Source organism: Pelophylax lessonae (assembly GCF_965119305.1).
Source record: "Pelophylax lessonae genome assembly, chromosome: 7".
NCBI lineage: Eukaryota > Metazoa > Chordata > Amphibia > Anura > Ranidae > Pelophylax > Pelophylax lessonae.
The window spans coordinates 225,386,912-225,531,090 of record NC_138774.1 but is presented as its reverse complement, the minus strand read 5'-3'; the positions used below and the strand labels follow the sequence as shown (position 1 = coordinate 225,531,090).

The following is a 144,179-nucleotide window of genomic DNA, read 5'->3' as shown; positions in this document are numbered from 1 at the left end:
CTCTGATTGCACAGGGTGCAAACCACTCGTGTCCTGTCATCAGCACATTTTCTAAAGAACTTCCACGCTAGAGAACTCCTTTGAGCTGACTTTGGTGCGCTCGTTCCCTTGCTGCGTTGGGCAGTAGCGGGCGTAGTGTCTAGGGCACGGCCGCTCCGCTTCTGCACCCTGCTCCCTCTTCTGCTGTGCTGGTGGCTCTGTGCGACCACCGCCTCTTCCTCCAAACTACTCAGTTCACCTGCATGACGTTCATTCCATGTGGGGTCGAGGACCTCATCGTCCTCCACATCATCTTCCACCCAGTCTTCACCCCTGCCCTCCTTGTCGGTCTCCACAATGCTGAACGCCGCAGCAGTTGGCACCTGCGTTTCGTCATCATCGGAGACGTGCTGCGATGATCCTTGCATGTACTCATCTTGAGGAATAAGTGGTTGGGCATCGCTGCACTCAATCTCTTCCACTTCTGGGGCAGGGCTAGGTGGATGGCCCTGGGAAACCCTGCTGACAGAGTCCTCAAAAAGAATAAGAGACTGCTGTATGGCTTGGGGCTCAGACTGCTGGCCTGATTTGCAAGGGGGTGAGGTGAAAGACGGTTGGACATTGGCTGCAGGTGCCAACTCTGACCTTTCTGCAGTAGACTGGGTGGGAGACAATGTGAAGGAACTGGAGGCACTGTCAGCAGCAAACCAATCTACTATCGCCTCAACTTGTTCTGGCCTCATCACTTCTAGGGGCGTTTGATGCCCTACCAAATACTGATGCAGGTTCTGTCGCCTACTCACACTTGAGGAAGGTGTTTCACTTGTGCGTGTAGCTGGCACAGATCGACCATGTCCTCTCCTTGCAACAGGAGCTCTACCAGCAGCACCACGACCCAGGCCACGGCCCTTATTTGACGGTCTCCTCATATTTCTGTAATTTAAGATCTTGCCCTAGAAAGGTTTTTATTGAATAGCGGAATAGAAAATATGATCCAAAAAAAGTGTATGTATATCACACGTACACAACCACACTAGGCCCCAATTACTATTGTTTGTACCCCTAAAAGGCTAGATGAGGAGTAGGGGGAGTATGGAACAGGCAGCACCCTCAAACCTTCAGAAGTATGAGATGAACCCCAACAACTTGGAAAGGTGGATCTCTCTCACACGTACCGACACAGACTATCCCGCAATTCAATTGATCCTCAAAGGTTTTTATTGAATAGCGGAATAGGAAATATGATCAAAAAAAGTGTATGTATCTCGCACGTACACAACCACACTAGGCCCCAATTACTATTGTTTGTACCCCTAAAAGGCTAGATGAGGAGTAGGGGGGGTATGGAACAGGCAGCACCCTCAAACCTTCAGAAGTATGAGATGAACCCCAACAACTTGGAAAGGTGGATCTCTCTCACACGTACCGACACAGACTATCCCGCAATTCAATTGATCCCCAAAGGTTTTTATTGAATAGCGGAATAGGAAATATGATCAAAAAAAGTGTATGTATCTCACACGTACAGAAACACACTAGGCCCCAATTACTATTGTTTGTACACCTAAAAGGATGGATGAGGAGGAGGAGGAGTATGGAACAGGCAGCACCCTCAAAGCTTCAGAAGTATGAGATGAACCCCAAAAACTTGGAAAGGTGGATCTCACACGTACCGACACAGACTATCCCGCAATTTAATTGATCCCCAAAGGTTTTTATTGAATAGCGGAATAGGAAATATGATCAAAAAATGTGTATGTATCTCACACGTACAGAAGCACACTAGGCCCCAATTACTATTGTTTGTACACCTAAAAGGATGGATGAGGAGGAGGAGGAGTATGGAACAGGCAGCACCCTCAAAGCTTCAGAAGTATGAGATGAACCCCAAAAACTTGGAAAGGTGGATCTCACACGTACCGACACAGACTATCCCGCAATTTAATTGATCCCCAAAGGTTTTTATTGAATAGCGGAATAGGAAATATGATCAAAAAAAGTGTATGTATCTCGCACGTACACAACCACACTAGGCCCCAATTACTATTGTTTGTACCCCTAAAAGGCTAGATGAGGAGTAGGGGGGGTATGGAACAGGCAGCACCCTCAAACCTTCAGAAGTATGAGATGAACCCCAACAACTTGGAAAGGTGGATCTCTCTCACACGTACCGACACAGACTATCCCGCAATTCAATTGATCCCCAAAGGTTTTTATTGAATAGCGGAATAGGAAATATGATCAAAAAAAGTGTATGTATCTCACACGTACAGAAACACACTAGGCCCCAATTACTATTGTTTGTACACCTAAAAGGATGGATGAGGAGGAGGAGGAGTATGGAACAGGCAGCACCCTCAAAGCTTCAGAAGTATGAGATGAACCCCAAAAACTTGGAAAGGTGGATCTCACACGTACCGACACAGACTATCCCGCAATTTAATTGATCCCCAAAGGTTTTTATTGAATAGCGGAATAGGAAATATGATCAAAAAATGTGTATGTATCTCACACGTACAGAAGCACACTAGGCCCCAATTACTATTGTTTGTACACCTAAAAGGATGGATGAGGAGGAGGAGGAGTATGGAACAGGCAGCACCCTCAAAAATTCAGAAGTATGAGATGAACCCCAAAAACTTGGAAAGGTGGATCTCACACGTACCGACACAGACTATCCCGCAATTTAATTGATCCCCAAAGGTTTTTATTGAATAGCGGAATAGGAAATATGATCAAAAAATGTGTATGTATCTCACACGTACAGAAGCACACTAGGCCCCAATTACTATTGTTTGTACACCTAAAAGGATGGATGAGGAGGAGGAGGAGTATGGAACAGGCAGCACCCTCAAAGCTTCAGAAGTATGAGATGAACCCCAAAAACTTGGAAAGGTGGATCTCACACGTACCGACACAGACTATCCCGCAATTTAATTGATCCCCAAAGGTTTTTATTGAATAGCGGAATAGGAAATATGATCAAAAAAAGTGTATGTATCTCGCACGTACACAACCACACTAGGCCCCAATTACTATTGTTTGTACCCCTAAAAGGCTAGATGAGGAGTAGGGGGGGTATGGAACAGGCAGCACCCTCAAACCTTCAGAAGTATGAGATGAACCCCAACAACTTGGAAAGGTGGATCTCTCTCACACGTACCGACACAGACTATCCCGCAATTCAATTGATCCTCAAAGGTTTTTATTGAATAGCGGAATAGGAAATATGATCAAAAAAAGTGTATGTATCTCGCACGTACACAACCACACTAGGCCCCAATTACTATTGTTTGTACCCCTAAAAGGCTAGATGAGGAGTAGGGGGGGTATGGAACAGGCAGCACCCTCAAACCTTCAGAAGTATGAGATGAACCCCAACAACTTGGAAAGGTGGATCTCTCTCACACGTACCGACACAGACTATCCCGCAATTCAATTGATCCTCAAAGGTTTTTATTGAATAGCGGAATAGGAAATATGATCAAAAAAAGTGTATGTATCTCGCACGTACACAACCACACTAGGCCCCAATTACTATTGTTTGTACCCCTAAAAGGCTAGATGAGGAGTAGGGGGGGTATGGAACAGGCAGCACCCTCAAACCTTCAGAAGTATGAGATGAACCCCAACAACTTGGAAAGGTGGATCTCTCTCACACGTACCAACACAGACTATCCCCCAATTTAACTGATCCCCAAAGGTTTTTGATTAAATAGCGGAATAGAAAATATGATCCCAAAAAAGTGTATGTATATCACACGTACACAACCACACTAGGCCCCAATTACTATTGTTTGTACCCCTAAAAGGCTAGGAGTAGGGGGGAGTATGGAACAGGCAGCACCCTCAAACCTTCAGAAGTATGAGATGAACCCCAACAACTTGGAAAGGTGGATCTCTCTCACACGTACCAACACAGACTATCCCCCAATTTAACTGATCCCCAAAGGTTTTTGATTAAATAGCGGAATAGAAAATATGATCCCAAAAAAGTGTATGTATATCACACGTACACAACCACACTAGGCCCCAATTACTATTGTTTGTACCCCTAAAAGGCTAGGAGTAGGGGGAGTATGGAACAGGCAGCACCCTCAAACCTTCAGAAGTATGAGATGAACCCCAACAACTTGGAAAGGTGGATCTCTCTCACACGTACCAACACAGACTATCCCCCAATTTAACTGATCCCCAAAGGTTTTTGATTAAATAGCGGAATAGAAAATATGATCCCAAAAAAGTGTATGTATATCACACGTACACAACCACACTAGGCCCCAATTACTATTGTTTGTACCCCTAAAAGGCTAGGAGTAGGGGGAGTATGGAACAGGCAGCACCCTCAAACCTTCAGAAGTATGAGATGAACCCCAACAACTTGGAAAGGTGGATCTCTCTCACACGTACCAACACAGACTATCCCCCAATTTAACTGATCCCCAGAGGTTTTTGATTAAATAGCGGAATAGAAAATATGATCCCAAAAAAGTGTATGTATATCACACGTACACAACCACACTAGGCCCCAATTACTATTGTTTGTACCCCTAAAAGGCTAGGAGTAGGGGGAGTATGGAACAGGCAGCACCCTCAAACCTTCAGAAGTATGAGATGAACCCCAACAACTTGGAAAGGTGGATCTCTCTCACACGTACCAACACAGACTATCCCCCAATTTAACTGATCCCCAAAGGTTTTTGATTAAATAGCGGAATAGAAAATATGATCCCAAAAAAGTGTATGTATATCACACGTACACAACCACACTAGGCCCCAATTACTATTGTTTGTACCCCTAAAAGGCTAGGAGTAGGGGGAGTATGGAACAGGCAGCACCCTCAAACCTTCAGAAGTATGAGATGAACCCCAACAACTTGGAAAGGTGGATCTCTCTCACACGTACCAACACAGACTATCCCCCAATTTAACTGATCCCCAGAGGTTTTTGATTAAATAGCGGAATAGAAAATATGATCCCAAAAAAGTGTATGTATATCACACGTACACAACCACACTAGGCCCCAATTACTATTGTTTGTACCCCTAAAAGGCTAGGAGTAGGGGGAGTATGGAACAGGCAGCACCCTCAAACCTTCAGAAGTATGAGATGAACCCCAACAACTTGGAAAGGTGGATCTCTCTCACACGTACCAACACAGACTATCCCCCAATTTAACTGATCCCCAAAGGTTTTTGATTAAATAGCGGAATAGAAAATATGATCCCAAAAAAGTGTATGTATATCACACGTACACAACCACACTAGGCCCCAATTACTATTGTTTGTACCCCTAAAAGGCTAGGAGTAGGGGGAGTATGGAACAGGCAGCACCCTCAAACCTTCAGAAGTATGAGATGAACCCCAACAACTTGGAAAGGTGGATCTCTCTCACACGTACCAACACAGACTATCCCCCAATTTAACTGATCCCCAGAGGTTTTTGATTAAATAGCGGAATAGAAAATATGATCCCAAAAAAGTGTATGTATATCACACGTACACAACCACACTAGGCCCCAATTACTATTGTTTGTACCCCTAAAAGGCTAGGAGTAGGGGGAGTATGGAACAGGCAGCACCCTCAAACCTTCAGAAGTATGAGATGAACCCCAACAACTTGGAAAGGTGGATCTCTCTCACACGTACCAACACAGACTATCCCCCAATTTAACTGATCCCCAGAGGTTTTTGATTAAATAGCGGAATAGAAAATATGATCCCAAAAAAGTGTATGTATATCACACGTACACAACCACACTAGGCCCCAATTACTATTGTTTGTACCCCTAAAAGGCTAGGAGTAGGGGGGAGTATGGAACAGGCAGCACCCTCAAACCTTCAGAAGTATGAGATGAACCCCAACAACTTGGAAAGGTGGATCTCTCTCACACGTACCAACACAGACTATCCCCCAATTTAACTGATCCCCAAAGGTTTTTGATTAAATAGCGGAATAGAAAATATGATCCCAAAAAAGTGTATGTATATCACACGTACACAACCACACTAGGCCCCAATTACTATTGTTTGTACCCCTAAAAGGCTAGGAGTAGGGGGAGTATGGAACAGGCAGCACCCTCAAACCTTCAGAAGTATGAGATGAACCCCAACAACTTGGAAAGGTGGATCTCTCTCACACGTACCAACACAGACTATCCCCCAATTTAACTGATCCCCAAAGGTTTTTGATTAAATAGCGGAATAGAAAATATGATCCCAAAAAAGTGTATGTATATCACACGTACACAACCACACTAGGCCCCAATTACTATTGTTTGTACCCCTAAAAGGCTAGGAGTAGGGGGAGTATGGAACAGGCAGCACCCTCAAACCTTCAGAAGTATGAGATGAACCCCAACAACTTGGAAAGGTGGATCTCTCTCACACGTACCAACACAGACTATCCCCCAATTTAACTGATCCCCAGAGGTTTTTGATTAAATAGCGGAATAGAAAATATGATCCCAAAAAAGTGTATGTATATCACACGTACACAACCACACTAGGCCCCAATTACTATTGTTTGTACCCCTAAAAGGCTAGGAGTAGGGGGAGTATGGAACAGGCAGCACCCTCAAACCTTCAGAAGTATGAGATGAACCCCAACAACTTGGAAAGGTGGATCTCTCTCACACGTACCAACACAGACTATCCCCCAATTTAACTGATCCCCAGAGGTTTTTGATTAAATAGCGGAATAGAAAATATGATCCCAAAAAAGTGTATGTATATCACACGTACACAACCACACTAGGCCCCAATTACTATTGTTTGTACCCCTAAAAGGCTAGGAGTAGGGGGGAGTATGGAACAGGCAGCACCCTCAAACCTTCAGAAGTATGAGATGAACCCCAACAACTTGGAAAGGTGGATCTCTCTCACACGTACCAACACAGACTATCCCCCAATTTAACTGATCCCCAAAGGTTTTTGATTAAATAGCGGAATAGAAAATATGATCCCAAAAAAGTGTATGTATATCACACGTACACAACCACACTAGGCCCCAATTACTATTGTTTGTACCCCTAAAAGGCTAGGAGTAGGGGGAGTATGGAACAGGCAGCACCCTCAAACCTTCAGAAGTATGAGATGAACCCCAACAACTTGGAAAGGTGGATCTCTCTCACACGTACCAACACAGACTATCCCCCAATTTAACTGATCCCCAAAGGTTTTTGATTAAATAGCGGAATAGAAAATATGATCCCAAAAAAGTGTATGTATATCACACGTACACAACCACACTAGGCCCCAATTACTATTGTTTGTACCCCTAAAAGGCTAGGAGTAGGGGGAGTATGGAACAGGCAGCACCCTCAAACCTTCAGAAGTATGAGATGAACCCCAACAACTTGGAAAGGTGGATCTCTCTCACACGTACCAACACAGACTATCCCCCAATTTAACTGATCCCCAGAGGTTTTTGATTAAATAGCGGAATAGAAAATATGATCCCAAAAAAGTGTATGTATATCACACGTACACAACCACACTAGGCCCCAATTACTATTGTTTGTACCCCTAAAAGGCTAGGAGTAGGGGGAGTATGGAACAGGCAGCACCCTCAAACCTTCAGAAGTATGAGATGAACCCCAACAACTTGGAAAGGTGGATCTCTCTCACACGTACCAACACAGACTATCCCCCAATTAAACTGATCCCCAGAGGTTTTTGATTAAATAGCGGAATAGAAAATATGATCCCAAAAAAGTGTATGTATATCACACGTACACAACCACACTAGGCCCCAATTACTATTGTTTGTACCCCTAAAAGGCTAGGAGTAGGGGGAGTATGGAACAGGCAGCACCCTCAAACCTTCAGAAGTATGAGATGAACCCCAACAACTTGGAAAGGTGGATCTCTCTCACACGTACCAACACAGACTATCCCCCAATTTAACTGATCCCCAAAGGTTTTTGATTAAATAGCGGAATAGAAAATATGATCCCAAAAAAGTGTATGTATATCACACGTACACAACCACACTAGGCCCCAATTACTATTGTTTGTACCCCTAAAAGGCTAGGAGTAGGGGGAGTATGGAACAGGCAGCACCCTCAAACCTTCAGAAGTATGAGATGAACCCCAACAACTTGGAAAGGTGGATCTCTCTCACACGTACCAACACAGACTATCCCCCAATTTAACTGATCCCCAAAGGTTTTTGATTAAATAGCGGAATAGAAAATATGATCCCAAAAAAGTGTATGTATATCACACGTACACAACCACACTAGGCCCCAATTACTATTGTTTGTACCCCTAAAAGGCTAGGAGTAGGGGGAGTATGGAACAGGCAGCACCCTCAAACCTTCAGAAGTATGAGATGAACCCCAACAACTTGGAAAGGTGGATCTCTCTCACACGTACCAACACAGACTATCCCCCAATTTAACTGATCCCCAGAGGTTTTTGATTAAATAGCGGAATAGAAAATATGATCCCAAAAAAGTGTATGTATATCACACGTACACAACCACACTAGGCCCCAATTACTATTGTTTGTACCCCTAAAAGGCTAGGAGTAGGGGGAGTATGGAACAGGCAGCACCCTCAAACCTTCAGAAGTATGAGATGAACCCCAACAACTTGGAAAGGTGGATCTCTCTCACACGTACCAACACAGACTATCCCCCAATTTAACTGATCCCCAAAGGTTTTTGATTAAATAGCGGAATAGAAAATATGATCCCAAAAAAGTGTATGTATATCACACGTACACAACCACACTAGGCCCCAATTACTATTGTTTGTACCCCTAAAAGGCTAGGAGTAGGGGGAGTATGGAACAGGCAGCACCCTCAAACCTTCAGAAGTATGAGATGAACCCCAACAACTTGGAAAGGTGGATCTCTCTCACACGTACCAACACAGACTATCCCCCAATTTAACTGATCCCCAGAGGTTTTTGATTAAATAGCGGAATAGAAAATATGATCCCAAAAAAGTGTATGTATATCACACGTACACAACCACACTAGGCCCCAATTACTATTGTTTGTACCCCTAAAAGGCTAGGAGTAGGGGGAGTATGGAACAGGCAGCACCCTCAAACCTTCAGAAGTATGAGATGAACCCCAACAACTTGGAAAGGTGGATCTCTCTCACACGTACCAACACAGACTATCCCCCAATTTAACTGATCCCCAAAGGTTTTTGATTAAATAGCGGAATAGAAAATATGATCCCAAAAAAGTGTATGTATATCACACGTACACAACCACACTAGGCCCCAATTACTATTGTTTGTACCCCTAAAAGGCTAGGAGTAGGGGGAGTATGGAACAGGCAGCACCCTCAAACCTTCAGAAGTATGAGATGAACCCCAACAACTTGGAAAGGTGGATCTCTCTCACACGTACCAACACAGACTATCCCCCAATTTAACTGATCCCCAGAGGTTTTTGATTAAATAGCGGAATAGAAAATATGATCCCAAAAAAGTGTATGTATATCACACGTACACAACCACACTAGGCCCCAATTACTATTGTTTGTACCCCTAAAAGGCTAGGAGTAGGGGGAGTATGGAACAGGCAGCACCCTCAAACCTTCAGAAGTATGAGATGAACCCCAACAACTTGGAAAGGTGGATCTCTCTCACACGTACCAACACAGACTATCCCCCAATTTAACTGATCCCCAGAGGTTTTTGATTAAATAGCGGAATAGAAAATATGATCCCAAAAAAGTGTATGTATATCACACGTACACAACCACACTAGGCCCCAATTACTATTGTTTGTACCCCTAAAAGGCTAGGAGTAGGGGGGAGTATGGAACAGGCAGCACCCTCAAACCTTCAGAAGTATGAGATGAACCCCAACAACTTGGAAAGGTGGATCTCTCTCACACGTACCAACACAGACTATCCCCCAATTTAACTGATCCCCAAAGGTTTTTGATTAAATAGCGGAATAGAAAATATGATCCCAAAAAAGTGTATGTATATCACACGTACACAACCACACTAGGCCCCAATTACTATTGTTTGTACCCCTAAAAGGCTAGGAGTAGGGGGAGTATGGAACAGGCAGCACCCTCAAACCTTCAGAAGTATGAGATGAACCCCAACAACTTGGAAAGGTGGATCTCTCTCACACGTACCAACACAGACTATCCCCCAATTTAACTGATCCCCAAAGGTTTTTGATTAAATAGCGGAATAGAAAATATGATCCCAAAAAAGTGTATGTATATCACACGTACACAACCACACTAGGCCCCAATTACTATTGTTTGTACCCCTAAAAGGCTAGGAGTAGGGGGAGTATGGAACAGGCAGCACCCTCAAACCTTCAGAAGTATGAGATGAACCCCAACAACTTGGAAAGGTGGATCTCTCTCACACGTACCAACACAGACTATCCCCCAATTTAACTGATCCCCAGAGGTTTTTGATTAAATAGCGGAATAGAAAATATGATCCCAAAAAAGTGTATGTATATCACACGTACACAACCACACTAGGCCCCAATTACTATTGTTTGTACCCCTAAAAGGCTAGGAGTAGGGGGAGTATGGAACAGGCAGCACCCTCAAACCTTCAGAAGTATGAGATGAACCCCAACAACTTGGAAAGGTGGATCTCTCTCACACGTACCAACACAGACTATCCCCCAATTTAACTGATCCCCAGAGGTTTTTGATTAAATAGCGGAATAGAAAATATGATCCCAAAAAAGTGTATGTATATCACACGTACACAACCACACTAGGCCCCAATTACTATTGTTTGTACCCCTAAAAGGCTAGGAGTAGGGGGAGTATGGAACAGGCAGCACCCTCAAACCTTCAGAAGTATGAGATGAACCCCAACAACTTGGAAAGGTGGATCTCTCTCACACGTACCAACACAGACTATCCCCCAATTTAACTGATCCCCAAAGGTTTTTGATTAAATAGCGGAATAGAAAATATGATCCCAAAAAAGTGTATGTATATCACACGTACACAACCACACTAGGCCCCAATTACTATTGTTTGTACCCCTAAAAGGCTAGGAGTAGGGGGAGTATGGAACAGGCAGCACCCTCAAACCTTCAGAAGTATGAGATGAACCCCAACAACTTGGAAAGGTGGATCTCTCTCACACGTACCAACACAGACTATCCCCCAATTTAACTGATCCCCAGAGGTTTTTGATTAAATAGCGGAATAGAAAATATGATCCCAAAAAAGTGTATGTATATCACACGTACACAACCACACTAGGCCCCAATTACTATTGTTTGTACCCCTAAAAGGCTAGGAGTAGGGGGAGTATGGAACAGGCAGCACCCTCAAACCTTCAGAAGTATGAGATGAACCCCAACAACTTGGAAAGGTGGATCTCTCTCACACGTACCAACACAGACTATCCCCCAATTTAACTGATCCCCAAAGGTTTTTGATTAAATAGCGGAATAGAAAATATGATCCCAAAAAAGTGTATGTATATCACACGTACACAACCACACTAGGCCCCAATTACTATTGTTTGTACCCCTAAAAGGCTAGATGAGGAGTAGGGGGAGTATGGAACAGGCAGCACCCTCAAACCTTCAGTATGAGATTGTGTTCACTGTACCCCACAAAGATTGAGTTCACTGCACCCCACAATGATTGTGTTCACTGCACCCCACAAAGATTGTGTTCACTGCACCTCACAAAGATTGTGTTCACTGTACCCCCCAAAGATTTTGTTCACTGCACCCCACAAAGATTCTGTTCACTGTACCCCACAAAGATTGTGTTCACTGCACCCCAAAAAGATTGTGTTCACTGCACCCCAAAAAGGATGTTGTTCACTGCACCCCAAAAAGGATGTTGTTCACTCCACCCCAAAAAGATTGTGTTCACTGCACCCCACAAAGATTGTGTTCACTGCACCCCAAAAAGATTGTGTTCACTGCACCCCAAAAATGATTTTGTTCACTGCACCCCAAAAAGGATTTTGTTCACTGCACCCCAAAAAGGATGTTGTTCACTCCACCCCAAAAAGATTGTGTTCACTGCACCCCAAAAAGATTGTGTTCACTGCACCCCACAAAGGATTTTGTTCACTGCACCCCAAAAAGATTGTGTTCACTGCACCCCAAAAAGGATGTTGTTCACTGCACCCCAAAAAGGATTTTGTTCACTGCACCCCAAAAAGATTGTGTTCACTGCACCCCACAAAGGATTTTGTTCACTGCACCCCACAAAGATTGTGTTCACTGCACACCAAAAAGGATTGTGTTCACTGCACCCCAAAAAGATTTTGTTCACTGCACCCCAAAAAGATTGTGTTCACTGCAGCCCAAAAAGATTGTGTTCACTGCAGCCCAAAAAGATTGTGTTCACTGCAGCCCAAAAAGATTGTGTTCACTGCAGCCCAAAAAGATTGTGTTCACTGCAGCTCACACACAGAAAAATGGATGTGGATCACTGACACCTGCCTATCTCCAATCCCACACCACACAGCAATATCGATTGTAGTTTGTAGAACACAGTTTCCCTAAAATTCAGCAGACTCTGTCCCTAACAGGATTGAGAAGAGATCGTAGATCAGGATTGAGTGCAGATTCACCCCACCCCCCACACAGCAATATCGATTGTAGTTTGTAGAACACAGTTTCCCTAAAATTCAGCAGACTCTGTCCCTAACAGGATTGAGAAGAGATCGTAGATCAGGATTGAGTGCAGATTCACCCCACCCCCCACACAGCAATATCGATTGTAGTTTGTAGAACACAGTTTCCCTAAAATTCAGCAGACTATGTCCCTAACAGGATTGAGAAGAGATCGTAGATCAGGATTGAGTGCAGATTCACCCCACCCCCCACACAGCAATATCGATTGTAGTTTGTAGAAGACACTGACCCTATATAATTCAGCAGACTCTATCCCTAAAATGCCTACAACTCGCCCTGCCTAAACACTCCGACCTGTCCCTCAATTCTATCCGGACACAAATGGTTTTTTCCTGCCTATCTTTCCCTAATCAGCAGCCAGCACGTTGATGTGTGCTCTCTGTCCCTGAATCTAAGCAGCATAATGACGCCGCTGCGGCTGCCTCGAACTTATAAAGACTTGGTCACATGCTTCAGACGGCCAATCACAGCTACTGAGACATTTGCAGGCATGGCTGGGATGGCTTAAGGCACACCAGTTAAACGATTGTTGATTGGCTGTTGAAAGCCCGCCATGAAAAGAGCGCCAAAGCATGCAAAACCCGGAAATAAAACGACCGAACACGGATTTTTACCCGAACATACAGTAAAGTGTCCGTGTCCGTGTTCGGGTACAAAAAATCCAATTATTCGGTACGAACACGAATAATACAGTCCGTGTTCGCTCAACACTAGTCGTGTCTACTCTCCAGAGGTTCAGTTGGCTCCTGAACGAAGAGAAAAGCCCCTTGACCTCAACACAGTCCCTTGTTTACCTCGGTGCGCTGTTCAACACAGCAAGGGTGACAATCTCTCTTCCAGAGGAGAAAGTAGGTATAGTCAGGGACAGAGTCCGCTACGCCCTCTCATCTTCCCATCTTCAAGCACGTCAATGCCTGAAGGTGATTGGGACTATGGTCGCAGTAGTCCCCATGTTGAAGTGGGCCCTGTGGAGGATGAGACCCTTTCAGAAGGGATTCCTGCAACAATGGGCCGCATGGCACCTAGATCAGCCTATTTTTCTGACTCCAGCCATGACAGCGAGTCTTCCTTGGTGGCTGTGCAGAGATCACCTGCTGAACTGCCATTCACTGAGGCCAACTCCGTGGGTAGTGGTGACCTCAGACGCCAGCAATACAGGCTGGGGTGCACACTGTCTTATGGAAGTAGCTCAAGGCAAGTGGAGCTTCCCCACTCAAGGGATAGTTTCCAATGTTCTGGAACTTCGGGCAGCATTCCAAGCGCTGCGAGCATTCTTCCATCTGACGAAGGGTCTACCAGTTATGCTCAGACTGGACAACACCTCAGCAGTAGCTTATGTGAGAAGGCAGGGGGGAACGCGCAGCTGGTCCTTACTGAGGGAAGTGGGGCCTATCATGTCATGGGCACAGAGGTATCTATCAGATCTGTCGGCAGTCCATATTCCAGGAATCCAGAATGTCCAAGCCGATTTTCTGTCTCGAGTAGTCCTGGACAACAACTAATGGTCTCTCCACGGGGAAGTATTCAGCTGGATTCTGTCCTTGGGATTCTCCCCAGAAGTCAACCTCTTCGCCTCCCCCTGCAACCACAAGTTAATGAAATATTACATGAGGTTCAGGGATCCTCAAGCGTTCGGGTGGACGCTCTCTCGGATCAATGGAGGTTCCACAGAGCGTATGCCTTCCCGCCAGTACTGATAATACTGCAATTCCTTCGCAGACTCAGGTCAGAGGCGGTAGAGATAGTGGCGGTGATTCCCTTCTGGCCCAACAGGCCATGGTTCTCCCTTCTGACACTTCTCAGTGTTCAAGACCCAATTCCGCTGCCCATCAGACCGGATCTGTTGTCCCAGGGGTCTGTGTTCCATCCATGCCCGGCTCGTCTACATCTGAGGGTGTGGATGTTGAGAGGAGGAGGTTGCAAACGCTAGGTTGCCCTAAAGAGGCAATTTCAACGCTACTCAGTGCCAGAAGAGACTCAACAAATAGGGTTTACCAAAGAATTTGGTCAAGATTTTCCTTACAGCTGGCTGCAAGACCTGATCCTCAGTCTTCCATTAAAATCCAGGATGTTCTGAGCTTCCTACAATCAGGGTTGTATCTCCCTCTTTCAGTGAGCTCTCTCAGAGTCCAAGTATCAGCCATTTCAGCCTTCACGGGTATTTCCTGGGCTAGTCATACCTTGGTACGCCAGTTCTTTAAGGGAGCAGTTAGAATCAGGCCTCAAAGAAAGCCAAGATTCTCCAAATGGGACCTTCCTTTGGTGCTGGATTTCTTAGCACATCGTATTCGAGATATGTCTGAGTATCTTACCATCAAAGAGCTGACTCTAGTGACGGTCTTTCTAGTGGCTGTGACTTCGGCAAAGAGAATATCAGAGATTGGGGCCCTTGGGGCACAAGAGCCCTTTTTGACATTCTTTCCTGACAGAGTGGTACTTATTCCCATGTTGGATGCAAGACCAAAAGTGACATCTGTCTTTCACGAGAATGCTGAGATCGTGTTACCTACCTTCAGACAGGAGGAAGGCTCTCCGGTTCATCCACTGGACATGGGTAGCTGCATCAAAAAATATCTGGATGCCACATCTCCTTTCAGAAAGTCGGAGTACCTTTTTGTCGCCTTTCATGGGAAAAATAAAGGCTCAAGAGCTTCTACAAGGTCAATCTCCTCCTGGATCATTCAGGCCATCCAATGGGCTTACAGGGCTAAGGGGTTGACCCCTCCAGTAGCGGTTACGGCTCACTCGACTCGCAGTGTTTCCACTTCCTGGGCAGTCTCCAGACACGTCGCTCCTGATGTAATCTGTAGAGCAGCTTCGTGGTCTTCTATCAATACCTTTTTATCTCACTATTGTGTTGAGCCAGCGGCTCTTTCTTCTGTAAATTTTGGTTTACAAGTCCTGACGGTTGACAGAGTGAATTAAACTTTTTTGTTCAGCACCTGCCCACCCTGTTGTGTACGGCGAGTTATTTCCCGATACGTATGCTGCCATGGAGTCTGTCAGGAAAAAGGAAAATTTATATCAAATACTTACCGTAATTTTCCTTTCCCGATGGACTCCATGGCAGCAGGAGTTCCCTCCCGGATTCTGTGGAGGATAGTTACAGACACGTGTTCTGTAACTATCCTCCACAGAATCCGGGAGGGAACTCCTGCTGCCATGGAGTCCATCGGGAAAGGAAAATTACGGTAAGTATTTGATAAAAATTTTCCATTTTCTTCATCAATTTAGGCCAAAATGTATTTTGCTACATATTTTTTTTATGTATTCTGCTACAAATTTTACTAATTAGGTGACTTCTGAAGGCAATTGGTTCCACTAGATTTTAGTTTGGGGTATCAGAGTAAAGGGGGCTGAATACAAATGCTCGCCACACTTTTCACATATTTATTTGTAAAAAAATTTGAAAATCATTTATAATTTTCCTTCCACTTCACCATTATGTGCCATTTTGTGTTGGTCTATCACATAAAATCCCAATGAAATACATTTACGTTTTTGGTTGTAACATAACAAAATGTGGACAATTTCAACGGGGTATAAATACTTTTTTAAGGCACTGTAAAAAATTGCAAGGATCGCCATTTTATTTCTTAGGGTCCCTGCTAAAAGATATTATATATATAATGTTTTGGGGTTTATAAGTAATTTTCCAGCAAAAAATACTGATTTAAACTTGTGCCAGAAGTGCCAGAAAAGGCCGATTATTTAATTGGTTAATAATTTTGTAACATGGGATGGACAAAATAAGCGTTTCCCGTCCAGCGACATATTGGTATGTCGCTGGATAGGATGGGTGATATCACAGATATCGTTCCAGCTGCAGTGATGACTGAAGTATCAGTGTTTCCAACCGGCGATTTCGAAGCCGATAGGAGTAATCCGAGCGGCTAATGAGCTGCTGGATTGCTATTACAGGCAGCTGAAGAGGGCCCCACCGACGATGCCTTTACTAGGCTCTCCCATGTGATTGGATCATCCCAGTAAAGAGAACTTGTCACTACTTGTTTAAGAAAAAGTTGAAAAATAAATAAATAAATAATAAAATAAAAAATAAAATAAAAAGTAAAGTCACCTCCATCCGCCCGTGCTCGCACACAAATACAAATACACATGCCGGTCCCGCATGCATATGTAAACAGCGATTGCACCACACATGTGAGGTATCGCCAAGAACGTCAGAGTGAGAGCAATAATTCGAACCCCAGACCTCCTTTGTTTTAGGTACCATAGTTTGGTGCCATTCCACAGGCGTACGCAATTTTGAAGCATGACATATATGGTATCTTTTTACTCGGCGTAACATCATCTTTTATGTTTTACCAAAAAATCTGGTATTATTTTGTGTTTTTGTGCATTAAAATTATTTAAAGTGTATTTACGTTTGAAAAACTGCTGTCCAAATACCATGTGACATAAAATATGCATCACCTACCATTTTATTCTCTAGGGCCACTGCTTAAAAAAAAAAAAAATATATATATATATATATATATATACAGTGTGTTTTGTGTGTGTATATACAGTGCCTTGCGAAAGTACTCGGCCCCCTTGAACTTTTCGACCTTTTGCCACATTTCAGGCTTCAAACATAAAGATATAAAACTGTAATTTTTTGTGAAGAATCAACAACAAGTGGGACACAATCATGAAGTGGAACAAAATTCATTGGATATTTCAAACTTTGTTAACAAATAAAAAACTGAAAAATTGGGCGTGAAAAATTATTCAGCCCCCTTAAGTTAATAATTTGTAGCGCCACCTTTTGCTGCGATTACAGCTGTAAGTCGCTTGGGGTATGTCTCTATCAGTTTGCACATCAAGAGACTGAAATTTTTGCCCATTCATCCTTGCAAAACAGCTCGAGCTCAGTGAGGTTGCATGGAGAGCGTTTGTGAACAGCAGTTTTCAGTTCTTTCCACAGATTCTCGATTGGATTCAGGTCTGGACTTTTACTTGGCCATTCTAACACCTGGATATGTTTATTTGTGAACCATTCCATTGTAGATTTTGCTTTATGTTTTGGATCATTGTCTTGTTGGAAGACAAATCTCCGTCCCAGTCTCAGGTCTTTTGCAGACTCCATCAGGTTTTCTTCCAGAATGGTCCTGTATTTGGTTCCATCCATCTTCCCATCAATTTTAACCATCTTCCCTGTCCCTGCTGAAGAAAAGCAGGCCCAAACCATGATGCTGCCACCACCATGTTTGACAGTGGGGATGGTGTGTTCAGGGTGATGAGCTGTGTTGCTTTTACGCCAAACATAACGTTTTGCATTGTTGCCAAAAAGTTTGATTTTGGTTTCATCTGACCAGAGCACCTTCTTCCACATGTTTGGTGTGTCTCCCAGGTGGCTTGTGGCAAACTTTAAACGACACTTTTTATGGATATCTTTAAGAAATGGCTTTCTTCTTGCCACTCTTCCATAAAGGCCAGATTTGTGCAGTATACGACTGATTGTTGTCCTATGGACAGTCTCCCACCTCAGCTGTAGATCTCTGCAGTTCATCCAGAGTGATCATGGGCCTCTTGGCTGCATCTCTGATCAGTCTTCTCCTTGTATGAGCAGAAAGTTTAGAGGGACGGCCAGGTCTTCGTAGATTTGCAGTTGTCTGATACTCCTTCCATTTCAATATTATCGCTTGCACAGTGCTCCTTGGGATGTTTAAAGCTTGGGAAATCTTTTTGTATCCAAATCCAGCTTTAAACTTCTCCACAACAGTATCTCGGACCTGCCTGGTGTGTTCCTTGTTCTTCATGATGCTCTCTGCGCTTTAAACGGACCTCTGAGACTATCACAGTGCAGGTGCATTTATATGGAGACTTGATTACACACAGGTGGATTCTATTTATCATCATTAGTCATTTAGGTCAACATTGGACCATTCAGAGATCCTCACTGAACTTCTGGAGAGATTTTGCTGCACTGAAAGTAAAGGGGCTGAATAATTTTGCACGCCCAATTTTTCAGTTTTTTATTTGTTAACAAAGTTTGAAATATCCAATAAATTTCGTTCCACTTCATGATTGTGTCCCACTTGTTGTTGATTCTTCCCAAAAAATTACAGTTTTATATCTTTATGTTTGAAGCCTGAAGTGTGGCAAAAGGTCAAAAAGTTCAAGGAGGCCTAATACTTTCGCAAGGCACTGTGTATGTGTATATATATATATATATATATATATATATATATATATATATATATATATATATATAGAGAGAGAGAGAGAGAGATATCTATATATATATATATATAAAGTTTGGGGGTTATAAGTAGTTTTCTACCAAAAAAATTAAGTTTTATAAATGTAGAAGAGGAATATCAGAATGGACTAGAAGCAGTTGATGCAAAAAGAACACATGAAAAAAGAAATGTAACCAAATCATGGTAACAATGATTTAGAGAGCTATAAAGTTTAAAGCCTTATTGACATTTCAATTTAAATCAGTGAAATACATTTCAATTGCATCAAATAGTTTTCTTATAATTTACTTCTTTAGGCTGCATTTTCACACCTGAGAGTAGTGTCTGAGCATTTTATTTATTTATTTTTTTTTTAAATGCATTTTTATGCATGTTTTTGCACGTTTCACATTTTTTTTTTATTAGCAAATAGAGAAAAATATAATCTGTTGTATTATTTGTTGCTAGGATTTTCAGCTTTTCCATCAGCTTGTATTCCTTTTATTATTATTATTAATTTATTAATATTTTATTGGGAGCTAGGCCTTCTCTCCAACATCAGTGCCTGACCTCACAAATGTGGCTTCCGGAAAAATGGTCAAACATTCCCATAGACACTCCTAAACCTTGTGGACAGCCTTCCTAGAAGAGTTGAAGCTGTTATAGCTGCAAAGGGTGGACAAACTTAATATTGAATCCTACGGACTAAGACTGGGATGCCATTAAAGTTCATGTGCGTGTAAAGGTAGGCTTCCCAATACTTTTGACAATATAGTGTGTGTGTGTGTGTGTGTATATATATATACAGTATATATACATACTCACCGGCCACTTTATTAGGTACACCTTGCTTGTTCTGGGTTTGACCTGCTTTTGCCTTCAGAATTGTCTTAATTCTTCGTGGCATAGATACAAGGTGTTGGAAACATTCCTCAGAGATTTTGGTCCATACTGACATGATATCATCGTGCAGTTGCTACAGATTTGTCAGCTGCAAATTTATAATGCCAATCTCAAGTTCCACCACATCCCAAAGGTGCTCTATTGGATGAGATCTGGTGAGTGTGAAGGCCATTGGAGTACAGTGACCTCATTGTCATGTTGAAGAAACCAGTGGTGAGATGATCTGAGCTTTGTGACATGGTGCATTATCCTGCTGGAAGGAGCCATCAGAAGATGGGGACACTGTAATCATAAAGGGATGGACATGGTCAGCAACAATACTCAGGTAGGCGGGGCATTTACACGATGCTCAATTGGTACTAAGGGGCCCAAAGTGTGCCAAGAAAATATCCCCCACACCATGAAACCATCACCAGTCTGAACCGTTGATACAAGGCAGGATGGATCCAGGATTTCATGTTGTTTACGCCAAATTCTGACCCTACCATCTTAATATCGCTGCAGAAATCGAGACTCATCAGATCGGGCAACCTTTTTCTATTGTCCAACTTTGGTGAGCCTGTGTGAATTGTAGCCTCAGTTTCCTGTTCTTAGCTGACAGGAGTGGCAACCAGTGTGGTCTTCTGCTGCTGTAGCCTATCTGCGTCAAGTTACATTGTGTTGTGCATTCAGAGATGGTATTCTGCATACCTTGGTTGTAACGAGTGGTTATTTGAGTTCCTGTTGCCTTTCTATCATCTCCAATCAGTCTGCCCATTCTCCTCTGACCTCTACAAGGCATTTTCCTCCACACAACTGCCGCTCACTGGATATTTTCTCTTTTTCGGAGATGGTTGTATGAGAAAATTCCAGTAGATCAGCAGTTTTTGAAATACTTAGACCAGCCCGTCTGGCACCAACAACCATGCCACGTTCACAGTCACTTAGAATGATTGTAAAGTCTCGTGTTTTTTTTTCAATAAAAATAATAAACATGTTATACTCAGCGCCGGTTCACATTACCGCGACGCTACTTGCAGGGGCGACCTCCGAGATCGCGGTGCGAGCAGCGCGCCGCGACCTCGGAGCGGCCGCCACGGACTTCATAACATTGAAGTCTATGGCGGTCGCCTCCTGGTCACCCCAAAGAAGCTCCGGACCCTTTTTCTAAGTCGGAGCGACTTGTGTCGCTCCTATTAGAATGGGTCCGCAGCTTCCCTATGGGAGGCGACCTGCGGCGACCTGTGAGTCGCCCCAGTGTGAACCGGCACTTACACCCTCTGTGCAGTGGATTTGCACAAAGCAGCCCAGATCCTCATCTTCTCGGGTCCCTCTTCGCTGCTCCTAGTCCCTCCCTTTTGTCAAGCGCTCCCACAGCAAGCAGCTTGCTATGCAGGCACCCGAGCCAATTCAGACATGGAGCTGCGGCCCGGCTTCACCCCTCTCTCTCCTGATTGGGTGAATGACTTTGATTGACAGCAGTGGGAGCCAATGCTGTCTCTGTGTCTTAGCCAATCAGGAAGGAGAGTCTCAGATGGCTGAGACACTCGTTGACATTCCTGGACAGAGAGGGGACTCCGGTAAGTATTAGGGGGGCTGCTGCACACAGAAGACTTTTTCTCCTAATGCATTAAAATAAAATAAAAAAAACTTCTGCCTTTACAACTCCTTTGAATCCCCTTTCCTCCCCATTCTGATGCTTGGTTTGAACATCAGCAAGTCGTCTTCGCCATGTGTAGATGCCTAAATGCATTGAGTTGCTGTTATGTGATTGGCTGATCTGCAATTTGTGTTACCAAGCAATTGAGCAGGTGTACCTAATAAAGTGGCTGGTGAGTGTATATATTCCTAATTTCGTTTTGTTTGTAAAATCTCATACTATGGCTAGTGATGCCAGTGACACCTACTGGCAACAGTGAGAAACCACAAGCCGATGTAGCACTGCCCCCACAGGGACTGCTGGATATTAACTCTGTGGGCTCCCCTGGTTACCAACACACGGCTATAAGTAGATTAGAGTTCCGCCCCCTCACTCCGGGACTCCACTTCCCAACTAAAGACTTTGAGCACATGTCCTCCTGGCTTTTATACAGTATCCCAACATGCACTGAGGTGACTTTCCCTCTGCCAATCATCAGGACTGTATCAAAAGCCTATGCACCCATTCGTCAGGTTTCCTCCCAACTGTCCAACATGCCTCCCTATTGGACCAGTGTGAAACACTCTCTAGACAGAATGAGTTGCACTCTGAGCACAACAAGCAGACCTCACTAACAGATCCTGCTCTCTGGTAGACAGAGAACAATATAGATTTACCTGCAGCTCCTCTGGTAAGCAGACGGAGCTTAAAACTATACTTTCTCACTAGCACCTACCTAGGAGGGTGCTACACCAACTTAAAGTGTTAGTCCAACCTAAAACTAATATCCCTGCTTCTATAGACCCATACGATCTAACAGTAACCTATCTAGCCCTGTAAAGGAAAAAATCTTTCTTTTTTTTAAGCCGATCCGGTCTGGTCTCCAGCGGCGGAAGCTCTGCAGAGCACACGGCCGACAATGGCTGTGAAATGAATGGGAAGTGACGTCCCCCATAGAGTTATTATGGGACTTCCGTTGTCAGATGTGTCCTCTGCACCCGCCTCCACAGCGAAGCCGCGGCTGACAACTCAGCGTAGGATCGGGTCGGATCATCTTCAAAAAAGATATGTATAGTGATTTCTTCTTTACTGGGCTAGATAGGTTAGTGTTAGATTGTGGAGGTCTATAGATGCAGGGATTTTAGTGTTAGGGTTGACTTTTTCTTTAAAGCGGAGTTCCGGCCTCGGGGGTTAGTTTTAGCTAAAAATACTCCCGGGACAGTCGGGGCTAGTACATTCCATAATGGATAGCCTCTGAACTGTCCCGGGTCGACTTACCTGTAAGAAGAAATACTTACCTTGAAAAGTTCTTCTCCAGCGCTGCCATCTCAGGTGTGGGCAGCTGAAGCCGCAGCGTCCCTCTTCGTGTCCTCTTCCTACAATGCACTGCACCGGCCCCGCTCGTCACTTCCGGGGCAGGCGCGTCATCCCTCCACAGCTTCTGGGCATGCCCAGAAGCTGTATAGCAGGGAATGCTGCGCTTGCACCGGAAGTGACGAGCGGGGCCGGTGCAGGCGCATTGACTCCTGGGAGAGATGACGTTCAGCTCCCAGGAGTCATCGCAAACCGGAAGAGATGGCGTGGGCCGCGGCCGCAGAGGCAGTATCCATTTCTTTTTCAGGTTGCACTCAGCAAGCGGATGGCCCAAAATCGATTTTTTTCGATTTTGAGGCCGGAAGTCCGCTTCAAGCTTAGGGAAAAACCAGGTGAAAAACTATACAATCAGTCTGAGCAAATTACAGCCCTAACAAAAACTCAATTGACACAGTAGCCTCTGTTTGGGACCACGGTGTTATATAAAAAATTACCTTTACAATCACTTTAACTTTAACGGAGCTGGTGGATGTTAGAGCTCATCCACCTTCCATTTGAGGATGCCTCACAGATGCTCAATAGGGTTTAGGTCTGGAGACATGCTTGGCCAATCCATCACCTTTACCCTCAGCTTCTTTAGCAAGGCAGTGGTCGTCTTGGAGGTGTTTTTTGGGTCGTTATCATGTAGGAATACTGCCCTGCGGCCCAGTCTCCGAAGGGAGGGGATCATGCTTTGCTTCAGTATGTCACAGTACATCTTGGTATTCATGGTTCCCTCAATGAACTGTAGCTCCCCAGTGCCGGCAGCCCTTACGCAGCCCCAGTTCATGACACTCCCACCTCCATGCTTAACTTTAGGCAAGACACACTTGTCTTTGTACTCCTCATCTGGTTGCCGCCACACACGCTTGACACCATCTGAACCAAAAAAGTTTATCTTGGTCTCATCAGACCACAGAAGTGAACATGGTTCCAGTAATCCATGTCCTTAGTATGCTTGTCTTCAGCAAACTGTTTGTTGGCTTTCTTGTGCATCATCTTTAGAAGAGGCTTCCTTCTGGGACGACAGCCATACAGACCAATTTGATGCAGTGTGCGGCGTATGGTCTGAGCACTGACAGGCTGACCCCCCACCCCTTCAACCTCTGCAGCAATGCTGGCAGCACTCATTTGTCTATTTCCCAAAGACAACCTCTGGATATGACGCTGAGCATGTGCAGTCAACTTCTTTGGTCGACCATGGCAAGTCCTGTTTTGAGTGGAACCTATTCTGTTAAGCCGCTGTATGGTCTCGGCCACCATGCTGCAGCTCAGAATTAGGGTCTTGGCAATCATCTTATAGCCTATGCCATCTTTATGCAGAGCAACAATTCTTTTTTTCTGATCCTCAGAGAGTTCTTTGCCATGAGGTGCCATGTTGAACTTCCAGTGGCCAGTATGAGAGAGTGAGAGCGATAACATCAAATTGAACACACCTGCTCCCCATTTACACATGGGACCTTGTTACACTAACAAGCCACATGACACCGGGGAGGGAAAATGGCTAATTGGGCCCATTTTGGACATTGTCACTTAAGTGTGTACTCACTTTTATTGCCAGCGGTTTAGACATTATTGGCTGTGTGTTGAGCTATTTTGAGGGGACACTGTTATACAAGCTGTACACTCACTACTTTACATTGTAGCAAAGTGTCATTCCTTCAATGTTGTCACATTAAAAATATAGTAAAATAATTACAAAAATGTGAGGGGTGTACTCACTTTTGTGAGATACTGTGTATATATATATATATATATATATATATATATATATATATATATTTAACAGTGTATATATATATATATATATATACTGTATATATATACACATTGTTTTCCCGTTGCAGTAATGAGGAAATCTTTTGATGTGGATGAAGTATATTTGTATTGCTTGGTCTTGGACGCCACATTCTCCGGAGGTCTAAAGCCCCCATCTTGTGTTCCAGTGGGTGGTGGAAATTATTCAGCACATACATAAAGTGAAACATTTCTGTATACTTCCTTAACATTGAACTTCTCTTATTTGCTCCCCTTTGGTGTGTTAAAGTTGAACTTCAGGGAAAATTCTAAACTATCCGCACAGTGGAGATCTCCCACCCCACCCTTCATGGGTTAAATGCTCACTTTTATATAGAGTACCATTAAAAAAAGCAGTTTAACTTATCTCCTCCCTTATTTCCCCTGCAGTTGGCGCCCTCCTCTTCCTTTTCGACACACCACGATGTGGGAGGGCCCTTGGCGTACTAACTAAAAATTATGGATGAGCCTGGGTTCAGGCCAAACCTAATTATTGATAGAATATGGCCACATGGCCATATTAAGTCAATGTCATTGACCCAATATTGGCACATGGACATGTTAATATTATGCATGTGTATATACTGGTGAACAGGGCCGGTGCTTCCACTAGGCAAACTAGGCAGCCGCCTAGGGTGCATTGCCACCTAGGGGTGCAGCCACGAGTCAGCATTCTCCATCATGAATGATCCTTGGGAGCTGAGGGGAGGTGCGGCAGTGGGGGATTAAGAAGGGACAGAGGAAGATGCCAGGTGTCTGGGGCAATGGCGAAACTACCAGGCCCTGGATTTCCACCATTGTTGGGAGGGGGGGGGTCCCAAGAGGCAGGAAGGGAGCCCACTGGAGTGCTGCCTGCATAATGATCCTCTTCATCTGCAGCTGAGCGGCCTAAACCCTGGGCAGGACGTGACTCTCTACACTGAGCTGGTGGGCAGCTGTTCATTTAAATGGGTCAGTATTAAGCAGGGAGCGGAGGATAGCTGAACCTGAGCCGGAGCTCGGCACTGGAGGGCGGCACCTTTACTGGAGCAGAAGCAACGAGGTACTGAAATGGTCTGAGGAGGTTGGTGATGAAGGATGTGCGGCGCTCTCTGACTGCTGCTTCTCCCTCCACCAGGAGCCTGTTGGAGCTGTGGTGAGCACTGTGGTCCAGGAGAGGAGCGTCCTGGGAGAAGGAATTTAGCAGGATCACAGTGAAGGAGGGCAGAGTGCGGGCCACTCTCTTCATACTGCCCAGTGAGTGTCCCCAGAACAGGGGATCAGGGTCCCTGGGTGTGACATGGAGGATCCCTGGTGTGAAAGAGAATTGGGGTCACCAGGTGTGCCATGGGGAATCGGAGTCATAAAGGTATGACATGGGGGATAGGGGTCACGAGTGTAACAGGGGTTCGGGGTCACCAGGTGTGCAATGAGGAATTGTGACCCCTTGGTATGCCATGGGAGATTGAGGTCCCCAGGTGTGACATGGAGGAACATCATGGTCCCCAGGTGTGACATGGAGGAACATCAGGGTCCCCAGGTGTGACATGGAAAAACATCAGGGTCCCCGGGTATGACATGGAGGAGCATCAGGGGCCCCTGGTGTGACGTGGAAAAACATCAGGGTCTCCGGGTATGACATGGAGGAGCATCAGGGGCCCCTGGTGTGACATAGAGGAACATTGGGGTCACTGGGTATAACAGCACGACATGGAGGAACACAGGGGTCCCTGGGTGTGACATGGAGGAACATCGGGGTCAGTGGGTATGACAGCACAACGTGGAGGAATATTGGGGTCCCAGAATGTGACATGGGGAAACATTAGGGTCCCTGGGTGTGACATAGGGGGACATCAGGGTCCCCGGGTGTGACATGGAGGAATATGGGGGTCACTGGGTATGAAAGAATTACATGGAGGAACCATCAGATCAGGGTCACTGAATATGACATAGAGGAGTTTTTAAACCCTTGCCTTTTTGTTTTATTTTTTTTGGGGGGGTGGCGCGAGTAGCTGGTCTCTCCTAGGGCATAAAATTGTCTAGCACCGGCCCTGCTGGTGAAGAAATAAAATCATAAACCAGTCCACAGAGTTAAAGTGAAAAAATAAAAAAATAAGTCCATATTTCCCAAACGTGCTGAAGAAAAAATACTGGAAACCACATAAAAAGCCGAAGTGTTCAAATTCCAGTGGTCACCAGTGTGACAAGACCCACCACCAATAATGGAGGTATATACTTTTACCAGAAATAATGGACCCAGGTACTATATAGTAAATGGGTCATACAGACAGGGATAATCATCAGAGATGTAAGGATCCCAGCAATTCAGGAATTTTCAATCAGGATGTATCACCACATTTCTGGATAGATTGGCTGTATCTCAAGTTTTTGAGCCTCATGTAGCCTTTGATTGGGCAAATGGTGTATCTTCCTTCACAGCTCTTCTAGTGGGTGGGATGGTTTTATTTGTGCACAATCGTTCATGTCAATAGTAGTAGTAGTAGTGTAGTATAGTGCTAGCAGCTTTTGGTGATTTTGATCAGTTAGCCCGGTGTTATTTTATTTTTTTTTTTTTACATGGACATATTAGATGTATGCTGTTGACACAACATTGACACATGGACATGTTAGGTGAATGCTGTTGAACCAGCATTGGCACATGGACATGTTAGGTGAATGTTGTTGACTCAACATTGGCACATGGACATTTTAGGTGAATGCAGTTGACCCAACATTGGCACATGGACATGTTTGTTGAATGCCGTTGACCCAACATTGGTATATGGACATGTTAGGTGAATGTTGTTGACCTAGCATTGGCACATTGACATATTAGGTGAATGCCGTTGATCCAATATTGGCACATGGACATGTTAAGTGAATGTAGTTGTCCCAATATTGGCAGATGGACATATTAGGTGAATGTCATTGACCCATTACATAGTTGATTCATTAGTAAGGTTGAAAAAAGACACAAGTCCAGCTGGCTCAACCAATAAAAAACAAAAAACAGTAAAGAAAACACAACCATACAATCCCATATACACAATCCTATACCCGCAGATCCAGAGGGAAGGCGAAAAACCCCAGCAAAGCATGATCCAATTTGCTACAACAGGGGAAAAAAATCCTTCCTGATCCCCTGAGAGGCAATCGGATATTCCCTGGGTCAACTTTACCAATAAATATTAGTAACCAGTTATATTATTTACACCTAGAAATGTTGACATTGGGTCAACAGCATTCAATTGGCACATGGACATATTAGGTAAATGCTTTTGACCCAACACTGGCACATGGACATGTTAGGTGAATGCCGTTGACCCAATATTGGCATATGGATAAATAAGGTGAATGTAGTTGGCCAAGTATTGACACATGGACATATAAGGTGAATTTCATTAACCCGAAATTGGCACATGGACATATTTGGCGAATGTCATTGACCTTATATTGCCATATGGCAGTATTAAGTCAATGATGTCTCGAGAACCCTTGCCCTTTTGTGTATGTGCGGCCCTGGCCACAGTTTACCAGCAGTGACCTTTTCTCTCTGAGTTAAGTCAAACATGGATTTGGACAGAACCCAAACTCATCCCTACATGCAATGCAGGGTTGATGGTCCTATGCCAGTATGTGTTGAAGTCAGAATGTGACAGATGGATGGGGCACCAAAGAGAAATGGCTTTGAGGGATTGGTCGCATTGAGAGGATGAGGAAAGTAACATTTTTTTGAAGGTACTCTAGACCAGTTAAAAGAAACATTTATACTCCCACAATAATAGTATGGGAATGTAAAATATGTACTGAAATGCTGGAGGGTTCTGGATGAGGCTGGGTGGCACTCTCGGGGCTGAGGGTTCTGGAGGGGGTTAGTCTACTCTGCAGACTTGGTGGCCCTTTAGGGATGAGATTTTTGGAAAGGGCCTGGGGTCTCTCCAGGAGGCTAGGCTTGCTATGGGATACTATATGATAGTGATCATATGACGCCATTTATTATCACACAGTTGTTTGGTTCCTTTTTCAATCATAATTATACATATCGCAACCAGAAGAGGCCTGAGTTGTGGGACCGTGAAGGCTAACTGGAACTTTGGGCGGTCCATCCACATAGACCATGTGGAAGTTCACTGCCCAAATGGAACAGGCCATGCTTTGGCTGTTCGAATTCAGAACCCTGTGGAGAAAACTATCCGGATTCCTCATCCCGATTACTATTGTTGAGGATGTAGAGTCACTATTCTTATCGGGAGAGCTGATTCATTAAGAGGCTAGTTAGCCTGAGTGTTGTTATGTTACAGTAAACGGGGCTAGAGTGCCTGAAGAGCTTTCACTAAGTTCAAAGTTGTTGGGGCTCGGAAGCCCTATTTCCAAATCCCCTTTCCCTTTTATCCTTGCAAGAGGAGTTAGGGACTCAACAAAACAACTATCACTGTGCAGTTTTCTATATGGAAGAGGGCCAACCCTCTAACCCACAAAGACTTCCTGTTTAAGGAACTTTAGTAGACAATTGGCTTTGTGGTGCTACACCTTGCTACAAGAAGCCAAGTCTACTGGATAATCTGTCAAAGATCTCTTGGGCCAATGGGTCAGGATCACGAAATGCTGTTCAAGATATTCTGTGGGGAACTTGGGCCAGTGGGCCAGGTTGGCTGAAGGATGGAAGAGGATGCCTTACAAAGATACTTAGCTCATAGGACACTTTGTGAAGATCCTGTGAAGTGAGGTCTGCTCATTGTGCTCAGTATGCGATTCATTCAGTCTAGAGAGTGTTTCACGCTGGTCCAATAGGGGGGCATGTTGGACAGTGGGAGGAAACCTGACGAATGGGTGCATAGACTTTTGATACAGTACTTATGATTGGCAGAGGGCACGTAGCCTCGGTGCATGCTGGGATACTGTATAAAACCAGGAGCACACGTTATGACCTACAGTTACAGAATATGAATCCCATAAGAAATAACAGATTATATATATATATATATATATATATATTGTACATATTCTAAAAAATGCATTCAATAATTTAAATATACAGTATACTATTAGTGTTGAGGGAACACGGACTGTATTATTCGTGTTCGTACCGAATAATTGGATTTTTTTACCCGAACACGGACACGAACACTTTACTGTATATTGGGGTAAAAATCCGTGTTCGGTCGTTTTATTTCCGGGTTTTGCATGCTTTGGCGCGCTTTTCATGGCGGGCTTTCAACAGCCAATCAACAAGCGTTTAACTGGTGTGCCTAAGCCATCCCAGCCATGCCTGCAAATGTATCAGTAGCTGTGATTGGCCGTCTGAAGCATGTGACCAAGTCTTTATAAGTTGGAGGCAGCGCCGCTGAGGCGTCATTCTGCTGTTTAGATCAGGGAGAGAGCACACATCAACGTGCTGGCTGCTGATTAGGGACAGACAGGCAGGCAAAACTCATTTGTGTCCGCATAGAATTGAGGGACAGGTCGGAGTGTGTTAGGCAGGGCGAGTTGTATGCATTTTAGGGAGAGAGTCTGCTGATTTTAGGGACAGTGCGTTCTACAAACTACAATCGACATTGCTGTGTGGGGTGGGGTTTGCAGTCACCCGATCTACGATCTTATAAATCCTGTTAGGGAGAGAGTCTGCTGATTTTTAGGGAAAGTGTGTTCTACAAACTACAATCGATATTGCTGTGTGGGGTGGGGTTTGCAGTCACCCGATCTACGATCTTATCAGAGGCGTAAATAGAACCTTCAGGGCCCCAGTGCAAGGAACCATGAAGGGCCCCCTGGACCCCTGGCGCCCTTTACTCTAGTTGTGGGGCCCTTTATTACGGTGAGGGAAGGGAGAATTCTGAAGGGGGGGGAAGCGCAGAAGGGGGGGAGGAACAGGGGAGCACACAGGGGCCCAGAGACAGCAGAACACAAGTATACTGGATAGCAGAAGTGGCGGGGGGCAGCGTACAGAGGAACCAATCTCCTCAATTTTCCTCCTGCAGCTACAGAAGGAAAAAGGAGGACAGTGATTTCTCTACATGCTGCCCCCGCCGCCCTTTCTATTCAGGTGTACAGGGGAGCCACATGGGCCCCCTTGAGCATGGGGCCCGGTTGCGATTGCAACCCCTGCAACCCCTGTAGTTACGCCCCTGGATCTTATCAATCCTGTTAGGGATAGAGTCTGCTGATTTTTAGGGAAAGTGTGTTCTACAAACTACAATCGATATTGCTGTGTGGGGTTTGCAGTCACCCGATCTACGATCTCTTATCAATCCTGTTAGGGAAAGAGTCTGCTGATTTTTAGGGAAAGTGTGTTCTACAAACTACAATCGATATTGCTGTGTGGGGTGGGGTTTGCAGTCACCCGATCTACGATCTTATCAATCCTGTTAGGGAGAGAGTCTGCTGATTTTTAGGGAAAGTGTGTTCTACAAACTACAATCGATATTGCTGTGTGGTGTGGGATAGGAGATAGGCAGGTGTCAGTAGTCCACATCCATTTTGCTGTGTGTGGGCTGCAGTGAACACAATCTTTTTGGGGTGCAGTGAACAGAATCTTTTTGGGGTACAGTGAACACAATCTTTTTGGGGTGCAGTGAACGCAATCTTTTTGGGGTACAGTGAACACAATCTTTTTGGGGTGCAGTGAACACAATCTTTTTTGCCCACTGAGGAGGAGGGAGAAAAGTATTTTTCTATCAGGCACTGTGTGCAGCCTTTTTCCTTCAGCTGTGCTGTGCTGAGTGACTGATCATACACTGCTGTGTTCAGTTCACATGTGCTAATATTGAGTGGTTTCAAAAATCATACACTTTTTTTCTATTCCACTATTCAATATACAGCCTTGGGTTAAAAAAAATTAAGTTGTGGCCTGCAGCAGAGCTGAATGATATTTGGGGTTTTTGGGGTTCATCTCATACTTCTGAAGATTTGAGGGTGCTGCCTGTTCCATACTCCCCCTACTCCTCATCCAGGCTTTTAGGGGTACAAACAATAGTAATTGGGGCCTAGTGTGGTTGTGTACGTGTGATATACATACACTTTTTTTGATCATATTTTCTATTCCGCTATTTAATCAAAAACCTTTGGGGATCAGTTAAATTGGGGAATAGTCTGTGTTGGTACGTGTGAGAGAGATCCACCTTTCCAAATTTTTGGGGTTCATCTCATACTTCTGAAGATTTGAGGGTGCTGCCTGTTCCATACTCCCCCCTACTCCTCATCCAGCCTTTTAGGGGTACAAACAATAGTAATTGGGGCCTAGTGTGGTTGTGTACGTGTGATATACATACACTTTTTTTGATCATATTTTCTGTTCCGCTATTTAATCAAAAACCTTTGGGGATCAGTTAAATTGGGGGATAGTCTGTGTTGGTACGTGTGAGAGAGATCCACCTTTCCAAGTTTTTGGGGTTCATCTCATACTTCTGAAGATTTGAGGGTGCTGCCTGTTCCATACTCCCCCTACTCCTCATCCAGCCTTTTAGGGGTACAAACAATAGTAATTGGGGCCTAGTGTGGTTGTGTACGTGTGATATACATACACTTTTTTTGATCATATTTTCTATTCCGCTATTTAATCAAAAACCTTTGGGGATCAGTTAAATTGGGGGATAGTCTGTGTTGGTACGTGTGAGAGAGATCCACCTTTCCAAGTTTTTGGGGTTCATCTCATACTTCTGAAGATTTGAGGGTGCTGCCTGTTCCATACTCCCCCTACTCCTCATCCAGCCTTTTAGGGGTACAAACAATAGTAATTGGGCCCTAATGTGGTTGTATACGTGTGATATACATACACTTTTTTGATCATATTTTCTATTCCGCTATTTAATCAAAAACCTTTGGGGATCAGTTAAATTGGGGGATAGTCTGTGTTGGTACGTGTGAGAGAGATCCACCTTTCCAAGTTTTTGGGGTTCATCTCATACTTCTGAAGATTTGAGGGTGCTGCCTGTTCCATACTCCCCCCCTACTCCTCATCCAGCCTTTTAGGGGTACAAACAATAGTAATTGGGCCCTAATGTGGTTGTGTACGTGTGATATACATACACTTTTTTTGATCATATTTCCTATTCCGCTATTCAATAAAAACCTTTGGGGATCAATTAAATTGCGGGATAGTCTGTGTTGGTACGTGTGAGATCCACCTTTCCAAGTTTTTGGGGTTCATCTCATACTTCTGAAGATTTGAGGGTGCTGCCTGTTCCATACTCCCCCTACTCCTCATCCAGCCTTTTAAGGGTACAAACAATAGTAATTGGGGCCTAGTGTGGTTGTGTACGTGTGATATACATACACTTTTTTTGATCATATTTCCTATTCCGCTATTCAATAAAAACTTTTGGGGATGGGGGGCGTGGCCGGGATGTGAGCGGGACAAGACGTGCGGCTGCAGAGCTCCGTGTCCATCCGACTTCATCCTTCACTTACAAGGTGATCCTGCCCCTGAGACCCGGCTGACTGGATTGCGGTTCCTCCCTGCATCCTCCCGATCCGAGCGCAATGTCAACCAAGCCCAAGGGCGGGCGGGCGGGCCGTGGCTCCGGAGCATCGGCGGGGATGTCTTCTCCCCAGGGCTCGCGAACTCCGGACAAGTGCTCCCTGGCTGCTGCCGAGGCGTCGGTGGAGGCAGCGGCCATCACGGCTCCCATCCTGGCCGCCATCGAGGGTAGTAGGGCGTCCCTCATGATCCGGATAGATGGCGTGGCGTCCGAATGTGCACTAATCCGCCACGACCTAGATATGATTCGGGGCAGGCTGTCTGAAGTGGAGGAGAGGATTGGAGAGGTGGAGTACCGCCAGGGCTCACACTCGGCTCAGATCTCTGAACTACAATCCCTGGTTGCCACACTTACATCCAAGATGGACGATGCTGAGAACAGGCAGCGCCGCAATAACGTGCGAGTGGTGGGCCTGCCGGAGGGTGCGGAGGGGGATCACCCTGAAATGTTTGCGGAGACCTTCTTTAAGTCCCTCTTGCACCTGGATAACCTTCCCGCCACTTACGTGGTCGAACGGGCCCATCGGGTGCCCACGGGCAGCCGGCCCTCCGGTGCCCCTCCTAGGCCATTCCTGGTCAGGCTGCTGAACTATCGAGACCGGGATATGATCCTGGCTGCGGCTAGGAGAATGGCGGAATTGCCTTATGAAAACACTAAAGTGATGCTGTTCCCGGATTTTTCCGCTGAGGTACAGAGACGCCGCCGATCCTTCAATGATGTGAGACGTCGCCTGCGGGAGAAGAACATCAAGTACAGTATGCTGTACCCCAGCCGCTTGCGGGTGGCCCATCAGGGTTCTGTGCGCTTCTTTGAGACCCCTCTGGATGCCAGTGACTGGATTGATGCTCTGGGTGCTGCTGCCTGATCGGTGCTTCGTCCTTGGGTCCTCTCGGTCATACGATGTCCTGACGGTGGTAGGATGGTTCCTGAGCTGACTCCTGTGTTTCCTTGTTCTTCCCTTAATTGCCCTCCCCTTCTTTTTCCCTGGATTGTCCCTCCTGGACCGTGAGACCTTGCCCCTGCTCGCCTATGGGCGACGAACGCATGGGTATCCTTGTTTAGCCCTTGTGCCATTGCTGATTTACCACGGAGCTCGGGTGGACTGTGGCTCTGCAGAATTTTCTTTTTTGTTTTTTCTCCTTCTTCACTTCAGCTCCCGCTCTGTGCAACGGACTGCCAGTAGTTGGTCGGACCACTGTGGACCCTGCATTGTTTTTTGTTATTATTTTTTTTGGTTGGTTCCTTTTTTTTTTTTTTTTTTTACTCTTGGGGGCGTCTGGGAGTCCCTCGCTGCGGAGTGACTGGTCGCGGCGGGGGCCCCTCTGGTGCCCGGCGGAGTTCACGCCACGAGACTCGCTCCCACGATAGGCCCAGCTGGTTGTACGGCTGGCGCCTGCTCGTGCTCTTTTTTTTCAAGTTTTGGGACAAAACTGGCCCTGGTCTCCCCCTTCCGGTTGATGGGGATGCCGGGGTACGGTAGGGTAAGACTTCTCTGTTGGGGATATTGTGCTCTCCCTGTTGGGGAGCCTACACTGTTTGTACATGTTTGTGTTTGGTGCATGGGTTTGCTCAGCCTTGCTGCTCCCCAGTAAGGATGATCGAACTTTTGAAAAGTTCGGTTCGGCCAGAACATCCGAACTTCCCGAAAGTTCGGCCCGGATTTCAGAACCCCATTGAAATCAATGGGACCCGAACTTCGGTAATCAAAAAACACAATTTTGAAGCCCCAAAACCCAATAAATGCCCCTAAAAAGTGCCTAGGGTTCTGGGTCATGCCCCATTAACTATTAATCACACAAAAAAAAGTTCTTAAAAATTGTCATTTTTGATAAAAAAGCCAATTATTGAAAAATTAAAAAAAAAAAAAAAAAAAGAGATTTTATATTACTGTAAATGATTTCATTAGCGCAAGCATATATTTCTGCTACTATCACACCTATATATGTCTAGGTGTGTATATAAATATATGTATGTGTGTATATACACCACTATACACAAGTTCAGATGTTTTGCCTGCCTCAAAAGAACCCCAAAAAATGCCAAAAAAAACGCTAGCGTCAAAAAAAAAAATGCACAGGTGTGTTTTTGCTGGCATTTTTTGGGGGGTTTTGGAGGCAGACAAAACATCAGAACTTGTGCACAGTACCACTATACACAAGTTCAGATGTTTTGCCTGCCTCAAAAGAACCCCAAAAAATGCCAAAAAAAATGCTAGCGTCAAAAAAAAAATGCCCAGGTGTGTTTTTGCTGGCATTTTTTGGGGGGTTTTGGAGGCAGGCAAAACATCAGAACTTGTGCACAGTACCACTATACACAAGTTCAGATGTTTTTCCTGACTGCAAAGAACCCAAAAAAATGCCTTCTATTAAACCGGCAAGGTGTTACAGCAGAGAAGCCATATTCCTGTGCTTAAAGTTTTCTAATACAAACGATCTTTTTTTTATGGTTCTGGACATGCTACAGAGCTGAAACTTCACATGTACACTTTTTAGACCGCCCAGATCTGAAATCCAAAGTAGAAATCAAAAAATCTCTTTTTTTTTTTTTTTTTATTTTTTTTTTTTAATTTTTCAATAATTGGCTTTTTTTATCAAAAATGACAATTTTTAAGAACTTCTTTTGTGTGATTTTGTGTCTGGGGGGTCGAAGTTTCAGCTCTGTAGCATGTCTAGAACCCCCAAAAAAAGATCATATAAGTGTAAAAGAGGGGTCCCACCATCCCTGCTCTACTGAAAAATGATATTTTTTCTGGTTCTGGACATGCTACAGAGCTGAAACTTCACAGGTACACTTTTTAGACCCCCCAGACACTAAATCCAAAAAAAGTCATGCCTGCCTCCAAAAATGCCCGATAAATGCAAGAAAAAGCGCCGTAGAGAAGCCGTATTCCTGTTCTAATAAAAATTATAAGAAAATGCTAATTTTTGGGGGGTTCTGGACATGCTACAGAGCTGAAACTTCACATGTACACTTTTTAGACCCCCCAGATACTAAATCCAAAGTAAAAATCAAAAAATCTCTTTTTTTTTTATTTTTCAATAATTGGCTTTTTTATCAAAAATGACAATTTTTAAGAACTTTTTTTTGTGTGATTTTGTGTCTGGGGGGTCTAAAAGGTGTACCTGTGAAGTTTCAGCTCTGTAGCATGTCCAGAACCAGAAAAAAAAGGATTGTTTGTATTAGAAAACTTTGAGCACAGGAATATGGCTTCGCTGCTGTAACACCTTGCCGGTTTCAAAGCAGGCATTTTTTTGGGTTCTTTCCAGTCAGAAAAAACATCTGAACTTGTGTATAGTGGTACTGTGCACAAGTTCAGATGTTTTGCCTGCCTCCAAAACCCCCCAAAAAATGCCAGCAAAAACACACCTGGGCATTTTTTTTTTTTTTGACGCTAGCGTTTTTTTTTGGCATTTTTTGGGGTTCTTTTGAGGCAGGCAAAACATCTGAACATGTGTATAGGGGGTATATATAGGCATATATGTCTGAATATATACCCCTAGACATATATAGGTGTGATAGTAGCAGAAATATATTACTGTAAATGATTTCATTAGCGCAAGCATTTATTTCTGCTACTATCACACCTATATATGTCTAGGGGTATATATACAGACATATATGTCTATATATACCCCCTATACACATGTTCAGATGTCATGTCTGACATCAAACATGTCCTCAAAAAAGCACTGGCAGTAGCAGCCCCTTCAGCATAAAAAATGCTTGCTGGTGAGAAGCCATAATCCTGTCCCGAAGCAACTCAGAGAAATGATCATTTCTCTATAGCGGTCACCCTGCTATGGAAGGGTTTTGTCACCCTGCCATAGCAGTCACTGCCAGTTAACCCTACACTACACTACGGTCCCCTGACACTCAACACTTTCCCTACAGAAACTAAATTTTTGAAGCTAACTTAAGTGTAAAGGAGCACTCTAACTACACTAGATATCCCTTTCCTCACACTAAAAATAGCTAAATGACACTTTTAAAGTAAAATTAACAGAACTGCTTCCACTCTCTTCCATGTCCAGTATAACAATGCTGGGAATATGGCGGGGGCGATCTTATATACTGGGGGGCGTATTCACTAATGATTGGTCTAGGGACCCCCTAGTCACTCCAATCACATTCCTAGCATTCTCCTGCCCCCTCAATTGGCTTTTGCTAATGGTTCTGGTCCAATCACGGGCTTTTAAAGCCCATTTCCTGAAGCATTGCATTTTGGGCGGTTCTGGTTGCCGAATTCCGAACTTTTTGGGCAAAAAGTTCTAAATTCGGCCGAACCTCGAACACCCAATGTTCGGGCCGAACCGATGGTGGACCCGAACCGTTCGATCATCCCTACTCCCCAGGTGACTGTGACCGCATATGCTTCTTCTGGGGTGTCTATTTTTATAACCTTCCATGATGGCATCACGTAAATCTCCTACCTTCTCGGTGCTATCCTGGAATGTGCGGGGTCTAAATTCCAAATTCAAGCGGGCTCTGCTCTTCCAATATATACAGCGTTACAGTCCCTCTATATTAATCCTGCAGGAGACTCACCTGGTGGGCAGTAAGCTTCTGTCTCTGAAAAAACCATGGGTGCAGAGGGCCTTCCATGCCTCCTATTCCACATATGCCAGGGGCGTATCCATTTTGATAGGACGGTCCCTGCCCGTTGTGGTGGAGGCAGTACACACTGACCCCTCTGGTAGATATGTTATACTGGTGCTCTCCTTGTGGCAACAGAGGTATGTGGTGGCGGGTGTCTACGTGCCCCCGCCGTTTAGGGCTGAGGTCTTGTACACGGTCCTGGAGAGGATTTCCGCTTATTGTCCGGCCAAACTGCTTCTCCTGGGGGACTTCAATGCCATTCTCTCCCCGGACCTGGATAGACCCACGCCTCCCAAGTCCTTCTCTGGGGACTTACTCCACTGGTCCGAGGCCGCTGGCCTACAGGAGATTTGGCGTTGGAGAAACCCACAGGAGAAGGTGTATTCCTGCTTCTCTGCTTCCCATAAGACATCCTCCAGGATAGACTATGGTTTCGCTAACCCGTCCATGCTGACTGATGTGGAGGACGTTTCGTACCTTCCCAGCGGCTTGTCGGACCATAGTCCCCTGCAGGTTGTCCTCAGGGCGGGGTGGGACCGTACTAGCTCCATGTGGCGACTCGGGGCTCAGTGGATAGACCAACCTGAGATAGTGGCCCAGACCCCGCCCGTGATTCGGGAATTCTGGGAAATTAATGCGGGTACATCCTCTCCCGGGGTGGTGTGGGATGCCTTTAAGGCGGTCACCAGAGGCCATTATATTTCGGCTATTAAAGCTGTTAAGGTGCAGCAGGCGGCAACGGTGTCTGCCCTGGAGGCGGCGGTTGAGGAGGCTTCGGGCTGTTACGCCCGGGACCCCTCGGCCGTCCGCTTTGAGGGGATGCAGTCGGCCAAGCGAGATTTGCATCTCCACCTGTCTGAGGTTACCCGACTGTCCATGTACCAATCCAGGCAGAGGTTTTTTGAACATGGGGACCGGAACGGGAAGTTGTTGGCGGTGATGTCTCACCATGATGCCCCCCTCACCCTGGTACCGGAGCTCACTTCCCCTACTGGGGAGGCTGTCACGTCCCCGGCGGAGATCTTGGGGGCATTCTGTGCCTTCTATTCCAAATTATATGCCACTACTCTTCCCACGGATCTCCGGCCGGAGGTCCTGCAGTGGCTACTTGACCCGGTGGCCCTGGGCTGGTTGTCGGATTCTGAGCGCGCTGGTCTGGTTCGGCCGGTCACGGAGGAGGAGGTGGAGGTTGTCATTCGTTCTATCCCTGGAGGCAAGGCTCCCGGCCCGGATGGGTTACCCATCGAATTTTACAATACTCACTCTGGTGTCCTGGCCCCTCTCCTGGCGGCGCTGTATAACGACTGCCTAGCAATGGGTTCGCTACCACCCTCTATGGCGGAGGCACACGTTATCCTGATTCACAAACCTCCGAAGGACCCTAAACTGTGTGCCTCGTACCGACCGATAGCACTCCTTAACAACGACCTCAAAATTCTTACGAAAATACTTGCCTTCAGACTTCGCCCCGTCCTCCCCTCCGTGATAGATCAGGACCAGACCGGGTTTATGGCCCACAGGTCCACCGATGTCAACCTGCGTAGGCTCTTCACCAATTTACAAACGCAGCATCTTAACTCTGGTGCGAGGGTGGTCGCCTCTCTAGACATGGAGAAGGCTTTCGATTCTGTGGAATGGCCCTTTTTATGGGAGGTCCTCAGGCGCATGGGGTTCCCTCTCTTGTTCATCGAGTGGCTACGGACTATCTATGGTTCTCCGTTGGCGGCCATTCGATTGGGGGGCAGGCTATCCCCCTCATTCCCGCTATCCAGAGGCACGAGGCAGGGCTGCCCTCTCTCTCCGGCCCTTTTTGCTATAGCTATGGAGCCACTGGCCGAGGCGCTCCGGACCTCACCGGAGGTTCGGGGGCTTCGGGTGGCATGGCTGGAGGAGAGGGTGGCGCTGTACGCGGATGACCTCCTCCTGTTTTTGCAGGATGCGGGTCCCTCGCTTAGGGGGGCGCTTACTATATTGGATGATTTCTCCAAAGTGACGGGACTGAGGGTGAATTGGTCGAAATCCCAGTTGCTCGCGATCGACGGGGAGGCCAGGAGTGGCGCCCCGTCAGATCTCTCGCTTCAGTGGGTCGAGAATTTCATGTACTTGGGTGTGCTGGTGTCCAAAGATCCTACGGAGTTCATTTCCCTCAATCTGGATCCGGTGGTGCGGGACATTCGGGCCAAGCTGAAGGCATGGGAGAACCTCCCCCTTTCCCTACTGGGCCGCGTAAACCTAGTGAAAATGAAGATCCTCCCCAAATTGACCTACCTCTTCCGACACTCGCCCCAGTGGATCCCCAAGTCTTTCTTTACCAACTTGAACAAGATTTTTTCCTCCTTTCTATGGGGCTCCCGCCCCCCCCCGTTACAGGTTCTCCACGCTGATGAGACCCCAGTCTCAAGGGGGCCTGGCCTTCCCAGATTGTCATAAGTACTTTTTGGCTTCCCAACTGGTCACCGCGGTGTGGTGGCTATCTCCAGATGCTTTCAACTCCGCAGTGGTGACGGAGGCGGCGGTGCTGGGGTCCGTAGAGGCATTGTCGCATTTGTTATTTAGGGGCCCCAAGGCTCCATACGCCTTGACCTCTTCCATAAGGACGACGATCAAGGCCTGGCGCCAAGGTCTGGCGTTAGAAGTGTACCCGAGCACCGCGGTCTCCCCCAATGCACCACTGTGGATTAACCCTGCCCTGCCGCACCTATATAATATCCCGGACCCGGTGGCCTGGACTAAATTTGGAATCAAGAGGATCTCGGATCTGTCCGGGGACCTCTCCCTTCCCACATTCCAGGGCCTCATTGACTCTCATGGGATACCGCCATCGTATCTGTTCCGTTACCTGCAGTTGTCCCATGCCTTCGGAGCTCAGTTCCCGCCCGGGGGGGGGGGGCGGTGCTGTCGGACCTGGAGAGAGTCCTCCGTTATGACTGCGCCGACCGTGCCGCCTCCGTCCTGCATGCCCATCTCCTTCGGGTGTCCTCTCCAGAGCTCTCGGGCCTTCGGGCCCGCTGGACGCGGGACATCCCGGACATGGACGAGGAGGACTGGCGCCAGATGTGGGATTCCCCCTTTAAGATACTGATCTCCATCAGGGACCGCATGGTCCAATATAAAATTGCCCACAGAGCATACATCACCCCTCACCGCCTTCACATGATGCATGATTCCCACTCCCCGGAGTGCTGGCGGTGCGGCCACGCCCCCGGGGACTTTATACACATCTTCTGGACGTGCCCGGGTCTGGCGGACTATTGGTCGCGCATATTTGCGGTTGCGAATGGGGTTCTGCAGGTTTCGCTCGACCCCTCGCCTAAAATAGCTCTATTGGGTCTCCTGGATGATCTGCTGCCTAGGGTGGCGGACCGCACCCTCATGGGTCTCCTCTTATTTTTCGCTAGGAAGAATGTTGCCCTCCACTGGCGACAGCGGTCCCCCCCCCTCGCTGCAGCGATGGAGAGCACAGGTGGACTCGGTGATACCGTTATACAAAGACACCTACTTTCATAGGGGATGCCCCAAGAAACATGACAGAGTCTGGGCCAGGTGGCTGGCGGACTCTTCGGTACAGCTGCTTGCAGAGTGTCTGGGAGGGGGGGGGGTCCGGGGTCATCTAGACACATCTTGGTATTGGATGGGCTGCCGCCCCGATTGTTGTCTGTGACTGATATGGTTTACTGATATGTGCTCATATCTCGATGTCTTATTGATCCGCCCCTGCGTGGGCACCCCAAGTTCCGGATTGTTATCCCTGCTGCCGGTCGCCGGTAGCGGGCTGTTGCTGACTCTTTTGCACCAACTGTTTGTGTGTTGTTGTTTATGCTACAAATAATAAAAAGATTTTCAAAAAAAAAAACCTTTGGGGATCAATTAAATTGCGGGATAGTCTGTGTTGGTACGTGTGAGATCCACCTTTCCAAGTTTTTGGGGTTCATCTCATACTTCTGAAGATTTGAGGGTGCTGCCTGTTCCATACTCCTCCTACTCCTCATCCTGCCTTTAGGGGTACAAACAATAGTAATTGGGGCCTAGTGTGGTTGTGTACGTATGAGATACATACACTTTTTTTGATCATATTTCCTATTCCGCTATTCAATAAAAACCTTCGGGGATCAATTAAATTGCGGGATAGTCTGTGTTGGTACGTGTGAGATCCACCTTTGCAAGTTTTTGGGGTTCATCTCATACTTCTGAAGATTTGAGGGTGCTGCCTGTTCCAAACTCCTCCTACTCCTCATCCTGCCTTTAGGGGTACAAACAATAGTAATTGGGGCCTAGTGTGGTTGTGTACGTGTGATATACATACACTTTTTTTGATCATATTTTCTATTCCGCTATTTAATCAAAAACCTTTGGGGATCAGTTAAATTGGGGGATAGTCTGTGTTGGTACGTGTGAGAGAGATCCACCTTTCCAAGTTTTTGGGGTTCATCTCATACTTCTGAAGATTTGAGGGTGCTGCCTGTTCCATACTCCCCCTACTCCTCATCCAGCCTTTTAGGGGTACAAACAATAGTAATTGGGGCCTAGTGTGGTTGTGTACGTGTGATATACATACACTTTTTTTGATCATATTTTCTATTCCGCTATTTAATCAAAAACCTTTGGGGATAAGTTAAATTGGGGGATAGTCTGTGTTGGTACGTGTGAGAGAGATCCACCTTTCCAAGTTTTTGGGGTTCATCTCATACTTCTGAAGATTTGAGGGTGCTGCCTGTTCCATACTCCCCCTACTCCTCATCCAGCCTTTTAGGGGTACAAACAATAGTAATTGGGGCCTAGTGTGGTTGTGTACGTGTGATATACATACACTTTTTTTGATCATATTTTCTATTCCGCTATTTAATCAAAAACCTTTGGGGATCAGTTAAATTGGGGGATAGTCTGTGTTGGTACGTGTGAGAGAGATCCACCTTTCCAAGTTTTTGGGGTTCATCTCCTATTTCTGAAGATTTGAGGGTGCTGCCTGTTCCATACTCCCCCTACTCCTCATCCAGCCTTTTAGGGGTACAAACAATAGTAATTGGGGCCTAGTGTGGTTGTGTACGTGTGATATACATACACTTTTTTTGATCATATTTTCTATTCCGCTATTTAATCAAAAACCTTTGGGGATCAGTTAAATTGGGGGATAGTCTGTGTTGGTACGTGTGAGAGAGATCCACCTTTCCAAGTTTTTGGGGTTCATCTCATACTTCTGAAGATTTGAGGGTGCTGCCTGTTCCATACTCCCCCTACTCCTCATCCAGCCTTTTAGGGGTACAAACAATAGTAATTGGGGCCTAGTGTGGTTGTGTACGTGTGAGATACATACACTTTTTTTGATCATATTTCCTATTCCGCTATTCAATAAAAACCTTTGGGGATCAATTAAATTGCGGGATAGTCTGTGTTGGTACGTGTGAGATCCACCTTTCCAAGTTTTTGGGGTTCATCTCATACTTCTGAAGATTTGAGGGTGCTGCCTGTTCCATACTCCTCCTACTCCTCATCCTGCCTTTAGGGGTACAAACAATAGTAATTGGGGCCTAGTGTGGTTGTGTACGTATGAGATACATACACTTTTTTTGATCATATTTCCTATTCCGCTATTCAATAAAAACCTTTGGGGATCAATTAAATTGCGGGATAGTCTGTGTTGGTACGTGTGAGATCCACCTTTGCAAGTTTTTGGGGTTCATCTCATACTTCTGAAGATTTGAGGGTGCTGCCTGTTCCATACTCCCCCTACTCCTCATCCTGCCTTTAGGGGTACAAACAATAGTAATTGGGGCCTAGTGTGGTTGTGTACATGTGATATACATACACTTTTTTTTGGATCATATTTTCTATTCCGCTATTTAATCAAAACCTTTGGGTATAAACAATTAAATTGCGTGATAGTCTGTGTCGGTACGTGTGAGATACACCTTTCCAATTTTTGGGGCGCATCTCATACTGCCGAGGATTTGAGGGTACTTCAGTCTGCCTCCTGCCTGTTCCGAACTCCTCCTACTCCTCATCCTGCCGTTAGGGTAGAAAAAATTGTAATCGGGGCCTAGTTTGTGTTTGTACGTGTGAGATACACCGTTTTGTAAAATTTGTCCTATTCCGCTATTCAATATACACCCTGTTTGAGTGTAAAAAATTAAATTACGGCATAGTCTGTATCGGTACGTGTGAGATACACCTTTTAAATTTGTTTGGCGCATCTCCTTCCACCGCCAAGGATTGCAGGGCGCTTCAGTTTGCCTCCTGTTCCCAACTCCTCCTACTCCTCTTCCCCATCCTCCCTTTAGGGTACAAAAAATTTGAATTGGGGCCTAGTCTGTGTTTGTACGTGTGAGATACACCGTTTTTTTTATCCTTTTTTCTATTCCGCTATTCAATATACATCCTTTTGTGGTAAAAAACATTAAATTGCGGCATAGTTTGCATATTTGACTGTGAGATACACCCGTGCGATACTGTTGTGTTTTTGTTCCGCTATTCAATAAACACCTTTCTAGGGCAAGATCATAAATTACAGAAATATGAGGAGACCGTCAAATAGGGGCCGTGGCCTGGGTCGTGGTGCTGCTGGTAGAGCTCCTGTTGCAAGGAGAGGACGTGGTCGATCTGTGCCAGCTACACGCACAAGTGAAACACCTTCCACAAGTGTGAGTAGGCGACAGAACCTGCATCAGTATTTGGTAGGGCATAATGCGCCTCTAGACGTGATGAGGCCTGAAGAAGTACAGGCGATAGTAGATTGGGTTGCTGACAGTGCCTCCAGTTCCTTCACATTGTCTCCCACCCAGTCTACTGCAGAAAGGTCAGAGTTGGCACCTGCAGCCAATGTCCAACCGTCTTTCACCACACCCCCTTGGAAATCAGGCAAGCAGTCTGAGCCCCAATCCATACAGCAGTCTCTTCTTCTTTTTGAGGACTCTGTCAGCAGGGTTTCCCAGGGCCATCCACCTAGCCCTGCCCCAGAAGTTGAAGAGATTGAGTGCAGCGATGCCCAACCACTTATTTCTCAAGATGAGTACATGCAAGGACCATCGCAGCACGTCTCCGATGATGACGAAACGCAGGTGCCAACTGCTGTGGCGTTCAGCATTGTGGAGACCGACAAGGAGGGCAGGGGTGAAGACTGGGTGGAAGATGATGTGGAGGACAATGAGGTCCTCGACCCCACATGGAATGAACGTCATGCAGGTGACCTGAGTAGTTTGGAGGAAGAGACGGTGGTCGCACAGAGCCACCAGCACAGCAGAAGAGGGAGCAGTGTGCAGAAGCGGAGCGGCCATACCCTAGACACTACGCCCGCTACTGCCCAACGCAGCAAGGGAACGAGCGCACCAAAGTCAGCTCAAAGGAGTTCTCTAGCGTGGAAGTTCTTTAGAAAATGTGCTGATGACAGGACACGAGTGGTTTGCACCCTGTGCAATCAGAGCCTGAAGCGAGGCATAAACCTTCTCAACCTGAGCACAACCTGCATGATCAGGCATCTAAGTGCAAAGCACGAGCTGCAGTGGAGTAGACACCTTCAAAACCAAGAAACGTCTCTGGCTCATCCTGCTTCCTCTTCTGCTGCAGTCTCGGCCGCTCCAGCCACATCTGTAGTGATACCGGCACCTGCCACCCCGCAAACAGAGGATATGTCAGCAACACCACCACCTGGGTCACCAACCATCTCCACAATGTCCCGTGGAAGCGTTCAGCTTTCCATCTCCCAAACACTTGAGAGGAAGAGGAAGTACCCCCCTACCCACCCGCGATCCCTGGCCCTGAATGCCAGCATTTCAAAATTCTTGGCCTTTGAAATGCTGTCATTCCGTCTGGTGGAGACGCACAGTTTTAAAAACCTTATGTCAGTGGCTGTCCCACAGTACGTCGTGCCCAGCCGCCACTACTTTTCCAGGCAAGCCATCCCTTCCCTGCACAACCAAGTGGGGGAAAAAATCAGGTGTGCACTGCGCAACGCCATCTGTGGCAAGGTCCACCTAACTACCGATACGTGGACCAGTAAGCACAGTCAGGGGCGTTATATCTCCCTAACGGCACACTGGGTAAATGCAGTGGCGGATGGGCCTGAGGCGGATAGCAATTTGGCGCATGTCCTTCCACCACCGAGGATTGCAGGGCGCTTCAGTTTGCCTCCTGTTCCTAACTCCTCCTACTCCGCTTCCTCATCCTCTACCGCCTCCTCATCCGGACAGCGTAACACCTTCACCACCAACTTCAGCACGGCCAGGGGTAAACGACAGCAGGCAGTTTTACAACTTGCCTGTTTGGGGGACAAACCACACACCGCGCAGGAGTTGTGGAGGAGCATGGAACAGCAGACAAATGAGTGGTTGCTGCCAGCGAGCCTCAAGCCCGGCCTGGTGGTGTGCGATAACGGGCGAAATCTCATAGCAGCTCTGGGCCTAGCCGGTTTGACGCACATCCCTTGCCTGGCGCATGTGCTGAATTTGGTGGTGCAGAGGTTCCTTAAAAACTACCCCGATATGTCAGAGCTGCTGCAGAAAGTGCGGGCCGTCTGTGCGCACTTTCGGCGTTCTCACCCTGCTGCTGCTCGCCTGTCAGCGCTGCAGCGTAACTTCGGCCTTCCCGCTCACCGCCTCATATGTGACGTGCCCACAAGGTGGAACTCCACCTTGCACATGCTGCAAAGACTGTGCGAGCAGCAGCAGGCCATAGTGGAGTTTCAGCTGCAGCACGCACGCGTGAGTCGCTCTGCGGAATGGCACCACTTCACCACCAATAACTGGGCCTCCATGCGAGACCTGTGTGCCTTGTTGCGCTGTTTTGAGTACTCCACCATCATGGCCAGTGCCGATGACGCCGTTCTCAGCTTAACTATCCCACTTCTATGCCTCCTTGAAAAAACAATTCGGGCGATGATGGAAGAGGATGTGGCACAGGATGAGGAGGAGGAGGATACACCTCCCACAGAGGACAGCCTTTCGTTGCCTCTGGGCAGCCTGGCACACATGAGCGATTACATGCTGCAGTGTCTCCACAACGACCGCCGAGTTGCCCACATTCTAACTTGTGCTGATTACCGGGTGGCCACGCTGCTGGATCCCCGTTACAAGGACAACGTACCGTCCTTAATTCACTCACTGGAGCGCGATCGCAAGATGCGCAAGTACAAGCGCACGCTGGTAGAGGCCATGCTGCTGGCATTCCCACCTGACAGCGGGGCCACAGTGGAAGCACAAGGCAGAGGAGGAGGAGGAGGAAGAGGTCGCCAACGCAACCAGGGCACCGCCAGCACCTCAAAAGGCAGGGTTAGCATGGCCGAAATGTGGAAAAGCTTTGTTAGCACGCCACAACAAACAGCAGCACCAGCAGCTCAGATGGAACGTCTTAGCAGGAGGCAGCATTTTACCAACATGGTGGAGCAGTATGTGTGCACACGCCTACATGTAGTGAATGACGGGTCTGCCCCCTTCAACTTCTGGGTCTCCAAATTGGGCACATGGCCTGAGCTTGCCCTTTACGCCTTGGAGGTGCTGGCGTGCCCTGCAGCCAGTGTATTATCTGAACGGGTATTTAGCACGGCTGGGGGCGTTATAACAGACAAGCGCAGCCGCCTGTCCAGAGACAATGTGGACAAGCTCACGTTCATTAAAATGAACCAGGCATGGATCCCACGGGACTTTTCCGTACCTTGTGCAGAATAGCGATGGATACCGACCTTACCCAGCCATTGTTCCATTTTTGCTCTTTCTCACTCTTTTGGGGTGTACCCTCATTTAAAATTTGTGAAAAGAAGCAGTGTTGTCTACCTCGTCCTCCTCAGGGCCAGATTAACGTAGGGGCTATTGGAGCTGCAGCTCCAGGCCCCTACCTTTTATATAGGCCCCGGGTTGGCCATATTCACTGTTACCGCTCTTCTGTCACTTGTAAACAAAGAAGTCTGGCTTCTATGCTCGCTTCCCCAGGCAGCTCCCTCAGAACCTCCCCACACAGCACGAAGGCCGGACAAGGAGGGAGAGTTGCCGATGCATGGATGTGTTTATGGGCTTCAGAGACAGCATCCCATGTTGAATTAGGCATGCATGGCTGCACCCTTCCTCCTCTGGGTGCATGCCAAGGCACGGCCCTTCAAAATCCTCAGCACCAAGCCCATGATGCTTTTAATCCGGCCCTGGTCCTCCTCCACCGCCGCTTCCATGCATGTGTTTGCCTACATGTACATGGCCCCGATACATTACTCTCCCTGCTGGCAAAGTGAAATAGAGCAGAGCAGGTCCGAGGGAGATCTTTCCCATCTCCTCACTGGCAAACGGAGCGATAATGCTAATGTGCCCTAGGTGATTAGGGTGTGCCCAGGTACACCCGGCACACCCTGTGCGCACGCCTATGACACCGCCACATCCACCACCACCTCAACCTCCCTCCTACTCCATATGGGCCTCGTCCTTCAGAGATGAAGAACATTGTTTTATTTTTCTGTTTTTTTTTTTGTTGTTTTAAGTTATTTCCCTATCCACATTTGTTTGCAGAGCACTTGCCATGCTCTTAACTATGTTTTTCTGCCATTTGCAGCACTCTAGCCCTTTCCTTTGGTGTTTTAGAGCCATTTTAGTGCCTGAAAGTTCGGGTCCCCATTGAAAAGTTCGGCAAAAGTCCGGGACACGGACCCGGACTTTTTTTTAAAGTTCGGCCGAACCCGCCGAACACGGACATCCAGGTGTCCGCTCAACTCTATATACTATATGTAGCAGGATTCCTAGCCATTTTGCTGGATGTGTGTCCACCAGGGTTACCGCTAGCAACAACAGCACATTTAGGCATGTTCTCCAAGTGTGAGCACTGAGACCAGAAACAGTCCAGTATCTTTGGGTTTTTTAGGTTTATTGAGAACTTGGATGGGAGAAGGGATGAGTGGGATACTCCTCTGGCTCAACTATGCACAATTTATAAAGTAATAGGTGCAGCGCTAGAGAACAAGCGTATACAAAAGTTCCAAACCACGCCCCTGACGACGCAGCTGCTGTTGTCTTAGTTTTTTAAATATATCTTTTTTATTCGCTTTTATTGAATTGATTGTTCCAAGCGCAGCTCTTTCTTGTTTTATATGCACAATTTGTATTGAACAACTGAGAAATGCCTATTGACGCTGACTTGACGCTGGCTGGATGCTGGTCAACTCCGGCAGGTTGGTTGACGATGGTTAGCGCTGACTTGCTGTCGGTTAACCCTGAGCTGACTTCTGACACTCCTTTTGTGGCACAAAGTCCTCTGTACTGCTCCCTTTAGCCCTCCTGGCTGAGGTAGCTACTTGTTAATCTGCTGCACTGCTGTAACACTTCAGGGCCCGCACCGGCGCCCCCTTTTCTCACATTTATCTTTAAGGCGCAGACTCTCCACTCCCTGACTCCTCTGCCCTTCAGTGCTTGATACGCTGAATCCAATTCTTCCCTCCTCCTGGGGGGAATCTGTGTCCTATCACTGACTACCTGTATAGAGTCCTTGGGGAAGTTAGACACAGCATCTTCCTGCTGTCGCTCAGAACGCTTCTCCTTAGGAAACAGGGCAAACCACTGGAGCCTGCTGAGTCATGGACATGTAAGGGGTTTTCCAAAACACCCCTTTTTCTACACTTCCTGGATGCACCGCCCAACACTGTGACGGCCACCCGTTTTCTTTCCTTGAAAACTCTTCAATCTCTTAAACAGTATTTGTAATACAAGAGATCCTGGCCCATTGGCCCAAAGGATCTATAAGGTGTAAAACATCTTTGTAGGGCCCTGGCCCAAGGGGTCTGTAGAACAGCACAACTATTTCAACTGAACAACAACTTGGATAATTCAGCATTATATTTATTTTCTCCAGATGATGGCTAGCCAGCCTTGAATACATAGTCTTGCAACACAAAGAAAAAAGGAAATATATTTAGATGTAGTACTCTGGGTGGGGGGGACCCTGACAAGGGTGCCCTGACTGTCCCTCACTCGGATGGACCAGGCCTGGCCTGATCTGTCTGGACGGTGGACCTCCACTCTATCAATGTAAATCGACCGCCCATAGAACAATTGGGTTTTTACTGCATCAAATTTTTCTTTAAGGTCAGCCCTGGGTGAGTCTCTAAAAGGTTTGGGGATGAAGAGGAAACCCCAAATTGCTTCATCACACCAGAAGTCCCTTTGTTTCTCAATGAGTAGCATGACCTCCCTAGGAGCATATGGATAATCATATTCATATTCCATTTCCACCTTGCATTGCATCCACCTCTGCATTCTAGATAATCGGGGGAGTGTCTTTCTATTGCCTTTCCCTGGCAAAGAAAAGGGGGTCTCTTTCCTCAAAAGCAAAGAGTCATATGCCTCGTTTTGGTCCCGAGCCCGGGTGTAGTTTGAGGGTGGAGTCAAATCTGGGATTCTCTTAGTTTAGGCCTCACAGAACCCCAGTTTTTGAGCCAACTCTTCTCTTTCCATAGCCTCTTTTCTTTCCTTATCAGGAACAGTGATGACTTCAGGGCCTGGGGGCTGCTCCCAGCCTCAGAACCCCAACCCTATTCCTTCTCATCAGTGGATCCCCAATCATCGATTCCCTCCTCAATAGATCCGTACTTATACTGGAACGAGGGGGATCCCACATTGACAATCCCAACTTCCTCCTCACTACTAGTACTGGTAGGTGAGGCCTTGATGGCCGCGGGCCATGTTTGTTGCGGATTGGGAGTAGGAGCAGACCTTACTGCTGCTGTGGTAGCTATCAGTGCATCCTCTGGCCACTTACCGGCCGGCTGAACCGGCATGCACCCTCTCCTCAGAGATCCTAGTGACCGAGTCCCTCTCACTGATAATGCTGGTCCACTGTCAGCTTGTATGGCCTTCAGCTTCATCATCACACGATTCATGCCCCTCCTGCCTGCGCAGAGGAACCTGGACTCGGCACCAGTCACCTCTTGAGTGAATTCAGACTCCCAAGTTACACACATCTGCTTGGGCCGGCCTTCACTTTTCTCTGCCCACAGCAGCAGTTAGCTACACTGCCAACACTGACTCCACGCTGCAAAGTGGACCATGTCACTCGCCAGACATGCCTCCCTCTCCTGGAGCCAGCTGTCCCTCTTTGCCAGGCAAGAGAATTATCCCACTGTCACAAGCATGGTCAATAGTCCTCTCCCCAACACATGTGCAAGTAAGGCCCACCATACTGTCTCTGAAAATAGTCCCGCTGCCACTCCCGGCATGGCCGACTGCAATATTCACAGTATCGATGCACTCACTATATAGAGCAAATGTCCCGCTGTCATAAGCACGGTCATCATCAGTCCATATAGCTTGCACACACACCTGGCCCCTGGCACCTTGCTCCTCATGCCCCTGGCCACCATTTTCTTCGTCCCTCCGTGGACCTTTCTCTGTTAAGCAGCTGCAGCTTTTGTTCACTGACATAAATGTCTTCCCTGCTTTCCAATGCCTAATAGCAGAGTACAGTGGTGATCGAAAGTTTGGGCACCCCAGGTAAAATTTGTATTAATGTGCATAAAGAAGCCAAGAAAAAATCTCCAAAAGGCATCAAATTACAGATTAGACATTCTTATAATATGTCAACAAAAGTTAGATTTTATTTCCATCATTGACACTTTCAAAATTACAGAAAACAAAAAAATGGCGTCTGCAAAAGTTTGGGCACCCTGCAGAGTTTATAGCATGCACTGCCCCCTTTGCAAGGCTGAGACCTGCCAGTGTCATGAATTGTTCTCAATCATCGTCTGGGAAGACCAGGTGATGTCAATCTCAAAGGTTTTAAATGCCCAGACTCATCTGACCTTGCCCCAACAATCAGCACCATGGGATCTTCTAAGCAGTTTCTAGAAAACTGAAACTGAAAATAGTTGACGCTCACAAAGCTGGAGAAGGCTATAAGAAGATAGCAAAGCGTTTTCAGATGTCAATATCCTCTGTTCGGAATGTAATTAAGAAATGGCAGTCATCAGGAACAGTGGAAGTTAAAGCAAGATCTGGAAGATCAAGAAAAATATCAGACAGAACAGCTCGCAGGATTGTGAGAAAAACAATTCAAAACCCATGTTTGACTGCACGACCCCTCCAGAAAGACCTGGCAGACACTGGAGTTGTGGTACACTATTCCACTATAAAGAGATACTTGTACAAATATGGTCTTCATGGAAGAGTCATCAGAAGAAAACCTCTTCTACGTCCTCACCACAAAAATCAGCGTTTGAAGTTTGCAAATGAACATATAGACAAGCCTGATGCATTTTGGAAACAAGTTCTGTGGACCGACGAGGTTAAAATTTAACTTTTTGGCCGGAATGAGCAAAGGTACGTTTGTGTAAGATTCTGGTACCTCTAGTACCCTTATTTACTACTTTCTTTTCAATGCGTCCCACCTTTCCCTTTAGGTGGTACGCATATACCTTTAAGAGCGATGAGGTCACTGCTGAGCGCCGCAGAGCGCCTATTTCAACCGCCGGCGGTCTCACTCACATCGTTCGTTCAACCTGCTTGGCTGTCCACATGCTTGCTAGTGTGTCTCGCTGTCGGAACCTCCAGTTGCTTTCCTTTGCCTTGAACAGACCGGAACCTCGCTCCTGATCCCTGTATCTCGCTACCGGATCACTCCTCATTACCGGACCCCGCTACTAACCTACTCTCTAGTGATAAGTACCCCGCAGGGGAAACCTCCATAAAACCTACTTACACTATATCTATTGCTCACTAAAGACTGTCACTCTCTATGCAATACTAAACCTATCATCTGCACTGTTATTTAGATTGCTAGCTCTTGAGCCTACTAACATCTATCCTTGCACTGGGTTAGTCTCTCCTGTATGTCATCTGCTATCCTACCACCTACTACCATACATGATTGCTAACCTATCTGCATCCTACCTGTTACCATCTATACTCTCCTGAACATTTCTCTCGAGTGCTTGCCATCTACTGTCACTGTTCATACCTGTCCCTTCAGCACATCACCACTATACTGCTATATACATCTATCACTCCAGGAACATCTTATTGAGTGTGTATATTTGTATGCTGAATCAGGCAGGCCACAGTGATGAGTCTTGGGAGTTGGAATTGGTATTTCAACACATCTCTACATGACTGCTGAGTGGAGATTTCTGCAGCTGCAAATCCATCTTGTTACAAAAACGCAGGAGCGTTACAGTTTGGAGAAGAAGGGGCACAGAATTTAATGAAAAGAACCTCTGTCCAACTGTTAAGCATGGGGGTGGATCAATCATGCTTTGGGGTTGTATTGCAGCCAGTGGCACAGGGAACATCTCACAAGTAGAAGGAAAAATGAATTCAATAAAATTTCAGCAAATTTTGGATTGTAACTTGATGCCATCTGTGAAAAAGCTGAAGTTAAAGAGAGATGAGAGGAGAGGACAACACTAAGGCGAGGATATACATCCACCTCCTCCCCCGGTTACCATTCATAAGAATACGGGGATTCAGGATCACTTGGGACCGCCAGGAGAACCATCCCATACTGTGGTTACAGTTATTTAACCCCTGCCTAACACCCCTGTGTGGGGTTAGGCACTCTGGTGAGTGCACTCTTAATTAGAGCCACTTTGAGCACCCATCGTTTTTTGGCACGCCTTTTGCACGCAATTAAGTTGGAGCACCATTTGAAAATTTCTCCACTTTTAAATACGGACTATTATTTCTGATACACATAATACCTGGGATTACATTGTACAATATATTTATCAATATCTTTGTCATATGACATCACTAATGGTAATTTGCGCTGGTCACTTTTAATTTTTTAAAGTTATACTAGTTTTTTCACTCTTTAACTCCCACCTAGCACTGGTCACTTTATAATTATCTAGGTTTTCAACTTCCAACTGCCCAGAGCACCAGCCACTATTCTATTATATATCACACTGATTTTTTGGATTTATCAGCACAATTTATATTTATTTATATATATATATGTTATGTGATCAATATTTATTCGATTGCATTATTTATCACTCAGTCACCTTAGCCCCCGTTCACACTGGGGCGACGCTAACTCGCCGGACGACCTCACAGGTCGCGGCGCGCTGCTCGCCCCGCGACCTTGGAGCGGCCGGCACGGACTTCATAACATTGAAGTCTATGCAGGTAGCTCCGGGTCGCCCCAAAGAAGTTCCGGACCCTTTTTCTAAGTCGGAGCGACTTGTGTTGCTCCTATTAGAACGGGTCCATAGCTTCTGTATGGCAGGCGACCTACGGCGACCTGTCAGGCAACCAGGTCGCCTGACAGGTCGCCCCAGTGTGAACAGGGGCTTACTAGGCCAGCCACTGGGCCTAGATCACATCACTCAATCACTCTATCTATACATGTATGGAATGCTTAGAGTACATATTATATTGGTCAATTTTATATGTATGAATCACTCAGAGTTTATGGTTTATAATTTTATTGATTTGTATTACATGTCTTTTGATTTATACCATTGATAGAGTTGCACTATCAGTCAACACATATTTATTATATTTGCCACCTATTTCCAGGCAGCACCACTTCCCTTCCCCTTTAGTTTTTTTCTTTTGATATAACCGTTGGTTATATTTAAGGGAGGCTGCAGCCTATTTTCCCATCCCTTTACCCATAGCGCGGGACTTCTTTACGTTTTTAAAGAGAGGATGGCTTCTACAAATGGATAATGATCCTAAACACACCTCGAAATCCACGGGGGATTACATCAAGAAGCGTAAACTGAAGGTTTTGCCATGGCCTTCTCTAGCACTTTAATACAGGGCTGTGGAAGAGAGTGGAAGCAATTCTGTTACTCCTGCTTCAAAAGTGTCATTTAGCAATTATTAGTGTGAGGAAAGGGATATCTAGTGTAGTTAGGGTACTATTTTCCACTATAGTTAGATTCAATAATCTAGTTTCTGTAGGGAAAGTGTTAAGTGTCAGGGTGACCGTAGTGTAGTGTAGGGTGAACTGACTCTGACTGCTATGGCAGGGTGACCAAACTCTTCCATGGCAGGGTGACCGCCATAGAAAAAAGATCGTTTGTATTAAAATTGCAGTAGAGCAGGGTAGTGGCTCCGCTACTTTTACACCTGGCCGTTTTTTGTTTCAGGCGTCTTATTGGGCTTTTTTGTGGACGTCTTTGGAGGCAGGCATGACATCTGAACTTCTGTGTAGGGGCATATATACACACACACATGTATGTATACATACACATACACATATAGGTGTGAAAGTAGCAGAACCCTATGCCTGCGCTAATGAAATTATTTGCAGGCATAGGGCTCCGCTCCTATCACACCTATATGTGTGTATGTGTATAAATACATATATGTGTGTGTGTATATATACCCCTATACAGAAGTTCAGATGTTATGGCTGCCTCCAAAGACGCCTAAAAAATGCCCAAAAAAATGCATATACCACTGAATATGTCATAACTGAAATGGAAGGTTCCCACCATCTTGCAGAATTGACTTGAACATTTGCGTTGCCATGGGCAACCTTCCATATGCACTTCAATCTTCATCCCCCTCTCCCTGCCTCCCGCAGAGCTGACCTCACACTTGGTTTGAGTTTGAAAAAAAGTTCCGGACACAAAAATTTAGATTTTCGACATTTTCCTTGGCCATTGCCAAGGGCAACTGACCCAGTAACCCATGGCGAAATCCCGGACGAGCCCCCAAATGTAGCAGGATTCCCAGCTGTTTTGCTGGATGTGGGTCCGCCAGGGTTACCACTAGCAACAACAGCACATTAAGGCATGTTTTACAAGTGTGAGCACTGAGACAAGAAACAGTCCAGTATCTTTGGGTTTTTTAGGTTTATTCTTCCACTCTACAAGACTCTGGTCCGGACACATTTGGAGTATGCTGTCCAGGTCTGGGCACCGGTCCTCAGGAAGGATGTGCTGGAATTGGAAAGAGTCCAGAGAAGGGCAACAAAAATAATTAGGGGAATGGAGGACATCAGCTATGAGGAAAGACTACAAGCACTGAACTTATTCTCTCTGGAGAAGAGACGATTGAGGGGGGATATGATATCAATGTACAAATACTGTACTGGCGACCCTAGCATAAGGAACAAACTATTCAGAGAGAGGAGATACAATAAGACACGTGGCCATTCACTAAAACTAGAGGAAAGGCGGTTTAACTTTAAAATGCGTAAGGGGTTCTTCACTGTAAGAACGGTAAGGATGTGGAATTCTCTTCCACAAGCAGTCGTATCAGCTGGGAGCATTGATAGTTTCAAAAAACTATTAGATGGGCACCTTGGAGACCACAACATACAGGGGTACACAATGTATGGTTAAAAGCAAACACACACACATCATAGGTTGAACTGGATGGACTGATGTCTTTTTTCAACCTCACTAACTATGTAACTATGTAACTATGTTGTATGGGAGAAGAGATGAGTGGGATACTCCTCTGGCTCAACTATGCACAATTTGTATGGGACAACTGAAAAATGCCTATTGATGCTGACTTGACGCTGGCTGGATGCCGGTCAACGCCGGTTGGCACTGGTTAACGCTGACTTGCTGTCGGTTAACTCTGAGCTGACTTCTGACACTCCTTTTATGGCACAAAGTCCTCTGTACTGCTCCCTTTAGCCCTCCTGGCGGAGGTAGCTACTTGTTAATCTGCTGCACTGCTGTAACACTTCAGAGCCCGCACCGGCGCCCCTTTTTCTCACATTTATCTTCAAGGCTCAGACCCTGGCACCCCCTTTTCTCAGCCTTCTCTACTGGTTAGCTGGCTCTCGATCTCTCAGACCTTCTGGAGTGGTCCCCTATCCTAGGCAGACCCCTGGGTAGTTTCCAGTACTCACGGCACTGCTTTCCTTAAAAACTCCTGCCCAGCAGCTCCACACAGTCCACCGCACACCAGATCCCTTTTTGCAGCTCAGCTCAACCTTCTGTCCTTCAGGCCGACCGCCAAGGACACCTTCACTAGCGCTGACAGCAGGAGAGACAGCCGTCACCCTCCTCCTGGGACTCTGCTTCCCGCCAAAGACACCCTGTCATGTGCCCCCCTCAGACTTGTACCCCTTCCCAGGATGCATTGCGGCAGATTCTGCCTTCTGGATAGATTCAAGCCCTGGTGTGCTATTGGCCAGGTTTCCTCCACTGTTCAATGGAAGCCCCCATTGGACATAGTGGGGAGACTTCCCAAGCCCAACAGGCACACCTGAGAACACATGACAGCCTAGCTGAACAATTGGACCCCTCTGATAAGCAGACAAGATCTCCCTTATAATTTGCCTGGCACCTACCTAAAAGAAAAAGGGTGCTACATATATACTGTACATATATACATATATATATATATATATATATATATATATATATATATATATATATACACACACACACACACACACTATATTGTCGAAAGTATTAGGACTCCTGCCTTTACACCCACGTGAACCTAAATGGTATCACAGTCTTTGTCTGTAGGGTTCAATATTGAGTTGGCCCACCCTTTGCAGCTATATTAGCTTAAGCTCTTTTGGGAAGGCTGTCTACAAGGTTTAGGAGTGTGTCTATGGGAATGTTTGACTATTCTTCTAGAAGTGTATTTGTGAGGTCAGGTACTGATGTTGGCCGAGAAGGCCTGTCTCCACTCTAAATTATCACAATGGTGTTCTATCGGGTTGAGGTCAGGACTCTGTGCAGGCCAGTCAAGTTTTTCCACCCCAAACTCGCTCATCCATGTCTTTATGGACCTTGCCTTGTACGCTGGTGCAAATTTTTTGGTGGAAATGGCAACAAAACGTGAAATGGTGACAGACTTTAGTACCCTATATTTTCTATATGTGACGCTTCAAAAGCCCCCTATAGGTCATTGGTTTAGGCTCCATTCACACCATAGCGTTCCGGGTCGCCCGACAAATCGCGACAAAATTTCGCAAACAGAATCTTCTGGATCTTCTTTTGGGCGACAAACGTCCCGTGATTCTGTTTGCTCGATTGGGGTGCCAAATCATTTGGTGGAGGGGGGATCGTGGTGTGGGGTTCTTTTTCAGGGGTTGGGCTTGGCCCCTTAGTTCCAGTGATGGGAACTCTTAAGGCGTCAGCATACCAAGACATTTTGGGCAATGTATTGCTCCCAACTTCGTGGGAACAGTTTGGGGATGGCCCTTCCTGTTCCAACATGACTGCGCACCAGTGCACGAAGTAAGGACCATAAAGACATGGATGAGCGAGTTTCTCTCTCTCTCTCCTTTCTTTCTCTCCTCTCTCTCTCTTCTCTCCTCTCCCTCCCTACTCTCTTCTCTTTCTCTCCCCTCTCTTGTCTCTCTCGTCTCTCTAATCCCTCTCTTTCATCTCTCCATCTCTCTCGCCTCCCTCTTGCTCTCTCCCTCTGCTTTCTCTCTCTCTCCTTCCTCCCTCCCTCTCTCCCTCCCTCTTCCTTTCTCCTCCCTCCCTCCTTCCTCTCTCTCTCTCTCTCCCCCCTCTCTCTTCTCACTCCCTCTCTCTCTTCCCTCTCATCTCTCTCTCTCTTCCCTCTCCTCTCTCTCTCTTCTCCCTCTCCTCTCTCTCCCCTCTCTTCCCTCTCTCCTCTTCTCTCTCTTCTCCCTTTCCTCTCTCTCTTCTCTCTCTCGCCTCCCTCTCGCTCTCTTCCTCCGCTTTCTCTCTCTCTCTCTCCTTCCTCCCTCCCTCTTCCTTTCTCCTCCCTCCTTCCTCTCTCTCTCCTCCCTCGCTCTTCTGTCTCTCTCCCTCCCCCTCTCTCTTCTCTCTCCTCTCTCCCCCCTCTCTCTCTGCTCCCTCTCTCTCTCTCTTCCCTCTCCTCTCTCTCTTCTCCCTCTCCTCTCTCTCTTCTCTCCCTTCTCTCCTTTTCTCTTTCTCCCTTTCCTCTCTCTCCTCTTCTCTCTCTTCTACCTTTCCTCTCTCTCTCCTCTGTCCTCTTCTCTCTCTTCTCCCTTTCCTCTCTCTCTTCTCTCTCCTCTCTCTCGCTTCCCTCTTGCTCTCTCCTGTCATGGTCTTACCTCCTTGCTGTTCTCCTTCGTTTGACATGTGCTGGCGGCCATCTTGGTTTCTGGGTTTCTTGTAGCCTCCCACCCTGCGGCTCCTCCTTCCCACTGGGAGGAGCTGGATGCCTAGCTCATATATATAGGAGGTCTGTGGCTCAGTTCCCTGCTTGGTCCTCCTGTGTTCACATGCTACTAAGACTGCTGCTACTTCTGGTTCCTGTTCCTGGCTTCGTCTGACTACCCTGTTGGTTCCTGATCCTGGCTTCGTCTGACTACCCTGTTGGTTCCTGATCCTGGCTTCGTCTGACTACCCTGTTGGTTCCTGATCCTGGCTTCGTCTGACTACCCTGTTGGTTCCTGATCCTGGCTTCGTCTGACTACCCTGTTGGATCCTGATCCTGGCTTCGTCTGACTACCCTGCTGGTTCCAGACCCCTGGCTTCGCAAGACTCTGCATCGGTTTCGCCATCCGTTTGGACTTTTGCTTTATAGCTTGTTTTTCAATAAAGCTGTCTTATTTTCACTTATCTGTTGTTGTACGTCTGGTTCATGGTTCCGTGACATCTCCCTCCGCTTTCTCTCTCTCTCCTTCCTCCCTCCCTCCCTCCCTCTTCCTTTCTCCTCCCTCCCTCCTTCCTCTCTCTCTCTCCTCCCTCGCTCTTCTGTCTCTCTCCCTCCCCCTCTCTCTTCTCTCCACCCCCCTCTCTCTGCTCCCTCTCTCTCTTCCCTCTCCTCTCTCTCTCTCTTCTCCCTCTCCTCTCTCTCTTCTCTCCCCTCTCTCCTCTCCCTTTCCTCTCTCTCCTCTTCTCCCTTTCCTCTCTCTCTTCTCTCTCCTCTGTCCTCTTCTCCCTCTCCCCTCTTCTTTCTCTTCTCCCTCTCTCCTCTCTTTTCTCTCCCCTCTCTCCTCTTCTCTCTCTTCTCCCTTTCCTCTCTCTCTTCTCTCCCCTCTTCTCTCTCTTCTCCCTTTCCTCTCTCTCTTCTCTCCCCTCTTCTCTCTTTTCTCCCTTTCCTCTCTCTCTCTTCTCTCCCCTCTTCTCTCTCATCTCCCTCTCCTCTCTCCCCTCTTCTCTCTCTTCTCCCTTTCCTCTCTCTCTTCTCTCCCCTCTCTCCTCTTCTCTCTCTTCTCCCTTTCCTCTCTCTCTTCTCTCTCCTCTTCTCTCTTTTCTCCCTTTCCTCTCTCTCTCTCTTCTCTCCCCTCTTCTCTCTCTTCTCCCTTTCCTCTCTCTCTTCTCTCCCCTCTTCTCTCTCTTCTCCCTTTCCTCTCTCTCTTCTCTCCCCTCTCTCCTCTTCTCTATTTTCTCCCTTTCCTCTCTCTCTTCTCTCCCCTCTCTCCTCTTCTCTCTCTTCTCCCTTTCCTCTCTCTCTTCTCCTTCTCCTCTCTCTTCTCTCTCTCTCTATCTTCTCCCTCTTCTCTATCTCTCCTCTTTTCTCTCTCTCGCTCTCCCTTTTCTCTCCAGATTTTTTTCCCTACAAAGTGTATAAAGCTATAGAGCTACAAGTGAAAGTTCTCTGTGTACTTTCTCCTGCAGGGAACACACATTCACACTCTCATACACAAACACATACACACACAGTCACACTCTCATACTCACACATTTATTCACACTCTCATACACACAGTCACACTCTCATACACACACAGTCACACTCTCACACACAGTCACACTCTCATACACACACATTTATTCACACTCTCACACACAGTCACACTCTCACACACAGTCACACTCTCACACACAGTCACACTCTCACACACAGTCACACTCTCACACACACACAGTCACACTCTCACACACAGTCACACTCTCACACACACACAGTCACACTCTCACACACAGTCACACTCTCACACACACACAGTCACACTCTCACACACAGTCACACTCTCACACACACACAGTCACACTCTCACACACACACAGTCACACTCTCATACACACACAGTCACACTCTCATACACACACATTTATTCACACTCTCACACACAGTCACACTCTCATACTCACACATTTAATCACACTCTCATACACACACAGTCACACTCTCACACACACAGTCACACTCTCACACACACAGTCACACTCTCACACACACACACAGTCACACTCTCACACACACAGTCACACTCTCATACACACACATTTATTCACACTCTCTCACACAGTCACACTCTCATACACACACAGTCACACTCTCATACACACACAGTCACACTCTCATACACACACAGTCACACTCTCATACACACACAGTCACACTCTCATACACACACAGTCACACTCTCATACACACACATTTATTCACACTCTCTCACACAGTCACACTCTCATACACACACAGTCACACTCTCATACACACACAGTCACACTCTCATACACACACATTTATTCACACTCTCACACACACACAGTCACACTCTCATACACACACATTTATTCACACTCTCACACACAGTCACACTCTCATACTCACACATTTAATCACACTCTCATACACACACAGTCACACTCTCACACACACACAGTCACACTCTCACACACAGTCACACTCTATACTCACACTTTCACACATTTCTTTGTTTACAATCTCTCCCCCATTCACAAGCACAGCCCTACCCCGCCCACTCTAGCCCTTCCCTCCAATCACAGCACGGAGGGGGGCGGGGGCCTCGTGTCATCCCAGCTTACTGTACTCTGAACATTACCAGCGATTTCATCAACTTATTACTCATCAGTGCGATCTTCCCATAGAGGAACCCGGGGGAGCGGACAGGTAAGATCGGGGATCCCATCTATTGTATGGGGGGGAGGGGGAGGGGGGGGGGGGTGTCACCGGGGGAGAAGGGATCACAGAGATCCCTACAGGACATGCCCGGACTCATCCACAGCACATGGGATCCTCGGTGTCCCGCTGAGGGTAACATTGTATCATCCATGGATCGCTTCACACCTGATTCTATCTTCTTCTAGTGTTGTGCTGCCAGAATTATAGAGCCGTGTATATTATTATGTAAATATTTACATTACTGGATGTCGGATCTAATTATAACTCCTTCTATTCCTCATATATAGAGAGATTATTAATTACGTGTTACATTATTGTATTGTCAGATATATATATATATATTCCTGTATTGTCGGGTATACATATATATATATATTCCTGTATTGTCAGATATATATATATATATATATATATATATTCCTGTATTGTCGGGTATACATATATATATATATTCCTGTATTGTCGGGTATACATATATATATATATTCCTGTATTGTCAGATATATATATATATATATTCCTGTATTGTCGGGTATACATATATATATATATTCCTGTATTGTCAGATATATATATATATATATTCCTGTATTGTCGGGTATACATATATATATATATTCCTGTATTGTCGGGTATACATATATATATATTCCTGTATTGTCGGGTATACATATATATATATTCCTGTATTGTCGGATTAGATTGGTAATCGGATGGATGACTTGTTGCACAGTAGGGATCAGTAGGATGAGGATGAGGAAGGTCCCCTGTATGGGTCACCCTGTGATGTGGATCCCTAGGCCGGGTATTTTTAGGCAGTGTGGGCGGAGGGGACGGGCGGCTGCGGAGACATGTGCTGCGAACAAGTCGGGACTTGTAGGACCGTCCCCCTCCACTCCGGGATATTAATACTGGGAGCCCGGGGGTGGACGGACAAGAGATATGTGACTACTGCGGGGGCTCCATAGACAGGAGACATTCCCTTCACCCCCCCCCCCCCCCCATTATGTACTAAGAGGAAAGTGACTGGGACTGGGGAGGATGGATTCTGCCAATGTTCATGTCTCCTTCTTATAATACTTTTCCAACTGGACTCACTTACTGAAACTCACCATACACTATACAATCTCTTTTACATCTATTATCAGCTATGTAGTACAGGGGGCTCCACACTTTTAGTACAAATGTATTTTTTTCAAATATTCAGGGGATGACAAAAATGAGATTCCTCTCAACCATCAGAGCCCTCCATACATCAAGGTCCCCGTTAGAGCCCCCCGACATCAGGGTCCCCATTACATCAGGGTCCCCATTACATCAGAGTCCCCATTACATCAGAGTCCCCATCAGAGTCCCCATTGCATCAGGGTCTAAGGCTCTATGTACACGGAACGTTGTTCAAAGTCCCTTTGAATGCTGGAATTTTTAGGACGTTTGAAACATCCGTTAGGTCGCGTTTGCACCCGCGTTTAGCGGCATTTGCGGGCGTTTGCGTTTAGAACCGTTCCTAGAGGTCAAAAAAATTATTCCCCTTTAAAATGGAAAAACGCAAACACTAAACGCGGGTCATCGCGTTCGGACGCGTTCAGACGCGTTTGTGCGTTTGAAACGCCGGGAAACACACGTTCGAACGCAAATAATTGCGTTCTAAAAAAAGTCTCTGAACGCAACTGCCTGCAAATGACTGTAAATGACCCTGTGTACATGGACAGAGAAGATAACATGGAGCTGCGTTCAGGGGCTTCTGAAAAAAACGCCCAACTGCTCCTAAACGGCCATTTCCAACGTCCCGTGTACATGGAGCCATAATCACAGCCCCCCCTTACATCAGGGTTCCCATCAGAGTCCCCATCACATCAGGGTCTCCATCAGAACCCCCTATTACATCAAGTTCCCTATTAAAGCCCCCCCCCTTACTTTAGGGTCTCCATCAGAGCCCCCTTTACATCAGGGTCTCCATCAGAGCCCTTCGTACATCAGGGTCTCCATCAGAGCCCCCTATTACATCAGGGCCTCCATCAGCGTTCCCCCCATTACATCAGGGTCTCCATCAAAGCCCCCTGTAAATCAGGATCTCCAACATAGCCCCCCATACATCAGGGTCCCCATCAGAGACCCCCCATGCATCAGGGTCTTCATCAGAGCCCCCTATACATCAGGGTCTCCATCAGAGCCCTTCGTACATCAGGGTCTCCATCAGAGCCCCCTATTACATCAGGGCCTCCATCAGCGTTCCCCCCATTACATCAGGGTCTCCATCAAAGCCCCCTGTAAATCAGGATCTCCAACATAGCCCCCCATACATCAGGGTCCCCATCAGAGACCCCCCATGCATCAGGGTCTTCATCAGCGCCCCCTATACATCAGGGTCTTCATCAGAGCTCCCCATACATCAAGGTGTCCATTAGAGCCCCCCGTACATCAGGGTCTTCATCAGAGCCGCCCATACCAGTGGCAGCTGGTGCTCAAAAGTTTGGGGGGGGGGGCGCAAAAAGAAAAATGTAATAGGTATTGCTTCGCGGCAAAAAAACGTGGTAAAAATTGCGTGACTTTGAGGTAATGGTACAGACATGGCACAGGTGATGGTACAGGCATGGCACAGATGATGGTATAGGCATGGCACAGGTGATGGTATAGGCATGGCACAGGTGATGGTACAGGCATGTCACAGGTCATGTACAGGAGATGGTATAGGCATGGCACAGGTCATGGTAAGGGCATAGCACAGGTGATGGTACAGGCATGTCACAGGTGATGGTATAGGCATGTCACAGGTGATGGTATAGGCATGTCACAGGTCATGGTAAGGGCATGTCACAGGTCATGGCACAGGTCATGACACAGGCATGGTACAGGCATGGCACAGGTCATGGTACAGGCATGTCACAGGTGATTACAGGCATGTCACAGGTCATGGCACAGGTCATGACACAGGCATGGCACAGGTCATGGTAAGGGCATGGCACAGGTGATGGTACAGGCATGTCACAGGTCATGGTAAGGACATGTCACAGGTAATGGCACAGTTCATGACACAGGCATGTCACAGGTCATGGCAAAGGCATGGCACAGGTCATGGTAAGGGCATAGCACAGGTCATGGTAAGGTCATGGGAAGGGCATGGTACAGGCATGGCACAGGTCATGGTACAGGCATGGCACAGGTCATGGTAAGGGCATGGCACAGGTCATGGGAAGGGCATGGCACAGGTGATGGTATAGGCATGTCTCAGGTCATGGTAAGGGCATGTCACAGGTCATGGCACAGGTCATGGTACAGGCATGTCACAGGTCACGACACAGGTCATGGCACAGGTCATGGTACAGGCATGGCACAGGGCATGGTAAGGGCATGGCACAGGTCATGGTAAGGGCATGGCACAGGTCATGGTACAGTCATGTCACAGGTCATGGTAAGGGCATGTCACATGTCATAGTAAGGGCATGTCACAGGTGATGGTAAGGGCATGGCACAGGTCATGGTACATACATGTCACAGGTCATGGTATAGGCATGTCACAGGTCATGGTAAGGGCATGTCACAGGTCATGTCCCAGGTCATGTCACAGGTCATGTCACAGGTGATGGTATAGGCATGTCACAGGTGATGGTAAGGGCATGGCACAGGTCATGGTACATGCATGTCACAGGTGATGGTATAGGCATGTCACAGGTCATGGTAAGGGCATGGCACAGGTCATGGTACAGGCATGTCACAGGTCATGGTACAGGCATGTCACAGGTCACGGTAAGGGCATGGCACAGGTCATGGTACATGCATGTCACAGGTGATGGTATAGGCATGTCACAGGTCATGGTAAGGGCATGTCACAGGTCATGTCACAGTCATGTCACAGTCATGTCACAGGTCAGGTCACAGGTCATGGCATCGCGCTACTGCGTCTTCAATCACTTACCTGCTCTCCTGGGCTGCCTGCGAGACGTCCACGGCGCGCTGCTCCTCTCCTTGAGTCCTCTTCTTCCTTCTTCTGATGGAGGCGGGAACCGGTCCGGCGGGAAGGTGACGGAGATCGGGCGGTGAGTGAGACATCCACGGCGCTGCTCCTCTCCTCGAGAGTCCTCTTCTTCCTTCTTCTGTTCTGACGGCGGCGGGCAGGCAAACCACCTCTCTCTGGCAGATCGTCATGCTACACCGGTCCGGCGGGAAGGAGATCGGGCGGTGACGGTGAGTGACTGACGCACGCACTCACCGGCACCACCCCCAACTACGTCAGCAGGGTCAGGATGTCCTGAATGATGATTGGTCCAGGCTGGAGTCTGGACCAATCACAGCCAGGACATCACAAAAGTAGGGAGTGTCGGGGCGCATTGCTCTGCGCCCCGGTGACCCCCAGAAGGCCGCCAATCGGCGCCTCTGCCCTCCGCACATGGGGTGGAAAACCCCACCCCCCCCCATAGCCACCACTAAGTCCGGCGCCCCTAGTGGGCTAAAAATTACATTTTTTTTTAATCTTTTTTTTTTTCTTTTTTCAATCTTTTTTTTTTTCTTTTTTTTTTTGGTGGGAGCGGCGCCCCTACGCCCCCTATAGACAGGCTGCCACTGGCCCATACATCAGGATCTTCATTAGCCCCCCGTACATCAGGGTCTTCATCAGAGGCCCCATACATCAGGGTGTCCATTAGAGCCCCCGTACATCAGGGTCTTCATCAGAGCCCCCCATACATTATGGTCTCCATTAGAGCCCCCCCCCCCCGTAAATCAGGGTCTCCATCAGAGCCCCCCCCCCCACTATGGAGAGGGGAGGCGGAAGAAAGGAGGGACGCTATGGAGAGGGGAGGTGGAGGAGAGGGGGGACACTATAGAGAGGGGAGGCGGAGGAAAGGAGGGACACTATGGAGAGGGAAAGCGGAGGAGAGGAGTCACACTTTGGAGAGGGGAGGCAGAGGAGAGGAAGGACACTATAGAGAGGGGAGGCGGAGAAGAGGAGGGACACTATGGAGAGGGGAGGTGGAGGAGAGGAGGGACACTATGGAGAGGGGAGGCGGAGGAAAGGAGGGAAACTATGGAGAGGGGAGGCGGAGGAAAGGAGGGGCACTATGGAGAGGGGAGGCCGAAGAAAGAGGGACACTATGGAAATGGGAGGCGGAGGAGAAAAGGGACACTATGAAAAGGGGAGGCGGAGGAGAGGAGGGACACTATGGAGAGGGGAGGCCGAAGAAAGGAGGGACACTATGGAGAGGGGAGGTGGAAAAGAGGAGGGACAGCATGGAGAGGGGGAGGCAGAGGAGAAGAGGGAAACTATGGAAAGGGGAGGTGGAGGAGAGAAGGGACACTATGGAAAGGGGAGGCAGAGGAGAGAAGGGACGCTATGGAGAGGGGAGGTGGAGGAGAGGAGGGAGACTATGGAGAAGAGGGACACTATGGAGAGGGAAGGCAGAGGAGAGGAGCGACACTATGGAAGAGGCAAGGTGGAGAAGAGGAGTGATACTATAGAGAGGGAAGGCGGAGGAGAGGAGTGACAATTATAGAGTGAGACATTAGCAAGTTGTGTTAGGGTGCCATTTAGAATTAATGGCACCTCCACACTTCTACAAAAGGGATGCATGTTTTTTGTGTGTGCCCATGTGGCACAAAGGAGAACGTAGCTTTACTCCCCCCATTTTCAGGTATATCTTGGCTGAGTACATTAGTACAGTCTTTCTTTCTGGTGTGCCGCCAGAGGTCCTCAGGTGTGCCGCGGGATCATGGGAGAGAAGGGCGGTCAGATGAGCCCAATCTTCCGATCCCCTGCCAAACTGTACATCGGCACTGTGAGGAAGCTCCGTCCGCCTCAGCAAAGTGAGGGTAAAGGGAGGGGGGAGTGTGTTGTGCTCTCTGCTCCCCCCTACAGTGCAGTAACTGGCTGAATGAGGAAAGGTACTGTGCTAAAACATTTTAAAAGGGCTTTATACGTATGTGTGTGTATATATGAGTACGTGTGTGTATATGTGTACATATGGGTATACATGTGTTCGTGTCTGTGTGTGTGTCTACATATGTGTCTGTATGTGTGTACATACTGTATGTGTCTGTATGTGTGTACATACTGTATGTGTCTGTATGTGTGTACATACTGTATGTGTCTGTATGTGTGTACATACTGTATGTGTCTGTATGTGTGTACATATGTGTCTGTATGTGTGTACATACTGTATGTGTCTGTATGTGTGTACATACTGTATGTGTCTGTATGTGTGTACATATGTGTCTGTGTGTGTGTCTACATATGTGTCTGTATGTGTGTACATACTGTATGTGTCTGTATGTGTGTACATACTGTATGTGTCTGTATGTGTGTACATATGTGTCTGTATGTGTGTACATACTGTATGTGTCTACTTTGTGTGTGTACATGTCTGTATGTGTATGTGTTTATTTGTACATGTGTTTCTATATGTGTGTGTGTGTGTGTGTACATGTGTACGTTTCTGTATGTGTGCATATATACATGTGTGTGCATATGTCTGTGTGTGTTTATTTGTATTTGTATTGTGTTTCTATATGTGTGTACATGTGTACTTGTCTGTATGTGTGTGTGCATGTGTCTGTGTGTATAAGTATGTTACTTTTAATCCTGACCCTACTCGCAGAAATGCAGGGAAAGAAGTCCCTGGCCGCACCAAAAGCACCCAACATTTGCCAATGGCACCCCTAAACATCAGACAGCGTTTGTCTTTGTGTCAGGAACGAACGCGATTTTGTGCATGTTCCGCGACATACAGTAACGTGAACCAAGCCTTGGACAGGGGTGCCTCAAGACTGGAAACACTTTTCAAGGGCGCCCGACTGGAAAAAGGTTGAGAAACACTGCATTAGTATACAGACAGGGATGAAGCAACACACGGTAGGCTAGTTGTTACTAGTGAGTTTTCTGGTAACAGTCATGGATTGCGCTCGGTGTTACATTCCATCATTTAGGTGTGCAGTATAAATAAACAATCTTCAGTTTAAAATGTATATATAAGACCTATATGCCTGTGAAAACCTTGGAATTAAACTCGACATGTCATTACAAGCCAGTACTTCACCTAAGACTCAGGTAGGCTGTAACATGTTAATGTAACTTCAAAAGTCTTTTTTAATTTTTATAAATCTGCAGCTTTCATTAAAGCTGAAGTCTAGTTAAAAACATTATTTCTCCCTTTGCAGCTATAGTTACCTGTAATAAAATATGTCCCACAGTGTGCAGGCAGCTTAAATCTGCACTGCAGGCCTGCCCTGTCCTCTTCCTGCCGCTGAACTTCTGGCACGGTGGGGGTTAATAGCTTTGGGTTTCCACAATTCTCATTGGAGGAGAGCGCAGGATGGGGCGTGTCCCCTTCAGATAATCTTTAGCCACATGCCAACCGCATGGCTGGGATTATGGGTGAAGCTATCAGCTATGACCACTGGAAAATTTATTTTAGTTGGCGGCTGACTTTCTCTTGAAAGCATTCTGAGTGGCTCATGAGCCGCTGGAATGCTTTCAAAACATACGTCCCCTCCTGCTGCTCGCCGGTGTCTCTCGGGCTTACTGTTTTTGCTGGCTCGCCTAACAAACGATCAGACGGTGCCGCTGGATCGCTTTCAGAACATACGTCCCCTCCTGCTGCTCGCCGGTGTCTCTCGGGCTTACTGTTTTTGCTGGCTCGCCTAACAAACGATCAGACGGTGCCACCGGTTGGTCACAGAGGAGATCAAAGAGTAGATCGGCTTTGACTGCCTCTATGGCCTTGGAGGCCCAGAGAGACGTCATGCTGTTTTTTCCAGTCCAGGTTGGTAGTACATTTTTTTTTTTTAAAGCAAAAGATAACATTTTTTATTTTTATTTTTTTTCATTTGATCTTTTGCTTTTTAGTCCCGGTTCACACTGAGGCGACCTGTGAGGCGACCTGGTCGCCTCACAGGTCGCCTCCCATAGGGAAGCTGCGGACCCGTTCTAATAGGAGCGACACAAGTCGCTCCGACTTAGAAAAAGGGTCCGGAGCTTCTTTGGGGCGACCTGGAGGCGACCGCCATAGACTTCAATGTTATGAGGTCGCGGTGCGAAGTAGCGTCGCTCGTATGTGAACGGGCACTAAAAGGTAAAAAGAGATTTGGGGTCTTTTTGACCCCAAATCTCTCCATAAAGAGGACCTATCATCCTTATTTATTTTACAAGGCGATGTTTACATTCCTTGTAATAGGAATAAAATTACTAAAAAAGCAAAAAAATAAAAAGCAAAATAAATAAGAAAAAAATATATAAAGCACTCCCATCCCTCCATGCTCGCACGCAGAAGTGAACGCATACGCAAGTCGTGCACGCATCTGTACACGGTATTCACACCACACATGTGAGGTATCACCGGGAATGTTATAGCGAGAACAACAATTCTAGTGCTAGACCTTCTCTATAACTCTAAACAGGTAACCTGTTTGGGCGTTTTAAATTATTACTATTATATAGGATTTTTATAGTGCCCACAGTTTACGCAGCGCTTTACAAGTTGAGGGTAGACAGTACAAATACAATACACTTTAATACAGTAGGAATCAGAGGGCCCTGCTCGTTAGAGGAGATTTTTAAGTACTGTAGTTGGGTTGGGTATATATTTTTTTTTTAATTCATTAAATCTTATTTTTTCACGAAAAATTTCCTTTGAAAAACCGCTGTGCAAATACCGTGTGACATATAAAAATCACAAGGATCACCATTTTATTCCCTAGGGTCTCTACTAAAAAAAAAATATATAATGTTTGGGGGTTATTAGTCATTTTGTAGAAAAAAAATACTGATTTAACCACTTAAGCCCCGGAAGATTTTACCCCCTTCCTGACCAGGGGGTATTTTGCGATTCGGCACTGTGTGACTTTAACGGACAATTGCGCGGTCGTGCGACGCTGTACCCAAATTAATTTGACGTCCTTTTTTTCCCACAAACAGAGCTTTCTTTTGGTGGTATTTGATCACCTGTGCATTTTTTGATCATGCGCTATAAACAAAAAAAAGAGCGTCAATTTTGCAAAAATAACAATATTTTTCAAATTTTTTTTATATGAAATTCCCCCCCCCCCCCAAAAAAAATGTAAAAATTAAATAAACATTTTAGGCCAATTTGTTTTCTGCTACATATGTTTGGTATAAAAAATCGCAAAAAGTGTATTTTGATTGGTTTGCGCAAAAGTTATTGTGTTTACTAACAAAGGGAAAGATTTTTGTCATTTTTATTGTTTTTTTTTTAACGAGTAATGGCGGCGATCTGTAAATTTTTTTTCGAGACTGCGACATTGCGGCGGACAGATCGGACCCTTGACTGACATTTTTGACACTTTTGGGGTTACCAGTGACATTACTACAGTAATCAGTGCTATACATATGCACTGTTACTGTAAAAATGACACTGGGAGGAAAGGGGTTAACTTTATTGGAGGGAGGGGTTAAGTGTGTCCCTAAGGGCGTGCTTCTTACTGTCATTGGATGTGGCTGTGTGTGTAGCAGCACAGATCAACGGTCCTACATAGCAGGACCAAGTGATCTGTGCTTTTACACAGGGGAGAATGACAGGCGGCTTTGTTTACATTAGCCGCCTGCCTTTCTCCCTCTCTACCCGATGATCGCGAGTGACCGGCGGACATCGGGTCCGCCGGTCACACGCGCCGGCTTCTTCGGGTACGAGCGGGGGCGGGAGCGCACCTCCGGCGGCGCGCGCTCACCCCCTATTCGCTCCCAGGCTAGTGACGTACCGGTACGTCACTTTGCCTGGGAGGGGTTGACCGCCACCGTATATAGTCGGTCGGCGGTCGGCAAGTAGTTAAGCTTGTAAACAAAGTTCCAGAAAAGGCCTGGTCTTCAAGTGGTTAATGCAGCTAAGCCTGGAGACCCAATGCTTTTATCCCAAACAGCACGGAAAATTTAGCTGCAGGAAGAGGACAGGGCAGTCCTGCATTGAAGATTTTTACAGAATCCAGTCGCCTGCACAGCGTGGGACATACTTCATTACATGTAACTAAAGCGTTTTTTTAGCTAAACTTCAACATTTAAAACTCCTTGTGTTCCTCAAACCATTTGTGAGTTCATCAGACCAGGCAACCTACTTCCATTGCTCTATGGTCCAGTTGTAATGCTCAGGTGTCCATTGTAGGTGCTTCTGGCTGTGGACACAGGTCAGCATGGTCACCCTGACCGGTCTGCGGCTACACAGCCCCATACACAACAAACTTCAATGTTGTGTGTCATGCACCTTTCTATAGGAACCAGCAATAACTTTTCCAGCAATTTGAGCTACAGTAGCTCTTCTATTGGATCAGAATACACCGGCCAGCCTTTGCTCCCCAGGTGCATCAATGAGCCTTGGCCACCCAAGACCCTGTTGCCATTTCCCCAATTTTCCTTCAATGGACCACTTTTGGTCAGTTCTGACCACTGCAGACCGGGAACATCGCACAAGAGCTGCAGTTTTGGAGTTGCTCTGGAACAGTCATTCAGCCATTACAACTTCACTCAGATCGTTAGGCCAGCCAAAGATGGAGCAATTTTCTTAAGACAATTGCTCGATTCCCCCATCAACACTGACCGTGTTGATGGGGCAATCCCTTCCGTGGAGACATTGGGTTCTATAATAGCAATAGCAATAATCACATGAAAAATCCGACAGGCTGGTTGCATCCAAGTTGATCGATCGACCAACTAGGGCATATGTGTGCACAGCCTATTGCAATATGGTGTACACCCTAAAGCTCAAACACGTGTGTGTGTGTCTACATATATATGACCCTTGAACATTGATCTCCCTACTGGCACAGTGAAAGAGAAGTGCGTAAACACTTCTCTTATGGCAGAGCCAGTAAGAGAGGCAGCTTTCCCATCTTCCTGCCGGCACACAGAGCGATAATGCTAATGCTTATGGGGTGATTAGGGTGTGACCAGGCACACCCTGTGCGCATGTCTTTGAGCTTGAGTACAATCAGCCTGCCCCATATACGGTTCGAATCTCAGCCGGTCCCTGCTGAACTGGCCAAGATTCGAACAGTCTGTTGGATTTACACTTGTCCGTTTTTCTGCTTTCAACACATCAACTTCAGGGACAACATGTTCACTTTCTGCCTAATATCCTAATACAGTAAATCCCACCCACTTTCAGGAGCTATTGTTACAAGATAATCAGTTATTCACTTTATCCATGAGTGGTCATAATATTTTGGCTGATTGGCATGTGTGCATATATAGCTATATACAGTATCTCACAAAAGTGAGTACACCCCTCACATTTTTGTAAATTTTTTATTATATCTTTTCATGTGACAACACTGAAGAAATGACCCTTTGCTACAATGTAAAGTAGTGAGTGTACAGCTTGTATAACAGTGTCAATTTTCTGTCCCATCAAAATAACTCAACACACAGCCACTCATGTCTAAACTGCTAGCAACAAAAGTGAGTACACCCCTAAGTGAAAATGTCAAAATTGGGTCCATAGTGTCAATATTTTGTGTGGCCACCATTATTTTCCAGAACTGCCTTAACCCTCTTGGGCATGGAGTTCTCACCAGAGCTTCACAGCTTGCCACTGGAGTCCTCTTCCACTCCTCCATGATGACATCACAGAGCTGGTGGATGTTAGACTCCACCTTCCATTTGAGGATGCCCCACAGATGCTCAATAGGGTTTAGTTCTGGAGACATGCTTGGCCAGTCCATCACCTTTACCCTCAGTTTCTTTAGCAAGGCATTGGTCATTTTGGAGGTGTGTTTGGGATTGTTATCATGTTGGATTACTGCCCTGTGGCCCAGTCTCCGAAGACTCTGCTTCAGTAGGTCACAGTAAATGTTGGCATTCATGGTTCCCTCAATGAACTGTAGCTCCCCAGTGCTGGCAGCACTCGTGCAGCCCCAGTCCATGACACTCCCACCACCATGCTTGACTGTAGGCAAGACACACTTGTCTTTGTACTCCTCACCTGGTTGCCGCCACACACGCACTTGACACCATCTGAACCAAATAAGTTTATCTTGCTCTCATCAGACCACAGGACATGGTTCCAGTAATCCATATCCTTAGTCAGCTTGTCTTCAGCAAACTGTTTGTGGGCTTTCTTGTGCATCATCTTTAGAAGAGGCTTCCTTCTGGGATGACAGCCATGCAGACCAATTTAATGCAGTGTGCGGCGTATGGTCTGAGCACTGATAGGATGACCCCCCACCCCTTCAACCTCTGCAGCAATGCTGGCAGCACTCGTATGTCTAATTCCCAAAGACAACCTCTGGATATGACGCTGAGCACGTCCACTCAACTTCTTTGGTCGACCTGTCCTGGTAAACCGCTGTATGGTTTTGGTCATCGTGCTGCAGCTCAGTTTCAGGGTCCTGGCAATCTTCTTATAGCCTAGGCCATCTTTATGTAGAACAACAATTCTTTTTTTCAGATCCTTTAGACTAGAGAGTTCTTTGCCATGAGGTGCCATGTTGACTTCCAGTGACCAGTATGAGAGAGTGAGAGTGATAACACCAAATTTAACACACCTGCTCCCCATTTACACCTGAAACCTTGTAACACTAACGAGTCACATGACATCGGGGAGGGAAAATGGCTAATTGGGCCCAATTTGGACATTTTCACTTAGGGGAGTACTCACTTTTGTTGCCAGCGGTTTAGACATTAATAGCTGTGTGTTGAGTTATTTTGAGGGGACAGCAAATGTACACTGTTATATAAGCTGTACACTCACTACTTTACATTGTAGCAAAGTGTCATTTCTTCAGTGTAGTCACATGAAAAGATAGAATAAAATATTTACAAAAATGTGAGGGGTGTACTAACTTTTGTGAGATACTGTATATACAGTATATATATATATATATATATATATATATACATACCATATGTGAAATACATGTGATATCATACTTCATGTGCCATAAGCAATAAATGCTGCAATCATAAAATCTGCATTCTGATCATTCCTGTCCCCCGATCCTGGCACAGATAAAGGTTACATACCTCTCACCTCCTACCAATACACAGGCTGTACGGATATATATTGGTGACACTCTATTATTGTACATCTGACCTATCCCATTCCTTACTATTATCCAAGAATACAGTGTCAAAGTACCTATAAACCCGAACTGTATGACATTTACTTTCATTAACAATTGCCTTTTTTGCAATCCTTACAAATTCAATTTTCAGTCTTTTTTGGTGGGGAGAGGAATTTGGCAAAAAAAAAAAAAAAAAAAGTTTTTTTTAAAAGTTTAAAAAATGAAACTTATACCTAAGCACTTTAAATCCCAACCCCACCTTCCCAAATGTTTGAGCTGCCGCCCCCAACCCCGCGTAAGAATTTAAATACAAGTTGCATTGGTAGCTATGCACAAAAAAATTGATTGCGCTACACTTGGTATATATCGCTGTGCATGTCGGATTAATTCTAGGCCCATTATTCACGGTTAACTCTAAACTGATGACCTGTAGGGGGTTTTAAAGTGCTGCCTATGGAAAATAGGGATTACTAAAGTTTTTTGCCATTTCACGGCTAGGATAGCAAAATACAAAGACAGCGCGCACAACAGGGAACACACCTCATAGATTGGGGGGAGTCCTTCACTCACATGGCCTCCAGCCATTGAAAACGCAGCTCCAAAAAAGATTTAGCCGGCAAATCCAGAATCCCATGAAAATCTTTATTTGCTACATAAAGTTCAAGATTAAAAACAGTTGACGCGTTTCGGCATACAGTCTTGTTCACAGCATTTCGTGGCGGTAGGCAATTTTGAGCCTTATTATGTTGGGTAATATATTGCGTTTGTGTACTCAAAAATGAATTTTAGTGTATGTTGCATTTCATTTCATGCCACATATAAAATTGAAACTACCACGAGCAGAGTGTCTGCTTTTAGAAAATATCTAATGGGGTTGATTTGCTAAAGAACAGACTGTGCACTCTACAAGTGCAGTTGCTCCAGAGCTTTGTAAATGAGGGTAAGCTCTGCTGACTTCTATCATCCAGTCATGTGTGAGCAAAAATGCTGTTTTTGTTTTTCTTTGCTTAAATGTGATTGGGTACTCTTTGCAAAGTGAAGCTTTACCTCATTTACTAAGTTTTTAGAGCAACTGCACTTGCAAAGTGTACAGTCCTATTTGCTTTCAGTAAAAAAGCCCCAAATGTTTTGGGGGTTTTACATAATCTTAAGGCCTGAAAACATTTTTTTAACCACTTACCGCCCGCGCTATAGCCTAAAGACGACAACAGCGTGGGCGTATTTTGCCAGCAGTAAAGGGCCAATCACAGCGGTCCTTTACCACTTGATTAGCTGTGTCCAATGACAGCTGATCACAATGTAAATGCAAGCCGGTTATCAGCTTTCTTTTCCTCATGCTTACAACATGAGGAGGGGAGAAGAGATCCAATAACTGGCTTGTGTTGAAGAGACATCTACCCTGATAATCAGGGCACTGATTACCAGTGTCTTGATTATCAGTGCAGTCCCAACGGTGCCCACCAGTCCTGCCTATCAGTGCCCACCAGTGCTGCCAATCAGTGCCCATCACTGCCTCCTTATTAGTGTCACCTATCAGTGCCCATCAGTGCCACCTATCAGTACTCATCAATGCTGCCTATCAATGCCACCTATCAGTGCCCATCAGTGTCACCTTTCAGTGCCACCTATCAGTGGAGCCTCATCCATGCTGCCTATCAGTGCCGCCTATCAGAGCCCATCAGTGCCACCTTTCAGTGCTGCCTATCAGTGCAGCATCATCAGTGCCTCCTCATCAATGCCCATCAGTGCCACATATTAGTGCCCATCAGTGCAGCCTCATCAGTGCACATCAGTGAAGGAGAGAAATTACCTTTTCAAAAGCCTTTTTTCATTTGATTAGAAAAAAATCAAAAACCCAGTGGTGAATAAATACCACCAAAAGAAAGCTCTATTTGTGTGGGAAAAAAATGTCATATGGGTACAGTGTTGCATGACCGTGCAATTGTCATTCAAAGTGTGACAGTGCTGAAAGCTGAAAATTGGCCTGGGCAAGACGGGGGTAAAAGTGTCCAGTAGGCAAGTGGTTAAACATGTACAAACTAAAAATATTGCAAAAACAGCTCTGGTAGTGAAAGGGTTAAGAACATAAGAATAATGATTTCAGCCAGATCTCCTTGAATGCACCTGAAAATAACTGTCACTTTAAAAAAAAAAAATAGGGATCATCACCATCATCCTGGTGTGTGTGTAGGGAATTAAGCCTATACTATTGGCTGTATATTAGTTTGAAGTGTATGACCTCCTGTTTTCTTCCACCCAGTCCCTGAAAACGTATCCTCTGCCACCCTCCCACATCTTGGCTCCGTACTGCCGGCTCTTTCCATGCCGAGTGCCCAGGATTTTCAGGCTGAGCTTCCAGAGTGGGGAGGATGATAATACACGATAAGCACACTACCTCTATCAGTTACAGATTAAGTTCAAGTTGGACTGATTACCTTGCAATAACTTCACAGTTTTTGGTTACAGTTTACTTGTTTACTAGAGTCCTTCGGGTGACACTTGTCTACCATTTGTGTTCATGGGGAGTCATAGACAGAAGCAGAAACACGAGCAACAATGAAACCTTTCAAAGGACATTAATATTATTTAGGTGGAAATACAGAGTAGCCACTTGAAGACCGGGCCTTTTCTGGTACTTTTTGTTTACAAGATTAAATCTGTATTTCTCTTACGTCCTCCGACAGTCGCCGCCTCTTCATATTCGTCACATATGGGGTATTAGACTTTGCTCCGAAGGAGTAGCTAGGCAACAGAATATGTTAACAATAAAGCTTTAACATATCCCACCCTCAAGGGGTGGTCCCCTCAGTCAATACCCTCCTACTTCCTGCAACCATATCTCAGTTTTAATGTCTAGCTTGTCAGGAGTGGCTGGCTCTCTCTGTGCTGGGACTTTTTGTCCCAGACTCTTTCTTCTTTTTAATATTTTATTTGAGTTTTTTCTCTACCTTTACTTAGCTGTTGTTTTTGTCAGCATTAGTTAGTTCTTCGGACGAAGAGGATCATGCGGACTGGGTCTCGGGCTGATCCCCCTGATCGCAGGTCGTGGGTCAGTGGCTTCCCAGTCTGCCATCGAGCGTTCAGCCAGGTAACGCTCCTGGCACGGTGAACGACCCATCCCTGTTCGGTGCAGGGATGTTTGGTGAGGTGGCTACCTCACCGGACGCTGTGCGGTTTCTTAACCGCCATTGTGTGCGTCTTGAATTGCGACTCTCCCTGCCTCATGTGCAGCGGCTTGTTCGCCTGTGCGGGTTCCCCACGCCATATGAGGTAAGTGTGTCTATGTGGGGACCTGTCTGTCTGGGGGGGGTCTCAGTCTGGGACTGTGTAACCTGCCTTTAAATCACACTGCTTGTCTCCCTATCTCTCGGCTGCATGCTGTGGGCTGCAAGGGGGGGGGGGGGGGGAGCAGTATGACACTGTGTGTGTCAGGCTGGGCAGTGTGAGAAGCTGTGTGCTGTGGGGCATGTTTTTAATGGCATGTTGGGGCATATACAGCGATCGCTGCGGCGATCTAACATGTATCCATATAATGGGATGAAATTGTGTGTGTTTTTATGCACTGTGGAGCGGCGGTTTCGGCGCCAAACGACGCCATTTTACCGGCGCCCGCTCCGGCCGCATGGTTTACATGCACGGCGGCCATTTTCTTGTAGCCTCCATAGGCTTACATAGAGCGCCCTGGCAGCATCACTTCCTTTTTCCTGGAACACCGGTCGAGGCAGCAGCAGCAGCGGGGTCTCCTCAGGTTTTATCCTTCTATTCCTGTTGTCCATTGCCTGTATTCAGTCTGTATATTCCCTGTGGGGGTCTCATTGTGCCTGAGTGTGTGCGGTGGGCTGCGCTTACCGCGCTTGCTGAAAGGGGGCAGTTAACCCTTGGTTGTCTGGCGTACAGGGGCAATGGATTCTCAGGAGGGCAAGTTTCCCACAGTATTGGTGGAAAGCCAGGGGACCGCTGTTTCCCCCCCAGGGGGGGATTTAGCCACTATTGTGGCTGGCCTTGCTGCCCAGGTGCAAATGCTGGTGGCTGCTCAATCTACTAAACGGCCCAGAGTTGCTCTGTCCTCCGATTCTGAGGGTGAAGGTGATGGGGCTGTTCTGGCAGGGACCCCCCTATCGGGGTCCCGCTCCTCTCTTGATCTAGTGGGGTCTGAGGTAGAGGCTGAGGTTGAGGGGGTTGATAATTCTCCCCCTGGCTCGCCTGAAGAGCTTGCAATCATGGATGAGTTGATTGCTTCCATTAAGCAGACGCTACGTTTGCAGGACGAAGTGTGTCCCCCCGCTGCCTTGGCGGCTTATGGGACGCAGAGAAAACGCAGGACGCCGCAGGTTTTTCCCTGCAATGCTGATTTTCAGCGCGCTGTAAAGGATCAATGGCGCGATCTGCGCAAACCTTTTGCGGTACCAAGTAAATTCAAGCTGCGTTATCCTTTCTCCCCTGCCACTGATGAACGGTGGTGTGTGCCTCCACCAGTGGATCATGCAATTGCGGTTTTGAACAAAGCCACTGCGATTCCTGCAGAGGGATCCCCTGTTTTCCGTGATGCCACGGATAGGAGACTGGAGTCTCTTGCCCGTCATACTTATTCTGTTACGGGTTCTATGCTTAAGGCTCTATTTGCTTCTCTCATGGCAGCCCAGGCGATCGCAAGTTGGACGCAGATGCTTAGGCGCGTCCTCGTGGCCGATTCGGCCTCGGCGGCGACCCTGGACATGGTGGATCAGATCCACCAGGGTGTCATGTATCTGTGTGATGCGGACCTGGACCTGATTCCGTTGGCTGCACGTGTGCACAGCGTGGCGGTGTTGTCTCGCCGCCTGGTTTGGTTGAAATGTTGGTCGGTGGACCAATCTTCACGTAAAACCTTAGCCAATCTGCCTTATGATGGGTCTCGCCTTTTTGGGGAGTCCCTGGATGTGTTGATTAAGGGGATCACCGGGGGTAAGAGCACTCTCTTGCCCCATTTCCCCAAGGCTAAGGGGGCTTCTGGGAAGAAGCATGCGAATTTTCGGCCCCCTCAGGGGTCCTTTCGTGCCTTTCGGCCGCACTACAAGGGCAAACCGTTCAAAGGCCAGGGCTCTCAGAAGAAACCCTGGTCTGGGAAACAGAAGTCCGGCCAATCCGGACCTGCGGCCCATAACAGTTCGGCCTGAAGGGGCGCCCTCACCCAGTTTTGGGGTGGGGGGACGCTTGCTCGGTTTTCTTCAGCCCTGGTTGGCCCGTGTGCGGGACAGATGGGTTCTGGAAATCGTTCGATCTGGTTACAAGATCGAGTTTCTCTCTCGGGCCAGAGAGCAGATTTTTTCCCTCAAATCTACAACTGTCTCCAGAGCGCCTGCGGGATCTGCACCTGGCGGTGCGGGACCTGAGGGCTCAGGGAGTGGTGGTTCCGGTGCCTCATCGGGACAGATTTCGGGGGTTTTATTCCAATCTGTTCACCGTGCCCAGAAAGGAGGGCAAGGTTCGTCCGATTCTGGACTTGAAAGCTCTGAACCGCTCTGTGCGGGTTCGCAAGTTCCGCATGGAATCCCTGCGCTCGGTGGTGGCTGCCCTGGTTCCGGGGGAATTCATGGCCTCCATCGATTTGAAGGATGCGTATCTTCACATCCCCATATTCGAGGGTCATCAGAGATACCTTCGATTTGCCATTGCGGAGGATCACTACCAGTTCGTGGCGTTGCCCTTTGGGCTCGCCTCGGCTCCGCGGGTCTTCACCAAGGTGCTTGCACCGGTTCTGGCATTATTGAGGGCCCAGGGCGTTTCTGTCCTGGGGTATCTGGACGACATTCTGATTCGGTCTGCGACCAGTCAGGGTCTGGAGAAGGACCTGTCTGTCACGATGCAAACTCTGCAGGAGTTCGGTTGGACGATAAATGTTCCAAAGTCGACACTGAGTCCGTCGGTTCGTCTTCCCTATCTGGGAATGATACTGGACTCGGTGCAGGCGAAGGTCTTCCTGCCGGAAGACAAACTCAGGCCTCTTCAGGAGGAAGTCAGGTCCCTCAGGGACGTTCCGAACTCGTCTCTGCGGACGTGTATGAGATGTCTGGGATTGATGGTCTCGGCTTTCGAGGCGATTCCTTTCGCGCAGTTTCACACGCGGGGTCTCCAGGCGGAGATCTTGTCCAAGTGGGACGGGCAACCTCAATCTCTGGATCTTCAGATCTCGTTGAGTCATCGCACCAGGGAAAACCTTCTGTGGTGGCTCCAGTCCCCGTTGGTGTCCGGGGGCAAGTCGTTTCGTCCGATCTCGTGGACGGTAATCACCACGGATGCCAGCCTGTCGGGCTGGGGTGGTGTTCTGGGCGTTCTGTCCGCCCAGGGGACCTGGTCGGAGGGGGAGTCTTCCCTCCCGATCAACATTCTGGAATTGCGTGCGATAAGGCTCTGTCTTCATCGCTGGACGGACCGGCTGCAGGGCTGCCCGGTTCGGGTGCAGACGGACAATGCCACGGCGGTGGCCTACATCAACCACCAAGGGGGCACCAGGAGTGCCCGAGCGGCTCGAGAAGTGGCCGACATTCTGTCTTGGGCCGAGACTCATGTCCCGGCGATAACGGCGGTTCACATTCCGGGAGTGGAGAACTGGCAGGCGGACTGTCTGAGTCGCCAGACCCTGGATCAGGGGGAATGGTCTCTCCATCCGGCTGTCTTCCAGATGTTGTGCGCGAAGTGGGGTCTTCCAGATGTGGACCTGTTCGCGTCTCGCCTCAACTACAAGGTGAAGAGGTTCGTGGCAAGGACGCGCGACCCTCGGGCAGACGCGTCGGACGCGTTAGTGGCCCCGTGGCATCAGTACAGGCTGATGTACGCGTTTCCACCGATTCAGTTGCTGTCCCGGTTCCTTCGCAGGTTACACTCGGAACGCAGCACGGTGATTCTTGTGGCACCGGACTGGCCTCGCCGGTCCTGGTACGCAGACCTCGTGAATCTGGCGGTCGACGCCCCCTGGCGTCTACCTCTTCGGGACGATCTACTGTCTCAAGGACCGATTTACCATCCTGCTTTACAGTCGCTGGCTTTGACGGCCTGGCTGTTGAGACCGAGGTCCTGAAGGAGAAGGGTCTCTCTCCAGAGGTTGTTCATTCCTTGATCAACGCGAGGAAGTCTTCCTCGGGAAAGGTTTATTACCGTACTTGGAAGGCCTATTTTGCCTGGTGTGAGTCCAGGGGGTTTTCACCCCGCACGTACTCGGTTTCCCGTGTGCTGTCTTTCCTTCAGACGGGTGTCGATCAGCGTTTGGCGCTGGCTACGATAAAGGGTCAGGTGTCTGCGCTGGCCGTTCTGTTTCAACGTCCCGTGGCTTCCAACTCCTTGGTTGGCACTTTTATTCAGGGTGTGCGGCATCTGGTTCCTCCTAGGAGGGATCCTTTGCCCCCTTGGGACTTGAATCTAGTCCTATCTGTGTTACAACGTGCTCCTTTTGAACAGATCAGGGAGATCTCGTTGTCTATGTTGTCCAAAAAGGTCGCCTTTTTGGTGGCGATCACTTCGGTTCGCAGAGTGTCGGAACTGGCGGCTTTGTCCTGCAAGTCTCCGTACCTGGTTGTTCATTTGGATAAGGTGGTCTTGCGACCTAATCCTTCTTTTCTGCCGAAACGAGTTTCGGAATTCCATCTTAACGAGGATATTGTTTTACCTTCGTTGTGCACGAAGCCTAAACATCCAAAGGAGGTGAGATTGCATTCTCTGGATGTTGTTCGGGCGATTAGGGTTTACCTTAAATCGACTGAGTCTTTTCGAAAGACGGACTCCTTGTTTGTTCTTCCAGAGGGTCCTCGGAAGGGCATGGCGGCTTCCGCCTCTACCATTGCCAAATGGATCAGGCAGACCATTGAACAGGCCTATGCCTTGCAGCGGAAGGTTCCCCCTGTGCCTGTGAAGGCGCACTCTACTAGATCTCTGAGTACGTCTTGGGCCTGTCGTCATGGGGCTTCTGTAGCCCAGGTGTGTAAGGCGGCGACTTGGTCGACCGTACACACTTTCACAAAATTCTACAAAGTAGATGTTCAGGCATCGGCGGATGCTTCCTTTGGCCGCAAGGTTCTTAGTGCGGCTGTTCCCTAGGGTCCCTTGTTGGGGACTCCTGGCTGTTGGGATAAGTTTTGTATCCCCTGGTTTTTTGTCTTTTCCTGGGTTGTTGCTCCTGTTGAGCACTTGTTTTTGCTGTTGCCCAGCTGGTTTCCTTCCTTTGGTAAGGTTCCTTTCTTTGATGTGGAGACTGCGTTGCCTTTCGGCGCGGATGCGTTTCCCACCCCTCATGTTTGCACTGCTTTGGGACGTCCCCATATGTGACGAATATGAAGAGGCGGCGACTGTCGGAGGACGTAAGAGAAAACGGAATTTTTGTAAAATCTTACCTGTAAAATTCCTTTCTCTGAGTCCTCCGACAGTCGCCGCCCCCGCCCCTCTTTTGGGGTTTGAATGTATACTCTACTGCTATTCCACTAAAACTGAGATATGGTTGCAGGAAGTAGGAGGGTATTGACTGAGGGGACCACCCCTTGAGGGTGGGATATGTTAAAGCTTTATTGTTAACATATTCTGTTGCCTAGCTACTCCTTCAGAGCAAAGTCTAATACCCCATATGTGACGAATATGAAGAGGCGGCGACTGTCGGAGGACTCAGAGAAAGGAATTTTACAGGTAAGATTTTACAAAAATTCCGTTTTTTTGCTTGAAAATTGCTTAGAACTCCCAAACATTATATATTTTTTTAGGAGAGACCCTAGGAAATAAAATGGCGATCGTTGCAATTTTTTATGTTACACGGTATTTGCACAGCAGCCTTTCAAAAGCATTTGTTTGGGAAAAAATACAATTTAATGAATTTTAAAAAACAAAATATGTAAGTAGGGATGCACCGAAATGAAATTCTTGGCCGAAGCCGAATAATAATGAAATGCTTGGCCGAAGGCCGAATACCGAACGCGGTGTTTCGCATTTTTTCCATTTATTTTGCCATGTCCCTTAGCATAAAATAAGGGGCACGCTGATGGGCACATTTTATGTTAGGGGGCACTCTAATGGGCACATTTTATGTTAGGGGGCATGCTGATGGGCACATTTTATTTTAAGGGGCACGCTGATGGGCACATTTTATGTTAGGGGGCACGCTGATGGGCACATTTTATGTTAGGGGGCACGCTGATGGGCACATTTTATGTTAGGGGGCACTCTGATGGGCAAAACAAAACATTTAAATCAGCGTTGCTCTTAACATAAGGGGCACTCTGATGGGCATATTTTATGTTAAGAGCAACGCTGATTTAAATGTTTTGTTTTGCCCATCAGAGTGCCCCCTAACATAAAATGTGCCCATCAGCGTGCCCCCTAACATAAAATGTGCCCATCAGCGTGCCCCCTAACATAAAATGTGCCCATCAGCGTGCCCCTTAACATAAAATGTGCCCATCAGCATGCCCCCTAACATAAAATAAGGGGCACGCTGATGGCCACATTTTATGTCAAGGGAGCACTCTGTTGGGCACATTTTTTTTCTTTTTTTTTTTTTTTAAGGGGCACTTTATAGTGCACTCTAATGTAATGAGCATGGCAAGGGGCAACAACATATGGCAGTCTGCACACTAATGCTTGTGCAGCTACCGTATTCTCCCCCAAATGTGCTCAGCTCCACATACCTGAACTGCAGCCAGAGCCAAAAGCCGCTAACAGGGGGGCGGGGCGTGCACATAGTGTCACGCTCGCTGGACCTAGTGTGAAGGAGCCGCAGTCAGGAGCAGGGGGCGGGACGCGCGCATGACGTCACACCCCCTACTCGCGGCCGGACAGGACACCGGCGGCGTGTGAGAAGGGAGCCGGGAGCCGCAATGAGAAAGGGGAGCGGTCCGGGCGGAAGCTGACATTGTTCGGCACAAAATTATTCGGCCTTTTGACTTATTCGGCCGAACACCGAAAGTGCTATTTTCGGCCGAATAATGTTCGGCCGCCGAATATTCGGTGCATCCCTATATGTAAGATGATGTTACGCTCAGTGAAAAGATACCTAACATGTCATGTTTTAAAATCGCGCACACTCGTGGAAAAGCAACAAACTATGGTACTTAAAAAGCTTCGTAGGTAAAGATTTAAAAATGTATACAGGCTACCTCTTTAGAATTACAGAGGAGGTCTAGCACTAGCAACATTGCTCTTGGTCTAACGTTCGCGGCGATACCGCACATGTGTGGTGCGAACAACCTTTACATATGCGTTTGCTTCTGCATGCAGGCAGGAAGGTATGGGGGCACTGTACTTTTTTTTTTCTCTCATTTTATTTTTACATTATTACATTATCAGTTTTTTTCTTTTCTTTATCACTTTTATTCTATCATAAGGAATGTAAACATCCCTTGTAATAGAAATAAGGATGACAGGACCTCTTTACGGAGAGATCTGGGGTCAAGAAGACCCAAATCTCTCTTTTGCCTTAAAAACAAAAGACCAAAAAAATTACAATTTATTAAATAAAAAAACAAAAAACAAAATATGAAAGATGATGTTACGCCGGTGTAACGTGAGAATTACCTACCCCGTGAGAAAAACCTACCTACGTCACTTCCGGCCAGGAACAGCTGAGCAGCGCAGCAGTGCGCATGCTCACAGCCCCGGAGACCTAATGGAAGAGCTGAGCAGCGCAGCAGTGCGCATGCTCACAGCCCCGGAGACCTAATGGAAGAGCTGAGGATCAGACTAGTGCGCATGCGCACTAGTCTGAATTGATCTCGGTGTCCGTGAAAAAAACCTACCGACGCGGCGGTGACATAAAATAGCTGTGCTGCACTATGAGTCATCTCCGCTCCTGTCCCGGTCACTTCCCTGATCTTGGCTAGTAAATATAAAAGCGGCTGGCGGCTCCGTGATTTATCTTTTCATACACCCGCCGCCGCTTTTATATTTATTAGCCGAGATCAGGGAAGTGACCGGGACAGGAGCGGAGATGACTCATAGTGCAGCACAGCTGTTTTAATGTAACTGCTCGCGTTACACAGACTGCCGTCAACCGGAAGTGACGAGAGTAGGTTTTTCTCACGGGTAGGTAATTCTCACGGAACAGCGGGTAAATAGATACAGTACCTAACATGTCACACTTAAAAATTGCGCACACTCATGGAATAGCAACAAACTATGGTACTTAAGAATCTCCATAGGTAACAATTTAAAAATGTATACAGGCTACCTCTTTAGAATTAAAGAGGGGGTCTAGCACTAGAATCATTGCACTCGGTCTAACGTTCGCGGCGATACCTAACCTGTGGTGCAAACAACCTTTACATATGCGTTTGCTTCTGCATGCAGGCACAGAGGTATAGGGGCACTGTACTTTTTTATTTCTTATTTTATTTTTACATTATCCCTTTTTTTTTTTCCTTGATCACTTTTATTCTATTAAGGCATGTAAACATCCCTTGTATTAGAAATAAGGATGACAGGTCCTCTTTATGGAAAGATCTGGTGTCAAAAAGACCCCAAATCTCGTCTTTGCCTTAAAAGCAAAAAACCCCAAAAAATATATTTTTTGATCTTTTGCTTTAACCACTTGCCGACCGCCGCACGACTATTTACTGCGGCGGTCAGCCGCTCCTGGGCAAACCGTCGTAGGGCTACGTCGCTCGCCCAGGAGCCTGTGGGGGGCGAGTGTGCGCCGCCGGAGGCACGCTCCCGCTAGTTCACAGGGATCCCCGCGCGTGTGACCGGTGGCTCCGATGTCCGCCGGCCACTCGCGATCTCTCGCAGGAGAGGGAGAAAGACAGACGGCTGATGTAAACACAGCCATCTGTCATTCTCCCTGATGTAAGTACAGAGACTATACGATCCCGCGATCGTATGTCTCTGTGGTTACATCAGAAGCCACGCCCTCCACAGTTAGAATCACGCCCCTAGGGATACATTTAACCCACTGATCACCAATAAAGTTAACCCCTTCCCTGCCAGTGTCATTTTTACAGTAACAGTGCATATTTATAGCACTGATTACTGTAGTAGTCACTGGTACTCCCAAAAAAGTCAGGGGTCCGATCTGTCCGCCGCAATGTCTCAGTCCCGCAAAAAAAATTGCAGATCGCCGCCATTACTAGTTAAAAAAAAAACAAAACAATAAAAATTACGTAAATCTTTCCCGTAGTTAGTAAACGCAATAACTTTTGTGCAAACCAATCAAAATACGCTTATTGCGATTTTTTTTTTTTTACGAAAAATATGTAGCAGAAAACAAACTGGCCTAAAATGTTAAAGATTTTGATTTTTTTTAATTTTTTTTTGAGAATTTCATATAAAAAAAAATGTGAAAAATATTTTTTCAAAATTGTCGCTATTTTTTTGTTTATAGCGCAAAAAGAAAAATCGCACAGGTGATCAAATACCACCAAAAGAAAGCTCTGTTTGTGGGAAAAAAAGGACGTCAATTTCATTTGGGTACAGCGTCGCACGTCTGCGCAATTTTCTGTTAAAGTCACGCAATGCCCGAATCGCAAAATAGGGCCTGGTCTTTGAGCAGCCAAATCCTCTGGGGCTAAAGTGGTTAAAAATCTCAGTAGGTAACGCTTTAGAGTTTAAAATGGCGGTTGTTTGCTATATTTTTATGTCACACGGTTTTTGCGCAGTGGTTTTTCAAACGCAATTGTTTCGAAACAAAACATAATATATACACCAATTTTTGTATAACATGAAAGATGACGTTACGCCGAGTAAATAGATACCTAGCATGTCATGCTTTAAAATTGCGCATGCTCATGGAATGGCACCAAACTACGGTACTTAAAAATCTACAGGATGTCTGGTGCTAGAATTATTGCTCTTGCTCAGGCATTCGCGGTGATACTTCACATGTGTGGCGCAAACACCATGAACATATGTGGGTATGACCTACTATTCTTTTACTACTGCATGCGAGCACACAGGGATATTTTTTTATTTCTACACATTCCTTTCAAAAAATATTTTTTTGATCACTTTTATTGCTATCGCAAGGAATGTAAACATCCCTTGCGATAACAATACAGGTCCTTATTATCAGGGTTCGTACGGTCATTAAAAACCTGGAAAAGTTATGGAATTCTGAGATGACACTTTCCAGGCCTGGAAAGGTCATGGAAAAGTACGATTTTACAAATGTTTTGGAAAAGTCATGGAAATCTGGGGAGGAGCGGGGGGGGGGGGAGCGGCGGGCAGCGGCGGGGGGAGCGGATGCTTAAAACTTTTTTATTGCGAATTAATGTATAATTATTTTATTTTATGCTTGTGCACATTTCCGGGTCCGCAGCAGCCGAGGAGTAGATCATACACCAAGCACCAATCGCTGGCAGCGGGGAGGGCCGGGCCGCGGTTTGCCTGTATGTGACTGGCCAGCAGCAGCAAACCAATCACAGGCGGCGGAAGCGTCACTGGAGGGCGGGCCGCTGCCTGTGATTGGTTTGCTGCTGCTGGCCAGTCACATACAGGCAAACCGCGGCCCGGCCCTCCCTGCTGCCTGTCATTGGCAGTGTTCCCTTTAAGGTGCGCGCTGTGCGCGGACGCGCAGTGTAAATTACGTCCTGCGCAAGCACCTAGTTAGGTGGCGCAGCCGCAGACGGGGCGGCAAGGGAGCAGAGCGTGCACCCCGAGAGCACGCCCATTGTGTGACAATAGCGAATGAAAATTCGCTATTGTCATGCGGATCCTCCTCCTGGCCAATCAGGGAGCGGGTCCTCCCGCTTCCTGATTGGCCGAAAGGCCAACTTCATGCCATTGGCCGAGGAGGAGGCGCCGGGACTCGGGAGGACGGAGACGTGGGAAGCCGGGGACTGAAGAGTGACTGTGACTGTCCGTGAGGTAAGTGCACGGGGTCGCGGGGGGGCCATGTCACGGCTGGTCAAACACCAGAAGATCCACTCAGGAGGTCGGAAGCTGTTCACTTGCTCGTAATGCAGCACATCCCTTACCCGGGCCGCAATGCCGACTTCCTGCTCCACCAGCATGTTAACGCAGGAGAGAAGCTGGCATCTCTGCATTGATTGGGGGCATTGCTGTGGGCACTCTGCAATTTATTGGGGGCAATGCTGTGGGCACTCTGCATTTATTGGGGGCATTGCTGTGGCACTCTGCAATTTATTTGGGGCATTGCTGTGGGCACTCTGCATTTTTTGGGTGCAATGCTGTGGGCACTCTGCAATTTATTGGGGGCATTGCTGTGCCACTCTGCAATTTATTGGGGGCATTGCTGTGGGCACTCTGCAATTGATTGGGGGCATTGCTGTGGGCACTCTGCAATTTATTGGGGTCATTGCTGTGGGCACTCTGCAATTTATTGGGGGCATTGCTGTGCCACTCTGCAATTTATTGGGGGCATTGCTGTGGGCACTCTCCAATTGATTGGGGGCATTGCTGTGGGCACTCTGCAATTTATTGGGGGCATTGCTGTGCCACTCTGCAATTGATTGGGGGCATTGCTGTGGCACTCTGCAATTGATTGGGGGCATTGCTGTGCACTCTGCAATTTATTGGGGGCATTGCTGTGCACTCTGCAATTTATTGGGGGCATTGCTGTGCACTCTACAATTTATTGGGGGCATTGCTGTGGGCACTCTGCAATTTATTGGGGGCATTGCTGTGGCACTCTGCAATTTATTGGGGGCATTGCTGTGGGCACTCTGCAATGTATTGGGGGCATTGCTGTGCCACTCTGCAATTTATTGGGGGCATTGCTGTGGGCACTCTGCAATTTATTGGGGGCATTGCTGTGGGCACTCTTCAATTTATTGGGGGCATTGATGTGGCACTCTGCAATTTATTGGGGGCATTGCTGTGGCACTCTGCAATTTATTGGGGGCATTGCTGTGGCACTCTGCAATTGATTGGGGCATTGCTGTGGCACTCTGCAATTGATTGGGGGCACGCTGGTCACTCTGCATTGACGTCCCCCCCGCTCAGTCTAAAGGTTTGCGCTCATGACTCACTGCCACCTGAACAGCTTTATTTGGGCAAGCAGGAGCACCACTGTTCTTTCTCCCAAAAGTAAGTGCCGCATTTGTGCACCATCAGATCTGTACCATCCATACCAGTCTGCCTGCACCTCATGACTGTCGCTTGGGCCTTAAAAGATTACTGTGCTGCATTTTGGGTGTGCTGGGTGTGACACATGCTGGGTGTGACATAGATTTTCTTCTTATTTAACACGTATACATAGACATTTCATGAAACATTAGGTCATGAATATTTACGTGAAGTCATGGAAAAGTCATGGAAAAGTCATGGAATTTCATTGGTGAAAATGTGTATGAACCCTGTATTATGGAGAGATCTGGTGTCAATGGGAGTCGCCTCCTTATCTTAATTGAAGCGACTTGTTATTAGACTTTCCAAGAAGAAGAAAGAGATTAGCCAGGCATTCCCCACGTTGCAGCCATGCCTATAATGGACTATATATACCATTACATATATATATATATGGCACTGGTGGACACTGATTCGTGGCACTGGTGGACGCTGATTCGTGGCACTGATACGTGGCACTGATACGTGGCACTGGTGGACACTGTTTCGTGGCACTGATTCGTGGCACTGGTGGACACTGATTCGTGGCACTGATATGTGGCACTGATACCTGGCACTGGTGGACACTGATACGTGGCACTGATACATGGCACTGATAGACACTGATTCGTGGCACTGATATGTGGCACTGGTGAACACTGATATGTGGCACTGATACGTGTCACTGGTGGACACTGATACGTGGCACTGGTTGACACTGATACGTGGCACTGGTGGACACTGATTCGTGGCACTGATGGACACTGATTCGTGGCACTGATATGTGGCACTGGTGGACACTGATTCGTGGCACTGATATGTGGCACTGATACGTGGCACTGGTGGACACTGATACATGGCACTGATTCGTGGCACTGATACGTGGCACTGGTGGACACTGATTCGTGGCACTGATATGTGGCACTGGTGGACACTGATTCGTGGCACTGGTGGACACTGATACGTAGCACTGGTGGGCAATGAGGAAATGAGTAGAAAAAAACAGAAAAGGGGAATTAGGTCACAACACATCATATTCTGATTGGCCAAACACAGTCGTCTGTCATATAAGTCCTGCAAAATAATTCACAAGCCGCGGTAAAGTCGCGGTAAATCGCGGTAAAGTCGCTGTAAAATCGCTGTAAAAAGTCGCTCCGACATGGGGCGACTTTATGGTCGTGGCAGTGTGAACCGGCTCTAAAAGACCCCAAATCTCTCCTCTATCCTTTAAAGCAAAAGATCAGAAAAAAAAAAATATTGTGCGTTAAGAAAGAAAAAAACATGTTTACATGGCCTGAGAACCGGAAGTGACGTCGCTCTGGTCCTCCAAGAGCATAGAGATGAGCAGTGGCCATCTTGTCATTGCTTATCTCTATGGTAAGACACTGCCGGCACCGGATGGTACCCGAGCTCAACAATTGGTAACGTAAGCCCGGGAACCACCGTGAAGCAGCGGCCCGGGGTGGCACCTCTCCCGCCGCTTCTAAAAGTGATCCCAGGGCGAATATAAATGCACGCCACACATTTCATATATTTGTAAAAAATGTTGAAAACCATTTATCATTTCCCCCCTTAAAATGGTGATTAGTAGTAATGGGTTAAGGTTGGACTGAACCTACAGAAAGCTGTCACATGAGAGGAGGCCACCAGCCCAATCAGCTGTAGTAGGGAATACCCTGCCCCACAGCTGCATGTAACAAAGGAGCAGGGGATGCTGATAACATCACCAGGTGACATTGCTAGTGGACAAAGTCATTGACCATAAATGGCCATTTTGCCATAATAGGTCAACAATGTCACCAGCATCCTTGCCCCTTTGTTACATTTGGCCGCAGAGTGGGGAAATCCCAGACACAGTTGATTGGGCCAGTGGCCTGCTATCATATGACCGCTTCCTTCTGGGTTTGGCCCCAACCTTAGCTCACCAATAGTGGTTAGTGGTAGAAGGGCCCCTTTACAGACAGCTAAAAACAACACTGGTATCAGTTACTCACCTGAAAAGACAAGAAGAATGGATCACCGGTCCAATATTGATGGTACAGTCAAGTGATGATGGTGTCATAACTATGCATGCACTATTGGACAGGAGATCAGTCCATCATTGCATATTGCAGAAGGAACCCCTGGTCACTTCTGGAAGAACCATAGGGTTTTATGGAACCCTGGTTGAGAAAGGCTAATCTATGATATAGGCTGTTGACTAAGAAAAGTTATATTTTGTTGTTGAAATCTGAGTAGTTAAAGTACTTTGTATATTGTTTCATAAAACCTTGTTTCATACGTAGCCCCAAAAGACTCACTTCCCACACGCCCTTCACCATACAATTCTAGTTCTCCTCTCCTCTCAGTAGATATTGGATATGTTTTTGTACTTAGTTGCTAAACAAACAATAGCCAATGCCTGGGTGAAACCCACAATTCATCTTCGAGAACAGGGGTGTCAAACTCAATCCGCTTCAGCAGTATGGTTGCCCTCAAAAGCCGGGTATATCTGGGGTGCGCTATGTACAGAATGCAGGGTTCAGGAGTATGCTATGTACAGAATGCAGAGTTCAGGAGTGCCCTATACACAGAGTACAGGATTTAGGGGTGTGCAGACTTCAGGAGTGGGTTACTTAAAGAGTGCAGGATTCTGGGGTGCGCTATGTAGAGAGTGCAGGGTTCAGTAGTGGGTTACGTACAGAGTGCAGAGTTCAGTGGCATGCTACGTACAGAGTGCAGAGTTCAGAAATGCGTTACGTACAGAGTGTAGGGTTCAGGAGTGCTCTACATGCAGAGTGCAGAATACAGGGGTGCAGGGGTGTGCTGTACACAGAGTGCAGGGTTTAGAGTTGTGCTATGTACATTATCCCCCCTCCCATAAAAGCTGCCTTGCATCTCTACTCTCTCCTACCTGGCCTAGCTCTAGTACCTCTCTGTGTATTCGGCTCCAGTACCTCCCTGTATAGGCAGCTTTACTACCTGTGTGTTTGGCTCTAGTACCTCCCTGTGTAGGCAGTTCTACTACCCTTATATTCGGCTCTAATACTTCCCAGTGTAGGCAGTTCTACTACTCATGTATTCAGCTCTAGTACCTCCCTGTGTAGGCAGCTCTACTAACTGCGTAATTCGGCTCTAGTACCTCCCTGTGAAGGCAGCTCTACTACCCGTGTATTTGGCTTTAGTACCTCCCTGTGTAGGAAACTCTACTACTCGTGTATTAGCTATAGTACCGCCCTGTGTAGGCAGCTCTACTACCTGTGTATTCGGCTCTGGTACCTCCATGTGTAGGCAGCTCTACTACCTGTGTATTTGGCTCTAGTACCTCCCTGTGTAGGCAGCTCTACTACCCTTGTATTCAGCCCTAGTACCTCCCTGTGTAGGCATTTCTACTACTCCTGTATTCGGCTCTAGTGCCTCCCTGTGTAGGCAGCTCTATCACCCGAGTATTTGGCTCTGGTACCACCGTGTGTAGGCAGCTCTACTACCTGTGGTGTATTTGGCTCTAGTGCCTCCCTGTGTAGGCAGCTCTACTACCCGTGTATTCTGCTCTAGTACCTCCCTGTGTGTTTGGATCTAGTACCTCCCTGTGTAGGCAGCTCTAATACCCGTGCATTCAGCTCTAGTACCTCCCTGTGTAGGCAGCTCTAATACCCGTGCATTCAGCTCTAGTACCTCCCTGTGTAGGCAGCACTGCCAGGCCTTGCAGGGAGATCGTTCTCTCTTTCAGATTCTGGAGATCTGTCTCTGCCCCATCATGAGTGCATGCAGGGATCTGTTAGATATGGGAGCCACTGAGAGCAAAGCTGTCCCTTGTAAACACAGAAGGCTTCTAAGTTTAAAAGTGACAGCAGGGAGCAGGAGTGAAGGGAGCCAAAGGTGGGGAAATTGAGTTCCACCATATTTCAGCTGCAAAACTGGGTGTGAGGGCCACATGACAAGGCCTGGCGGGCCAGATTTGGCCCACAGGCCTTGTGTTTGATATACTATATGTTTTCTAGAAGTTTCAGAACATATGAATATGATTCTGTCCAGTATTCTCAACGTTTCACAAGACAAATTTCTCAAAATATAATAAAATAAAATATGGGAACCATGGCTTCCTTATTTACTTATGCCTTTCCATCTTTGAAGTCTATTATTTTTTGTTATTTATAGTTCTCTGCTTGGCCCATCCTTCCCTCTCTCCCTTCCATCATTTCCACTCTCCCTCCCATCCTTTCCCCCTCTCACTTCCATCCTTTCCCCCTCTCCCTTCCATCCTTCCCCCTTTCCTTCCCATCCTTCCCCCTCTCCTTCCCATCCTTCCCCCTCTCCTTCCCATCCTTCCCCCTTTCCCTTCCATCCTTCTCTCTCTTCCTTCTATTCTTCCCCCTCTCCCTTCCCATCCTTCCCCACTCTCTTCCATTGTTCCCCCTCTCTTTCCCATCCTCCCCCTCTCTTTCCCATCCTCCCCCCTCTCCCTTCCATCCTCCCCTCTCTCCCTTCCATCCTTCCCTCTCTCCCTTCCATCCTACCCCTCTCCTCCCATCCTTCCCCTCTCCCTTCCATCCTTCCCATCCTTCCTTCTCTTCTGCCCATCCTTTCCCCTCACCCTTCCATCCTACCCCCTCTCCTCCCATGCTTCCCCGTCTCCCTTCCATCCTTCATCCTCTCCCTTCAATCCTTCACCCTCCCCCTTTCATCCTACCCCCTCTCCTCCCATCCTTCCCCTTCTCCCTCCCATCCTTTCCCCCTCTCCCTTCCATCCTTCCCCCCTCTCCTTCCCATCCTTCCCCGTCTCCCTTCCATCCTTCATCCTCTCCCTTCCATCCTTCACCCTCCCCCTTCCATCCTACCCCCTCTCCTCCCATCCTTCCCCCTCTCCCTTCCATCATTTCCACTCTCCCTCCCATCCTTTCCCCCTCTCCCTTCCATCCTTCCCCCTCTCCTTCCCATCCTTCCCCCTCTCCCTTCCATCCTTCTCTCTCTTCCTTCTATCCTTCCCCTTCTCCCTTCCATCCTTCTCTCTCTTCCTTCTATCCTTCCCCCTCTCCTTCCCATCCTTCCCCACTCTCTTCCATCGTTCCCCCTCTCCGTTCCATCATCCCCTCTCTCCCTTCCATCCTTCCCTCTCTCCCTTCCATCCTTCCCCTCTCCCTTCCCATCCTTTTCCCTCTCCCTTCCATCCTTCCCATCTATCCCTCTCTTCTTCTCATCCTTCCACCTCACCCTTCCATCTTTCCCCCTCTCCTTCCCATCCTTCACCCTCCCCCTTCCATCCTACCCCCTCTCCTCCCATCCTTCCCCTTCTCCCTTCCATCCTTCCCATCTACCCCCCTCTCCCTTCCTTCCTTCCCTTTCTTCTTCCCATCCTTCCCCCTCTCCCTTCCATCCTTCCTTTTCTTTCTTTCCATCCTTCCCCTCTCCCTTCCATCCTTCCCTTTCTTCTTCCCATCCTTCCCCCTCTCCCTTCCATCCTTCCCCCCTCTCCTTTTCTGGAACTATTTCCTCAACCAGTGTTTCAGGTAATTTATCTTCAAGTTTTGGCCTCTAAAGCAGGCCATAGATGAGCTGAAAATGGTACGAAACCTCTTGTCAATCATCAGGTCACTTGTTTTTTGCATCATTATTGTGCCAGTTGCGAAACGCGATTATCGTGCCGCAATTGAAAGTGCCTGATCCAACATGCTGGATTTTTTTGAAAAACTAAGCAAATGATGACACAATCGTAGGCACCATTTTCGTTTTTCGATTGACAGAACATTTGGTTTTCAACTCGTCTATTGCCGGCTTAAAGACCTCACAAGCATTATCTTTATATAGTTTCTGAATGCTTATCAGTTCCTGTGTCTGATCATAAATACCCGGACTGATTGTTATGTTTTAGCCCCTGTGTGGACGAGGCTGTTGTTTTTCCCTCTTTATAACCCAAAAAATTATTTGAACAGAAAAAAATTGAAAATTACATTTGGAATGATATCAAAGTATAACTTAACCACTTGCCGACCGCCGCACGACTATCTACGTCGGCGGTCAGCCCCTCACAGGCAAACTAACGTAGGGCTACGTTGCTTGCTTGTGAGGGTCTAGGGAGCGAGTGCGCGCCCCCGGAGGCGCGCTCCCGCTCCCGCGTGGTCACGGACCCCCCCGCGCGTGTGACCAGCGGACCCGATGTCCGCCGGCCACTCGGCGATCGGCGGGGGAGAGGGAGAATGTCAGGCAGCTTGTGTAAACAAGCTGCCTGTCATTCTCCTCGCTGCAAAGACACTGATCACATGGATCTACTATGTAGATCCGTTGATCAGTGTCCTTACAGCTGAAGCCACAACCAATCACAGTAGAAAGCACGCCCCTAGGGACACACACAGCCCCTCCCTCCCAAATAAAGTTAACCCCTTCACTACCAGTGTATTTTTACAGTAACAGTGCATATATATAATGTATACAGTTTGGGTGGGTGATGCGCTTCAGAAGTGAATATAAAGTAAAAATATAATAAATGTATAAACTGGCGTGGTAAAAAGTGTTCTAGTGATAAAAAGTGTTGGTGTTGGTTAATAAAAGGTGATCCAATACTTCATTTATATCTCATATATATATATCAATATAAGTAAACTATTCCAGTTATCTTCTATACAATAAAGTGCTGAGTGTTTATACTTTCCTAAAAGGTATCAAATAAATAAACCGTAGACAAGATAAAAATAAAAATACTTCAAAAAGAGATACAAAGTGCTGTGTGCTCATTTGCTTAGATCAAAAAATAAATAAATAAATAAAGTGCTGTGTTTATAGTGTCCATATATATAGAGATCCAAAATCAGGTGTCATTCCCTTCGATATCATTAAATAAAACAAGGTGCTCTCATGCAAAGTATGGGTGTTGTGACTTGTTGCCTCCACCAGGTGTCACATCTAGGTGCTCTATCTTCTCACCTCAATAAGGTGTATATTGCGCCTGTATACAAGCTTAGCCTCCGAATATCATATAGGCTTTACTTATTCCGGTATCTTGCTCCACTTCCAAGTGTTTCCTGTCCTGTCCTGTTTAGTATTTAGGGGTGCATACACTTTCCGTCCTTAATTCCATATCGTGGCCTCGGGCTCAGTAAAAACATAGGGCAATCATGGTGCAGTATGTCAAACAAGATATTTTATTAAAAACGTAGTTGCACTTACAATTTGTAGATCATTTGAATGCGGGTAAAATCTCAATACAGCGTGGGGAGCGTTATCGCTCCGATCTCTAACGTCACTTCCGGTAGTCTGGCGGCTCCTCCTACGCGTTACGTCACATCACGTGACTTCCACTCCCTGAGCATAAAACAAATTGGCCGAAAATGTTAAAAAATTTTGATTTTTACATTTTTTTGGGGGGGAATTTCATATAAAAAAATTTGAAAAATATTGTTATTTTTGCAAAATTGACGCTCTTTTTTTGTTTATAGCGCGTGATCAAAAAATCGCACAGGTGATCAAATACCACCAAAAGAAAGCTCTGTTTGTGGGAAAAAAAGGACGCCAAATTCGTTTAGGTACAGCGTCGCACGACCGCGCAATTGTCCGTTAAAATCACGCAGTGCCGAATCGCAAAATACCCCCTGGTCGGAATGGGGGTAAAATCTTGCGGGGCTTAAGTGGTTAAAGGCAAATTTTTTTTTTTTTAGTTTTGGATCAAGTGGAGAGGATTAGAACCCCTATCAGGTTTGTATTGCTGTCTGTACCCCCATTAGGGGGATTCGCCCTCTCTATTTGTCCTGTTTACCATTACAGTACTACTTTGGTTTGCGAGTAACCTGGTTTACGAACATTTTGAAAGAGCAGCATTTTTCTTTTAATTTTGCCTTGATATTTGAGCGCTGTCTTGATATACAAACAGTATTACACTCACAATGTTAAAGTGGTTTAGCAATGCTAAAGTGGTTTAGTAAAGTATAAGCATGCATTCCCTCTGTTACATAACATATGTGTCCTAATGCCTGTGCTGTATAAAAAAATGCAGATTATACCTAATATCAGAGCATCTCCCGGCGCTCACGTGACTCCTCGTTTCTCTGCTCCCCCCGGCGGGCGGGGCTGAGCACTCTCGCTGATGTCAGCCGTTGAGGAGAGGAGCATAGAGCCGAGTCACGTGAGTGCTGGAAGACGCTCTGATGCAGTACTGTACTGTATAGGTAGAAATCAGCATCTTTTTTTAATCAGCACAGGGACACGTAATGGTATGGCATACTAAAACAGTACTGTACTAGATATGATAGCAGCATAGCTTTATTTATACCAATAAGTGGTTGTGGAACGAATCATCTGAGTTTCCTATTTCTTATGGGGAAATTCACTTTGATATACAAGTGTTTAGGATTACAAACATGTTGCTGGAACAAATAATGTCTGCAAACCAAGGTATTATTGTACCACTGAAAGTGTAAGAAAATTTTGGATCGTCACCAGAACAGGAATAGAGGGGAAATCTTCCAATGGGGACACTAGTTCTGGTGACAACTAGGTATTTGACCTCACTGTCTCTTTTGGCTATCGGACAGGAAGTGAAGGGAAATCTCTCCAATGGGATGCAGATGGAAAAAAAAATGAAAGGGGTTTTAACCTTATCGGTCTTATTCCCATTATATAATAATAGTTAACCACTTAAGCCCCGGAAGATTTTACCCCCTTCCTGACCAGGGCCTCTTTTGCGATTCGGCACTGCTTGATTTTAACAGACAATTGCACGGTCGTGCGACGCTGTACCCAAATTAAATTGACATCCTTTTTTTTCCCACAAATAGAGCTTTCTTTAGGTGGTATTTGATCACCTGTGCGATATTTTGATCATGCGCTATAAACAAAATAAAAGCGACAATTTTGCAAAAATAACAATACTTTTCACAAATTCCCCCCAAAAAATGTAAAAATCTAAATGTTTTAACATTTTAGGCCAATTTGTTTTCTGCTACATATGTTTGGTATAAAAAATCGCAAAAAGCGTATTTTGATTGGTTTGTGCAAAAGTTATTGCGTTTACTAACTAAGGGAAAGATTTTTGTAATTTTTATTGGGTTTTTTTAACGAGTAATGGCGGCGATCTGTGATTTTTTTTTTTTTGCGGGACTGCGACATTGCGGCGGACAGATCGGACCCTTGACTGACACTTTTGTGGGTACCAGTGACATTACTACAGTAATCAGTGCTAAAAATATGCACTGTTACTGTAAAAATGACACTGGCAGGGAAGGGGTTAACTTTATTGGAGAAGGAGGGGTTAAGTGTGTCCCTAGGGGCGTGTTTCTAACTGTGATTGGATGTGGCTTTTCATGTAACAGCAGAGATCTACGGTCCTACATAGCAGGACCGTATGATCTGTGCTGTTACACAGGGGAGAAAGACAGGTGGCTTTGTTTACATTAGTGGCCTGCCTTTCTCCCGGTGTAACCGACTATCGCGAGTGACCGGCGGACATTGGGACTGCCGCTCACACGTGCGGGGGGCGTCTGTGAGCGAGCGGGAGCGCGCCTCCAGCGGCGCGCGCTCGCTTCCTAGAGCCTCACAGGCTAGCGACGTAGTACTACATCACTGTGCCTGTGAGGGGGCTGACTGCCGACGTAAATCGTCGTTAGGCAGTCGGCAAGTGGTTAAAAAAAAAAATGCAGCAATGATCAAATACAACCAAAAGAAAGCTCTATTTGTGTGAAAAAAAATTATATAAATCTCATTACATGACCGCGCAATTGCCAGGTAAAGTATCACAGTGCTGAAAAGCAAAAAAATGGCCTGGTCGTGAAGGGGTTAAAAACCTTCCAGGGCTGAAGCAGTTAAAGCTTTCAATGATTGGGTCTACGTCTGCTTTAGTTTTGTTTTTCAACTGACTTTTTGAATAAAATAGGTGAACAATCACATGCAAACATGCATGTTACCATCTTCATATCTGCATACAGACAGACTGACTCCACAATAACCTTCTTTATTACAGGGTTGGAAAACTAGAGACCCGCTGTTTGCCAGTTGCCAGTCTATTTTTAAAGTGATTGCAGATCATCCATGATGATGGCACGCACATACCTGATGTGTATCCTTTTCATATTTACGGTAAGGCTTTATGCAGTAGATAGTAGACTACTGTGCTTTTTGATGTTGTCTTAGATACCTTTAGAGGAATAATGAAACGGGGTTTCAGGCAATTTCTTATGTTGTTACAGTTAGTCCTGGTATGTGAAGTCGTTGCTGACTGTCAAGTCGGCGAATATAAAGATGAACGGGGGAACTGCGTCCCGTGTACTCAATGTGGGCCGGGCGAGGAGCTTTCTGAGGTGAGATTACTGGAATGTAATTTGCATAATACTGTATATACACTATATGGCCAAAATATTTTGGACACTGGATCAGTCCATCACAGTTATGAGCTTGTTGGACTTAGCATTCTAAATCCATGAGCATTAGAGCCGATTCACACTGAGGCGACACGACTTCGGGGGGCGACCTGTGAAGTCGCGTGCACCGCTGTGCACCGCGACTTCGGCGCGACTTGCAGGGACTTCACATAATGGAAGTCTATGCAAGTCGCTCCGAGGTCGCCCCAAAGTAGTACAGGACCCTTTTTCTAAGTCGGAGCGACTTGTGTCGCTCCTATTAGAACGGGTCCTGTACTACTCAATGGACCGCGACCGACCGCGACTTGTCAGGCTGACAAGTCGCCTGACAAGTCGCGCTAATGTGAATGGGCTGTTAAAGCGGTATTAAAGCCTTGTTTTTTGTTTATAAATAACAAACATGTTATATTTACCTGCTCAGTGTAATGGTTTTGGGTCCCACGTCGGTGCTCCTGGCTCCTCTCTTCTGCCGGGTGTCCCCACAGCAAGCAACTTGCTCTGGGGGCACTCAAGCAGGCACGCTCCCGAGCCATGGCTCTGTGTGTCTATTCACCTACGGAGCCACATCTTGGTCTTGGCCCCACCCCTTCTGTCTCCTGATTGGCTCACTGGCTGTGAATGACAGCTGCGGGAGCCAATTGTAGAAAACACAATGATCAAAATTAGAAAACAGCAATGACTGTTGCACAGAGGGAGATTACAACAAAAATTTCTGAAGGTTACAACAATTAGTAGCCAGTGTACAGGCCCTTGGTTTGAATGACATCTGCGGCCACAGGACATCACTAGTCTCTCGCACTGCTTTAGTGTGATTTTGTTTCACTCTTCTTCCAGTCTCTTCCACAGTTCGGTGACTGTTTTTCCAGAGGCTTTCTATCGTGCTTAGATCAGGACTCTGGGTTGGCCATTTCATTTCATTATTTTAGTGTTTTCAGCTTCAAGGAACTGCTTTATCCGTTTTGCTGTGTGACAGGGGGCATTGTCCTGCATGAAAATTGCTGGCTGATTGGGTGAAGAACGCAGGAAAGGAACCCTATATTGTCGAAGAAGGTTCTGACACCTATTTGCATTCACTCTGCCATGCAGCTGTATAACAGGCCCAACTTCTGTTGCAGAAAACATCCCGAAACCATGGCGCTTCCCCCTCCACCTTTCACTGACTTCTTTACACACTTTGGTTTCAGTCTTTCCCCAGTTTGATGATGAAAAATGTTTCCCATCGGACCCAAATAGATTAACCCGTTGCCGACTGCGCACAGTATATTTACTGCGGCAGTCGGCCCCGGCCAGGCAGAGTGACGTAGGTCTACGTCGCTCGCCTGTCACTCCTTCTAGAGCCAATAGCGGGCGGGCGCGCGCCCGCTGAGGCGCGCGCCCGCCTCGGCTCGTTCACGGAGGAGTGCGGGAGTGTGACTAGAGGACCCGATGTCCGCCGGTCACACTACGATTGCCGGTACAGCGGGAGAAAGACAGAGCGGCTTATGTAAACAAGCCGCCTGTCAGTTCTCCCTGTGTAAAAGTGAAGATCAGACAGTTCTACTATGTAGAACTGTTGATCTTTGTTTTTACACTAGTAGACCTGTCCCTGCACAGTTAGAATCACGCCCCTAGGACACACTTAACCCCTCCCTGTCCAATACTGTTAACCCCTTCCCTGCCAGTGTCATTTTTGCAGTAACAGTGCATATATATAGCACTGATTACTGCAGTAATGTCACTGGTACCCCCAAAAGTGTCAAAAATGTCAGTCAAGGGTCCGATCTGTCCGTCGCAATGTCGCAGTACCGCAAAAAAAAATCGCAGATCGCCGCCATTACTCGTTAAAAAAAAAAACACCAAAAATTACAAAAATCTTTCCCTTTGTTAGTAAACGCGATAACTTTTGCGCAAACCAATCAAAATACGCTTTTTGCGATTTTTTTTACCAAACATAGGTAGCGTAAAACAAATTGGCCGAAAATTTAAAAAAATTTTGATTTTTACATTTTTTTTGGGGGGAATTTCATATAAAAAAAAGTGAAAAATATTGTTGTTTTTGCAAAAATTACGCTCTTTTTTTGTTTATAGCGCGTGATCAAAAAATCGCACAGGTGATCAAATACCACCAAAAGAAAGCTCTGTTTGTGGGAAAAAAAGGACGTGAAATTCGGTTAGGTACAGCGTCGCATGACCGCGCAATTGTCCGTTAAAGTCACGCAGTAAAAAATCGCAAAAAAAACCCTGGTCTTTTAGCAGGAAAATCCTCCGGTGGTAAAGTGGTTAAACTTGCTTTCATTACTAAAGTGAACTTTGGACCAGTTCTTCTCTGTCCACGCAACATGGTCCTCAGCAAAGGTTAGTCTAGTCTTTTGACTCTTTCTGCTAATGAGAGGTTTGGTCACTGCAGAGTGGGGCAGAGTGGGCTTTCTGTCCAAATTCTCCTAAATGGCGAGACACTGTATGATGAGACATCCTTAGGGCTCTTTCACACGGGCGGTGCAGCTCTATGGGGCAGCGGGTGTCAGCGGAGGTCACCTCCGCTGACACCCGCTGCCATCCGGATCCGATCCTGTGCTGAAATCGGGACGGATGGAAACCCTATTTTTCCATCCGTTCAGTAATCGGAGCGGATCTGATGATAGCGGACATGCGGTCCGCTCTCCTCCGATCCCCCATAGAGGGCAGCGGGTGCTGAGACACCTCCCTCCCCGCTCTGCAAGCGGAGACGGAGCTGTCATCCGCCCGGCTCAGCGGGGATCGATCCGCGATCGCCGCTGAGCAACACGGATCCGCCTGCGGAGGCGGACCGTGTGAAAGAAGCCTTAAGCCTCGTACACACGCAACGAATTTCCGCCGACCGGTCGTCCGTCTTTTGTCCAGAGTGGTGTCTGTTGGTTGGAATGTGCCTAGACTGCACACAAATTTTCCCGCACGACAAAATTCTACTTCAGAAGTGATGTCATGTGTTGGTTTGCTTTCTTTGTGTTCTTTCTTCTCTGAGCATGCCCAGTCTTGCTCATAAGATTTTTCCCTGTCGAAATCTGTACTGACTGCACGAAAATCGGACGTGTTTTGATGGAGGACAAAAATTTTATAGCTTGCACACCAGATTTTTTTCGCCCGAAAAGTCGGAGTCGGTTGTCGGAAGCATCATACTAACAAGCCGAAAATCGGCAGATCGGTCGTCGGACAAAAATTCCCGGCCGAATTTCGACGCGTGTGTAACTCTGTTCAGCGCTAAACTGGCGAGCAATCGCAGTGGCAGTGTTAAACCAATTGCCCATTGAGATTCTCCGCATTATCCTGTCCTCTCTTGCAATTGTCTTTCGTGGACGACCAGCCTTCTTGGGGGACTTGAATGAGTTTATGACGTTGTAAAGATGCAATATTCTAGAGACCACAGATTTAGAAGGACAAACTTTTCTTGCTATGGCTGAAAGGGTCACCCCTTTGGCCTTCATCTGGATGACCTGCTGCCGGAGAGTTTCAGTCACTTTAGAGCGGCTCACCATCTTGCAAAGTCAGTGAAAATTGGAAAGTTAGGCTTTCAGTTAAAAAGGATTGTCAGAAAATGAAAGAAATTAGCACAAGTTGCCAGAATAACACCAATAACTGGGAGGTATCTGAAAGTGTTCTCTAATTTTGATCAATGTTCTTTTTCAAATCTCATTGAAGGTTTTTTTTCTGTTCTTCAAAATATATGTAACTAAGCATGAAACATGCTTAACAAAACTGCTCTTTCTCTTTCGTTCATTGACGGATACAGCTCCTGATAGTCTTAAAGAGGTTGTAAACCAATATTTTTTTTTTTTCTTTTCTTTACATCCTGAAAGATAAAGACATAATGAGCTAGTATGCATCGCATACTAGCTCATTATCAAATACTTACCTTAGAACGAGCCCTCGCCGCGCCGCTCTCTTACCTCTATGACGGGCGACATGTACAGTCGCCCGTCTTCCGGGATCGCGGCATCCGGCCATCTGATTGGCCGGAGCCGCGGTGACGTCACTCCCGCGCACGCGCGCGGGAGCCGACGGTCACGGCACAGGGCTCTGAAGGAACGGCACGATCTGCCATTCCTTCAGAGCGCATGCGCCAGTGACGTCACTGGCTGCATCAAATGTAAATATCTCCTAAACTGTACATGTTTAGGAGATATTTACAGTACCTATAGGTAAGCCTTAACATAGGCTTACCTATAGGTACAACTTCCCGAGGAGGGTTTACTTCCTCTTTAACCTTTGGGTTATACTGCCCCCTACAGGTGTAGGACACTACGCAGAAAAAAAGTCTGACTACGCCTATGGGCAGTCCCAGGGGGTATACTCCCTCTCTCTGCTATAGGTACTATAGGTACTACGTTTCTTGCTGGGATCTCTGGTCCTGGCAAAAAAAAATTTTTAAGAAAAGAAAAGACTTCAGAAAAAAAGTTAAACCAAACATTTAAAGGTAAAAATACAAAATCATATGTGAGAAAAAGCAAGCTGCCATCGCTAACTTGTTTTTTAAAGTGCACACCCCTGGCTGTCATTCCATCTTTACTATTTAGTGAGTCCTTTACTTATTTGAATGGAAGTTCAAATAAATCTATCAGGAGTAAAATACAGGGTTTCCACTACTGACCTCCTTCCAAAAATTCTTGTGTGCTGACACTCTGCCTTCATTAGTGGCACCATTATCTCATCAGCCAGGAGCTTCCTGTACTATTCTGCACTATATATACACATTTTTTTAACCTGGTTGGGATTCTCTTGGAATTCAATTTGACGTTTGGTTTGAAAATTCAGATTGTCCAAAGGTTTGTGAGTTTTTCTAAAGTTCACGAACAGTTGATTGAAACAGGAGTTTGTTTCTATCTGGTTGTGGATTTAGACCAGTGGTCTCCAAACTGCGGCCTAGGGGCTGGATTTGGCCCTTTGCTTGCTTTTACCCATCTTTTGGGGCATTATTCCTCCCACTGTCAGCAACAGTGGGGCACTATTTCTCCCACTGACACCAACAATGGAACAATGGGGCACTATTCCTACCATTGATACCAATGATGGGGCACTATTCCTCCCACTGACACCTAAAATGGGGCACTGATTTTTCCACTGACACCAATAATGGGGCACTGTTCCTCCCATTGATACCAATGATGGAGCACTATTCCTCCTATCGATACCAATGAATGGGGCACTATTGCTCCCAATGACACCAGTGATGGGGCACTATTGCTCCCAATGACACTAATGATGAGGCACTATTCCTCCCATTGATACCAATGATGGAGCACTATTCCTCCTATTGATACCAATGAATGGGGCACTATTGCTCCCAATGACACCAGTGATGGGGCACTATTGCTCTCAATGACACTAATGATGAGGCACTATTCCTCCCACTGACACCAATGATGGGACACTATTCATTCAACTGATATCAATGATGGAACGCTATTCCTCCCACTGATACCAATGATGGCAAACTATTCATTCCACTGATATTAATGATTGAGCGCTATTTCTCCCACTGATACCAATGATGGACTACTATTGCTCCCACTGATACCACTGATACCAATTGTTGGCGATGATAATATTCTTTTACTAATGATAGGGCACTATTCCTCCCATTGATACCAATGATGGGGCACTTTTCCTTCCACTGATACCAATGATGAGACACTATTCCTTCCACTGACATCAATGATGGGACACTATTCCTTCCACTGATACCAATGATGGGGCACTTTTCCTTCCACTGATACCAATGATGAGACACTATTCCTTCCACTGACATCAATGATGGGACACTATTCCTTCCACTGATACCAATGATTGGTAGCTGTACCTTCCATTGATACCAATGATAGGGCACTATTCCTTCCACTGATACCAATGATGGAACACTAAATCTCCCACTGACACCAATGATGGGCACTTTTCCTCCTCCTGATACCAATGATAGGGAATTGTTTAATCCCAATGATGCCAGGACATTTTCTTCTCCCACTGGCCACAGTTTGACCCCCCTAAAGCGTGATGGATAGTAAACTGGCCCTTTGTTTATAAAGTTTGGAGCCCCCCTGATCTAGACTTTAGAATGATATACTGAGATCTTGTACCATTGGTAGCTTTCTTAAATGTTATAACAGGCTTATTTTACAGGAGTTATGATTACTATTTTAATTTGTATTGCTCCTAATAAAATGTTACCACAACTTTAAATTTGTTTACAGGACTGTGGCAGTGCAAGAGACATCCGGTGTGTGGCGTGTAGACCTGGGAGGTATAAAGAGGATCGCAGTCACCAGCGTTGTCTTAGATGTCTACCATGTGTAGTTATCAACCGGGTGCTGAAAGCTAACTGCACTTCAACTACAAACTCAGTGTGCGGTGACTGTCTACCAGGGTGAGTGTGCTAAATATACACTAAGGGAGCAGGCATATTCATTTCCTAATATACTATATGACCAAATGTAGATGGACCCTCTTCAAATGCTTGAGTTCAAGTTTTTACAGTGAAGGGTACTGTTGGAGCCGGTTCACACTACTCACATGCTGTGCAATGGAACCGTTCTAATCAGAGCGACTCAAGTCGCTCCGACTTAGAAAAAGGTTCCTGCACTATTTTTGGGCGAAGTCGGAGCGACTTGCATTGACTTCTATTATGAGAAGTCGTTTGCAAACCGCGATGAAGTCGTGCTGCATGGGCGACTTAAAAGTCGCCCAAAGTCGTGGCAACTTTGAGTCGGAGTAGTGTGAACTGGCCCTAAATGCTACATAGTTACATAGTTAGGTTGAAAAAAAGACACAAGTCCATCTGGCTCAACCAATAAAAAACAACAAACAGTAAAGAAAAGGCAACCATACAATCCCTTATACACAATCCTTTACCCGCAGTTGATCCAGAGGAAGGTCTATTTTTGACAATTGTGTGCTTCCAACCTTTTTGTAACAGCTTGGGGAAGGTTCTTTTGTGTTCCAGCATGACTGTGCCCCTGTGTAAAAAGCCAACTCCATAATGAAATGGATGGACCAGTTTGGTGTGGAGGAACTCAAATGAGCTTGGCCTCAACCCTATTAAACACCTTTGGAATGAATTGGAGCACCAATTGCAAGACAGGTCTTCTTATCCAACAACAGTATTTGACCTCACAAACAGACACAAATGACCACAGACACCCACCAAAATCTTATGAAAAGCCATTCCTGAAGAGTGGAGGATGTTGAAGCCACAAAGGGGCCAACTCCATAATAATGGCAATGGTTTTAGAATTGAATGTCCAACAACCTTATATAAGTGTGATAAAAAACAGAAAGAAAAGCGCTCTAAGTGCAGACCAATTTATTATAAAATATAAACAATAGCTGTAGTAACTCACAAGATGCCACGGTATTCAGGCTTTAATACGTCAAGAAGTGAATAAAGCTCCTCTTGGTGGTGCCATCTATCCACGCTTCAGGCAGTATACAATAAGTCCGTCCGTCAAAGGAGGGAGGGTGCCGGCTGTCTCTATCGGCGTCCGGAGCAGAAACTGCAGTGTGGAGATGAGAAAAGTGATGCGGCCACGTCACTAGAAAGCTGTGGAATGCTTGGAATGAACAGAATGCACAACGCGTTTCTGAGCATGCGCAAGGTCCCAACCGGACATGTGCGCTCATTCATCAGGGGTCATATAAGTGTGATGGTCAGGTGACCACAAACCTTTAGCCATTTAGTATATGTAATGATGTTGGGGTTTGGCATTAGGCCCAGTAATATTTTTTTTTTTAATCAGAACATACATTTTTATTGTGCAGATTTTCAAAAGGTACAGTCAATGTAAAAAAAAAATGTAAAATATGGGACAGAAAAATATCAAGGTCAATTTACAAAAACAAAAAAAAATTGTACCGGTTTTTAACACTTGTACATTAAATCAAGGTATAGGTTCTACACATTGATTATAGTAATCAACATACAGTATACCAATAAAACAAGAAAAGGAAAGAAAAGAAAAACAAAACACAAAAAAACACTTATGAAGTGTGTGTTATCTTCCAAATAATCAGCTCCTCATGCAGTATATACACCGATCTCACTGCAATATCCACCCACTGCCAACATCCAATGTCTCCCTCCAAGATCTATGATATGGATCCCAGCTGTCTTTTTGCTTACACTTGGAGCAGTCTGGTAAGAACCAGCTAAAGCAGAGCCACCCCAGGAGTTTCCAACCATTCCCTACAACTTTTGGAAAGTTTGTTAGACACATTCCTATGCTGATATACAGTACATGTTTTTCTCAAACAAACATAGTGTTAACTTCTTGCATTGATTGTAGAGATATGGGGTCCTGGGGAGATACCATTTTCCTGACTAGATACAATACCTGGTTAGGGCTGTATATGTGGGAGAGCAGTATAGCTCTTCATCTAAGCCCCCAAGCAAGCAAGTGACTGGGTTTAATCGTAATTGCAGTTGATAAATAGTATTTTGATTGCTGACCACTTCCTGACAATATCGCACTAGCTTAGGGCACTTCCATAGCATGTGAATCAGAGTGCCCTGATGCATTTGGTACTTCGGACACAAGGGTGAGTCCCACCTACCCCACTTAAAGAACTGTATGGGAGTTCTGTAGGCATGGTGGCGAAAAAACAAGTGCTTTTTTGGGCCGTGGATACAGACGTTCAACTTTAAATTGCAATACCATAGGGATACCAATCACAGAATAGGTGCCATCACGCTTTCTGGACCAGAGGGCACATACATACCTTACATGTAGGCACTGACAGGTCCAACAACTTGGTAAAAGTACAAGCATAAAAAAATATGAAATGCATCCTATGGCAGCAATCCTTCACTGGAAGCTGTGGCTACTATCTATTGCAGTACCAGGACAGATTTATCCAGTGCAGATGCAGAACTGCAGCCCCATCTTGATCCAGTGATGTGCATGAGAGCAGAATCTCTCCTGGGTCTCTCTCTTCTCATTGGTTTACACATTTGCTGGAGCCATTGGCTGTCAATTACAGCTGCTGTAGCCAAAGAATAGAGAGTGGGGCCAATTTACGCTCTGTGCGTGAATGGACACCCAGAGTGCAGCTCGGAAGTGAGCCTGCTCGAGTGCCCCCATAGCAAGAGGCTTGCTATTGGGGGCACTCAGCAGAGGGGTGGAGCCAGGACCTTGGGCAGGGCACTCAAAAAGAAGAAGATCGGGGCTGCTCTGTGCAAAACCTTTGCACAGAGCAGGTAAATACTGTATAACATGTTATTTTTATTTTTTAATCTTTCCTTTGGAATCACTTTAACTTATAATCATGCTAAATTGTTTAGCACAGGGATTCCCAAACTATGGCCCTCCAGCTGTTGCAGAACTACACATCCCATGAGGCATTGTAGAAACTCTTGCATTAACATACATGACTAGGCATGGTGGGAATTGTAGTTCCTGAACAACTGCAGGGCCATAGTTTGGGAATCCCTGATTTAGCATAATAATAATGTGCTATGACCTAACCACTCCACTCCAACATGTGGCTTTACAAGTGTGTGATTATTTAAATACCTCAAAATATGAATTTAAACTTACCCTGCACAGAGGTGAGTGCAGACATTCATGATGTTGTCTATATTGTCTATATAGGTTCTATAGCAAGACTCGTATTGGAGGACTTCAGGAGCTGGAATGCTTCCCATGTACATCTCACACGCCACGCACAGTAACTGAGTGTAGGTTGGTTAACTTACCTAGTTAGAATAGAATAGTAGAAATATGAATGTGTATGTGTTGACTGTGAATAATGATCTTCTAGGTCATCCTAGCCCGGGCTTTGGTCAGCCATCCAGTACAGATGCACCACTTCCTTCACGGGATCCTATCATTTTAGTGGCGATTATAATGGTGGCCCTGGCGTTAATTTTGGTTACCTTGGTGACTTTTTCTGTTATTTGCTGTGGGCGTTTCTTCAAGAGCCAATGTCAACGAGGTAAGTTACAAAAACATATTCCAGTACATGGGGACAACAAATTGAATGATTTACTATACACTATGACAATAAATATCATTGAGCGTATCTGTTGTGGAAAAGTGTTAGGAGTCAGACAAACAGTTTTGTTAGACAAACATCTGTTCATAAAAAGTATAGTTCAGACACCTCTATCAGATTGCTGTGAGGGCGGGTAATCATGGGTAATCTATATAGCCAAAAGTTTGTCAACACCTGACCATCCCTTCTACTCCATGGTCAAAAGTATGTTGACCTCCCCCAAAATGATTGAGTTCAGATGTTTCTACTACAGCATACAACAGTTTGGTGGAAGCTTTTTTCTCTTCCACTATGGCTGTTCCCCTGTGTTGAAAGCCAGCTTTATAAAGACATGGATTGACCAGTTTGGTGTGGAGGAACTGGAGTCACCTTCACCAGTGCTGTATTTTGGCCTAGGCCAACAAGGCCCAGGCCTAGGGCGGCACTTTGCAGGGGGGCAGCAAAAAAGTTGCCCCCCTCTACCTTGGACTCTATTGGCCACTGGTTGCTAGAGCTGCCTCTCTCACCCCCCTCTCTCTCATTTACCCTCTCTCTATCACCCTCTCCTCTCTCTCATCCCCTTCTCTCTCTTTCTCTCACCCCCCTCTCATCCCTCCCTCTCTCTCACCCCCCCCTCACCCCCCTCTCTCAACCCACTTTCTCTCACCCCCTCTCTCTCTCATCCCCCCTCTCTCTATCATTCCCCCTCTCTCTCTCATCCCCTCTCTCTCTCACTCTTTGATTCCCCCCTCTCTCTCTCAACCCCCCTCTCTTTCACCCCCCCCTCTCTCCCTCCCTCCATCACTCAGCCCTCCTCTCTCTCTCCCTCACCCTTCTCTCTCTCCCACCCCCTTTCACCCCCCCCTCTCATGAGACTTGTAGTCCTTCAATTTTGGAGGGAGTCACATCCGTTAAAAAAGTAGTGGGGCAAATTTACATGGGGGGGGGGGGGGGGGAGCAGAGCGCCCAATTTTAGTCTTGCCTAGGGCAGCACAAAACCAAAATACACCACTGACCTTCACCATGCCTTGAACTCAACCCTACTGAACACCTTTGGAAGGAATTGCAACCCAGTGCTTCTCATACAACATTAGAACCTGACCAAAAACAAAGAAAATATTATCACTCGAATGTCCCCCCAAACCTGTAATAGTCAGATCAGCATGTTACTAGACTGGTGCAAGACAGACAGGAACCGCTTATCAGGCTCTAGTAGACTTCAACAAAATGGTGGCCATCTGCAAACAGACACCAACTCCCAGCTGCATGAATGTGAATAAGCTGAGTAAAAGGCTGGCTTCATCTCCTGCTCGAAACCTGTAGAGAACTCCTCAGATACGTTTTGCCCTTTCCAGGGCTTAATTCTAGAGGCCTCTAAGGTTAAGCCCTGAAACGCGTCTGAGGAATTATCTACAGGTGGAAAGCAGGAGCTGACGCCATCTTTTACTCAGGTTGTTCACATTCATGCAACAGGAGTAGTCGGTGTCTGTGTGCAGATGACCACCTTGGCCTCACAAATGTCCTTCTGGCTGAATGGGCACAAACACACTCCAAAATCTTGTAGAAAGTCTTCACAGAAGAGTTGAGGATGCTATAGTCTTGAAGAATGTCAATTCTGTAATAATGCCCATGGTTTTGAGGTGTGATGTCCAACAAGCTCATATAAGTCTGATGGTCACGTGTCCACAAACGTTTACCAATATACTGTATGGGTTTCCAGACTTTCTAAACAATGGTCCAGTTTACTGTTTCAAACTTTAGGGGGGCTGGACCCTGGCCAGTGGGAGTAGAAAATGTCCTGGCATCAGTAGGAGTAAACAATTTCCCATCTTTGGTGGGGAATTATAAGTGCCCCATTGTTGGTGTCAGTGGGGGGGAATAGTGCCCCATCATTGGTGTCTTTGGGAGTAATACTGCCACATCATTGGTGCCAGTGGGAGTAATAGTGTCCTATTGTTAGGTGTCAGTGAGAGGATTAGTGCCCTTTCATTGGTGCCAGTAGGAGGAATAGCACCCCTTTATTAGTGTCAGTGGGAACAGTAGTACTCCATTTTTGGTGTCAATAGGGGGATTAGTGCCCCATCATCAAAGTCAGTGGGAGGAATAGTGCCTCATTATTGGTATCAGTGCAGAAATTACTGCCCTATTGTTGTCAGTTGAAGTGATATTGCCCCATTGTTGGTGTCAGTGGAAGGAATAGTTCCCATTATTAGTGTCAGTGGGAGGAGAAGTGCCTCATCATTGGTGTCAATGGGGAGAATAGTGGCTCATCATTGGTGTCAGAGGGAGGTATAGTGCCCCATCATTGGTGTCAGTGGGAGCAATAGTGTCCCATTATTGGTGCCAGTGCAGAAATGACTGCCCTATTGGTGTCAGTGGAAGGAATAGTGTCCTATTGTTGCTGTCATTGGAAGGAATGGTGCCCCATTGTTAGTGTCAGTGGAAGTAATAGTGCCCCATCTTTAGTATCATTTGGATAATAAGTGCCCTATTGTTGGTGTCCGTGGAAGGGATAGTGCCCCATTATTGGTGTCAGTGCAGAAATGACTGCCCTATTGTTGGTGTGAGTGGGAGGAATAGTGTCCCAAGGGCTGAAAAAAGGCAAGCAAAAGGCTGCAGTTTGGAAACCACTGGTCTATCTACAACAACAACTAATAGCTTTCCTTTATGTTCTAATGGCTGCTGGGTAGATCTATAAATATAACCTATTAACAATTTTGTCTCAGTTTTTGATCTTCTACACTTCCCCCCACCCAAAAAAAAAAAAAAAAAAAAATATCAGACATAATACATAATGCATAATACATATGATACTGATTTGTGAATGTTCTCCAGCTTTCCAAAGATCACATGCTATTGCTGGCCAGCCAAGAAGATTAACCAGACAGTCGGATTCTACAAGCACCCCCTGTGAGGAGCAGCCAATACCTGCATTCTGCTTTGGATCCACAGACACCTCTGGGCAAGTGGAAGGTAAGATGACACTTGTGTGTGATATGTCAAAGGGCACTTATAAATTACCCATAGACATGAAATAATGGTGCATACAAACCCCACTGTCCAGCACTTCAACCAACTTGCAAAGACTGGCTGGTATCATTGTTTTCAAATGCACATTAATATTTGGCTTTACCTTTAAAATGTCCAGAGTTTTCACAGCTGCTATCTTGGGATTGCTAGAGAGCTGCAATGTGAAAGATGCAGCAAGAAAGAATTTTATCAGGCACTGGCACTGTTAGATGGGATGACAAGATGAATGGCAAAGTGGGTAATGAAGCAACTCTGCAGTTAGCATATTTTCTTTACATGGTGTATTTATTGGCATATCTGCTGTACACAGATACAATATCTAAAGGTACAGGAACAATGTATATATTAGGTCCTCCACCCCAAACGTTTTTAATGCACGTATACCTATACCAGATCCAGTACTACTTAATTTTAGCCAGCAGCATGACACTATTGATCTTTTAGGCTATCTGTAATGGACATTATTCCCATTGATCACCAATGCAAGGGACGTTCTTCCCATCGACCACCACTGTAAGGAGCATTCTTCCAACTGACGAACAATGTAAGGCACATTTTTCCCACTGAACACCAATGTAAGAAACATTCTTCCCACTGACCATTAATTTAAGGAGCATCCTTTCCACTGATTGCCAATGTAAGGAGCATTATTCCCACTGACCATTAATGTAAGGAATTGTTTTCCCACTGACCATCAATGTAAGGGGCATTCTTCCCACTGATCATCAATGTAAGGGGCATTCTTCCCACTGACCACCAATGTAAGGAACATTCTTCCCACTGGCCACCAATGTAAGGAACATTCTTCCCACAGACCATCAATGTAAAGGACATTCTTCCCACTGACCACCAATGTAAGGGCCATTCTTCCCACTGGCCACCAATGTAAGGAACATTCTTCCCACTGAACACCAATGTAAGAAACATTCTTCCCACTGACCACCAATTTAAGGAGCATCCTTTCCACTGATCGCCAATGTAAGGAGCATTATTCCCACTGACCATCAATGTAAGGAATTGTTTTCCCATTGACCACCAATGTAAGGGGCATTCTTCCCACTGATCATCAATGTAAGGAGCATTCTTCCCACTGACCATCAATGTAAGGAATTGTTTTCCCACTGACCACCAATGTAAGGGGCATTCTTCCCACTGATCATCAATGTAAGGAGCATTCTTCCCACTGATCATCAATGTAAGGGGCATTCTTCCCACTGACCACCAATGTAAGGAACATTCTTCCCACTGACCACCAATGTAAGGAACATTCTTCCCACTGGCCACCAATGTAAGGAACATTCTTCCCACAGACCATCAATGTAAAGGACATTCTTCCCTCTGACCACCAATGTAAGGAACATTCTTCCCACTGGCCAGCAATATAAGGAACATTCTTCCCACAGACCATCAATGTAAAGGACATTCTTCCCACTGACCACCAATGTAAGGGCCATTCTTCCCACTGGCCACCAATGTAAGGAGCATTCTTCCCTCTGACTATCAATGTAAGGGGAATTCTTCCCACTGATCATCAATGGAGGTTGGCAGAGGTTCCCTGGGGCCTGAAAAGGGATTCCTATGGGAGAAAAAGGATGAGAAAGGCTGATTTGTGTTGCACCTATGTAGTTAGATAAACTCCAGCTTCTCAGCTTCTTGCAGTCCCCAGTACAACAGCACTAAGACTGGGAACAAATCTATATTCAAATTTGCCGATCAGGGACGCGCTAATCAGAGGAGAGAGCAGAATGAGAAGGAGGGCCCATCAGTCTCCTTCTGCTCCTTCACTGTCCAGTTAGCCAGCTAGGGGTGAATAGTGGATACCACTGTATTCCTTATCTATATGTGGCGTCATCCTTCTAGCTTTGTATTGGAGCTGTGTAAATCTCAAGAATTTGATTTTTTTGGCGGGTAACACAACTCCTATCAATGCATGTCATCTGTGTATTGGTGATTGCCAAGAGTTCATCTTTAAATTATATTAATTTTATTGTCTCTGATTTGACAACAGGACCAGCGGAGGAAGTCCTTGTGATTTCAGACCTCGTCTCCTCAAGTCCCTGCATGACATCCAGCGCATTACTTCCACCATCTGTAGAGCTGTGTGCCCTCCCTCCTCCCCTCGACAAACCCAAATACAATTGGAGCGTCTCCGAAACTCAACCTTTGATTCGTAACTCGGGCTGCAGTGACTGTTTCTCGGGAGGTGGGCCTCCCACCGAATACAGCCAAGGAGTCATAGAACCCGGCAAAGCAGCTCATTCCTGTGCATCGGAGCGCCAGCATTGGTCTCACGCGCCCGTGGAATGTACAGAGCTGGATTTACAGAACTTTTCCTCTGAAGAGGGATTTTCCCACACCGGCAGCCAAAATCACTTAGGGGGCAACCAGAGGTCTCATGTGGTGACAAAACCTCACAGCTGCTCGTGTAATATGCAAGATGATCCTTGCAAAAAATCTGCAGAAGAGCCAAGGTCAAGCCGCTGTGGAAACATACCTTACCAGGTACAAGCACTCGTTTAAGTTCCAGGATGAATCTCTGCGTTATGCATTTGTGTCATGAGTAGATTTTCAACGACTGTATAGTAACAAATCATTCAAATAACAAATCATTCATGAAGTTAAAGTGTATGTGAATGCAATAGATAAAGGCCACAAAACACTAGACATCATTAATCTCTTGCAAGCCCTTTAGGGAGTTCTAAGCACCAGCATTAAACCACTTTCTCCCATAAGTGTAAAAATCTGCTTTCTCTTTCGTTCATTGATGGACACAGCTCCTGATATTTTTAACCATTGGGTTATACTGCCCTCTACGGGAGTAGGACACTAGGCAGAAAAAAAGTCTGGCTATGGCTATGGGCAGTCCCAGGAGATGTACTCCCTCTTTCTGCTATAGGTTTTTTTTCTGCCTAGTCAGGAGTAAGGACCTAGTTCCTTGCTGGGATCTCTGGTCCTGGCAATTTTTTTCTTTTTAGATAGAAATGTTTTTCTCCTGGATTTTTCCTGTGAGATCTACAATCAACTGGGCGACGGCTGGATAATCTAGATTCAGTGGTCTCCCCAGTCTGGCCAGTGAGCGCCCGCAGACCTCAGCTCCGCCCTAGGTTGTCCGTGACCTGCGGGTTAAACACCTTGTGAGGTCACATACGACTGGGTCTCTGCTTGAGTTGCAGCATTCCTCTTGTCCGACAGCCCCCCATTTCAATGGAGAGGGGTTCTGTCTGGAGCAGTGCCCTCCTGGTATGGTGAGTAGCTGTCCCCCCTCTCCCCCTGGAGGGTTTTGGGGTGGACATTGGTCCCTCTTTGTCCCTCCTTCCCGTCAGGCACCCCTCTTTCATCTGTCCCCCATCCTATCCCCTCCCTCTACATATGCTGGGGCTGTTTGGGTGTTCTGATCCACCTCCTGGGGTGGGGGCAGGGTGCTATACTGGCGATGGGGCTGGGGGGGGGGGTGCGCCGCCAGCAACCGGATGAGGCCTAGGGATCCCTCCTGGGTCCCTGGAAGCCTCATGGTGCCACGTGGGGCCGCCATTTTGTTGTAGCCTGTGTGTTTTTATACACGGTGGCCATGTTTGTGTAGTCTGGCGGCCATTTTGCAGTGGTTTGCCATTGAAAATAGCGGTGGCAATGACAGTGGAGCCCTGTGGGCGGCGATTTCGGTGGTGGGAGCCCCTCCTCATCCCCTGGTGCTGACTCATGGATCCTTTACTTCCTAATCACCGCGCATACAGTGCAGATTATCCTGGTGGCTGCAGGTGCCTGTTTCTGCTGGTGAATCTGGGGGGTTCTGCCCCTCTGCTGAGGATCGCTTAGTGCTCTGTGCTTGGCGACTAGCTGGGGCTGCCAGCGCGGTGGGGGTGTCCCTTGCAGTGTTTTACACATTTTTTGTGGGGTTCCCATGGTGACTCATGCTGTCTTTGGAGCACATCTCCCCACCTGATCCCCTCTCTGAGGCTGCAGGGCCCTCCGGGTCCCAACCATTCATCGATGCACTGACGGCGGTCCTGGAGTCCTTTGTGTCCCGGTTGAAGGTGGCTTTTGGGTGATGGGCTAGCAAAAAGCACCCCCTGCCCTCCCCTGCCTCATCTGTCTCATCAGATCCTGAATCTGATTTGGCTGCTGCGGACATGGGTCACCCTGCTGGGTCTGCAACCACACGCCCGGAAGAGGCTGCAGTTTATCTGTGATGCCTCTTTGGATGCGGCTTCCCTGCTGGCGTGGCTTTCTGTTTTGGAAGTCGTCTTTCAGCGTGTCTTTTGGCTCAAATGCTTGTCTGTGGACCAGACTTCTAAAAAGGCCTTGACTGATCTTCCCTTATAAGGATACCGCCTGTTTGGAGCTACCCTGGATGACATAAAAGGTCTCACAGGGGAAAAGAGTACCTTTCTTCCTTATACTACTAAGGGTAAGGAACTTCGTCGTAGATGTAGGCCTTCCATCCAGGCTCAGAAGAAGTTATTTTGTCCCTCAGGGTCAACTGACAAGGGCTTGAAGCCTTTCAGGGCCTCCTCTGGAGGATCCAAACGAACCTGGTCTGGCAAACTGAGAGCGGGCTTCTTCAGACCCGCAGACAAGGCTCCTTCAGCATGAAGGTGTGCCCTCACCCGTATCAGGGGTGGGGGGACATCTTTGCTTGTTCCCAGACCTGTGCACTTCCCTGGTACAAGAAAAGTGTGCCCACAAAGTCAAAGGTCCAGCTACAAGATCGAGTTTCGTTCTTACCCTCCAGAACAGTTCTTTCCTTCCCACGTGTGACTGTCCCTGGTCCGCTTACAGGCTCTCTTTGGGCGGTGCAAGACCTGTTGCTTCAAGGGGTTATTGTTCCGGTTCTGACATTAAGATGTTTTCAGGGTTTTTACTCAAACCTGTTTACAATTCCCAGGAAGGAAGGCAAGGTGCGTCCAATCCTGGACCTCAAGGCGCTTACTTGCTTTGTGTAAGTGCAGAAGTTCAGAATGGAGTCCATTCGCACAGTGGTGGCATCCCTGCGTCAGAGGATTTTCTTGCCTCTATTGACATCAAGGATGCTTACCTTCGCATTCCAATATGTGCAAGTCTCCAGGGCTTCCTCCGCTTTGCCATGGGAGAGGAGCAATATCAGTTTGTGGCGTTACCCTTTGGTCTCGTCTCTGCTCCTCGGGTCTTCACAAAAGTATTACCCCGATGCTAGCTTTGTTACGCCAAACAGTCATGGTACTGGGCGACTTGGGTGACCTCCTTTTGCGAGCGGTGTCTCCTACTGCTCTGTTGAACAACATGGAAATCACCTTTTTAGGAGTCTGCTCTGGTTCTGTCCACAAAGCTGGACTATCTGGGTCTGACTCTGGACCTTGGTCAGAGTATTCCTTCCTCTTGACAAACTCCATAAATTGCAGGCTGCAATTCGTCTCCTGCTGTCCAGCAGATGGTAATCCCTCCAGACTTGCATGTGGGTGCTGGGCCTCATGGTGTCTACCTTTGAGGTGGTTCTGTTTGCATAGTTCCATATGAGGTCTCTGCAAAGGGAGATTCTGGCCAAATGGGACAAGACTCCACAGTCTCTGGACAATCAGATCCGGCTGAGCCGGGGAACGAAGGAGTCCCTGATATGGTGGCTTCGTTCTCCGGCGCTTCGTCTGGAAAAATCCTTCCTCCCTTTGTATTGGACAGGGATTACCATGCATGCCAGCCTGTCCAGCTGGGGAGGCGTCCTCTGCAAACATTCTGCTCAGGGATCTGGACACTGAAAGAGTCCAGACTACCGATCAATGTATTGGAACTCCGAGCAATCAGACTGTGTCTGGACCATTGGACGGATCGTCTTCAGGGATGTCCAGAGCTCATTCAATCGGCCAGTGCCACAGCCGTGGCTTATGATAATCACCAGGGGAGCACAGGAAGTGTCCTGGTGGCTCTGGAGGTAGCCGCCATTCTAAGGTGGGCAGAATGGTTAGATCCAACCCTCTATGCCGTAAACTTTCCCGGGGTGGAAAACTGTCAGGTGGATTACTTCAGTCAGCAGGCGGCCAAGGGGAGTGGTCCCTTCATCTGGAGGTGTTTCATCAGTTGTGTCTCCGGTGAGACATCCCGAGGTGGATCTGTCGGTGTCTCAGCTCAACAGAAAGGTGCAGAGGTTTGTGGCTTGGTCACAGGTCTGGCAGATGCCACAGACGCACTGGTGGACCTGTGGGGTCAGTATCGTCTGATTTACGAGCTCCCTCCTCTCAACTTCTGCCAAGACTTCTATGCAGGATCGAGACAGAAGGGATTCTGTTCATCTTAGTGGCTCCGGACTGGCCTCCCTGGGATTGGCACGGCGATCTGGTGTGTCTGGGCGCCGATGTTTCTTGGAGGCTTCATCTCAGGAAGGATCTGCTGTCCCAAAGACCAATCCTCCATCCTGCTTTACAGTTGCTAGCTTTGATGGCTTGGCTATTGAATGCCAGGTGCTGAAGGATAGAGGTTTATCTAAGTCGTGATTCCTACACTGTTAAAAGCTAGGAAATCTACTTCTAGGAAGATCTACCATCATACATGGAAGACATATATTGTGTGGTGTGAGTCTCTTGGAGTTCACCCCCGCTCCTTCTCGGTGGCTCGGATCTTGACCTTCCTTCAACAGGGGTTTGAACAGAAATTGGCCTTGAGTACCATCAAGAGCTGTCTTCTTCCAACGACCCTTGGCCACACACTTCCTGGTGCGTACATTTCTTCAGGGTGTCTGACATTTGGTTCCCCCAGTCTGGTCTCTGTTGCTGCCTCGGGACCTCATTTTGGTGCTTTCGGTCCTCCAGAAGCTCCCCTTGAGAATCTTTGCGAGATTCCCTTGCTTACATTGTCTCTGATTTTCATTTGAATGATGACATTGTGTTGCCTTCCCTGTGTCCCAGGCCTAAACATCCGAAGGAAATTGCCTTGCATTCCTTGGATGTGGTCCGGCAGTTAGGGTGTACTTGGCAGCTACGGAGTCTTTTAGGAAGTCAGACTCACTGTTTGTGCTCACGGATGGGCCTCGGAAAGGGTTTTCCGTTTCCTCTGTGACCATTTCCAGATAGATCAGACAGACGGTTATTCAGGCATATTCAATCAGGGGTCAGGTTCCTCCTTTCCCTGTCATGGCGCACTCTACTCGGGCGCTTAGTGCCTCCTGGGCCTTCCATCATCAGGCGTCAGTGACACAGGTTTGCAAGGCGGCCACCTGGTTGTCAGTGCATACTTTCACAAAGTCTTATAAAGTGGATGTGTTGGCATCTGTGGATGCTTCTTTTGGCCGCAAGTTTTTGCAGGCTGCTGCTGTTTAGAGGACCTGATCCTCTTTGAGGGTGTATTGTTTTTTTCAGGTGGGCTCCAGTTGTTTTGGTTGAGCTACTGTTGCCTGGTTGGCTACTGTTTAGCCTTGGTATTTTTTGTGCTGTTCCCACACCTCATCTTTAACACTGCTTTGGGACGTCCCAATGGTTATGAAGATCAGGAGCTGTGTCCCTCAATGAACGAAAGAGAAAATGGGATTTTTGACTTACCGTAAAATCCATTTCTCTGATGTTCATTGATGGACACAGCACCAACTGCTCTGAAGGGGTTGTAATTCTTCTGACACTGCTTATATCTAAACTGAGTACCTATAGCAGAGAGATGGAGTATATCCCCTGGGACTGCCCATGGGCATAGCCAGATTCTTTTTCTGCCTTGTGTCCTACTCCTGTAGGGGGCGGTATAACCCAATGGTTATGAAGATCAGAAGCTGTGTCTGTCAATGAACATCAGAGAAATGGATGTTACGGTAAGTCAAATATCCAAAATATCCATTATTTACAAAAATGGCTTAGTGGTTAGCACTTCTGCCTTGCAGCACAGGAATCCTCGATTTCAATACTATCTGCATGGAGTTTGCATGTTCTCCCCGTGCTTGTGTCTTTCCTTCCACACTCCAAAGACAGGCTGGTAGGTTAATTTGTTCCTGTCTAAAATTGGACCTATTGTGATATTTTACTGAGCGTACATAAGGTGTTCCAGCCAGGGAAGCAGCCAATAAAGCATGATCTGTGCTTGGCTAATTGCTTCTGAGGGCAGGGGAGACAGCAAGGGTCTATTATGTGTCATTAACCGGTAGTAATATAGTGTCCATGCCTCTCCAGAAGGGGAGACTATGGAGAAAGGGGATTTTAAAGTGCCTGAGACCAGTTGACTACATAGATAAAATCACAGTATTTTTATGTATACAAAGTTTAAAACAAACTCCATAAAAGGTGATCTATATATAGGATAACAAACATCATTGTTATCAGAATTCAGAAACCAAAAACATCACCATATATCTTATAGGATCTTGGTAGCAATAGCAATTGTGAGATTGGTGGGAAAAAAAGAGAAAAACCCCAAACCCACCCACCCCAACATACCATAAAATCTTACATTTGTGGAGGATGATACAAGATCAACATATTGGGGGACAAAGGCAAATAACATGGAGGAGAAGAGATATAAGTATTATTGCAATATGACAGGAGCCCTATTATCCTGGGAGGTCATTAGATGTCGTTCTCCCAGGATCGCGCCTCATGCATGCCCCATGGGCCACGTCCTGGCGCAATCTTTCATCCAGGCACAGCGGACTGTGTACCGGCCCGTTGACTGCACCATGTGATCGCTATGACCATTCACAGCAGATCACATGACAATTGTACACAATGAAATGCTTTAAGTCATACCTTTCATTGTGGACTATTGTGATGAGCTCTGTGATTGGTCACAGTGATCACATGGTACAGACAGGGCCAATCACAGCCCATCTGTACCATGTGATTAGCTGTGGCTAATCACAATAGTAAACACTGAATGAATGATTTTTAATTAAAAAATGGTTTCTTGTAAAATTCACAGTTCTAAGCAATCATAGTATGTAAAAAAAAATCCATATCACCCCCCCCCCCCCCCCAGAGTAGTACAGCTTTACTGTGGTAACATTGTATTGTTCAAGTCACAGTATATAAAAAATAAATTGTAAAAAATAAAAAAATGTAATACAAAGAAAATATTAAAACAATTATTAATATTATTATTATTTTCTTTTTATTACATACTGTCACCAATCAGTGTCCCTAATCACCTCCACACCAATTGTATGATGACGCTGTACTGCATACAGTAATTAATTCATTAATTAATGGTTATGATTAAAGCCCTCCAGGGCTGAAAGGCGTCAACACTTTCTGTGTGGGGAATTTTGTAATTCCTGTAGGACCGCGATAAAAAATATTTTTAGGAGCAACAACACGGCGATGACGACTTTTTTGTTTGGATATTCCATATTGGTTATTAATAAAATAGAAAGGTTTGGTTGTGCTCAGTGTTGGGGTAGTTACTCAAAAAATGTAACTAGTTACTAGTTACTTCTGTAAATTGTAACGAGATTACTTTACTAGTTACTGCATTTGAAAAGTAACTTCACTACATATTACTTTACTTTCCTCTTTCTTAACCACTTGCCTACAGTGCACTTTCACCCCCTTCCTGCCCAGACTGATTTTCAGCTTTCAGCGCTCTCACACTTTTAATGACAATTACTCAGTCATGCAACACTGTACCCATAAAAAATTTGTGTCCTTTTTTTCACACAAATAGAGCTTTCTTTTGATGGTATTTAATCACTACTGGGTTTTTTTATTTTTTTGTGCTATAAATAAAAAAAAAGACTGAAAATATTGTGAAAAAACGCATTTTTCTTTGTTTCTGTCATAAAATTTAGCAAATGAGTAATTTTTCTTCACAAATTTTGGCCAAAATTTATACTGCTACTTATCTTTGGTAAAAATAACCCAAATATGTGTATATTATTTGGTCTTTGTGAAAGTTATAGAGTCCACAAGTTATGGTGCTATTCATTGAAAATTGATTACACTTGATGTACTGAAGGCTTATCTCATTTCTTGAGACACTAAAAAGTCAGGAAAGTACAAATTCCCCCCAAATGACCCCTTTTTGGAAAGTAGACATTCCAAGGTATTTAATAAGGGGCATGGTGAGTTTTTTGAAGTTGTAATTTTTTCCCACAACTCTTTGCAAAATTACGATTTTTTTTTTTTTTTTTTTACAAATTGACGTATTAACAGGTTATTTCTCTCACACAGCATATGTATACTTGCAACTACACCCCAAAACACATTCTACTACTCCTCCTGAGTATGGCGATACCACATGTGTGAGACTTTTTCACAGCCTGGCCACATACAGAAGCCTAACATCCAAGTAGTACCGTCTGGCATTCTAGGAGCACAAAGTACACATATCATTTCCTGACAACCTATCGCACTTTTGAAGGCCCTGGAGCACCAGGACAATGGAAACCCCCCTAATAAGATTTTGGAAAGCAAACAGCCCAATGTATAATTTTTGAGGCATAATGAGTCTTTTGAATATGTCATTTTTTTCCACAAGTTTTTGGAAACTATGGAAAGAAAATGAAAACACATTTTTTTTACACAAAGCTGTCCATTTATGCAATATTTCTAACACATAGCATGTACATAGCAAAAAATTGCACCCCAAAATATATTCTGCTATTCCTCCTGAGTATGGCGATACCACATGTGTAACACTTTTACACAGCCTAGCCACATACAGACGCCTAACATCCAAGTAGCCCTTTTCACAAAGTTGTCCATTTATCCACTTTAAGACTGGGCCTATTTTTGACACTTGGTGTTTACAAGCTAAAATATTTTTTTTTGCTAGAAAACTACTTAGAACCCCCAAACATTATATTTTTTTTTTTAACTGTCACTGTCAGTGACTGTTTACTACTGCCGGTGACAGCTGTGTTCCTACGGAACACAGTGCCACCGACATGACCGTGCTGCTCATTTTGTGGGCGCCTCCATTGTGATCGGCTGTGTCATTGGAACACAGCCGATCACGTGGGAAACAGCCACGCCCATTGGCTGTTTCCCCCCTGCCGGTGACGGGGGGTGTCCCGGGGACACCCCGACACCGGCAGTGCAGGGCGGCGCGCACGCGATCGCGCGCCTGCCCTGCTTAAAGTGCCGCCGTCATATGACGGCGGCCCAGGATAATGGTCGCACCGCTCCGCCGTAATATGACGGCGGGCGGGCTGCATGTAGTTAATTGACCGTGTAGAAGAAGATACATGACACTCTTTCTGCATAGACTTTATTGTATAAACACAGGCTTTGGGAAACATGAGAACAAAACCTGAAAAAACAGAATAAAACATAAAGTGCAACAAAAAGTCATAAACTTCATCCCTCTCTATTCTTCGAAATAACGATTGTATCGCACGGTTTGGGTAACGCAGGAAAGCGCGTTCCTATAGCCTAGTAAAGTAGTGTAGTTACCTCCTATAGCCTAGTAAAGTAGTGTAGTTACCTCCTATAGCCTAGTAAAGTAGTGTAGTTACCTCCTATAGCCTAGTAAAGTAGTGTAGTTACTTCCTATAGCCTAGTAAAGTAGTGTAGTTACCAATATTAGTATTGTAACTAGTTACTTTACTTAGTTACCAAAAAAAGTAATGTAGTTACTGTAATCAGTTACTTTGTAACTCGTTACCCCCAACACTGGTTGTGCTTGATACCTTATAGGACTGCAGCACTATTGATACATTCTTTGTAATATTAGCAATAATTAAGATTAATTAAAAGTAATTATAGCAATAAGAAATGACAATATATATGTTCTTTTATAGAAAAGGGAAGACGTTGTGTCCTGCTTGAACACCGCCACTCTAGGTAAGTGTTAGAGCTTTGCTGTTTTCCATAAAATAAGGCTCAGTTGTGTTTGCTAAGAATGCGGTTGCCTTAAGTCATATCACACCCTCAGTTTTTAGGCACTTTCAGTTTAATCACTTATCGAGTACGCAGCTTCTTTATCTTTAATCCTTGCCTATGTTCCCGTTTAAACTGGTGCCATAACCGCTACCCCAGGTTTCCTGTTTCAGGGTGGCTCCTTTCCCTTGCAGCATCCTATGGAGCCACCCTTGCATGCAGGGACTAGAGTCGTGTCTCCCTACACTGCATGTATCAATAGAAACACACAGCCCCATAGACTAGGCTGGCAATGTTCTCCCCCTCCCTTCTCCAAGCTAACAGATTGGTTCTAGACTTCACTGTCCACTAATAACTCTTTCCTGTGAAGACCAGAAGTTCAGGGAAGCAGCGATGAGAGAGCAGGAGCCAGCAGCATTGAAGATTGTGGACTGCAAGTGCCAGGGAAAGTATTTGAAAGTTTAGTGGAAAGTGTTTATTTCATTGTCCTCAATGTATTAAGCTAAAAAACGCTGAGGTCACATTACAGAGACACTGTCACTTTTCTGTTCAGGCCAAAGGTAACAGTGTCTGCACATAGCCCACCCTAGGTATGTATAGTTATTCCTTAGACAGGTAGAAGATGCCATGGCACCCCCATGTGACAGTGTTTGGGCCAAGGTGACAACATCTACACATAGCCACCCCCCTCCAGGTATGTATACCTATCCCTTAGACAGTTAGAAGATGCCTAGGCACCCCCACATGGCAGTGTTTGGGCCAAGGTGACAGTATCTGCACATAGGCAATTCCACATCCAGGTATGTACACCTATCCTTTAGACAGGCAGAAGATGCCATGGCACCCCCATGTGACAGTGTTTTTGGGCCAAGGTGACAACATCTGTACATAGCCACCCCCCCCCCCTCCAGGTATGTATACCTATCCCTTAGACAGGTTGAAGATGCCTAGGCACCCCCACATGGCAGTGTTTGGGCCAAGGTGACAGCATCTGCACATAGGCAATTCCACCTCCAGGTATGTATCCTTTAGACAGGCAGAAGATGCCATGGCACCCCCATGTGACAATGTTTGGGCCAAGGTGACCAATAGCCAACCCCCCCCCCCCCAGGTGTGTATACCAATCATTTAGACAGGTGGAAGATGCCATGGCACCCCCATGTGACAGTGTTGGTGCAAGGCGACAGCATCTACACATAGGCAATTCCACATCCAGGTATGTACACTTATCCCTTAGAGAGGTATAAGATTCCATGTTGTCCCCATGTGACAGTGTTTGGACCAAGGTGACAGAGTCTGCACATAGCCAACCCCCCTACCAGGTATCCCTTAAACGGGTAGAAGATGTCATGTGACAGTGTTTGGGCCTGGTTAATGTCTGCCATGCTCTCTCCCCATGTACCTCTTTAACGAGTTAAAAAAAAAGGACTTTATTGCAATGAATCAGATCTGCTATTTCCCAGTCTGGAAAATCTAAATCACATGATTTCTGTCTACCATTCATTATGCAGAAATTATAATGTATAAGAGTACCAAAATGGCAGCCTTCATACATGTAGATCATTCCATGGTATATACTAAAACATTTACACCCGTTGGTAAGATTATCTTTCTCAAATAACTAAAAATAAAAAGTCTATAGTTTATGTACTTGTTAAAGTTAGTGATAAGCCAAACGCTCCCCGATTAGGTTCGGGATGAGTTGGGTTGGGCGAACTTTTGGATGCCAAATACGAACCCCACTGAAATCAACTGGAGCCAAATCTTAAAAAATAGGCAATGGCCATTTTCTAGGCTAATGGGCAAGGAATTGTCAAACAAAGGGCACGGGAGACTTGGTACTTCCAGGGAGAACGTGGCAAGCAGCAGTAAATGTAATAATGCCTAAAGTGAAACTTTAGAAATGTGAAATTCTCTAAATAACGTGTTGGGGGGGGGGGGGGGGGGTTGTTGAATCTGCCTGTGAAGTGGCGTATCTGTATTCAACCTACTACAGCAAAAACTGACATGGAGTCGAGGAGGCCCCCCTCCCCATCTATACTGGACCCTTATAACACATGGCAGTCTAGTATAGATGTAAATAGGGGACCATTTTTATAAATGTAAATGGGGGGGGGGGGTGTAGGGTTCCCCCCAAAATACCAATCCAGCCCCTTATCGTTTAGGAAGGTCTAGTATGAATGTCAAGGGGGCCCATGCAAAAAGAAATGCATGGAGTACCCCCAAACACCATATTAGACCTGCATCTGAGCATGCATTCTGACAGGCCAGGAAAGGATGGGGGACAAATATGTGTCCCCCTCCTTCTTAACCATATCAGGCCACATAAACAACAACGATTCTCTGAAGTAATAATAGCAATGTCCACACAACTCCAAACACATAAGCCTTCCTTTCCCTCCCATTCTCAGAGGTAACATCCCTATTCCCTTACCCAATCTCCTCCAGGGTGGTGCTCCTGTCCCCCAAAGGGGAGCTTTGAGCTTTGCTCAAGTCACTTACATGGTCTTTGTCATTGGCCCCTTGCTTAACTAAACAAAAAGTCCTTCCTCAGGAAACTGCTTCTTTGCCATGTCCCATGTGACTCTTCCAACAAGTCATTATATTGATTAGAAGAGGATTCGCAACTCCATACATGCTCTTAAATCTTTTCAAATTTATTGAAGACTACCACCGCACCAACAAGTCATTATATGCCTCCAGTATGGGCAACCTAAGTGACAGGACACCCCCTCAATGACAAACAGAGCAGGACTTTCCTTCAAAAGGGCCCTACATCCTCTTAGGTGTGGATTCTCTTTTCTTATCTATCTGATCAAGAACAAAATACTTTGGTTCCATTAAGTGCCGGTTCACACTATTACGACTTATTAGGCGAGTTGGTCAGCCTGGCAAGTCGCGCACCGTCGCGGTCTATTGAGTAGTACAGGCCCGGTTCTAAGAGGAGCGACACAAGTCGCTCCGACTTAGAAAAAGGGTCCTGTACTACTTCGGGGCGACCTGGAGCGACTTGCATAGACATTCATTTTATGAAGTCCGTGCAAGTCGTGCCGAAGTCGCGGTGCACGTGACTTCACAGGTCGCCCCCTAAGTCGGAGCCACGTAGTGTGAACCGAGCCTAAGTCTTTTGTTTTATTTTGTTTATATGATACTCTAAATGCCTAGTTATTTGTTACATTGTGTTGGATAAAAACACTGACACTTCTGAATGAGTATCTGGTTTAGGCTGGATACCACACTGGATTGGCTGGACAAGCCACTGGTCGTGGGTGGGTAGTTGTATGTGCAATGAGGAAGAAATCCCTTTCAGTAGATCATGCCCAATGGTGGTGGTGGACCCTCATGGGGGCCTGGGGCTGCTATCTTTCCGATACAGCCTTATGGTAATTTCAGTGGGAAGACTTGGATTGGATGGAAGAAGTGCCCGGTGTCCAGAAAATTGCAACTTTTTATGCATGGTTTATAAAACGTTTATTTAAAGTGTATGTACATCGAGCCAATGGGTTTTGAGGGAATGGACTCCCCCTTTCTTAATGGCTGTTGCTGCGTGCTATTGGGTGGAAATGGTTCCCAAAATGATTTATAGTTTTCGAAAAGCAAAGTGCTGGCTAGGGATGCAGAGGCAGCAGACTTACTTTCAAATGAGTGGTCTTCACAGAGCCTTGACCTCAACTCTTCTGAACACCTTTGGGATGAATTGGATGGTAAGCCAGGTCTTCTCATCCAACATCAGTACCTGACCTCACAAACGGTCACAAATTCCCACATACACACTCCAAAATCTTGTGGAAAGCCTTCCCAAAAGAGTGGAGGCTACTATAGTCTCAAAGGGACCAACTCCATAATAATAGCCATGGTTTTGGAATAGGATGTCCAACAAGCTGGCATAGGCATGATGTTCCATATAGCGTATTGTGTTGCTGTTGTATGATGTTCTTTTTCTGGGTCAACATATAACCTATTTTCTCTTCTTTATCAGAACTTCCAGTCTCTCAGATGCCAGACTCCCTAGTCGCCCTGCTTGCACTAAAGCTGGACAATTCCTCTCCCGGACACAAAGATTTTAGGGACGTCGGAGTGGCACTAGGAGTGCAACCCTTTCTTGTGGATCGCATGCAAGGATTCCAAGCTTTGCACACTCACTTGTCCACCAATATGTCCTGTACACTGCGGCAGTTAGTACAGACTCTTCGGAGGCTGCAGAGGAGGGATGCCTTATCCCTAATTTGCTTGCATTTTTGCCAGTAGAGAATGTTCTGAAACTTTATATTTTGTCTTTAAGTTTCCTAAAGCACGGCAAGTGCTAAATCACTTAAACCCTATGCACTACTCTGTGTAGAAGCTGTGGTGTCTGGACAGTGCAGCATCCCAGTAACCTGATTTTAGGTACAAGGCATGTAAGGGTTATACGTGGTGATGGAAAGCCAAACAAGTGGAGCAGCAGATGCTTCCTTATACGCAGGATTTTCAAACTACGACATTGATTTTAAGTGGATTTTCTTTGTTCAAGGGTGGATTTTTTTTTTTTTTTCTGCAAGATGAACCAAGTAACGTCATTTGTTTGTGAAATTATTGAGAATGCACATTATAGATCTGCAAGGAATATCAGAGACTAGACCAGCCATTCTCAACCAGGGTTCCTCCAGAGTTTCCTAGGAATCACTTGACCGGTGGCTGGTTTACCTTCCATTTAATGGCCCCTGCATAGTTCTTTGACCTGTGGCTGGTTGATCTTTCATTTAATGGCCCCTTCATAGTTCCATGACCTGTGGCTGGTTGACCTTCCATTTATTGACCCCTGCATAATTCCTTGAAATGTGGCTGGTTGACCTTCCATTTAATGGCCCCTGCATAGTTCCTTGACCTGTGGCTGGTTGATCTTTCATTTAATGACCCCTGCATAGGTCTTTGACCTGTGGCTGGTTGATCTTCCATTTAATGGCCCCTGCATAGTTCCTTGACCTGTGGCTGGTTGACCTTCCATTTATTGACCCCTGCATAATTCCTTGAAATGTGGCTGGTTGACCTTCCATTTAATGGCCCCTGCATAGTTCCTTGACCTGTGGCTGGTCGACCTTCCATTAAATGGTTCCTGCATAGTTCCTTGACCTCTGGCAAGTTGACCTTCCACTACCACTTGGATCACTAATGTAAGGGCACTTTTCCCCATTGACTTGCAATGAATTTGTTTTAGCAGGGGTTCCTTCGAGAACTCAACATTATTTTAAGAGTTTCTCTGAGGTTGAGAAAGGCCGGACTAGACACTGAAACCTGAAATGTTCTTATATTCCATTTTGGGCTGGTTTAGATAAATATGTCTGTTCACCCTTTTATCACTACAGATATTGCATTTAAAGTAGACCTAAACCCTAACTGGAAAGAGTTGAGCTTGCTTTGCCTGTATGCTCTTGCTCCAGTTTTGGCTGCACATGGACCGGCTTCCTGATATTGACAATGGTGGACCATGCCTGTGTGTTGTGTGTCAGCACAGATGCTTATAGTTTCCACCAGGGGAGGTGACAACGCATGAGCACAAGTAGGAGACAGGCACAGAGCATTGTCACCCTATAACAGGAAGTAACTGAACAAGGGCCTTCATGGCAGAATCACCAAGGATTATTTTAAATCTGGACTCCTGGAATGAGAGGGTGCCCCCTCTGCACCCGCATTGCAAGGGGTAAATGCTTGTTTAATCTGGGGGTGCTGGGATAAAGTGTAATACTTACCCTAACCTGGGTCCAAAAGGCTCTAAAATTGTCCTCAAGCTCCGAGCTGTGGGTGGTCTCCTGATTTCATCATGCACAGTGTAGGGCTATTAACCCTGCATTGTATGCGAGGAGGAAAGCCTGTGACCATGGCCCGAAGAGGCTTAGTAAGGACACTGTGGGGGCCCAGGTGTATGGATGGTGGGTTCTTACCAGAGCCAGGGATTAGGTAAGAAGTACACCTTACTCCTGCTCCCCTGGACTAAAACAGCACTTAACCATTGTTATGTAGAGAGGAGTGAGCACTGTTTGAGAAGTTTTTGTCTCATTTCCGAAGTTTAGCTTTGTTAACATCCACATAATGCATATGTGTGGTTCAAAGTAGGTTGACTTTAATGCCCACACACCGCACATATGTGTCCATGGATGACCAAGGTTGCTGTGCTGAAAGCACGCTCTCTGCACGCTCCCACCATAGCAATCTGTCATAGAAAGCTCCTGGTCTCTAGTAATGATTAGGAGCCGTTGGGGTGGACTGCTGATCATGTGACAACTTTGACATCCAATTACAGTACTCACCTGATCAGGCAGTCCTTCCCGCCCCCTTCTCCAGGGCATAAAGATCCAGTTAAAGGGACGCAGGGGCTGGTTCAGAACGGATTAGGATGTTAGCGGTTGGGTTTAGATCAACTTTAAAGTGATTTATGTTCATGAAAGCTGTGAAAAAAAGTCTATGCTGGATTTGATTCAGGCCAACATTGCAATCCCAGTATCCATTAGGACCAGAGTCAGTATTTTGATAAAGCGATAAAAAAACGCCAGCTGGAGGTCGTTTTAAAGCTGTCCATCCACTGGTAGATTTTCGTATGATCGTTCATGCAAAAGATCTGGGCAGTACATTCGATAAGGCCAGCAGAGACTTAATGAATGCCATTCGAACAAACTTCAAAATTGAATCTGATTTCAACATTTGATTTGGTAATAAATGAAATTTCCGGAGCAAAAAACACATTTACAGCTAGAAATTCATTCAAGAAAAATTTTCCATCGCGTCGCATTTTCCTGTCACTGCAGTCAAAAAAGAACATCTATTTGATGCTGCTAACAGTTGGAAAATGATGAAGGTTTCAAAAATTTTTTTTATAACAAATGTTACTAGTGTATGGTCAGCTTAAGAGACCACAAGAATTTTTGCTGATTTAACAGGATGATAGAAGACATCCAATGCGTTTCAGCTGGCAAAGACCCCCCTTCATCAGGGTTGGAGATACATCAGAAATCATGATAAGTATTTTAGTGAAAATAATATTTTCAGACTGAATAGGCTTGTGTATCGGCAATGAGGGTTTGATCTGGGGATGAAGTTATGTAGTTATAAATGTAACAGAATATTAGTTTGGAAGCATTCGGGATCCATTGATTGTTTATGTGCACTGTAAAAGAGTAAAATGTTAAAATGTATCTAAATACAAAAAAAAAGCAATATATTGCAGCTTACCAATCCTTAGGTGTGCAGGCTAAATTTATTCTTTCCTTTAATCTACAGTATAGGGTCACATATACTATATGTTATATTTACTTTCATAATTACACAGGTTTATAAAAGACACAAGTCCATCTAATTGAAAAATTGGCCCTAGTATGTGTATGCATGCATGTGAGTTAGGGATTTTAGGTTGTAAGCTCCTTGAGGGCAGAAACTGACGTGTGAATGTACAACATGTATGTAAAGTGCTGCATAAATTGACAGCGCTATATAAGCATCTGTAATAAATCAATAAATAAAGGAAAAAAAAAATAGAATATATATATAATTTTTATATTATATATATATATAATTTTTATATATATATATATATATATATATATATATATATATATATATATATAGCTATACATATATTATGTGAATTAATTTAAAAATATTAATTAAAAAAAAAAAAAAAATATATATATATATATATATATATATATATATATATAATAAAAATATTTTTTCTAAGATTCATTTTAAATTATTTTTTATTTTATTTTTCAATTAGATTGACTTGTGTTTTTCCAACCTAACTATGTAAGTATATAAGCTGGTAATAGTACAAATAATACATTACCTGTCCCTGGGTGGCTTTACTTATTTCCACAGTGTATCTACGGAGGAAGCCACGGTTGTCCTCCTGGCTGGACTACAACCATATCTGCCTTTGTTCACCTCCATTACATGGGGGTGAAGGGATTAGAAGTTTGCACAAGAAAGATAACATTGTTTTAAAGCAGAACGTAAACTCTCTCAATTAACATTAACTATTATTAATCCTTATGCTGGTAATATTAGTAAATGGATAGAAATATATATGTATATTATATACCCCCCCCCCTTTTTTTTTTTTTTTTTTATACATTTCTTTAATTGCTTCCTGGTTTGTGGCCTAGGCCAAAATGAACACATCCCAGAAATCTTCATGCCATTTTTTTTCTATCATCTGGAAGAAGGGCTTCTCAGCTAAACACACCCTCCTGCCTGCATGGTTAATGAATTCCAGAAAATAAATGCTACATGAATAATCTGCCCTTACTCAAGATGGCTGTGGCTAGAAATGCCAGGCAGTTGTTTTTCAAAATGATTTCTCAACAAAATAAAACATGGAGATATGGATGGATGGGTGGTTTTGCTTTGCATATTTAAAATGAAATAAATAGCCTTTTTAGTTTGTGGTGCTCAGATACAGTAAAGTTCTGCTTTAAGCTTTCTGTTCAACTCCCTTTTAGATTGTAAGCTCTAAGGAGCAGGGCCCTCTGATTCCTCCTGTATTGAATTGTATTGGAACTGTGCTGTCTTGCCCTCACATTGTAAAGCGCTGCGCAAACTGTTGGCGCTTTAGAAATCCTGTATAATAATAATTAGTTATGGGAAGGACACTGCATTTCTGTCAAGATCAGTAGGCAAAGTCTGGCAAGATCAGTAGGTATTTTTTGTATTCGCTAACATTTTTTAAAGCCTGAAAAAAATAGCCACCACATCTAAGGACTGGTAAGCTGCAATATGACATTTTTTTTTCTTGTGTTTAGTTATCCTTTAATACTAGTGTTTTGTATATGCCATACCGGCATAGAGGAAGTTTTTTTTATTTTTTTTTATTTTGTGCATGAACTGAGTGTAATTTCACTAAGGACCACTAGATGGCAGACCTAGAATATATTATATCTGTACATTAAAGTCAATGATTTTTTGGCAGACAGATGCTTGTTCAAGCCATGTGATGCATGTGATGTTTTTATGTTAGTAATATGTGACATTTTCTACACCAATTGAGTGTTAGTACAAAAAAAAAAAGATGTTTGCTGTCCATTTCATACACTATTGTATTTGCAGCTGGTTAACATAGCTGAACACTGTAACTAAATTATGTTTTAGCTTGTTAAATAATGGTGTACTATAAACATTTGTTACATTTTTTTAAATATAATACTTGTTTTTACTGTTTTTTTTTTTGTTTAAATATACATATATCCCTCAGGGCTGCTGATCTCCTGCAGCCTCTTGACAGCCACTTCCTGTCTACATGCGCGCCAGCAATGGTTGCATGGCATTTCTCAGGGCGGGTTTCCTGATGGTGGTGGCAGTTGACCATGTCTGAGTAATGTGTGTTGAAATATCCACTTTAAACATGTGCAGAACCAAAAAATGTGTTTAGTTATTTACCTTAATTTGTTTAATTACCTTTGTTTAATTTGTTTTTGGAATTTGTTTTGTTTATTTGAATTCAAATCGAATTCTCAGATTTTGGTTGACTTGAATTTAATTCGACCGAATTCGGAAGAGTCAAATGGAATACGAACCGAATTCCATTTGAATTCAAATTTATTCTATTGGAAATCTGAATTTTGGAAGCTGGTTATACTCTTTTTACTCCGTTCTATTCTATTGTTTTTACTATTCTATACTATTCTTTTCTATTCTATGCTTTTATTTCTATTTTATTCTTTCTTTTCTATCATATTCTACTTTAATCTGAATTTATTCTATGCGAAATTCAGATTTTCTGGAGATGGTTATATTCTTTCTATTTTATTCTATTTTATTGTTTTTTTCAATACTATTCTGTTCTTTTCTATATGCTATATTTTAATTTTCTATTTTATTCTTTTCTAGTTTATCTTATTCTTTTCTATTCTATTCAAATTTTGGAAGATGGTTATATTCCTTTTATTTTATTCTATTATTTTTTTCTATTATATTATTTTCTATTCCAATTTGAATTTATTTGTTTTGAAATTCAAATTCCAGCAGATGGTTATATTCTTTCTATTTTATTCTATTCTATTTTTTTTCTAGTCTATTCCTTTCAATTATTTTCTATTCCTTAACTTCCTATTCTATTTTATTCTGTTCAGACATTTTAAATCACATTGGAAAACTATTCAAATTTGATTCGAAATCAAATTTCGAACAACATTTTGTTTTGTTATTTCGGATTTGTTTAAATTAATTACTTATTAATAATTCGTTTGGAAATTTGGATACAAATACGAATAACCAAAATTGTGTCCTAATTTGATCGAAAGGAACCGTACATGTCAAGTCCACTTGTAGTCTCCATCAGAAGCCCGTGTGGCAAGGTGACAACACAGGAGTGCAATTGGGAGACAGGCAAAGAGCCTTGTCACCCTGTAACAGGAAGTGCCTGAACAAGGACCTCTGTGGCAGAATCACCAGGGATTGTTTTACTGAAAGCTGCAGATTTTTTAAAGTTACACAATAAAATGTATTTAGGATTTTGGTAACTAGGTTTTCTTCTACTTTAACCGGCAAAGTATTACCATTTTACATGCAGTTTTGGTAGTTCCTGTATATCGGTAGGCTGTGTAACGGGCTCCTGATTGGTCCAGCATAGGCGGAACAGATTTTTCTGATAGGATAAGATTCATTTGTGGTTATAGGAAGTGGAAGTGGTTCGGTGCAGTTGGTAGGAAAAGGACTAATCCCATGTTTAACTTCTTGACACCCATGTAACGCCTATGTGCGTTGGTGAAGATGGGGGACTGTGATGTACAGAGATTAAAAAACCCTCCTACATAAGTTGTACCTGTTTAGCTGCAACCCTCTCTCCTCTACAGACGTTCAAAGCACAGACTTTATAAAGCTTTCAGAAAGCAGGGGGCGGAGAGCTCAAGTTACACTCTTCAGAGCTCAGTGAGAGCTGATTGGAGGTAAGAGACACACCCCCTTCACACAGCACACAGAAACAGAGCTGAGGCTGTCAACCACAGGCTGTGTGCTGGAGCTCCCTCCCCTGTCACCTTTTTTTCTCTTAGTGTCAGGAAAATGTCTCAGGAGAAATTCACGCTGATAGCAGAAGAAGGAGGCAGCAGGCAGCAATGACACTTAGTGCTCTGGATTGGGAGAAGTACACACTATAGAGGGGTATGCTTTGTTCCTGTCCGAGGTTTACAGCCATGTTTAATGCCCAGCATAGGTGTGCACTGCACAGCCTATTGCATTAGGGTGTGCTCCCTAAAGCTCAAACACATATGCGTGTGTGTGCATGTGTATATATACTGATGATGCCAGTTCAGCAATGAACGGTGTCAGTAGGGCAGAGATTGGTGTCAGTAAGGCAGTGGCTGGTGTCGGAAGTTTTTATTTTATATTATTTTTATTTTTTTATTATTTAAAAACATTTTTTTTTCATAATTTTTTTAGACGCCCCGTTAGGGAGCTTTGGTGAGCCAAATCTGCGCCACACAGGGAGATTAGGGTGTGCCCAGGTATACCTGGCACACCCTGTGCATACGTCTTTGACACCCACATGTCCATGGATGGTCAAGGTTCCTATGCAGAGAGCGGGTATGCTCCCAGCACAGTTCCCAAGCTGTCATAGACAGCTTGCAGTCCCTATTCATGATCAGGAGCCAGCGGGACGGGCTCCTGATCACGTGACCACTTCAGCGGCCGATTCACCATGCACTCAGGGTGTAAAGACCTATTTAAAGGGATACCAATGCTGGATGGGAATAGGTTAGATCTTTGTTCTACGCATTGATGAGATCCGCTCTGTTTTCTCTTGTACTTTGCAGGCACCTCAAGAGTTGACCATGTGGACAATGCCTACTCAATTATTCATAAGAATATAGCCCATTGGCTTAGAAAAGAGTCTTGTGTATATAGGAAACATAAAAATAATATTAAATGATAAGAATACAGATTTTTCCTTCATTCAAATTAGCCTCTTGTTTCGTCAGGTGTCTTGCTTAGGCCAAATTTGCAATTTTGAATTGCAAGCCCTTCGACCACTCCCCCCCCCCCCCCCCCTTCACCTTCTCCTGCCAAATTACCCTTACCAGCCATGGTGAAATTTAAGGGTGGATAGCAGTATGCATAGTATGCCGAAGAGTGTGGCACGGCCAAACGTGGAGAAAATAGCAGCATGTTTTGGTAATGGCTGGCCTGCAGGGTATTAAATTATAGTATTAGCATTATTATTGTAATATACACTAACTCAGTATTAGTGAAGCTATATCAAAGTAGAAATGTGGCATCAGGACATTTTTGGCAAATTTCTACATTTTGGCAAAATACATTGGAGTCAAGGGATTTTTGTTGGATTTTAGGAGAACATTGGGCTTTAAATGGAACATTTTGACAAAATGCATCCGAGTCAGTAGAGAAATTTCAAAGGACTTTTGATGGATTTTTAGGGCACACAAGGCTTTAAATAGAAAATTTGGGCAAAATGCATTGAAGTCACTGTAGAAAGAGAAATGCAAAGCATTTTTGGTCATTTTTACGGGCACAGTGTGCTTTAAATTGCAAATTTTGGCAAAATGCATTGGAGTCTGTGGAGAATTCAAGAGATTTTTTTGTGGTTTTTAAGGGTACAGTGGGCGTCGATGGCAAATTTTGGCAAAATGCATTGGAGTCACTGGAGAAACAGCAATTTAAAGGCCTTTTGGTGTTTTTTATGAGTACAGTGGAAGTTAATAACAAATTTTGGAAAATTGCATTAGAATCACGAGAGAGAGAGACATTTAAAGGCCTTTTGGTTGTTTTTATTGGTACAGGGAGCTTTAAATGGCAAATTTTGGCAAAATGCATTGGAGTCACTGGAGAAACAGAAATATAAAAGCCTTTTGGTGGTTTTTATGAGTACAGTGGACGTTAATGGCAAATTTTGGGAAAATGCATTTGAGTCATGAGAAAGGAAATTTAAAGGCCTTTTGGTTGTTTTTATTGCTACAGTGAGCTTTAAATGGCAAATTTTGGCAAAATGCTTTGGAGTCAATGAAAAAATAGAAATTCAAGGGACTTTTGTTGGATTTTAGGGGAACAGTGGGCATTAAATGGCAAATTTTGGCAAAATGCATAATAGTAGAGAAATTCAAGAGATTATGATTTGAGACTAATTTTGATAAAATTTCATTAAAGGGGAAAGTTGACTGAATTTGTATTAATTTCAAATGTTTTATCATGGGCAAAAGAAGCCCTCTTTTTTTTAAAATTAAATCCGTGTACATGATATTTTTTATGAATGATGTTTACAAGCAATTAATAAAAATGTGGAAGCTCTTGAAATACATTGGCACTTGTGTAATAAAAATATAATTTTTTTTTTCATGTGATATTTTGTGCTTTCGAGTTGTAAAGAATAGACTGATTTTTACTGTATCTCATTGTGATCCTCCTTTTGTACCAATTTGTTTTATGTGATCAAAATGTACAGAAATGTTTTTTGTTTTTAAATAAACTGTGAGTTTTTTTTTTTTTTATATCCGCGTGAGAGTTTTTTTTTTTACGTCTAAGTGTTTGGCACATGTTTGCACATATAGAGGAGACTATTAAAGGCGTTTTCTACATGATCTATAGAATTTTATAATCGCTTCTTGAACCTCTTAGTAGTTCCTTGAACCTCTTGATAGTTAAAGTGAAAGACCTCTTGAGAATAATCAATCCTCTTCAAGTCAAAGCAACCTTTATTGTAGAGCCTTACTAACCTCTGTTTTCCAGTTAGGCCGTGCCAGTGTTAATGATCAGTCTGAAACTTTTGCAGTGTGTGCATGAAAAATATAGAACGAATAGCTCCATGAAACTTCATTTCAGTTTAAGCTGGCAAAATCAAACATTACTGAGCTATTTTCTCTCCAGGTCAAATGTTATTCAGTCATACAACACAGAGTAAATCAGGAAAATACGACATTATGGCCACTAGATGGAGTTGATGATCATAGAAAATAAATATTTATTAATTATGATTGCAGTGGCTATTACTGTGGTATTTTCCTGATTAATGCAGTATAATAGGCACTGCTGATAGACCAGTGTGTGATAGTAGTGGTTAGCCTTGGCTCCACCTGAACGGCCAAGAATGACTTTTTCCGTTGATTTCCTTGTATTGTTCCTATGTATGTTTTTTTTTTTTTTAAGCAAAAGATCACATTTTTTCATCTTTTTTTTTTTTTTTTAAGGTAAAGTAGAGATCTGGGGCCTTTGACCCCAGATCTCTTCATAAAGAGGACCTGTCATTTTTATTTCTATTACAGGGATTTTTTACATTCCTTGTAATAGGAATAAAAGTGATAAAAAAAAAAAAAAAAATTAAAGGGTCAGTTTAAACAAAAAAGTAAAATAAATAAGAAAAAAAAAATAAACAAATTAGAGCGCCCCCATCCCTCCGTGCTCACCCGCAGAAGCGAACGCATACATAAGTCGCGCATGCATATGTAAACAGTGTTTGCACTGCACATGTGGGGTATCGCAGCGAACGTTAGAGCGAGAGCAAAAATGATAGTGTTCCTTTGTAACTCTAAACAGAAAACCTGTAAAAGCGTTTAAAGCGACGCCTATGGGGATTTTTAAGTACCGTACTTTGTCAGCATTTTAACGAGTGTGCGCAATTTTAACCACTTGCCGACCTCCTCACGACGACTATTTACTGCGGCAGTCAGCCGCTTACAGGGAAAGTGACGTAGACCTACGTTGCTTGCCAAAGAGCCTGTAGAGGGCGAGCGTGCGCCGCTATTCTTTCCCTGCCTAGCCAGCGCGTATGACCGGCGGCTCCGATGGCCGCCGGCCACTCGCGATCTCCCTCAGGAGAGGGAGAAAGACAGACGGCTGATGTAAACACAGCCGTCTGTCAATCTCACTGAAGTAGGCACAGAGGCTATGCGATCCTGCTATATAGGATCGCATATCTCTGTGGTTACTTCACTAGCCACGCCCCCTAACAGTTAGAATCACGCCCCTAGGGCCACATTTAACCCCTTGATCACCAATAAAGTTAACCTCTTCCCTGCCAGTGTCATTATTACAGTAACAGTGCATATGTATAGCACTGATTACTGTAGTAATGTCACTGGTATTCTTTTGGTTTAAACCATACTGTATTTCCAAAAAAAAAAAAAAATAATAATTGTTACTGTAACTGCTTAAAAAAAATAATGCTTTATCTGTTTGTCTATACAATTCTATATGTTCATGTAAGATTACCTTGTCAGTAGGGTGACAACGCAGCTGTTCGATTTTACAGCACGCAAACAGCAATGTCACACTATTACAGGAAGTGAAAAAATACCATCTATGCAAGTAGGGATCAGGTGGCTCTGATAAGGGCAGATTAGGGTTCTTTCACACATGGGGTGGGGTGGTAAAAACAGGTGGCTGAGCCGTAGGGTTTGCCGCCCACCCGAATGCTGACTTTATAGCCTGACAAGGCTGTAGGCATGCCACGGCCATGATGCTTTCCTTCACAGCCACAATATTTTTAAAGTTGTAGTAAACTCTATTTTTGTATTTTTACTTACAGGTAAGCTTATATTTAAGGCAGATATTCCATATTATAATTTGCTCCATTTCGGAGATATTCTAGTGAGCAGCCGGTGATGTCACTGGCACACGTGCTCTGAACGGCATACCCGTGCCATTCCTTCATAGCTGTGTGCCATGCCCAAGAATCCAGTGGGCATGAGCGAGAGTGACGTCATCGCTGATTAGCCAATCAAGCCACGGCAGCCCGCAAGCCCGGAAGGAAGACTGGCTGAAGATGGAAGCCTCTGCAGCGGTGACAGCACTTCCTTCCAAGGTCAGTCTATCATAATGTGCTAGTATGCGATGCATACTAGCACATGATGCCTTTACCTTGCAGGGGGAGACATTATCTAAAGGTTTACTACTGCTTTAACTCAGGCCCATTGAGATCAATAAATGCTAGGCTCGTAGATGCAGCTCAGTCCCTCAAAGTAAAATTGCTGTTCACACAATTTAACCACTTAAGCCCCAGAAGATTTTACCCCCTTACTGACCAGGGCTTATTTTGCTATTCGGCACTGCGTGACTTTAACGGACAATTGCGCGGTCGTGCGATGCTGTACTTAAACAAATTTGACGTCTATTTTTCCCCAAAAACAGAGCTTTCTTTTGGTGGTATTTGATCACCTGTGTGATTTTTTGATCATGCGCTATAAACAAAAAAAGAGCAACAATTTCGCAAAAATAACAATATTTTTCGCATTTTTTTTATATGAAATTCCCCCCAAAAAAATGTAAAAATCAAAATTTTTAACATTTTAGGCCAATTTGTTTTATGCTACATATGTTTGGTAAAAAAAATTGCAAAAAGCGTATTTTGATTGGTTTGCGCAAAAGTTATTGCATTTACTAAGAAAGGGAAAGATTTTTGTCATTTTTGTTGTCTTTTTTTTTTAACGCGTAATGGTGGCGATCTGCGATTTTTTTTGCGGGACTGCGACATTCCGGTGGACAGATCGGACCCTTGACTGACATTTTTGACACTTTTGGGGTTACCAGTGACACTACTACAGTAATCAGTGCTATACATATGCACTGTTACTGTAAAAATGACACTGGCAGTGAAGGGGTTAACTTTTTTTAGAGGGAGGGGTTAAGTGTGTCCCTAGGGGCGTGCTTCTAGCTGTGATTGGATGTGGCAACTGGTGTAAGAACAGAGATCAACGGACAATTTTGTCATTTTTACAGTAACATTGCATATTTATAGCACTGATTACTGTAGTAGTGTCACTGGTACTCCCAAAAGTGTCAAAAATGTCAGTCAGGGGTCCGATCTGTCCGCCGCAATGTCGCAGTCCCACAAAAAAAAAACGCAGATCGCCGCCATTACTCGTTAAAAAAAAAAAAACAACAAAAATGACAAAAATCTTTCCCTCAGTTAGTAAACGCAATAACTTTTGCGCAAACCAATCAAAATACGCTTTTAGCTATTTTTTTTACCAAACATATGTAGCAGAAAACAAATTGGCCTAAAATGTTAAAAAATTTAGATTTTTACATTTTTTGGGGGGAATTTCATATAAAAAATGTGAAAAATATTGCTATTTTTGCAAAATTGACGCTCTTTTTTTGTTTATAGCGCATCAAAAAATCGCACAGGTGATCAAATACCACCAAAAGAAAGCTCTGTTTGTGGGAAAAAAAGGACGTCAAATTAGTTTAGGTACAGCGTCGCACGACCGCGCAATTGTCCGTTAAAGTCACGCAGTGCCGAATCGCAAAATAGGCCCTGGTCAGGAAGGGGGTAAAATCTTCCGGGGCTTAAGTGGTTAAGAGTTCCCTTCACTGAAACTAAGGGGCCAAGCCCCACCTCTGAAAAACAACCCCACACTATAATCCACCAATTGGCACCCCAATCGCGCAAACAGAATGGCCGGATGCTTGTTGCTCAAAAGAAGATCCCGAAGATTCTGTTTGTGCAATTTTGTCATGATTTGTCGGGCGACCCAGAACGCTATGGTGTGAACGGAGCCTAAGCTGATGACCTAAAGGGGGCTTTTGAAGCGTTGTCTATAAAAAATATAGCGGTTCTCAAGTCTGACGCCATTTCACCGGCGCATGCAAATTTTAAGGTTTTACATGTTGGGTATCAATTTACTTGGCAAAACTTCCTTTTTTATAGTTTACCAAAATTTTGGGTAATGTATTGCATTTTTGTGCCCTAAGATTCACGTTAGTGTGTTATTTACTGAAATTTTGCACGTCCTAGACCCTTGCGATAATATCGTGTGACATAAAAAATTGGAACTGCCACTATTGTATTCTCCGGGGTGTCTGCTTTCAGAAAATATGTAATGTTTGGAGGGTTTTATGTCATCTTTAGGGCTAAAATGATTTTTTAAACATGTTCAAAAAAACCCCGCAAAAACTGGTCTGGCAGTGAAAAAGTTAGCGCTGTACGTGGTGTTACGGAACAGTCTGATTTTTATGGACAGTTTTAGTGACAGTGTACTGCAGAGAGGGCAGTAATGTAAAATTGGCCAGCAGCAGGACTGTCTTCATTACAAATGAAGGGATCATTGAGTGCCGGTTCACACTGAAGCGGCACGACTTGGGGGGCGACCTGTGAAGTCGCGTGCACCGCGACCTCTCGGCACGACTTGCACGGACTTCATAAAATTAATGTCTATGCAAGTCGCTCCAGGTCGCCCCGAAGTAGTACAGGACCCTTTTTCGAAGTCGGAGCGACTTGTGTCGCTCCTATTAGAACGGTTCCTGTAGCAGTCAATGGACCGCGACGGTGTGTGACTTGTCAGGCTGACCAAGTTGCCTGAAAAGTCGTACTAGTGTGAATGGAGACTGAGGGAAGGTATATTTTACTTTGTTTTCTCCCATGTGTGGGAGTTTTTCTTTTTGTAACTAAGAATGTAATTTACTTTGTATGGTGTCGCTTTTGTCAGGCTCTAATCCAAGCCAGGTTTTTGTTTCTAGGTTGTATTAAATCACTTATGTTGAATTCTGATCCTGGCCAGGTTTTGCTCCAGCTGGCCTCTAATCAGCCATACAGGTGAGATAGAAGTGAAGGTCTGTAGCAGAGATGGAGCTGAAAGCTTGTGTTTGGAGCTGCCTGGACTGAGCCCACTGATTGATAGAGAGGTTCCTGATACAGAGGCCCAGAAAATGGATCAAGGTGCCCTGAAGGAGGTGGCCCAGCACCTGGAGAAGCTATGTCTCCAGTACCTGCTGTACACAAGCCGGTGTCTGTAAGTCATTTCCTGCAATCTATGACAGAGTTGGATTATATAGAAGCCTATCTCGCCACATTTGAAAGGATGGCAGTGAGTGCGACTCGTCGTACTTCTAACATGTGAACCCCAGTAGGCCCGCCTTGAGCTGGATCCGGATGCTGCTCAGGACTGAGAAATTTATATCAGAGATCCTTGCATGGTCGGCGGTCACCCTTGCTGTCTAGGTGTAGCAGGTTCTCTGCTGGGAGTATAAAGCCGAAAAGCCCTACAAATGTATGGTCCCCCATCATCTTACCAGAAAGTGGTTGCAATCAGAGACCTTATTGGTTCCTGAGGCCATGGACTGCTAGCTGTCTACACTACCTGCCACTCTCAGGAAGTGGGTAAGCCATGGAGGCCCTAAAATGGCAGAGCAGCTTGTGGAAATGGTGGAAAGGTATACTGCGGCAGAGACGTCCTCAGCCTGAAGGTGCAGTTTCCCAGAGGGAGACATTTCTGGAGTTCTGGTAAGATTAGGGGCCTAATAAAATAGTAAAAATAATAATAAAAAAAAATTGCAAAAAAAGTGTGAAGACTGTAGTCCCAAGACCTGGATACTGGCCAAAAAGGTCAGGAAGGTCTATGTTGCCTTGTAAAGCTTTGGGTACAGCACCCATAAGATGTTTCCATTGCCAAGGGTTAGGATATATTGAGCTCCCTTCACTAAAACATGGCGTATGCGGTATTTGGGGCACATTTTTCCCAAATATCGCATACGTTACTGAAAATTGTCAATTTACTATTCCTTTCTGTGGTATTTACCTCCAAAATGCAAAAACTTTTGGTAAATGCCGCATAAAACAATATTAGTCAATTTACTAAAGGAAATAAACGCATGTGTTCCAGGCATGCGGTATTTTATTTCAGCCTATTGTCAAGCAGCTGGCACCCACTGGTGTCCTTAACAACCAGGAAATAGCTGCTTGTTAAGAAGTCAGCACCCGCCACATCCCTTAACGTTACGTAAACCAAAGAAGAGCCGGCATAAACAAAAATTTAAAGAACAAAGTGTAACCCCCCCCCCCCATTCCCTTGTGATGTCATTGAGCCACTATGCCCTGGTTGATGACATCACAAGTGGGTGGGGTCACTAGGTTTAGCGGCAGATTGGCAGCGGACCTGTTATTTGGTGGAAGCCAAG

At 45.6% G+C, this 144,179-nt stretch overlaps 1 protein-coding gene across 1 annotated transcript; it reads left to right on the top strand.

Moving 5' to 3' along the window:
• Window positions 1-61,171: 61,171 nt before the first annotated feature.
• EDA2R (ectodysplasin A2 receptor) lies at window positions 61,172-128,656 on the top strand. The gene is made up of 10 exons (XM_082264567.1): window positions 61,172-61,201; window positions 99,150-99,265; window positions 99,376-99,486; window positions 105,747-105,919; window positions 109,140-109,225; window positions 109,309-109,482; window positions 112,357-112,494; window positions 114,560-115,053; window positions 124,229-124,271; window positions 128,287-128,656. Exons 2-10 carry the CDS (start codon window positions 99,218-99,220, stop codon window positions 128,553-128,555), a joined length of 1,536 nt encoding a protein of 511 aa, XP_082120693.1. The 5' UTR covers window positions 61,172-61,201; window positions 99,150-99,217; the 3' UTR covers window positions 128,556-128,656.
• Window positions 128,657-144,179: the final 15,523 nt, after the last annotated feature.

What these genes read in the sequence shown, in the direction of transcription:
- EDA2R (XM_082264567.1), top strand. Translation starts at nt 99,218, where the DNA reads ATGATGATGGCACGCACATACCTGATGTGTATCCTTTTCATATTTACG. An exon ending in GCCACGCACAGTAACTGAGT is followed by an intron (nt 109,226 to 109,308) that starts GTAGGTTGGTTA and finishes ATGATCTTCTAG; the next exon opens with GTCATCCTAGCCCGGGCTTT. An exon ending in CTTGAACACCGCCACTCTAG is followed by an intron (nt 124,272 to 128,286) that starts GTAAGTGTTAGA and finishes CTTCTTTATCAG; the next exon opens with AACTTCCAGTCTCTCAGATG.